Consider the following 111,625-nt stretch of genomic DNA (forward strand, 5'->3'; position numbering starts at 1 on the left):
CTGGAACATTTTTCCAAGAGAATGTCACTTTTCCAAGAGAACCCCTCACTTTTTTCAGGTCTCTGCATAAACGGAACCCATACAAATAGCAATCACAGACCCACTTTAATATCTCTCCCTTGTTCTACTTCACAGCACTTCTCATCACGTGCTATATTGCACGTGTATTGCTCTGTGTGTGCTAGAATTAAAGCGCCAGGGCAGAGACTGCCTGTTTTATTCATCGTCGTACATACAACCTGTAAGACAATGCCTGAGAGGTGCTAGCTACTCAGTAAATACTTGTGGAGTGACAAATGGATATAACCCATTTAATCAAAATTAAAGAAGGCAAGAGATTCAATAAGGAAGTGTTCACCAATATCTAATATGATAAAAAGCCAAGATAAAGACTGAAGAGTTCACTGCATTTATCATTTTGGAAATCATTGAGATAGAGGCCTTGAGTGCTGGGGGAGGGAGGCCAGTGGCTTTGGGTTGACAATGACCAGGAAGAAGGAAATGAAGACATCAAGAAGAGAACTCTCTTCTAGAAATGGATAGTGGGGATGATTGCACAATTCTGTAAATATACGAGTGGTAATTCTTTCTGCCTTCATGGGGTATGAAGCAAAACTTATATGATTTTTTAAACTTTCATGTTATTAGTTCATCTAATTAAATGATTTTTTTGTCTCATAAGTATTTAAAATTGAATGCTGTCAATTATAATTATTAAAATGCTTTTCTCGGGACGCCTGGGTGGCTCAGTTGGTTAAGCAGCTGCCTTCGGCTCAGGTCATGATCCCAGCGTCCTGGGATCGAGTCCCGCATCGGGCTCCTTACTCGTCAGGAGCCTGCTTCTCCCTCTGCCTCTGCCTGCCATTCTGTCTGCCTGTGCTCGCTCTCTCTCGCTCTCTCTCTCTCTGATAAATAAATAAAATCTTAAAAATATATATTAAAAAAATAAATTAAAAAAATAAAATAAAATAAAAAAATAAAATAAAATAAAATGCTTTTCTCCAGTGATACTCCAGAAATAATGTCTTGGGTCAGCTTCCCTGGAACACATGTGGAGGCAGACCTTCTTGCAAGGAATTTATTAGTAAGTGCTCTTCAGGACAACGCCTTTGAGGGAGTGAGGGAAGCACGACTAAACAGGGAGGGCAGCTGCACCACAATGAAACGAGAGCAAAGGCCTCAGCTGAAGAGCTCTGGAGCTGGGCCTTTCCATCCTGCATCGATAAAGCACTGGATTCAGCTGAATCCAGGGAGGGAGCATCACCTCAAGTGGGGCAGCTCTTTTCAGCTCAGGGCTATACTTAGGCAGGGATTTGGCTAGGAGAAGTGGCAGATCGCTAGGGAAATGGATAATCTGGAAATCCAAACAGCACCCTCTATCATCCACTACAATTTAAGGTAAACAATAAAGCTACTAGTCCCTAGCATATTTTTTAAGGATTTCACACCTGAGAATAATATCATAGATATTGAAAGAAGTTTTATATGTAAAGCCCCATAGATAAGGCCTATACATAGGGCCAAGGAACACCATTTTTGCTTATTAGTTGAGTTCTTCCTCACTGACAATTTGGTCCCAGATTGCCTGTTCATGAATCCTAAATGTGTAACTGCCCAGGTATGGTGCTAGAAAACTGAAGAATTCAGATTTGCTGATATATAATTGAGTCTTCATTCATTCATTCATATTCAGTCTAAAAGAAATTTCCCAAATGGAAGCAGAAGCTGATTACAGAAGCTCCAATTGGAGACTAAGTAACTTGTCTTTGTAGACTTCAGCTTTCTAAAGCTCCTTTTGTACATTAAAACTTCCTTTTTATGTCAAAAATCACTACAGACAACTGTTGACATGATGGTAGCCCAAACATTCCCTATTCAGAGTGCAAACGAGGTCTGGTGGACACAGCTTTACAGACTGCCTGTCAGTTCCCATGAGTCTGAGGTTTCAGATTACAAACTAGTGTTCTGAAGCATCTCCTTCGTCTCTTGCCCCAACCTGCTGACCATTCTCACTCAAACTGCCCTGCAGCAACTCTTACACTCAGCCTCTGCTAGTCTGATCTCTTTCTCCCTTGAGCTATAGTTGAAATTGATCTCACACATCTATGTCTAATATTCCTAAGTAGAATGGATTTCCCAAAGACAGGGACTAGGTATTTTACCTTTTTATATTCCTTATGAAAATTCCTTAATGGGTATTTAATAAAAGTGCATTAATTATGAAATACTAATGAATAACTACATGATGATAGAATAATGTTTTTAATGTTTCAACATTGAAGAACACATACAAAAAAATTAAACAACTCAAGTTTAGGCTGTATCAAAACTATGATACATTTTGCAACAAAACATATTATAATTTAAATAATTCTAGTTTTCAAAAGTTATATTTAATTACTATGCTAACTTTTTTAAAAAAGGGAGCAAGGGAAGGTCATGAAGTAATCTTTCCTTATATAGCAGTACTTTGATTGGTTATATTCTGAAAAAAGAAGGAGACATTTTCTCTTATTCTTTCAAGAAAAGGATCTGCAAGATTTAAATGATCTCCAGAAAAATGTTTCCATTGTTTCAGCTGTGACATGGAGAGAGGTTTCAGAGAGTTGGGCTTCTGATGTGGACCAAGCTGACAATTTCTAGAGATAGGGAATTTTTCCAGTGAATCACCTGTGGTAAGTAAAACAATGAGAAAATCCTTAGGTCAATCAATACTTTACTATAAACAATACTTTTTTATTTTATTACATAATGAGTTTATATGATTTATTACATTTTGGTCTCTGACTTCAAGGAACTTGTGATCTAGTGAGAGATTCATTAAACATCCAAATAATCATCCAAACAGATGTATTGCAGGTCCACAATCCCTTATCTAAAACCTTTGGGGCCGGATATGTTTCTCAATTCAGAATATAATTAGAATAATCTGGGACAGCATTCCATAATCAAACTCATTAATGTTCTGCAGCAAGTCACATGAATAGTCATGAAATGGGTTAATGACTACTGATAAATTCCCATCGATTTAGGTAAGGTTTTTGCCACCAAACAAATCTGTTGCAAATTTATGAAGAAAAGAACAACTTTTGGTTTTTCTAGATTTCAAAATTGAAGACAAGGGACTGTGGAATTGTGTTACAAATAGTGGTCAGGTTATGGAATTAAAATACAGGGAACTCAGCACATATCAGAAAAACTGACTTGTTTTATTAATATATGAAGGATTAGAAGGCAAGAACCAGATGGGGAAAGGAGGTAAAGCATTTCAGGAGAAGGACCTGCAAAGGTTACAGTCAAGGAACGGACAGGAGCCCAGTGTAACTAGAGCCCAGAGAGCAAAGATGAAGCTCAATATTAAAGGGTGAGGTGTGTGTTCAAGGGCTGGAGAATGCAAAACACTGTGAGCAAATCAAGAATGGCAGAAGCTAGTAGTTATTCCATAATCCATATCTTTTTCCTCCAGGGCACTTAGCCACATTTCCCAGTCTCCCCTACAGTTAGATGCAACCACTGAGTCTGGCCTATGGAATGTGGCTAGACATGCTCTGTGTCACTTCTAGGTCTGGCCTAGAAAAATCCCCCACACCATGTGGTTTTCTACCTTTTCTCTTCTCTTACCTGCTGGCTCCAAGAGACAGGGATCCCAGCAAGGAACTCTAAGGCCTAAGGGGATGGTAGAACCCAAAGAGGAGGAAGCCTGGATCACCAAATCACCTTAGAGAAAGTTGTGCCCGACGTTACTATTATGTGCCCTTCTACATGAGAAATATACTTCTACTGTGGTAGGCCACTGTGCTTTTTGAGTTTATAGCACTTAACCCCACCCTAACTAACCACTTTAAAGATTTTAGTCTCTAGTCTTAAGAGCAATGGAAGCTCTTGAAAGGTTTGTTTTGAAACATTTTACTCATGGGAAACGTCAAATATAAAAGTTAACAAGATAGAAATGTATGTACTCCACCTTCAGGAACTATCAACTAATAGCCAGTTTTGTTTTATTTAAACTCTGCTTTCTCTACTTCCATATTATTATTATGAAATAAATATGTAGTATATATCAGCTGTAAATATTTTACTTTGCATTTCTAAAAGATAAAGACTTCATTTTAAATTTTATCACGCTTTAAAAAACTGTCTTTCCTTAATATCTAAGTCCTGTCAATGTACAAAATCATTGAGGTCATAAGAGATGACAACGCTACTTTAAGAATCAAGAAGATAGTAGGATAATACCTTCAAAGTACAAACAAAACAAAAGCAAAAACAAAAAATCCTATTGACTAGAATTGTACACCTAGCAAAGACAGCATTTGAGAGAGAGGAAAAAGCAAATACACTTTGAAAAATCAAAGATTGAGAGTGAACCACTAGTAGGCCTTTGCTGGAAAAAAACAGAACATGAAAAGACAGAAGTGAATCAAAGTATGCCATTAATTATAATAAATGTAAACAGACTAAATGCTCTAGTTGAAACATGAGACTGGAAAAAAGAAAGTCCATCTTTATGCTATTAACAAGAGAAATAACTAAAACATAAGGACACAGACATACTTAAGACAAAAGAAGGGGAAAGATACACCAGACAAATACCATAAAGAAAGCCAGTATAATATACAAACTTAAGATAAATGAAAGCAAAAGGTATTAAGGATAAAGAAATCACTACCTATTAATAAAATAAACCATAATAAAAAAAATTCACAAAGAAGATACAAAGTATGCAGAACAAATATTGATAGATTAGCAAGAAACTTTGATAGATCCACTGTCATACTGTAAGATTTTAACATATTTCTTTCAATTACAGATATATCTAATAACAAATTAGGTTATTAATAGAAAACTGGGCAAATGATATTAACAGATGGTTCATATAAAGGAAGGTTCTTAAATATAAGAAAAAATGCTCAACTTCACTCATAATAAGAGGAAAGCAAATTAAAACTAGACCAATGCATTATTTTTTTACTATCAGATAGAAAAATTCAAACATTTGATAACGTACTCAACTGACAAAACTGTGGAGAAATAGCCATTTTAGTCTATTGTTGGTGGGGTATAAAGGATACAACCCCCAAGGGAGGGCACCCATGATGAGCCCTGGGTATTGTATGTAAGTAGTGAATCACTAAATTCTACTCCTGAAATCAGTATTACCCTATATGTTAACTAACTAGAATGTAAATTAAAAATTGATACCAAAAAATAATAATAATAATAAAGGATACAACCCCCTGTGGAGAGCATTTTGGCACTATCTGTTAAAATTACAAATATACACATTCTGTGACCCAACAACACTGTTAATTTACCTTACAGATATACTTAAACATATGGAAAAAGATGTATGAATAAAGATATATGCTGACTGGAAATAACTTAATTAGTATACCTAATTATACCTATAATTATACCTAATTATACTTGTGGGGGACAGGTAAATAAATTATGGTATATAAATACAATGAAGGATTATAAAGGAAAAAAAAAGAATGAGAAATTTTCTATAATGATATGGAAAGATCTCAAGTATACTATTAAGTGAAAAAGCTACAAAACTATACCTATTCCCTATGCTACCCTTTATTGGTGGGAAAAGTAGGTAAGAATACATATTCAGAGTTCCTTGCATGAGCATAAAAACACATCTAGAAGGATACACAAAACACTAATAATGGTTATTAGATAAAAGGGCTAGAAATTAGGCAGATGAGAGTAATGTAGAAGTTTTTTTTTACCATACACATTTTATAAACAGTTGAACCACTAAATATATTAGCAATTTATAAGCTAAAATTGTAAATTTTTAAATCTGTAAAATAAGAAAAAATTTATTTGGCATCAGAAAATGTGACTAATATGGCATAACTCCAAACTAAGTAATTGAGAGAATACACATGGTTTTCATGCACAAAAGAAACATTTATGGGGTGCCTGGGTGGCTCAGTCAGTTGGTTAAACATTTCACTCTCGATTTCAGGTTAGGTCACGATCTCAGAGTCGTGAGAGGGCTCCTCACTCAGTGTGGAGTCTGCTTGAGATTCTCTCTCTCTTTCTACCCCTGCTCCTTCTCGCCCCCTCACACATCCTCTCTCTCTCTCCCTCTCTAAAATAAATAAAATCTTTAAAAAAAAAAAAAAAAGAAAGAAAGAAACATTTACAAACTGACCACATACCATGTCTCTATAGTTACCATATTTCTGACTACTCTGTAGTAGCTAGAACACAATAACAAAAACTAAAACACATTTAAAACATACTTTTAAGTAATGCATGAGTCAAAGAAGAGATCATGATGAAAAATAGAAAACACTTAGAACTGCATATCAAAGTAATGAGATTCAACTTAGAGGAAAAGGTACAGCCTTAAATACCTATTGTAGAAAAGAAGACTGAAAATCATCAAGCTAAGCACTCAAGTTGAACAATAAGAAAAAGAACATTAAAAAAAAAAAAAAGAAAGAAAAAGAACATTAGAGTAAATACAAGGAAAATGAAAAGAAAATAAGAGCAGAAATTATTAAAATAGAAAAAGCATATGAATCAAATGTTGACTTGTATAAAATATGAATTCTTCCACCTCAGTCTACCTTCTTAAACCATTTTTCTTTTAAGACTTTATTTATTTATCTGAGAGAGACAGAGAGAGGAAGCATGAGCAGAGAAGGAGACGCAGACCCCCTGCTGAGTAGGAAGCCCACCACAGAGCTCGATCCCAGGACCATAGGATCATAATCTGAGCCGAAGGCAGATGCTTAACCCACTGAGCCACCCAGGTGCCCCCTTCTTTAACCTTTTCGATGCAATTTACCAAGTGACTTTCAGGTACTAGTGACTACTTGCTCAAGTCCTATTCCCAATCCAGTTCCTATCTGAACAGTGTCAACTCTGGAGGGTTGGTGAACTCAGCCTCACTTGAGCAGCACTAGGAGTTTCTCAAGTAATGAGAAGTTCCATGTTAACTGCCTCAGAAAGGATGACCCCATTACAAATGAGTTCTACACAAAATTAACACACAATAGGATTTTGTCAGGTGAAAGAGAAATAAGGATTAAGAACATTTTTGTTAATTCCAAAGTCATTATACCAGGTTTTGAAAGATTCTCCTAAACAAGTTAAATTGTTTACAACTAACTGAGAAGCAGCTAAATTGAGATATATAATAAGGTTCTACTTAATATTTTCTCAAATACCCATCTGGCAGTAGGGTGCCTGGGTGTTTCAGTTGGTTAAGCAACAGCCTTCAGTTCAGGTTATGATCTTGGAGTCAGAGGATTGAGTCCCACATCAGGCTCCCAGCTCAGCAGGGAGTCTGCTCCTCCCTCGGACTCTCTCCCCACCGCCCATGCTCTCTGTCTCTCTCAAATAAATAAATAATTTTTTTTTCAAATAAATAAAATCTTAAAAAAAAAAATACCCATCTGACAAGTACCCTATGACATGAGGAAAAAAAGAAAACTAACAAATGCCAATGGTAAATATTTTAGTTGCTCTGTATTTAAATGTTTTCAAATGCCAGAGAAAGAAATTAACTTCACCATCATAACACAATTAAAATACAACTAACCTGTACCTTCTTTGTCTCCTGTACATTCACAGTCAAGCAGGTCATGAGTAACACAATGTGAACTTTCATGTAAGGTGAACAAATTTTTTAGCTCCTCTACTGAAAACTGGATATGTTCAGATGTCTTGGTTAGGTCTACGACTGCCCCAGAAAGATCCTGCTTACTGATCTGTCTTTGATAAATCTTTTCTTCTATTGTACCTAAAGAGAAAGCATTGATTCTCCTTCAGATCTTTAAGTCTGTTAGTTTTGTAGGGTAAAACATGTTAGCATACTAGTTAATAAATAATATTCCTGATCTCAAAGCACAGATTAACCCTCCCCAAAATTTTTGTCTGATTATTCAAGGAGACTACATTTTTTTTTTCCCACACTGAAGGGTTATTACCTGTGGTTAGGAGTCTGTAAATATGTACAGGATGTTTCTGACCATCTCTCCATACTCTAGACATCGCCTATAGAAAATAAAAGAGAATTCAGAGAGTACAGTAGGAACCAATAACCCTGTCCACATAAACAATATGTATTAAGACACCTAAGATTAGGAATTCTAGATCTTACTTAAAGCTTCAGAAAGCAAAGCCCAGCATACCCAAGCATTCCCCACCTCACATTTTTCTCCTGAGATAAAGAAAGGGATGGGTAAACACACACTGCCATACTGTAAAATAGTTGCAGGGTGTCTCACACAACAGTGAGAGCATCTCTCTGCATCAAAGACTAGGACAGCAAGTGTGGACAGCAAGAATGCAAAGAACCAAGTATAGCGTGGATGTGGAGGGTTTCTTCCCAGTCCAAGTAGTTACTGACTTAATCCTAAGGAATCCCTAGGATACCTAATCAATTCAGGCTATCGGTAGATTCCTGTGGTTTCACGATTTATTAGTGATAGTGTAGAGAGCTAGTGTTCAAACCCCACACACTCTAAAGACAAGTCTCACCTTCCACCAGCTCCTGGGGATACACTCTAAGCCCCTGTGATAAGAGCACCTTAGTTTGGCTGAGGCCTTGGGCCACAGAAGATAGTTTTTGCTAACAATGTGACTGAGGTGGGGACCTTGGGACAACTTGACCTGTGGAGGTGGAGACTGAGCAACTTAGTCAGTCACACTGGTACTCCAACCTCCAACAAAATCTCTGGACACCAAGACTTGAGTGAACTTCTCCAGACGGCAGTACTTCGACAGGTATCGTCACTCACGGATGCTGGCAGAATTAAGTATCATCCATACAACGTCAGTGGATGACGACAGCTGGAAGCTTGCGCGTCTTGTGTCCTGAAATCCCCATGGGCCTTTTACCTTTACTGATTTTAGACTGTATCCTTTCACTGTAATAAACAATAACTATGAGGATAGCTGTTTTTCTTTGTTCTATGAGTCTTTCTAGTAATCACTGAACCTGAAGGTTGTCTTCGGGTTCCCCAACACAGACACCAAATGAGGTGCAAATCCATAGGTGGAAATCTGAAGGTACATGCCGATGGACTGTATTCTAAAGAAAACCAAAAGCTCCTTCTAAAATATTTTCCTACATAAGCTAGCTTAGTATCTTTACTATACCCTGCACAAACACTGATAATTGCATCTACAACACATTATTGCCTTTCCCTAGTAGTCATGGGCATCCCAAAGGCCCAACTGTGCAGTGAAGTACAGACAAGAGATACACAGGTTTGGGTCTGAATCCTGGCCCTGCCTCTCATAAGCTATGTGGCTCAGAACAAGCTTCCATCTCTTTATCTGTAAACTAGGTCTAATAATATCCACACATGCAGGACTATGGTGAAGATTAAAAGAAAGTAAGGCCCTAACACACAGCAGTTATCACCATCCGCATCATACCTCCTAATCCCCAGCAGGAACAGGATCCCCAGTTTGCATTCTATACTGTTTCTCTAATGCACAAATAGTCATACCTGGATATCAGTGGCTGGATTCCAATCAATGTCATAGAGAATTAAGTGAGATCCTCCAATGAGGTTAAGTCCCACACCACCAGCTTTGGAACTTAACAAAAAAATAAAATCAGAAGAGTATTTACTATTGAAGCCATCAACAATTTTCTGTCTTTCAAAGACTGGTGTTTGTCCATCAAGCCTCGTATAAGTATATCCATGACGCTTGCATACTTCCTGTAGAATATTCAAGGTTTGTGTATAGTTGGATACCAACACCACCCTGGAAATCAAAAAGAAAGAGTCTTTATATACAATTTAAAAGCAATATTGGATTTTTTAACTGAAGGAAAATACTACAGTGATACTATCAGTGATATTTATAAAACATGCAGCAATGACCTTATATAATTAAAACACAGGTTCTCCTTCAAATTCAATTTTTATATCAACATCTAAGAGACTTCCAGCTTTAAAATATGGAATAAAGACCTTTCTGCTTTCTTTACCTCTCTGAAGCCACCCTAAAAACAACAAAATGAGAAAGAGAAATAACATAGCCTTTGATAAAACAAGGAGATATTTATATGTGAAAACAGAGAGAAATGGAATGGCGACCTGCTTAGGGAGTATAGAGAATGTAAAATCCAAAGAGGGAGATTCTAATTAAAAAAAAAAAAGTGCAAGTTTATTCACATCGGAGAATCTTAAGACACCTCAGGAGGAAGGAGTTTAGACTACAGCTAATATTAGAGCACTGGAACCCATCCACTACTCCCATGTAACCAACAAACTATTCTTTCTCATCTAGTGTGTTTATTCTCTGAAGAAAAAAAAACAAAAACAAAAACAAAAAAAGCTGAGACCAGGGGACTCTAGAAGGAAAGGATAGAGTAACAGATCAAAATGAACATCTACATACGGAATGGTAAGATTGCAGTTCCCTTTTATTGCCAACTACCAGAATACCTATAGCCTTGGCATCCCTCTCACATCCCACCCCCAAAAATATGGTACTGGAAGATTCATCTCTGGGATGATTTAAATGACCACAGAGAAAAGGTCCAGCCAGCTCACTGCCTAATGACCCAGGGAGGGCCACCAGTCAACCACCCTGCCCTGATACACAGACTGTTCAATTAATGTTTTACTGCATCACACTTAAATATGAATGAACACCAAGAATCAACAACTATTTGAGGTGCGGCTCCAAGATGAAAAATAGAAACCAAAGAAATAAACAGAAAAGAAGAACCCTGTATAAAACTGAGCAATGGAGGAAAGAGGAGACAACTTTAAGAAAATAATTAATATCCTCAAGTAAGAAACGGCATTCACAAGAAGAGGAGGGAATAAAAAAGAACCATCAAGAATCAGAAAGTATCTTAGAAATTTTTTAAATGACAACCAAAATAAAAATTTAACAGGAGAGTTGGAACACAGTAAAAAGAGATGATGCCAGGCAACAGATGAAAAAATGAAAAAGTGATGGAGCACATGGGTGGCTCAGTCAGTAACATGTCTGTCTTTGGCTCAGGTTGTGATCTCGGAGTCCTGACACTGAGCCCCCACTGCGCTCCCTGCTCAGCAAGGAGTCTGCTTCTCCCTCTTCCTCTGGGCCTCTGCCCTGCTCGTGCTCTCTCTTTAACAAATAAGTAAAATCTTAAAAAAAAAAAAAAAGTGATATCCATTAGGAGAGAAAAGATAAAAGAATTAGAGAATCAGTTAATGAGGTTCAATATCTGACAAAAATTCCAAAGAAAACAAAAGAAATTGTTTTGAGAGAAAGAAAATATTTCCCAGACATGAAGTCTTCAGATTGAAAGGACCTACTAAAGCACCCAGCTCAATAAGTGAAAAAATGATCCATATTAAGGCACATCAAGATTGTAACTCAAAGCACGAGAAATGAAAAACAAGCTGCTAGAGCTCTCATGAAGAAAATACAGGTTGTGGTGGTTCCATGGTGTAGTGATTAGCACTCTGGGCTTTGAAAACACAAGTCACATGCAAAGAATGAAAATCAGAAAGGCATCATACTTCTCAACCTGGAAAGCTAGAAGATATGTAAAGTACCCCCTTCAAAATTCTAAGAGAACACGATTTCACTTGAGAATTTTACAACTACACGAAGTCGTCAGTCAAGTACTAAGTTTCAGACACACAGGAAGTAAAAACGATTTACTGCCCATCTCTTCTTTCTTAGGAAGCTACTACAGTGAAATCCAGGAAACAGCACTGAGCTGTCAACACACTGGGCGAGCCGGCCGTTGTACTGAGAAACTGGAGGCAGAGGGAGAAAGGAACTGGGGACTTCTGCTTTATTAGGAGCCTTTTAATGTCTCAAAAAATAAAATTTTAAACCATAAACCATAAAATAATATAAAAAGTAAAACTAGTATTTATTACAATAACTGAAGTCCAATAATTAAGCAAAAATAAATAAAGTCAAGAATATTTCTTCTACATATATACATTATTAGCAGTAGAAATCTAAAAAAATAAAGCAAATTTTAAAGTTAAAATTTTTAAAATGATCTATGCTAAGAAGGAATAGATAATCCAACATTTTCAATTTGTATTTCTGTACCAGTTACTTTTTGCTACATAACAAACCATCCCAAAATTCAGTGTCTTCAAATAAAAACCATTTCTTTTATATTTAGCTCGCAAACTGTAGTATTAAAAAGAACACCCAGACCCTTAACAGCATCACTTAGGTCAAGACCCCAAGTCAGAAACCAAGACTTAGTAACTAACCTAATTGCAGTTTTAAGTCCCTCAGGAATGTAACCTTCAACCAGTCTACAGGGAATTTCCTGGTCTATACTAGGAAATTTACTGATAGATCCCTTCCCCTCCCCTTGGGATGGCAACCCTGCTTAAATAATGATTCCTTGCTAATAAATTCCTTCCCACCCCCCTTTCTGCCTTCAAAACCTTTCCTTAGTTAAGCTCAGCAGAGCTCTCCTCTACTTTCTTGCTAGATGGGATGCTGCCTGACTCATGAATAAAAACCAATTAGATCTTCAAACTTACTTGTTTGAATTTTGTTTTTTTGGGTGGCTCAGTCAGTTGAGTGTCTGACTCTTGATCTCGGCTCAGGTCTTAATCTCAGGGTCATGAGTTCAAGCCCCATACTAGGTTCCACCCTGCACATGGAGCCTATTTTTTAAAAATAAATAAATAAATAAATAATAACAGGAGGTTGGCGGGGCGCCTGGGTGGCTCAGTGGGTTAAGCCGCTGCCTTCGGCTCAGGTCATGATCTCAGGGTCCTGGGATCGAGTCCCACATCGGGCTCTCTGCTCAGCAGGGAGCCTGCTTCCTCCTCTCTCTCTGCCTGCCTCTCTGTCTGTCAAATAAATAAATAAAATCTTTAAAAAAAAATAAAAAAAAATAAAAAAAATAACAGGAGGTTGGCAATTTAGGCTGGACACAACTAACAGGTTCCTCTGCTAGTTGTGGCTAGGCTGACTCAAGTATCTGCAGTGAGCTGCCTGGTCAACTGGGGACCAGCTGACCTTCTCACCAGGCTAGCCAAAGCTTAGTCACATGGTGACAGAAACGCTCCAGGAACCCAAGGGAGGACGAGCCCCAGTGCACAAAATCTCTGCGAGTTCCTTTTTTTGTTTGTTTTTTTTTAAAGATTTTATTTATTTATTTGACAGACAGAGATCACAAATAGGCAGAGAGGCAGGCAGAGAGAGAGAGAGAGAGAGGGAAGCAGGCTTCCTGCCCCGATGCGGGGCTCGATCCCAGGACCCTGAGATCATGACCCGAGCCGAAGGCAGCAGCCCAAACCACTGAGCCACCCAGGCGCCCCTGCGAGTTCCTTTTTATGCTACATTTGCCAACACTGCATGGTCCAATGCAAGTCATACGGCTGAGCTCAGAGTCACAGTGGGAAATCACTCAAAACTATCTAGCAAAGGAACATGGATACATGGAGGAGAACTTAGACCATTTTTGCAATCTACCACAATTCCTATACTATTATTTCAATCATTTTTTCTTCTTTTTCTTCTTCCTCTTCTATTACTGTTACAGAAAGCAGTTAGGCTTTAACAGGCTTTTTAGGTGCCTGGAGGCCAGCAAAGGTTGGAGGGAATAAGGAGGGTGGGTGGTGGTCAAGACTTGTTACCAGGAAAGCTAGTAACCTAGCAACATTCCACAAACAAAGCCACAAGAAGCCAGATCAAACCAGACAGGCCAAAACAAAGAAGGTCTGAGAACCTGACCAGGTAAGGGAGAAAAGGTATGAAATCCTGCTCCCAAAGAAACCCCCTCTCCAAATAATAAATGCTCCACCCCTCAGATAACAATTGTCAATAAAAGATAGAAATCCAAATTTCTCCCTTGAGCTCACCCACTTTCACATCTCCAGAGTGAACTCTCACTTTAAAAACTCTTTACTTACATTTTTTAATTTTATTTACATTCAACCACTTTTCATTATTTGCACTTTTTTTTATTTACATTCAACTTTATTTACATTCAACCACTGTGTCTAGACCGTCCCAAATTCTTTTACTGTGACAAGACTGAGAGCCTCCGGTAACGTCCCAGGGTGGGCAAAATGGAAGCTTTAGGGCCTGAAGGTTTCCCCAGTTCACCTGACAATAGCACAGGGATGAATAACACTATCTAAACATAGTTTTTTCTATATAACTTCACTAAACAGAAAAAAAATTGTGGCTTAATATTTTCCCCCAACAAGTTCTTACAAGGCTAGATGTAGATGGACAGGAGAGGTGACTATCTTGGTAAAGAATTTCAGACGGACACACACATACACACACACACAAGTACATACCACTTTGAAACAAGGCTATTATTTTTATGTTCATGAGACAGTCCCCTAATGCAGCTGAAATCTGTAGCCAAGGCAGTCAGGTAGAGTGCAAGGGGCCCCCAGCACAAGTCTCCCTCCAAGTGATGCTTGGAGGCTACAATGCAGCATTAACTCTGGCTAGCCAAGCCTTGAAGCCAGGTGCATTGAAGGCAACAACCAGAAGGGAAAATAAGTGTTTTTATAGTTGAAATTTCCTCTTCAAAAATTCTATAGGGGCACCTGGGTGGCTCAGTGGGTTAAGCCTCTGCTTTCTGCTCAGGTCATGGTCTCAGGGTCCTGGGATCGAGCCCCACATCGGGCTCTCTGCTCAGCAAGGAACCTGCTTCTCCCTCTCCCTCTGCCTGCCTCTCTATCTACTTGTGATCTCTCTCTCTGTCAAATAAATAAATAAAATCTTTAAAAAATTAAAATTCCATAAAACTTGGTCAAGAGTTCTCAGATATGCCTCCACCCAGTTCTAATACATCTTAACCTGCACAAAAACACTGTATGTGCTAGAAGAGTTCTTCCTGAAGACCTAAAATGTAACTGTCTGGTTCAAGTTAATGGTAACACAGTAATTACAGCAAAGACTTAATACTACCCCTGAAACCAAACACCGTTACTTTTAGCTACATATCTTTAAAGGCTTAGAATGTTTGTGCATAGGCAGCCCAGCCCTGGAAAGCCTGGTCTCTCTACACCCAGTTAGCCATAACTCACCACCTGAAAAGCAACTCAATTAGAAAATGGCAAAGGACTTGACTAAACATTTCTCCAGTGGAAATATACAAACGGCCAGCAAATAGTTGAAAAGTTGCCCAACATCACTCATCATCAGAAAAATGGAAATTCAAACCACAGTGAGATACCATCTCACATCCATTAGGATGGCTGTTATCAAAAAAACAGAAGATCATCATGTTTGTGAAAATGTGGAGAAATTAGAGACCTTATGCACCGTTGGAGGGAATGTAAAATGGTGTAGCTGCAATGAAAAGCAGTATGGTGGTTCCTGAAGAAATTTAATTTTTTTTTTATTTTATTTATTTATTTGAGAGAAAGAGAGTGAGCATGAGAAGGGAGAGGATGAGAGGGAGAAGCAGACTCGCTGCAGAGCACCGAGCCAGATGCGGGACTCGATCCCAGGACTCCAGGACCATGACCTGAGCCGAAGGCAAGTCACTTAACCAACTGAGCTATTCAGGCGCCTCCTCAAGAAATTTTTAAAAGAACTGCCAAATAACCCAACAATTCCACTTTGGGTATATATTCAAAAGAACTGAAAGCAGGGTCCTTTCTTTTTTTTTCTTAAGTAAGCTCTACACCCAGCATTGACCCCAGCACAGGGCTCAAACTCATGACCCTGAGATCAAGACCTGAGCTGAGATCAAGAGATGGATGCTTAACCAAGTGAGCCATCCACGTGCCCCCAAAAGCCAGGTCTTGAGAGATATTTGTACACCCATGTTCACAACAGCATTATTCACAATAGCTGAAAGGTGGAAGCAACCCAAGCGCCCATTAACAGATGAATGGATAAACGAAATGCGGAAAAGACACACAATGGGCTATTATACAGCCTTTAAAAGGAAAGAATATCTGCTGCATGCTACAACCTGGATGAAGCTCGATGATGTTAAGCTAAGTGAAATAATCCAGTTACGAAAGACAATATACTGTAGGACTCCACTTTTATGAGGTACCTGGAATAGTCAATTTCACAGAGACAGAAAGTAGAAGGGTTACTGCAGGAGCTGAGGGGGAGGCAAGACTGGGGGGTTGTTAGATACTAGATATTTGTTTTGCAAGATGAAAGAGTTCTGGGGATTGGTTGCACAGCAACGTGAATGAACCTACCACTACTGAACAATACACTTAGCGACAGTTAATATGGTAAATTTATGTTGTGTGTATCTTACCACAATTGTAAAAAGGGCATTGGGGAGAGGGGCTGTGGATCTCTTCAGATAATATAAAGCAACAGAACACCCAACCTCTGCCACTGATGGAAGTGCCTCAGCTTCTCCCATGGGACAAAGCAGGATATGGTTTCCATAGGGACCCACAAGCAATCAAAATGACCCTGGCCCTTGGGAAACCTGGGTGGCTCAGTGGGTTAAAGCTTCTGCCTTTGGCTCAGGTCATGATCCCAGGGTCCTGGGATTGAGCCCCACATCAGGCTCTCTGCTCAGCAAAGAGCCTGCTTCCTTCTCTCTCAATCTCTCTTTGCCTGCCTCTCTGCCTACTTGTGATCTCTGTCTGTCAAATAAATTTTTTTTTTAATTTTATTTATTTATTTGACAGACAGAAATCACAAGTAGGCAGAGAGGCAGGCAGAGTGGAGGGGGGGCAGGCTTCCTGATGAGCAGAGAGCCCGATGCGGGGCTCGATCCCAGGACCCCGAGATCATGACCTGAGCCGAAGGCAGAGGCTTTAACCCACTGAGCCACCCAGGTGCCCTGTCAAATAAATTTTTAAAAAATCTTTAAAAAAAAAAAGACCCTATCCCAACTCTACCTCTAAATTATGCTTTTCCTCATCATTCCTTTCTTCCCCCCCACCAAGAAGGAAACCTTCCAACATTTCAAGGATAAATTTTCACACATATTGTCTTATCTCTTCTTGTTCCCTCTAAAACTATTCACTCATTATTCCTTGTCCAATGACCATCACCTGTCCCCTCCTCCTCAGAAGAGGAAAAAAAGATCCAATTTTTAAAAATGCAAATAGTTAGGTCAGAGTAAAAGTTTACACTCATAAATTCAAACTAGATCAAAATCTGCACATATTTCTTTAAGATTTATTTATTTGAGAAAGAGAGAGAGAGAGTAAGTAGGGAGAGGGACTGAGGGAGAGAAAGAAAGAGCCTCAAACAGACTCCATGCTGAGTGTGGAGCCCGACTCAGGACTCAATCCTAGGACCCTGAGATCATAACCCAAGCCAAAATCAAGAGCTTGTTGCTTAATCAAATGAGCAACCCACATGTCCCCACAATCTGCACATATTCACATGTGAAATATTATCTAATCATTTTAATTAAGTGTATTAAACACTTCACAGAAAGTTTCCTTAATTCCTTCATTGTTATGAAAAATAAACCATCCATATCCACAAGTCAAACGGTATTATAAATGCTCTGAAGAGGTTAAGCAAGATCCATTAACAATTAAATGTAATTACTATTTTGCAATCTTTTCTATGTATTTTTGCCTTAATTCACAAACATAGTTTGGATACAAAGACAGATAAGACACAGTCCCTGTACTATAAGTACTGATAGATAAGAAAACTAATGATCATAATACGATGTGAGAAGAGCTCTGTAAGAGGTGGTTACAGGATACAAAGGGGGTACAGAAGAGGGACATCTGGGACACCTGGATGGCTCAGTGGGTTAAGCCGCTGCCTTCAGCTCAGGTCATGATCCCAGGGTCCTGGGATCAAGACCCACATCAGGCTCCTTACTTGGCAGGGAGCCTGCTTCTCTCTCCACTCCTGCCTGCTTGTGTGCTCTCTCTCTCTCTGACAAATAAATAAAAATCTTGAAAAAAAAGAAGAGGGACAGCTAACTCAGTCTGAGGCCAGGGTCTTCCAAAAGGAGAATGTATCTGAGCTAAGTCTTAATGAAGAGAAAAAGCTGACCAGATGAATGAGAAGTGAAGGTCATGGAGGCACAGGCATCTGCAACAAGTGAAAGCAGACAGTGAAAACCAGAGCCAGTGATGGTCAGTGTGGTATGACTGGACCACATGGTAAGTGTGAAGGAGTGGTAGGAAATGAGACCAGAAAATAAGGCATTCACCAGATCGTGAAAAGTCTTGCCAAATGTGCTGAAGATTTTAGAAATTCCTGGAAGACAATTCGGAGTCTTTGAAGGATTTTGAGGAGAGTGATACGTTCACATTTGTATATTAGAAATGTAATTTAGGGCAATGTTGATATGTAATAAGGTTGAAAGAGGAAAGTAATTTAGAAAATACCATCATAACCCAAATCATTATTTACAAGAGTCAGAACAAAAGCCTTGGTACCAGAAAGGAGGTGGAGTCCACAATTAAGAAATGACAACCGGGGCACCTGGGTGGCTCAGTGGGCTAAGCCTCTGCCTTCGGCTCAGGTCATGATCCCGGGGTCCTGGGATCCAGCCACACATAGGGCTCTCTGCTCACTGGGGAGCCTACTTCCTCCTCTCTCTCTGTCTGCCTCTCTGCCTCCTTGTGATCTCTATCAAATCAATAAATAAAATCTTTAAGAAAAAAAAAGAAAGAACAATCAATAGAATCTAGTGACTGACAATGTTGGGTAAGTGAAGAAGAAAAGTGAGTCTAGAAAAACTAGATTTCTGCATGGATTTTGCTGCCATTCATCAAGCCAAGGAATGATGGGAAAGGATCGGGTTTCCAATGGCAAATAATGATGTTGGAGATAACTGTAGCTTAAAGTCTGATATGACATCAAGAGAGATTTAGATGTCCACTGAACAGTAAGAAATGAGGACTTGGGAACAAGAAGGCAGGGCTGGACACGAGATACAGACTTGGGGTCAAATACTGTATGTCTGAGAGGTGAAATGATGGGGAACAGAAGTAACCAAGAAAGGGTGTTTGCAGCGAGAACAAGGCTACAGAGAAACCCCAAAGAAGGGTGAACATTTGAAGGCCAGAAAAAAAGAAAGGATTCTGAAAGAGACTAAGGAAAAAATTAGGTGTTTAAATATCAAAAGATATCTCTGGGTTTTTGTGAATATTATGTATTTGCTTTAGATTTAGTTTTTCTTAAATAAAGACCATGACTCCAAAGAAGGAGGGAAGAGAGGAAGGAAGGTCATAGCCTGAGCCAAAATTCCATGAGCATTTACAAGCAAGTTTATTAAATTGGCCTCTTACTTTTCAGTAGGACGAAGTTCATGTATAACCGCTAAGAGCTTCAACAGCACCTGTAGTTTTCCAGACTCTTCCTCGGTAAACATGAGGGGGTTGTAATCAGCAGGGAACACATCTACCAAGCCTTCATAGAGAGTCCTTTCTTCGTTTCCATCCCAAGTTGAGCTATATTCTTTCTCCTATTCAAAAGGATAACTGTTAACACTGGTTCATGTTTGTTAATTAGGAGGGGGGAAAGTGCTAAAATTATGGGGTTGAAAGTAAAGATGAATAGTTACCTGAGAAGACCAACCTAGCTATTATGTACATCTTTAGAGCTTACTGATTTGGTCATTTTTGAAAAAGGTAACTTGCCTCCCACTGAGTTAATTACAGAGCAACCCTGATGCAGTCCGCTAGTGCGGATGATCTTCACCCTACAAGGGCAGCGTTACTGCCCATGTGTTCCTTGGGAAGAGGAGAAGGGACAGCAGAGAAATAAAAGAGAGAGGAAAATGGGCTCCAAACAGTGATATAACATTGGTTTTCTCCAAAACCCTGAGATTTCTCATCACCGGTGCTTCTTTTTTCTCTCTCCTCTCCTTCCCTCTGTTATTTTTCTTTCCGACATTTGTGAGCTTCTCACAGCACCTCCTGGGTTATATTCAGAAACCAGCATAAGAGTTTACTCAATCTTAACAATTTCTTCTGCACGAAGTAATAATTCTGCCTAAGGTAACAGAGATACGTAATCATGTAATCTTACCTAAACTATTTTTATTTATATTACCAGCAGTTTTTAGAATAATTTTATTCCAAAGTGCTTATGGTTATCAGTATCTCTGAAGTTCCTCCTCCAAAAGTACCTAGCTAACATGTGAATACTCAGCCAGAAATACACTTATTAATAACTACATCACTTTTATTTTTTTTAAGATTTTATTTATTTATTTATTGGACAGAGAGAGACCTAGCAAGAGAGGGAACACAAGCAGGGGGACTAGGAGAGGAAAACCAGTCTTCCTGCTGAGCAGGGAGCCCAGGACACCTGGATCATGACCTGAGCCAAAGGCCACCCAGGTGCCCCTACAGCACTTTTTAGATTAAATTTCTGAGACTGGCTGGTCTCCTCAATTTCTTCCACACTTACTGGATTTATCACTGTTTTTAAAACTTTGTTCAACCTACTCCACCTGTCAGGAATGCTTCCTCATTTTCCTGTCCAATTATCTCAATCCTGTAAATACTTAAGCATCCATTCCAAGTTCTACCTTATGATTTACAGCCCTTTTTTGGGGGAAGTGGCAGACACTTACTCTTAAACTTTATGGTTACAAAGTACACTTCGGCTTTGACCTTATTTGGGAAGTTAACTATATACTTTGTTATACTTCCCTATGTTTTCATGTGTACTGTATTCCCTCTTTAATAATTCCAGGAACGGGGTGCCTGGGAGGCTCAGTCAATTAAGCATCGGACTCCAGATTTTGGCTCAGGTCATGATCTCAGGGTCCTTGGGACTGAGCCCCACCTCAGGCTCCACATTCAGCAGGGAATCTTCTTAGATTCTCTCTCTCCCTTTACCCCTTCCCCCAGAGCCCCACCAACCACCCACCATCCACCACCACCCGGCTCACATGCAGGCTCTTTCTTTCAAATAAGTATATCAATCTTTAAAAAAAATAATAATAGGGGCACCTGGGTGGCTCAGTGGGTTAAGCCGCTGCCTTCGGCTCAGGTCATGATCTCAGGGTCCTGGGATCAAGTCCCGCATCGGGCGCTCTGCTCAGCAGGGAGCTTGCTTCCTCCTCTCTCTCTCTCTGCCTGCCTCTATGCCTACTTGTGATCTCTCTCTGTCAAATAAATAAATAAAATCTTTAAATAATAATAATAATAATAATAATAATTCCAGGAACACCTTAAGGGCAGTGAATCCTCTAGTGTAAGATGCTGGGCACAAAGTACTAATTTTAATTTGGCTTATTCCCAAAATATAGTAATAGTTGGGTAAAGTCACTTGATTAAAAATACCTGAAGCCCTAAAATATTAATATTACTGGGATATAGAAGGGGAAAGAGACAGTTGCTGGCTGCTTCGGATTAGGTCTGCTAAAATGTCAATATCTTGGAGAGATCATCAAAGGACCACAGACAGACCCAGGATCTAGTGCACAAATTTTCATGTTCAGAAACTCAACATGCTTAAGCTCTAGGCAAATGAGCCATACTCATCAAATTAAGAGACTAAGAATATAAATTTATTGACCTTCAAAGGAGACCTGCCTATTTAAACCAATTGGTCTATGCATTCTGTCATATGAAACCACAAGGCAACCCAAATCATTAACAGAAAGTTGTCTTGTGAATATTAAATTAAAAGACAAGGAAGATGGTGATCTTATGGCACAAGTTGTTAACCAGAAACACATAACCAGAATCTCTTGGGGAATCACTTTTTCCATATCTTCATACTTGGGTCCTACTCTCAGATTCTGAATCAGTCTATATATATTGAGGCCTGGACAAAAGTAGTTTTAAAAGCTTTCCAGATTATAACGCATAAGACCCCTAATTAAGAATCAACTAATAGATAATATCTTTATACTGGGACAGTCTGATGTATGAACTCCATCACAGGGATTTACCAGTCAGTTCTCTCACATCAGCTAGTCACAGCACTTGCTCTTCTGACTCTCTATAGTCAATACCCTTCCATTATCAGTTAGACTTTTTTTGGTTATAGTCCACTCACATTTCCTGAAAAGAAACCCATCACCTTGACTGAACTTGGGTGGGGGAAGAAACTAGTTTCAACTGGAATACATTTATAAAAGCACTGCTTAAAGGGTACTTATACATGTGGAAGGCTCATTTCAGCCATTTTCCATCAATTCTCATTTGCTTTGATGTTAGAGGAAAGGCTTTATTTGCCAGGTTGTAAATTATGTACCTCTTTAAAGCTTGTAGTATCCTATGTCTGTTACTAGTTAACTGATGCATTCTGGACCACGATAAAGTCTACCTTTTAAGGAAGAATTTGGGGCTTCTATTTCGGCTGGGCGCCGTGCCCAAAGGGTTTAATTTTTATCACTGTATATAAAATGTTTCTTAAAAATATGATTAATAATCCTACCTACTTAAGAGTTATAGACTTCTCCTATGATAAACTATGTAAATATAACTCATTAAGGATAAACTTGAAGAATTCTGGTAGAACACTCCATTTTCGAAATATAAAACTAATGACCTCAAGCATAATGCAGCACCCAGAGGTTTTCTTTTGTTTTGTTTGCAAATTACGATTTTACTATTTAAAGAAAAAAATAAAAGAATAAGAGTTGTTTTTTGTTTTTATAAAAGTTGTTTTATTTTTTATTTTTTTTAAAAGATTTTTATTTATTTATTTGACAGAGAGAGATGACAAGCAGGCAGAGAGGCAGGCAGAGAGGCAGGTAGAGAGAGAGGCAGGCAGAGGCAGGCAGAGAGAGGGAGAAGCAGACTCCCCGCTGAGCAGAGAGCCCGATGCGGGACTCGATCCCAGGACCCTGAGATCATGACCTGAGCCGAAGGCAGCGGCTTAACCCACTGAGCCACCCAGGCGCCCCTAAAAGTTGTTTTAATAAAGTGTTAAGAATGAGCTGGGGATAAGAGAATATTAATAGTTACTGTGTAACTTCGATGGCCAGGCATTCTGCTAGGTTCTTTCCATACTATTTCATCAAGTTGCCACAATAACGTCAGGAAGTTATTATTGTCTCTGCTTTAGAAATAAGAAAAATAAAGGCTCACAGATATAATTTGACCATGATTAAATTTGCCCTTAAAGGGCGCCTGGGTGGCTCAGTGGGTTAAAGCCTCTGCCTTCGGCTCAGGTCATGATCCCAGGGTCCTGGGATCGAGGCCCGCATCGGGCTCTCTGCTCAGCTGGGAGCCTGCTTCCTCCTCTCTCTCTGCCTGCTTCTCTGCCTACTTGTGATCTCTGTCTGTTAAATAAATAAATAAAAATCTTTAAAAAAAAAAAAAAATTTGCCCTTAAAGAACTGGTAAACAGCAGAGCGGAGACTGATACCCAGTTCCAACTCCAAAACCGAAAACTCTCACTATACTGAAACTGCCTTATGTTTGTTAACTATTCAAATACTAAGTTCAATCATACAACCATTAAAAATCATACTTGGAGTTAAGCCTCTGCCTCTGCTCGGGTCATGATCCCGGGGTCCTGGGATTGAGCCCTACGTCGGGCTCTCTGCTTGTCAGGGAGCCTGCTTCCTCCTCTCTCTCTCTCTGCCTCCTCCTCTCTCTCTCTGCCTGCCTCTCTGCCTGCTTGTGATCTCTGTCTGTCACATAAATAAATAAAATCTTAAAAAATAAAAATTAAAAAAATTAAATTTCTCTAGAGCCAGATTATATATATGCATATTTTTTAGTCCCTGTTCTCACCATAAAACGGGGAGTAATAACAATACTTATTCCGCAAAGTTTTATAAAAAATATGCAAAATAATATGAGAAAAGCATTTAATTTGTTACAAGACAAGTGCTTATTAAGTACTGGCTAAGATTATTAATATCAAAATATGGGTTTTTTTCTGGCTAGAGAGCTTTATTTCTTTATAATAAATTCTTAAACATACTGCCAAGACCACAAAATATATACAATGTTAAGCCTTTGATATATATTGCCAACTATTTGGGGCGCCTGGGTGGCTCAGTGGGTTAAGCCTCTGCCTTTGGCTCAGGTTGTGATCTCAGCATCCTGGGATTGAGCCCCGCATCAGGCTCTCTGCTCAGTGGGAGCCTGCTTCCCTCTCTCTCTGCCTGCCTCTCTGCCTACTTGGATCTCTCTGCCAAATAAATAAATAAAATCTTTATATTGCCAACTATCTCTCAGCTGTACCAATTTACGTTCTAACCAGCAGATGACTTTAATTTTCTTCTGATTTTCTGAATTTTGTAAATTTCATACAAATTGTATGTATCATGTGTTACTTTTATAAGGGTAAAAAATTAAGTTATTTTCAATGGTAAATTTTGTATGTGTCTGCACCAAACAAAACTGATTGGCTATATAAAATAGGGAGAGAGGGGCACATGGATGGCTCAGTGGGTTAAAGCCTCTGCCTTCAGCTCAGGTCATGATCCCAGAGTCCTGGGATCAAGTCCCGCATCGGGCTCTCTACTCAGCAGGGACCCTGCTTCCCCTTCACTCTCTGCCTGCCTCTCTGCCTTCTTGTGATCTGTCAAATAAGTAAATAAAATCTTAAAAAAAAAAAAAACAGGGAGAGAAATCACAGCAAATTATTAGACAAGATACCAAAGGGCATGGGGCAAACTCTAAAAGGCAGTGCCTCACATCCATTTCACTCCTAGTTCTGTCCAGTATGGACAGTCTCTCAACAAATAGAAGACTGGATAAGCTGTACAGATGAAAAATACAGGAGAGGCCGTAAAGTTTTTGAAAAACCCAAAAATGCAATCCCCTGGGATTGGCCCAATATACCAATCAGATTCATGTGATACAAAACCCTGAGCTTATATTCTTGACACAGTCTCACACGCTACTTACCTTTATAGAGCTGAACAACAGGCAGGGGTGATTGCACAGTTTTTTAAGAGCTCCTATACATATTAGATGAGGACTATTTCCCAACAATCCTCGAAGGCAGAATTTAACAGCTTGAGAATTCAACAGCTTTCGATAAAGTTCAATTTGTAGCGCTCCTGGTCGACAAAAGACTACATTCTCTATTTTAGGTGGAAGATATTTATTAATGACTTCTTGGGTTCTTCTAAGGATAAAGAGTCCAGTAAGGCAAGTAAGTTCAGCTGCTCTTTTCTCTCCTAAGTCTTTTTCTTCCTACGGAAAAATTCGCAGACTTAAAAGTGTTATAAACAAACAGTACTTGCAGTTAAAAGGGATATTAAACATCTTATAGTAATAAAACATTTACTAATTATGTCCCTTCAGATTTTTTTTTTAAATATGAGATAGAAAAACCAACCATCATCTCTTTAAATGTTCAGCATAATCATTTAATTAAATGAAACCAGTCTCCTAAATCCTTGTTTGGCTATTGGCACCATTGAGAACCATCAGAAATCAACAATCCACACACAAAAATTATTCTAAAAGTAAGCTTTTATATGAAGATTGTCATGGTACATAATCTTAAAATCATCAACAAAGAACTAGTTCAGCAAATAGCAAATTCTTGGAAGCAAGTATTTTGACACGTCATTGATCCTAAAATTAAAACTATGAGAAATCACTGACAAAAGGCACAGCTAATTCTTTTAAAATCATTACACATTGTTCATTAGAAATGTTAGTTTCTGAGGAAAGACCTCATTGTGAGACAGGAATCCATCAAAATCCTCGAGGAGAACATAGGCAGTAACCTCTTCAATATCGGCTATAGTAACTTCTTTTAAGACACATCTCCAAAGGCAAGGGAAACCAAAGCAAAAATGAACTTCTGGGACTTCATCAAGATCAAAACCTTCTGCATAGCAAAGGAAACAGTCAACAAAACAAAGAGGCAACCCATGGAATGGGAGAAGATATTCGCAAATGACACTACAGACAAAGGGTTGATACCCAAGATCTATAAAGAACTTCTCAAACTCAACACAAAAAAAAGATAATCAAGTCAAAAAATGAGCATGAAGACATGAACAGACACTTCTTCAATGAAGATATACAAATGGCTAACAGACACATGAAAAAAAGTTCATCATTAGCCATCAGGGAAATTCAAATCAAAACCACATTGAGATACCACCTTACACAGCTAGAATGGCAAAAGTTAACAAGGCAAGAAACAGCAAATTTTGGAGAGGATATGGAGAAAGGGAAACCCTCTTACTCTCTTGGTGGGAATGCAAGTTGGTGCAGCCACTTTGGAAAACAGTGTGGAGGTTCCTCAAAAAATTAAAAATAGAGCTATCCTATGACCTGGCAATTGTACTACTAGGTATTTGCCCCAAGATCAGATGTAGTGAAAAGAAGGGCCATATGCACCCCAATGTTCATAGCAGCAATGTCCACAATAGCCGAACTGTGGAAAAAGCCGAGATACCTTCAACAGACGAATGGATAAAGAAGATGTGGCCCATACATACAATGGAATATTACTCAGTCATCAGAAATGATGAATACCCAACTTTTGCATCAACATGGATGGGACTGGAAAAGATTATGCTGAGTGAAATAACTGAAGCACATAAAGTCAATTATCATACGATTTCACTTACTTGTGAACATAAGGAATAGTATGAAGGACATTAGGAGAAGGAAAGGAAAAATGAAGGAGGGTAATTGGAGGGGAAGATTAACCATGAGAGACTGTGGACTCTGAGAAACAAACTGAGGGTTTTAGAGGGTAGGGGAGTGGGAAACGTGTTCACCCGATAATGGGTATAGCACATACTGCATGGAGCAGTGGGGGTTATATATAAACAATGAATTTTGGAACACTACATCAAAAGCTAACGATGTGACTAACATAATCTAATAATTAAAAAAAAAAAAAAAAGAGGGATGCCTGGGTGGCTCAGTCAGTGAAGCCACTGCCATCAGCTCAGGTCATAATCCCAGGGTCCTGGAATTGAGTCCCACGTTGGGCTCCTTCCTCAGTGGGGAATCTGCTTCTCTCTCTGCCTCTGCCTGCCACTCTGCCTACTTGTGTTCTCTCTCACTCTCGACAAATAAATAAATAAATAAATAATATCTTTTAAAAAAATGTTAGTTTCCAATTTGTCTGTTTCCTTTAGTTTCTAAGTTCTTAGCACAGTACCTCAAGTCAAAATACAATATAAGTGAAATATACGTTTAAATTCTCTTTTGAGCATACATAACTTCACAGTGAAGCTTAAAATAAATCCATGTGTAAAAAGTCATAAAAAATTCCCCTCATGTTAAAACTATTTTCAACTTTTATTACAAAATAGGATCAGTGGAGAAAAGTCAGAAAATATAGTTATGTAAATTAAGAAAATTAAAACCAACTTTAATCAAATAGAAACAACCACTGCTGTCATGACTTTTATATCTATCTCACAAGTCTTTTTTCTTTGTCAATATATAAATGTATTTAACACTTCATTTTTATTTTTATTTTCCTGTTTGTAACAAAACAGGCTCTCTATAGTTTAAGCTTCATGGGACCAAGGCACCAGTCAGTTTGGCTCTTCACTGTATCCCCTAGCATCTAACACTTAGCATTTGGCCCTCTACAGGTGTTTAACGTATAAGTGTTAAGTAAATAAATGAATGTGATTTTACTTTCAAATAATGTATGATGGATATTTTCCATGCTATTAAATATATTCATAAGTTATTATTTTGTACAGTTCATGGGAAATGCTCAATAAATATTTGCTGACTGATTATCATATTTTATTAATTCTGAGATATTTTTTTTTACACTTTAACTTCTCTGATATAGATTGCTTTTTATAAGCAATGACTTCTTATAACTATGACTGATAGCATGTTTTCCTTAGTGGTTCATAAAATAAAAATGCATCTCAGAATTGGTATTATTTTGATTCAATGAAGTATTGTGTATACAACATGAAGACTCTGTTTTAACCATTTTCCTACCTTTAAAAATGTCTGTTTCCAATTTGTTTCTTTATACTTCTTTTTTTCTTTTTAAGATTTTATTTATTTATTTGACAGACAGAGATCACAAGTAGGCAGAGAGGCAGGTGGAAAGAGAGAGGGGAAGCAGGCTCCCCACTGAGCAGAGAGCCTGATGCGGGTCTCGATCCCAGGACCCTGAGATCATGACCTGAGCCGAAGGCAGAGGCTTTAACCCACTGAGCTCCTCCTTATACTTTTTTACCCTTACACAACACAGCTAAAATCTTTAAGCACATCTACAATTACTTTTCTATAATAAATTCCTAAAAGTGGTATTGCCACACCACAAAATATATACAATTGTAAGGCTTTTGATACATGCTGCTCAACTATTCTCCAGTTGTACCAATTGACATTCCCAACAGTAGAGGACAGTATTTTCATCTTTACTTGCTATTCCTATGTAAACTGAGCCAACTAAAACACCAGTAGAAGAATATAAAAGTTATTTTATGATTATTTTGGTGTATTTTTTTCAATACTGGTAAAAATGAATATTTTTGTATATGTTTACTACCATTTATAATTCTTTGTGAAGTACCTACTTATGATTTTTTTTAATGTGGTATTTTCTAAAGTAAAGAATGCAGGAAGACTCAGCTGAAGGATTGTGGGAAAAGTAAAGAATTCACTAATTTAATTTTTTCTGAATTAAATAATGCCCAAGTTTGTGGATGACTTTCCTGGGCATACTGCTTTTTTTTAACCTTTTTATAACAGTAAATTATACCTCAGAAGCAGAAGGCTGTCTCGATATAATAATGGGTTCTTCGTATATTTTTCTGTAAGACGACAAAGAACCTAATATTCCTGGATTTACAAAATCAATTAATGCAAAAAATTCTTGAAGATCATTCTGAACTGGAGTACCTAAAGAAAGAAAAAAGTGATGAAAGGTCAAATTTGTGTTTTACAGTCACAGATATTTATTGAAAGTTGTACTCTCCTCCCTAAAAGAACTAAAATAAAGGCTTTAGAACTGAGAAAGAGCAGCCAAATCCAGTGGAACAAAAAATATTAAGAACCAAATAAATTTGTAACTCTGGTTTTAACTGTGTACTAAATTCAGCATAGCGGCTGCATACAGGCTCTGGAGTCTGACTAGCCTGGGATCAGATCCCACCTGTATCATTTACTCTCTGAGTGACCCTGAGCGAGTCACATACCTCAGTTTATTTCTATAAAATGCAGCTCCTAGGGTTGTGAGGATCAAATTAGTTGATCTACATACTAAGAATAATACCTAAAGCACAATAAATGTTCTATAACTTTTAGTGATTCTTAATATTATTACAACTGTGTGATTCTGGACAAGCTTCTTAAGTGCTTCTTTTTTTTTTTTTTTTAAAGATTTTATTTATTTATTTGACAGATAGAGATCACAAGTAGGCAGAGAGGAAGGCAGAGAGAGGAGGAAGGGAAGCAGGCTCCCTGCTGAGCAGAGAGCCCGATGCGGGACTCGATCCCAGGACCCTGAGATCATGACCTGAGCCGAAGGCAGCGGCTTAACCCACTGAGCCACCCAGGCGCCCTCTTAAGTGCTTCTTTAAGTTAAATTCAGAACTTTTTCACTTATAAAAGTGGGAAGATATCAATTTCCCAGTAGTATTACAGTGAAAGGCAAAGACAGCGTATGCACACTATAGCACAATATTTAACATTTAGTAAGCCCTCAGTGAATGGCACCTATTACCTTTCAAAGGTTTCAGATCAGATTGAGATCTTCACTAATCCTAAAGATTGACACAAATGGATTAACATACACTGCATATACTGCATACTCAATAACTTTTGCTAACTAATTTTTAAAGAAACATTAGCATGTTTCAATAATTACATCCAAAGAACATGTAAATTAGCATAATCCAACATTGTAATTTCAGATGGCCATTCAAATAATGGACTAGAAAAGTTGCCCATGGGACGCCTGGGTGGCTCAGTTGGTTAAGCAGCTGCCTTTGGCTCAGGTCATGATCCCAGGGTCCTGGGATAGAGTCCCACATCGGCCTCCTTGCTCAGCAGGGAGCCTGCTTCTCCCTCTGCCTCTGCCTGCCTGTGCTTGCTTTCTCGATCTCCCTCTCTCTGACAAATAAATAAATAAAATCTTTAAAAAGAGAAAAGAAAAGAAAAGAAAAAGTTGCCCAAAAATATAAATAAGAGATAATACAAGAAATGAATAAAAATGCACTTCTTCATTAACATAGACAACATAAATTTCACAATGCCAGAGAATTTAATGATTGCTTGCTTCAAAATTAAGTGAGTCAACCCCAGGACAAATGCTTATTAATTTTTTTAATACATCTAGTTAGTTCTAAATTTTTGGACCCAAAGTAGAAAGAATTAGAGGAAATATACTTATGTTGGTATATATTTTGCTAGTAAGCCTTTAAATGAATATCCATGATGATGACTAATAAAGATAGGCAGAATGAGGGGCACCTGGGTGGCTCAGTGAATTAAGCCTCTGCCTTCGGCTCTGGTCATGATTCCAGGGTCCTGGAATCAAGCCCCACATCGGGCTCTCTGCTCAGCAGGGAGCCTGTTTCTCCCTCTCTCTCTGCCTGCCTCTCTGCCTACTTGTGATCTCTCTCTGTCAAATAAATAAATAAAATCTTCTTTAAAAAATGAAAAAAAAAAAAAGATAGGCAGAATGAGAAAGGCAAGAAAGAAAGAGGGGAAACAAAGGTATAAGGATCCTATGGCTGGCTTCCAGATATTCATCCAACCCCAGCTAACTCATGCAAGCCACTCATGATAGTCTGATCCCATCTGCCAATAATTGATGCAGGAAAGGATTTGTGTCTTAGATTGGGTTCTCCAGGAGCACAGTCTGAGACAGGGATTTGGCTACACATTTATGGAGGGAGAGCTCTCAGGAGAAAAAGAATAATGGAATCAGAGAATAGCAGGAAAAGAAACTAAGGGAGGATGGCCTCCTTGAGCCTGAGATAAATTATAGCAAGGCTCAGAATATAAATTGTACCATAAAGTTGGTCCTGAAATTACCCTAAAGCAAGGGCTCTGGCATTTTCCACTTACCTCCATATGAGTCAACCATTGACCAAGTTGCAGGGGAGAGTGGAAGCTCTCCTTCAAACAAGGATAATTCTCCAGAAATTGGAAGGGCCACACAAGACCAAAGTGAGGTATGGGAGGAAAGCTAATCAGGCCTGATTCTAATATAGGCTAAAAAGAAGTGAGTAGAAAAAGATTCTTGTATTTACATATGGGCCATCCCACCTTTCCAGACAGCTTGGGCCAGCAAGTTTGATCAGCAATAAATTACGTGCATGCAGCATACACATATAAAAACAAGAGATACTTATATTAAGCATTTACCATGGGTCAGGTAATCTTCCAAGAACTTTATGTGAATTAACTCCTTTGACCTTCACAGTAACTGTTAATAACCCAATAATAAAGTATTATAATCCTTATTTCACAGATAAGGAAACTGAGGCACAGAGAAGTTAAATAACTTGCCCAAAGTTGTACAGCTATAAATATCACCCTTAGGAACCAAGCAGAGGTAGTACGGACCCATCTCCTACATTCTTTACCATGATACCATTGTATTTATTTTTCAAAACCTCTGAAATCTAGGATGCAGAAAATTACATAGGGATTTGAAAATTCAGAATCCTACCAAGACTCAATGACCATAGGTTTATTAATACGCACCCCATCCAGCACCACCAATTCTTTGTATGCCAAGCATATTACAAATCTTGTATAAGTAGGCAAAAATTCTATCATATCATCCCCAGAGTAAATACTGACCAGTTAGAATTATTCTTTTCTCACAGGAGAGGCTCATGAGGGCCGTAGTTGTCTTAATGGCACTGTTCTTCAAACGATGGCCCTCATCACAGATTAGAAGATCAAATTTTACACTCTTAATTTGATCCAAAGAACGAAGTAACATTTCATAACTGATGATAAGAACAGAATAAAATGGAGATTTAGTGAATTCTTCTACTTTGTGGTCCTAAAAAAAAAAAAAAAGACAATATTTAACAAATTATGGGCTAAAACTATAAAATCAAATTTAAGCAGCATATTCCTGACAGACATTAATTAGAATATGTTAACTCAAAGCCAAATTGTAAGCCAAGATGTTTTTCTGCAAAGGTTGGGGAGTTACATGCATTTGAAAAACTACTCTACAGACAGTGAAAACTGCAGTGTTGATTTCAAAAGCATGGAGAGGGGCGTGTGGGTGGCTCAGTAGGTTAAGCGATGGCCTTCGGCTCAGGTCATGATCCCAGAGTCCAGGATCGAGTCTCACATCGGGCTCCCAGCTCCATGGGAAGTCTGTTTCTCCCTCTGACCTTCTCCTCTCCCATGCTCTCTCTCACTCTCAAATAAATAAATAAAATCTTAAAAAAAAAGAAAAGAAAAGCAGAGAGATTTAGAAAATGACCAAGGCTGAACTGTGATAAGTCTCTTACCTGATCAACAGGAAATATTTTGATTCTTTCACTTCCTAGCCATTTTTGAAATTCCTTCTTCCAATTATTCACCAAGCTTCCAGGTGTGACAATAAGCGTCTTCTTTATTACTGGCTTGCCTCCATAGGGTCCCTGACACTGCAGAGTCCAGATGAGCGAAATACATTGCAATGTTTTCCCTAAACCCATTTCATCAGCAAGAATAGCTCCACATCTGCCATTCACTCTGTTAGAAATAATTATACTTCTTTTAGTCACAATAGGAAAATATTTTATGCCCCTAATATCATTGGTTATTAGTCAAGAACCAAAAGCTGGTATTTTGTAATTAGGACAAACTCTACCCCGTGCCAAACCCTTTTTCCAGTTTGATGCAGCTGATTTACAACACATCTCTCTTTTGAATCTTTGATAATTATATTCATTATATATATTTACTGTCAACTAAATTACTAAAATAAATCTGAAATTCGACAGTTGAATCCAAATCATGTTACTTTCATATGCATATATTTAGAGACTAGAAATATATCCCAATTTTATACCTACATTAGAATAATTTAACTATAACTGTGCTTCTCATCACTAATAGTTGAGCAATTTTTATCAGGTTCAGCACTAGACATCAAAACACTAAACTACATTGCAATCTTAACTAGAAAGATCTGTTGAGCTGTATTTATGATTATCTGGCAGTAAATCAATTCCTCAATCTTAGAGCTCCTTGCACTGTAAGGAAAAAAGAAAAAACTATATATTGGTCTAATACATGTAACTTGGTTACAAATCTTATGTTACAAATCTACTCAGTTAATGCAATTTAAAATTAAATATTATAAGGAATGTTATTTATAAGTGGCATGTTTATATCACTTCATAGCTTTTGAAGTTTTGATATATATTTATATATTTTTTATTTTTTTAAGATTTTATTTATTTATTTATTTGAAAGAGAGAAAGAGAGCATGCATGGGCAGAAGGAGAGGGAAAAGCAGACTCCCCACTGAGCAGAGAACCCGACACAGGCCTCAATCCCCCAACCCTGGGACCATGACCCAAGCCAGAGGCAGACACTTAACCAACCGAGCCACCCAGTCATCTATTTATATATACTTTAAATTATACAGTCCAAAGGAACTAAGCATAGTACCAAAAATAAGTATGTGTTCTTTCTCTGACTTATTTCACTTAGCATAATATTCTAAATCCTTCCATGTCATAGCAAATGACAAGATTTCATTCTTTTTTATGGCAGAGTAATGTATTCCATTGTGTATATACATTACATCTTCTTTATCCATTCATCATTCAATAGACACTTGGGCTGTTTCCATAATTTGGCTATTGTAGATAATGCTGCTATAAACATTGAGGTGTGTGTATCCCTTTGAATTAGTATTTTTGTATTCTTTCACAAATATTTGCTTCATCATAAGGTAGTTCTATTTTTAACTTTTTGAGGAACCTCCATACCATTTCCCAGAGTGGCTGCACCACTTTGCATTCCCCAACAATGTAAGAGTGTTCCTATTTCTCCATATCCTCTCCAACACCTGTTGTTTCTTGTGTTGCTGATTTTAGCCATCCTGATAGGTGTGAGGTGGTTACCTCATTATAGTTTTGATTTGTATTTCCCTAGTGATGAGTTATATTGATTCATATGTGGAATTTAAGAAACAAAACAAACAAGCATGGGGGAAGAAAAGAGAGGCAAACCAAAAAACAGACTCAACTATAGAGAACAAACTGATGGTGACCAGGCCTGAGGAGGGTGGGGGAATGGGTGAAATAGGTGATGGGCATTAAGGAGGTACTTGTGATGAGCACCAGGCATTATACAGATGTGTTGAATGACAGGGGCACCTGGGTGGCTCAGTGGGTTAAGCCTCTGCCTCCGACTCAGGTCATGATCTCAAGGGTCTGGGGATTGAGCCCTGCTTCCGGCTCTCTGCTCAGCAGGGAGCCTGCTTCCCTCTCTCTCTCTGCCTACTTGTGATCTCTCTCTCTCTCTGTCAAATAAATAAATAAAATATTTTAAAAAATAAAAAATAAATTTAAAAAAAAAGTAGTGTTGAGTGACTAAGGGTGCTTGGGTGGCTGTCGTTAGGCATCTGTCTTCAGCTCAGGTCAGGATCCCAGGGTCCTGGGATTGACCCCCTCATTGGGCTCCCTGCTCAGCAGGAAGCCTGCTTCTCCCTCTCCCACTCCCCCTGCTTATATTCCTTCTCTCACTGTCTCTCTCTGTCAAAAAAAATAAAATCTTTAAAAAAACAAAAAATAATGTTGAATGACTCAATTGTACACCTGAAACTTAATACTACACTATATATTAACTGGAATTTAAATTAAAATAAGTACAGTTTTATTATAGTTTAACCCATTTTCTTATTAGTAAAAATAATATCCAAAAATCAACTATGCTTTCCATTTCAAAGTACAGAAAAAAAAATCACAAACATGAACTATAGCCATTATTATCATTTTTTAAAATGATTTTATATATTTGCCAGTGAGAGAGAGAGCTCAAATAGGGGGAGCGACAGGCAAAGGGAGAAGCAGGCTCCCCACTGAGCAAGGAGCCTGACACAGGGCTCAATCCCAGGACGCTAGGATCAGACCTGAGCCTAAGACAGACACTTAACTGAGTGAGCCAGTCAGATGCCTCTATTATCATTTTTTTAAGATTTTATTTTTTTTAAGTAATCGCTACACCCAACATTGGGGCTCAAACTCACAACTGCGAGATCAAGAGATGCATGCTCTACCAACTAAACCAGCCAGTCAGGCACCCCATTATTATCATTTTATATCAACAATGTGACAGTGCAAGACCAAATGCCAACTGAGATGTAGTGAATGGCAGAGAAAAAATAGTAATCCATCCTTCGACAGCGGAAGGAAGAAAGCAGGAAGGCTTCGTTAAAAAGATGGCCCTTTTCAAAGGTGAATAGTTCATTACATGAATCAAGTAGTTCAACATAGTTGGAGCTTGAACTGAATTCCAAGCAAGGAAACACAAAGGCTATGCACCTGGCAAGATAGGAAGAGACTAAAGACGGCAGGCATACTTATTCTTGAAAGTTCCGACTGCATCTTGCAGGTGTCTCCCAAACACCACTAATTTTGTGATATGATATCATATGTGTTATCATCTATTTTTAAGTCAACTTCTTTTTATTTAGATTTATTTTAAAATTCCAAGCATAATAAATCCAGGAAACCAAGGACTTAATATGCTACTTTTTTCTAATAATTCACTAATTAAATACGTTAGTATCAGAATTTAAAAACAAGATGTGGGGCTCCTGACTGGTTTGGTGGGTGGAGTATGCAACTCTTTATCTCGGGGTTGTGAGTTCGAGTTCCACATTAGGTATAGAGCTGACAGACAGAGCCACTTGGGTGACTCAGTCAGGTTAAGCATCCGACTCTTGGTTTCAGTTCAAGTCATGATCTCCGGGTCATGAGATGGAGCCCCACATCTGGCTCCACGCTCAGCAGAGCCATCTCTCTCTGCCCCTCTCCCCACACACACTTGCACTCTCTCTCTCTCTTTTTCTCTCGACTAATAAATAAATCTTTTTTAAAAATTGCTTAAAAATAAAATCCTTCAATTTTTTTAAAATAAAACAATATAAAATAAAAAACAAGGCTTGTCCATGTTCACCTAAAATGATCCCACATCCCACCAGTGAAGTGCATATAATACATCAGGAAACACTGCTCTAAGTTCTGAGAGTCTGAAACATTTCAAACAAAGGGATGCCATGTTCAGAACTGCTTTTTAGAAAAATCAAGCTAGTAGCAATAAGTAGAATGAATTTGAGGAGCATCAGAACCAGACACATAAGTACTACTGCAAAAATCCAGACAAAATAAAATTGTATGACATCAGGTACCAGCACTGCTGCAGTGGGGTACCAGAAAAGATCTGGAATCAAAGATCTTTAAGAGTTCAAAATAATTAAAAGTTCAGGTTTGATTACATTGAAAAGTAAAAGAGAAGAAATTAAAGATCCCCTCCCAGCCAAATGAGACAAAATCTCCAAAAAGAAAAGCATATTTTGAGAAAGAACATGAGTCTACGAAGTTTCTGGGATTTAGTATTCCCTTAACCTGTCATCAAAGGGTTCTTCATCAAAGAGTTAGGGGAGGGGGCGCCTGGATGGCTCAGTCGTTAAGCATCTGCCTTTGGCTCAGGTCAGGATCCCAGGGTCCTGGGATCGAGCTCCACATCAGGCTCCCTGCCCAGCAGGAGCCTGCTTCTCCCTCTCCCATTCCCTCTGCTTGTGTTCCCTCTCTCGTTGTATCTCTCTCTGTCAAATAAATAAAATCTTTAAAAATAAGAGTTTGGGGGAATTTATTATCTCAATTCCCTATTAAATGGTCAATTTAAAAATCAAGGTCTATGCATTAAAACAAAAGAAAAAGAACTAGAAGGAAATATAACAAGATGTTAGCAGATTCCTTTGATTCTTTTTTACTTCCTTTGTCTGGCTTTTTCGTGTCTATGTATATCCTCTAAAGTATCTTTAAGAGAGGACACCACAATTCTTTATCAGAAAACTCTATTTAAAAGGGAGTTGGGGAGGGTGCGTTACATATAGTGGCTCAGGGTGGCTCAGTTGTTAGGCGTCTGGCTTCTGCTCAAGTCAAGATCCCAGGGTCCTGGGACTGAGACCCACATCGGGCTCCCTGCCCAGCAGAAAGCTTGCTTCTCCCTCTCCCACTCCCCCTGCTTGTGTTCCCTTTCTCGCTGTATCTCTCTGTCAAATAAATAAATAAAATCTTTTTTAAAAAATAAATGAATGAATGAATGAATAATTAAATAAATGGAAGTGGGGAAGGGGCACCTGGGTGGCTCAGTTAGTTAAGTGTCTGCCTTTGGCTCAGGTCATGATCCCAGAGTCCTGGAATTGAGCCCCACGTCAGGCTCTCCGAGACTGCTTCTCTCTCACTTATGTGCTTGCTCTCTCTGTGTCAAATAAATAAATAAAATCTGAAAAAAAAAAAATTCAAAAAAGGGAGTTGGGGAGCTCTTTTTTTTTTTAAGTAGAAGTGAGACTAGAAGAAAATGTTTTTTCCATAAGCAGAATTAAAGGCTACTTCCATTTTGCCCCTATAACCCTTTCTCATACTAGTAAGCTCTTATCGTACCATATTCAGGTTGATTATATTTACCTATTTCCTCAAATATTTTAAAAACTACTTAAGGGTAGGGACCATGGCCCTGACTCCTATATGCTCAGCTCCTAGCAGGATGTCTGGCACAAGGCCTCCTCAAGAATCACTTTTAAAATAAATGCACACTGGCTGGGTTATGGACATTGGGAGGGTATGTGCTATGGTGAGTGCTGTGATATGTGTAAGCCTGATGATTCACAGATATGTACCCCTGGGGCAAATAATACACTATATGTTAATTTTTCTAAAAAAGAATAAATGTATACATTAAGTATTATTCATGATGTACTAAGACTCACTATATCAGGTTTTTTCTAGAAAACCATTTTTTTTAAGTTTTTTATTTATTTACTTGACAGAGAGAATGGGGGGGGACATGGGGGTGGTCAAAGGGAGAAGCACACTTCCTGCTGAGCAAGGAGCCCAATGCAGGACTGGATCCAGGGATCATGACCTGAGCCAAAGGCAGATGCTTGACAGACTGAGCCATCCAGGTATCCGTAGAAAACCATTATGTTACAGGCTAAATCAAAACTCAGATCAGGGGCACCTGGATGGCTCAGTGGGTTAAAGCCTCTGCCTTCAGCTCAGGTCATGATCCCAGGGTCAGGATCGAGCCCCGCATGGGCTCTGCTCAGCAGGGAGCCTGCTTCCCTTCCTCTCTCTCTGCCTGCTTCTCTGCCTATCTGTGATCTCTGTCTGTAAATAAATAAATAAAATCTTAAAAAAAAAAAAAAAAAAACTCAGATTAGACTAAGGGTGCCTGCCTGGTTGGTTCAATCAGTAGAGCATGTGACCCTTGATCTCAGGGTTATGAGTTCAAGCCCCATGTTGGGTGGAGGGATTACTTAAAAAAAATAATAATAAAATCTTTAAACAAACAAAAAAAAGCAAAAAACTCAGATTAGACTAAACAAATCATTTATTTTCCTACCTCATTCCCATTACACATTCATAAAGGAATATGATTCCTTCTCTCTGATGTGGTCGAAGATGATATACAAGGTGAGGATCTATCACCACATCCACAATAGGAAAACAATTCTTATTGAATGTCCACTGGCAATTATTGTTGGGTCGTGACATTACAAGAGAATCTTAAGAAAAAGATGAAAGTTTAACTATTAACGTATGGCAATTTCACTTTGTCAGTAACTATATTAACTTGCTTTAATTACTCATAGCCTATAATTATTTGCTATCATTTGTGGGGAAAAAAAAAGCTGGACATTTAGTAATACTGATAGTAGGCAAGAAAAAATTTAAAAATAATCTCATGTCTTATTGATGTAAGATTTCAGGCAGAGAATTTCAAAGAGCTTTCTAAACTTCATATGCCTCAAAGTACTTCAAAACCAATGAAATTTACTATTGTTTAGTAAAGAATTCAGTAAGCCATAACATTTAATAGTTCAGTATTCAGAGCAAAGAGAACTATCTCCAACTGAAACTACAGGTTGGAATTTTGCCAAGTTGCAGCTGCTAATGCTCACAGCTTCTTATTTTAGAAAGGTACCCCAAATTTAACATAAGGCTTCCATTATCTTCATTTCTGTTCACACAAACAATGACTATTACTTCTATTAATCAGAAGAATTAAGAAAGGATGACAAATTTTCCATTGACTTTGCCATAATTATTTGCTTTAATTACTATGTTCATGAATGTCAAACTCGTGAATCTTTACAAAGCAGCAAAAGAAAGTAACTGTAGAATAATAAGGTAATTCAGTAGAAATATACTAATACAATTTAAAGGATTTATTAAAATATCACCAAAAAATACAAATTCAAATTCAAATAACTGGAAAGCAGTTCTCAATAAATCTAAAGTTAGATAATAAACTCATCAAAATTATTTGGGGGATATACTTATATGTCTACATCATAGTTAAAAAATGTAATAGACTTTCAAAATAAAACAAAAAGAAAAAAGAAAAGGACAGAAATGAGAAGGGAAGATAAAGAAAATAGGTTCCAGGAAATTAAATAAATATCCACCAATGCAGAAACACACAGTCACAGGAATGAGAATTTGGTCACATTTAACCATTACCAATCACCTAGAGGAAAGTTTTCTGTGGATCTAGGGTTTCTGAGCAACTAAAAGGAACTCCTATTTTTGAGGTCACTTCCTGGCAGTAGAGGATTAGGGAGAGTGAAAATGGAAAATTCGGCCCCTGGCATTCCCTGTATTCTAGTAGCAAAGCAAGAGTATATTCCTTGTTGGTTCCTAACCAAGAAATGGGCCCATTTTTTTTTTTCTCTTTTGAAAAACACAAAGGGAAAAAAGGGAAGACAGAGGTGAGGATAATTCACTACTAAAATAAGAAAGACTATAGAATCTAAGCCAACTAACAAAACATCCATCTTTAAGAAAGATAAAACTTAAACCACTACAGTAATGGGACACCAGTCCAAATTTTAAGATGCCTCTCTCTCTACCTTCGCAATAAGGAAGCATCACTTGGTGATTACAAAATCTTTCATGTTTTCATTTTAAGCCTAAAACCTAATTCTACCCTTGGCAAGATAAATAAATGAGAATCATCAACTACTTATTAGCATTTACACAAAGTATTCTTAATTATATTACACAAACATACACATCCATGTATATATAATCACTATAAAACTTCAATCAGTCAACAAGTATTTATTATACATAGCATATAGCAGCACTCTGTGCCTCTACGGTAATAATTAGAACCCACATTTTAGACTGGAGAAGACAAAGCCAAGAGAGAGGTGACTACCCCAAGAATTAAAGAACCAGTTAGGTCAGTGGCAAAATCAGGACTCCAAGTCAGATCTTTGAATAAGCACATCATTCTTTTGGTTCCCCACATCCCTGTATTGTGTAATAGGAAGGCAAAGAGAAAGGAGAATAAAGGAGAAGGAAGCCTGTTAAAAGAGATGGCAGGACAGAAAAAAAATGTGGATAAAAAGAAAAATCAGAAGCAAAAGCTTTCTGTTCTCTGCTTTCTATCTTTCTATCTTTCTCTTTCAATTAAGTCTCTGATAAGCTCACATAGAGCTAGGAACTTTTAATTTGGGGTTTTTAATCCCAAATTTATCACTAATTATTTGAATTTCAACAATATCAGTTCATCTTTCTGACCTCACTTTTCTTCAAACACAAAGAGACTGAACTAAATGATCTCAAAGACTCCTTTATTTCAAAAATTCTATCTCCATAATACTTACAAAAAATACTTAATTATGTTGCTTTATGTACTTTTAATTTTACTACTAATATGAAAGCAGCCTACTCTGTACCCCGACTGCAATAACCACACTACCCTATAATTCAAATTTACTTGTCTGTCTCCTAACTAAATGGGAAGATCTTTGATAACAATTTACCTCTGGGCTCAATGCAAAAAAAGGCACTGAAGAAATTCCTGTTGAGTAAGCAATTAAAAAACAAACAAAAGAGAGGAGATGTTTTATTTTTAAATGTGATTTTTAAATTAGATTCATTAATGTGAAAATTAATTTATTAAATTGAATTCGCATGATAAAATTTAAATTCTTGACCCGAGATCCCACCATTCAACACTTTAATACACTAATGCACGCGATCAAGGCATACAGTCATCAAAAGAAAGTATAAGCTTAATCCTGACTCATGAATTGACTAATATTTCTTTTTGCTGAAGATGTCAGATATTACTCAAAATCATATATATATGTATATATGTATGTATGTATACCTCTCCAATTTGTATATTTTTCCATATGTATGTATGTATACATCTCCAATTTGTATATTTTTCCTTCAACACAAATATGACATTTTCATTACTATATTCTTAGAATTATACATTTATTTTTAAATGATTCCCAAACTATATTATACAACTTCAACATTATTCCTTATTTGAGTTATATACCTGAAGAATAATACATACTTTCATCTGAAAACTTTAAACAAAACTTAAACTTTAAATTCACATGCCAAATACTTTTTGACAGTAAAAACAGAATATTTAAATTATTTTTTACATCTTACTTGGAGCATATGGGTCATGGCGTGGTCTGCAATCTTGGAAGCCATTCAGTCTATTTTCCTTTGAACTTGATTTACAAACACTTTTAAAGGGGTTAGAGAAACACTTCTTGGCAGCTTGAGAAGAACTTGAAATAGCAGAGCTTCCTCCTCCACGCTGAAAACATCTGCCACTATTGAAATCATCTGGAGAGATTATACCCATGACTTCTACTTCTTTTCCACCAATCATCAGTCTGTGGCCCTCTTCAATCTTTTCAAGCTCTTTGAATTTATACGCAACGCCTTTAAATTGAGAAGGGAGAATGTGAATTTCATTTACTGATACCATAGTCACCTTCCCATAACTCTACAGAATGAAAATTGCGTGTTGAATGCAAATAGCCTTGTATAACCCATTAGCCAGAATGAAAACATAATTTATCATTTTGTCTTTAAAAAAAAAACACTAAAAATCAGAAGGAATAAATAATAAAGCTATAAAAATCAGCCAAGCTTTAGAGAAAGCAAGACCTTCTTTAATTATTGAGAACATAGCTTGGGGTGCTTGTTGGCTCAGTCTGTAGAGAAATGACTTTTTTTTTTTTTTCCCTTTTTGAGAGAGAGTTGGGGCGGGGGAGAAGGAGAGAATCTTAAGCAAGCTTGCCCAGCAAAGAGCCCAATGCTGCACTCGTTCCCATGACCCTGAAATCCTGGTATCAGCCAAATCCAAAGATCAGAGACTTAACTGAATGAGCCACCTAGGCACCCCTCAATATTTTTATAATGAAAAAATTCTGCTGCAGATAATTCAGTTCAGCCTCAACTTGACACTAATGTCACTCACTGACCTTCACATAATATAAAAATTCCTGAAACACTGAACCAGTAGTTTTAATTCTCCCCTGCTTTTGTGCCTTTGTATATATTATTCCCTCTTTTATATGCCCCTTTCTCATATCCTACAAAATTATTTATCCTTCAAATACTTCCCTAAATAATTCTTATGAAGCTTTCCCCAGCCTCCTAGGCAGACCTAAATGGTCCTTCTACCTCCTACTGCATGGAGTACAAATTCTCATTGAAACAATTATTATACTGCCTCCTAATTATCATTATAATTACATTGCCCTATCCCCACTAAACTATAAATTATATCCATTTATATGCTAGGAGTTACTCCTAGCATAGTGCCTGGCACTTAACAGTTATATACTATAAAGTATGATAATATTAAATGAATGAATGAATGAATGAACATATAGGATGAATTTTACAGTAATGGGCCATATTCCAAACTGAACAATAAGATAATGATAAAAAACATGGTCGGTGTTAAGTGTTCTGAATTTGTGAGCTAACATGTATCAGTAAAATCATCCTGACAACATTTTATAATAGAAATAATGACAACCTCCAATTTAGATGTATTAATTTAGATCATGTCTTGCCATTTTTTTTCCCTTGTTATTTTTTTCAAAATTTTTTTGGGTATCATTGAAATTACATAATATTCCACTCCTGATATCAACATCTTTCTAACTTTAATCATTTAGCCTTTGGGGGGTGAGGAGTACACTAAGACAAACAGCTTAATCTCTGAAAAATACCAAAATAACCATATATAATTATTTCATTTTAGAGAAAATGAATCCATGGGATGAGATTTGCTTCAGAGTTAGTGTTCATAAGACTCTTAGACTAACTATTATGGAGATAATTTTGACATGCAAGTCAATTAAAGAGCATCTTAATCTAACTAACCCTTTATAAAATCCAATCATTTTAATTATGTAACCTCAGATATATACTAGTTGTAGGCCAAATCATAAACATCAGGTAATATCACAATACCTCTTCCAATGTCTTTGCCTTCCAAATCCTTTAATGTAAATGACTTTCCTTTTACAATGAGAACAGCATCACCTTCCCACTTTTTGTGTTTTTTCTTTGAAGCCTTACACCAAAGAACACTGAAATATTTAACTAGGCTATGAGGTTCTTCCTCTTCTTGTCTCTTAAACACTGTTATTTCTTTAGGGGCTGAGTGAACTAGAATTAAAAAATAAAATAAAATAAAAACCACATTGTTAGAAATGGTCAACTTTAAGTAGTAAGGTCATTGGAACAAAAATAAAAGCACAAGAAAATTAGATGGTATTAAAATTATGAAAGAATATTTGATCATACTCTTGTTAGTATTTTATAAATTAAGAAATTCAAATGTCAGGACTAGCATTACCAGGAGAACAATGAATATAAACTTATCATCTCAAAGTCATATAAATCAGTTCAAGAAGAATAACATAATTACCATAAACATTTTAAAACTCTAGAAACCAGAGATATTCAACATCCATGGAAAAAATATCTATTTCAAATTCTGAATTTTGGTCTTTTCCCAGGCTAGCAGGCTAATCCTTTCTTGTGAAGCTGGAAAGCAGCAGCTAGCCACAACTCCCTGTCTACCATGAAATCATGAGGCTGAACAACTGAAACACTCACAACTATTCTGTTTCTCACTGTCACTATTCAATAAACTACATGAGATGGTTAATACTCTATTGCAAAATAGGGTTGTTAAATGATTTTGCTCAATTGTAGGCTAATGTAAATGTTCAGAGGATACTGAACACTGGTTGAGCTAAGCTATAATGTTCAGTAAGCTAGATGTATAAATGCATTTTTTTAAAGATTTTATTTATTTATTTGTCATAGAGACAGCACAAGCAGGCAGAGTGGCAGGCAGAGGCAGAGAGAGAAGCAGATTCCCTGCTGGACAAGGAGCCTGATACAGGACTCGATCCCATGACCCTGGGATCATGACCTGAGCCAAAAGCAGCAGCTTAACAGACCGAGCCACCCAGGCGTCCCTATAAATGCAATTTTGACCTACGATATTTTCAACTTATGGTGGGTTTATTGGGACATAACCCCATAAGTCAAGGAAGATCTGTACTCCAATCTGGCTTACAGTCCAGTCCCCCCCAAAACCACCCTCATTAAAGGTCATTAAGGAGTTCCTTGCCAATATTTATGGTGTATTTTTGTCTTGTCAGAGATCTCAAAAGTGTTGGACAATGTTGACCACTTCCTCCTTGAAATACTGGACCCATTTTTATAGCTTTCCTAACACATTTCAATTTTTCCTTTTACTTCTTTGGTTGCTTCTTCTAAAACATCTTTGCCAGCTCATCAGACCTGAGTTTTAGACCCTCTTCTCACAGTGCCCTTCTCCTTACGTTAGTTCATCTACTCGCATGGATTTAATACCATCCTTGCATAAAGCCGTATTTTTTTTTTCTCTAGCCCAGATCATGACTCCAGATCTGTGTATCTGTACATAATTGCCTCTCAGACCTGTCTACATGAATGTCTCATAAACATCTCAATTCATCATGCCCACTTATCTTCTCTCCAAAAATTGCTCCTCCTTCAGTTTTCTCATTTCTCAGAGTACCATCACCCTCATTCATGCCAAAAAATTGGAAATTATGCTTGACATCCTTTACTCTCAGTTCCACAGGCAATCAGTCACAGATTCAGGTGATTCTAGCCCCACATAGCTCTCAGAGCTCTGTACTGTTTGCCTTCTCCCTCCCCTCTTCCTCAAATCACCATCTCTGATCTGAGCTACCGTACTACTGTAGGATCTTCCCAAGAGACCTATTGAAATCTTCTCTTGCCACCTCTACTCCCTAAAACCATTTTCCACATTCACTATATTTTTCCATTTTTAATGTAAATCTGATAGTGTATCCTTCTTAAAATCCATGTCTTAATGGTCTTCAAGAAAACATACTACTTCTAGCCAAAAGGCCAACTACCTCTTCCTCCAAAATACTATTCTAAATTACCTTCTGTTCACACTGCCATACAATTTAAATTTCCCTTACTGCCCAGCTAGATCCTGCTTTATTATTTCAGCATTACCTCAGCAGTTAATTATGTGACAAATTATTTAATATTAGCCATCCCAACTAAACTAGTCAAGGTTTGATCTTGCTCATCGCCATATGCCCAGAACAATATGGTACTTTTCAAAACTGCCATTTTGATTCAAAGAACATTTGACTTTATGCTTAAAATATTAAAACAGAATCGTCTTAAAATTAATTTTCATGAGAAACTAGCTTTAGAAATTGACTTTGAACTCATCTCCATTGCTGTCCATTTTTAGTTTCATTTTTATGAACTGTTACTTTCAGGATTATCTTCCATGTAAACTTTTTAACAAAGATTTGATTCCTCAGTCACTTTTTTATGAATATTTTACTGACTATAGCTTTTGCGAACATGAGTTTTTAAAACCATAATTTCTACCAAATGTAGTTTTGCTAAGTCAAATTTTGAATACATAAATATTAACAAAAGTGTATTACTCCATCAGTTTCTAGTCAAGAAAACATCCGTTTTTAGATAACTGGTAGTTGTCATTTGTTGATCACTTTTCTTTACCAGCTTTGAGTTTCCCAGATAAAGTCTTACAGGTTCTTAGGATGAACAAAATAGATGGGATGCTCGATCAGTTTTTGAACTCTAAAAAATTTTGTAGTGTGCAATTTTAGCCAACTTTAGTTTTGTCTTTGCAGTATTTCTACCAGTAGTAGTCAATGTGCATTGAATGACTGATAATACCATTTTGCATTTTTAAAAATTTATTCCTTTCTTTTATTACATTATCCAAGAAAACAATGTGATTGCTGAGGATTGCTGTAAAACAAGAGTAAAAAGTATGTCTTCATCAAAATGGCTGGAAAAACATCCAGTCAAATACCCTGTTATATTCACAGAGCCGAAAGAGTTGACTTGTTATGTCCAGGACCCTCCTTGCGCCAAGAAAAAATAAACAGAACAAAAGACAATAAACTGAGAATTCAGAAATTACTTATAATCAACTTTGAAATACCACAGATTCTCAGATATACTCTTTCTTCTGAAGAACAGTAGGAGGAGGAGAAGAGCATGAACTAATCTGCCTGCGTTTGAATCTTGAGTTTTCCCACTTATAAGCTAAGTGACCATGGACAAGTTACTTACCACTCTATGCCAGTTTATGAATCTGTAAATGAATGTAATACTAATACCTACCTCACAGGTTTGTTGTAGGCATTAGATTAGCTATTATACGTAAAACCATTAGGACAGTACTTGACATAAATATTCCCTAAATGTTAACTGCCATCATCATCATCTGGTCTTGGTTCCTTTCCCATTTAGTCCCATTTTAAATGTATGCCATTAAGGCAGGGAAGAGAGAAAATTTAAAAAGTAGAATAAAGATATTGGAAACTGAACACATAAGGAACAAAACCCTCCCTCATCTAGACTACTTGTAATACATAAAATATTAATTTGCTACATTCTAATTACCCCTAACAATTCCACTCCAGCTGTAATTTTTAGTTCTAAACTTGGTTCTGATCTATTTTACCCTTGGCCCTGTAAGGTACTTTACAAATCAATACCAAAAAGACAGTCTGTATAAATAAGAGACTTAAATGTCTATTAGCAAGATTCATAAGTAAGAATGTTCAAAATCATGCTTTGATAAAAGAGGAAGAGGGAGATACTGCCATTTTAATACTGATAGCAGATATGATCATCTTAAAAATTCCTAAGCATAGTTACTCTACAGCTGGATGGCTTAATTATACATTCCATATATCCAAGCCTTTAGTATTTTCTTTTCTTGGGGTGCCTGGGTGGCTCAGTGGGTTAATCATCTGCCTTCGGCTCAGGTCCTGGTCCCAGAGTCCAAGGATCAAACCCAAATCAGGCTTCCTCCTCAGCAGGGAGTCTGCTTCACCCTCTCCATCTGCCTGCTGCTCTGCCTACTTGTACACTCTCTCTGACTCAATAAAAATCTTTAAATGTTTTTCTTTCAAAAATTCCAAATACATTGTTTTCAATAGAACAAACAGAATTGAAAATGTCTCATCTAGGGGCACCTGGGTGGCTCAGTGGGTTAAGGTCTCTGCCTTCAGCTCAGGTCATGATCCCAGGGTCCTGGACTCGAGCCCCGCATCGGGCTCTCTGCTCAGACGGAAGCCTTCTTCCCTCTCTCTCTCTCTGCCTGCCTCTCTGCCTACTTGTGATTTCTGTCTGTCAAATAAATAAATAAAATCTTTAAAAAAAAGTCTCATCTAATCAAATTCAACAAATAATGTAAATACTCTCCCAAACTGTATTTGAAAATTACTAAAACATACCAGAATTTTAATATACATTATCATATAGATGTAATATAAAGTTTGAAACATAGCTTTTATTACACTAAAAAATTTGCAATCATTAATACACAAATTCTTTTGAACCAGTTTTATCTTTTTTTTTTTTTTAAGATTTTATTTATTTGAGAGAGAAAGCGCAGGCTCACATGCACACACGAGCAGGTAAAGGGGAGAGGAAGAGGGACAGAGAATTTCAAGCAGACTCTACACTGAGCACAGACCGCAACCTGGCTTGATCTCAGCACCCCGAGACCATGACCTGAGCCGAAACCAAGACCAACACTTTACCAACTAAGCCATCCGGGCACCCCCATAGTTTTCTTATCTAATAATTAGAGAGATTTAATGTCATCTAAGTATCATTATGAATAAAATAAACCTAAAAGATCTTTCTTGGCATTAAATATTTTCAGAATGATACTTTATGAACATGGCAGGGACTATACATTTCATCACATTTCATCACATTTCTCAGTACCTCTTGTCAAAGCATATATGCAGTGAAGTCTAAAATAGGGGAAAAAAATCAATAAAACCACAACATTTCCAGATATCAAAACTATCTGCTTAGCATTTTTTTATTTTATTTTCTACTTAGCATTTTAAACTCATCTAAAAAATTAGAAAAGTTATTAATTTCAATTCTGACATTCCAATCGTTGAGCATGCACAGGTTTATTTAAAAAAAAAAAATACAGTTGATGCAAGCGTAAAATGGTACAATCACTTTGGATAAACGCCTGGCAGTTTCTTAAAAACTTAAACATGTAGATTTTCCCTAATCCAGCATTATGACCACAACAAATTTATACAAGAATACTCAGAATCTTTATACATAATAGCCATAATCTGGAAATAGCTCAGAAGTCCATCAAAAAATAATGGATACATAAACTGAGGTATATTTATACAAGGGAATACCATTCAACAACAGAAAGCAATAAACTACTATAAAAGGATGAACAAACACAGGTATTAAAAACATTAAGATAGGTAAAAGAAAAGAGAAAGGGTATACACTGTATGATTCCAATAATATAAAGTTCTAGAACAAGAAAAACTTATCTATCATTTTTTAAAAATTAGAACAATGGTTGTCTGAGGTGCTAAAGGATTGATCAGGAAGGGGCAAGAGAGAACTTTCTAGGGTAATGATAACGTTCTAAATCTTGACAAGGATCTAAGGTACACAGGTAGAGTCACCTGTCAAAATTCATTGACTTGTACATTTCATGTCTGCAAATCTTATCTCACACACACTCACACACACACATATTGAATTCCAGTTGATGATACTTCTGCTGAAGTGTTTAGTGAAGTCTTCAACTTGTTTTAAGTAACCATTTTATTTTTTAAAATGAATTGATGGATAGATGGATGGATGGATATATGATAAAGCAAGTATAGCAAAACAGTAACTGCAGAATTTAGGTGGTAGGCATATGAATGTTTTTTCTATTTGAAGAGTTTCTTAATCTTTGTAAGGTAAATTTACATATAATTTTAAAGCATGAAAGATGTACTAACAAAGTGTAAGTCTAATGATATATCTATTTTAGTTGAAATTTGGGGGGGTAACTTGGGTGGTATTTTTTATTGAATTTATTTGGCTTTCCACTACTTACAAAGCAACTGAAAACTAAAAATAATATAAATTCAAAGTATAGTTACTAGTTTAATCAATTTAAGGTATATAAAAATACACTAAATAAATTTCTTAAAATCATATGCAAAGATTTAGCAGGACCATTAACATTTAATTAGGCTGTATATCTTAAGAATTTACTTTTTTGTATTTGTTAAGTATGACACCCATATTTCCACTCATTATTTTTAACTATTTACTATCAAATTCATCATCAAATACTTAATTGATTTTGAGAATTTGTGATTTTTAACATTTGAAAAAATGTATTATGATAGTTAGACATGGTACATTTAGTATCTTTTATAAACAATTATTTAAACAAAATATACTTCAATTGTGCCTCCTCAAAAAATTTTACCTCAGTGGTACCAAATTCTTAGTCTTGTGGCACATAAAGAATACACACAGCAGTACAATGTATTACCCTGTATTTAAAAGAGTATGTATTAACAAAGCATTTAACCACCATCATCTACAGTACATATTAAATACAATTTATCACACTATAAATTATTTAAACATGTCTATTTAAAATTTAACATTACTCTAAAAGAAGGCACATGGAAAATAATTCATTGTCTAAACATTTTCACATAAGTAAAGATACAATAGGGTAGAGTAAAATCTTTCAAAAATGAAGTAAAACCAAGTTTATGTCTCATACCAAAAAAAAAGTACTTAATCTGAATATTTAAGAAATCTAATGGAATTTTTATTTTTTCAATTTTTTTTAAAAGATTTTACTTATTTATTTGACAGAGAGAGACAGAGCACAAATAAAGAGAAGCAGGCAGAAGCAGAGAGAGAAAGACACTTCCTGCTCAGCAGAGAGCCCAACATGGGGTTCGATCCCAGCACCTGGGGATCATGACCTGAGCCAAAAGCAGACGCTTAACTGACAGAGCCACTCACGTGCCCCTCTAACAGCATTTTTAGCAATGAAATATCTTCATTAATTTTTTGGGGATGCCATTATAAATCATACCTAGTTTAAAAGAAAATCAAGTTGTAGAAATAACAATGTGTTGTAGAAGTTCACATGGATAAGAAAAGATAAGAAGGTGGCAAAAATAACCTATCTTAGATGAAATATTTTGCCTTAGCTTATTTTTCAAAGTTAATATTCTTTTACAGAATCAAGTCTACATTTTAAAGATAAAATCACCTATGCGTTCTGACATTACATTTCATAGGTAAAGTTCATGGCATTTAAATTTCTGCAAATTAAAATTAAATAAGATTGATTTGGAAAAAATGGGGGCAGTAAACTCCCTGAACTAAGTACAATTCTGGTAATAAAACATATGCAAAAATAAAGTTTTTTATTCTATTCAGTCCCTAAATGCTAAGAAATCTGTCACCTGATGCAACCAAAGAAAAAATAATCGTGAACAAAACTGGAGGGAAAAATGACGGTAGAAGACTATGTTTACTCTATCTTACGGAAAGCAAAAAAACTTTCAAGGGCAATCTTTTATGTACATTTTTACCTTCCACACTGATTTTAGAACCTATCCACACAATGTGTGTTGTACTTTTTTTGAACACAGAAATCTAGAAACATCCCATGGAATTCTTGTTCCACAGAACAGAGTTTGGAAAACTGATGTAGCCACACAAAGTCAACATTCAAATTGAACATTCACAACAATTCTGAGGAGTAGCATGCTGAGGTTATAATATGAATTTCATTACATATTAGTAATTTGCTCTCAGTAATTTCATAAAGTTAAAACTGACTACTTCAAAGATGTATTTACTAGAATTATATTGTAAAAACATTAAATTAGAACTATAAGATTCTAATCTCTTGAGTCCAGTGTTTAGGCTTAAAGAAAAGTTGTAACAAAAAGATGAAAAGTACCAAATACAGATATAATATTATATAGTCAAGGCATTTTTATAATAAAATATTTAACTCTAATAGCAGATATAAAATGCCAATAAAATTAAGCAATTAGAAAGTCCATTTTATTTTTATTCTATTTCAATATCCATAACCTAAATTCTGGATTTAATTTCCTCTCACTAAATGCCCATCCCATAAATGCTATTATAACACTATTTCAGAACTCTAATTTATATTCCTCTAATAATCAAAAGCCTCCAATGACTTCCCATTGTACATTCAACTGTAATTATTTAAAAACAACATTCAGTGTAATCCATAATGTGGCACCAACCAACTTCTAAACTGATGTCCCTCAATTCATCTTCACCCATGTCTCTTTCCAGTACATTTTTTCTGAGACTGAAGTATGAGTTAGGCACGTACCTACATTCCAAATACTCTGTTCTAATAGTTTTCAAATATTAGCTTGCATCAGAATCTCTAAAGGGTTTATTAAGACAGATTGCTGGACTACACCTCCAGAGTTTCTGATTCAAAAGGAATGGATTTACATTCGTCAAAAAGTTCTCAAGTGATCTTGATGTTACTGGTCAGCTCTACTCTTGGTCAACCATTCCTCTACCCCAAAGGCCACAAACTGGAAGCCCACTGGCTGAATGAGGCCCATTCACATGCATGTAGTGTTTTTAAAACATTTTGAATTATTTGCAAACATTTTTAAGTTGAAAATTTTCGCATAAAAATGCAAACTTCTGGCTTACTCCTGCATGTAAAAAATCTGCTGGAGCTAAATAGTAGCTACTAATTTAACCCTAGTATACAGGTAACAAAGGCTTAATTGCCCCTCTCCACACCCACTTAAAATCACCTGGCCTACCACTGTATTTGTGCTTGTACACCCTGATTCACTGTTCCCCATTCTCTATGCCTTTTTCCACATTGCTCCCTCTGACTTAAACATCCTTTTCCACTATACTAAAATTCTGAAATTCTATCTACTCCGTTCTAAAGCTTGGCTTAAAAAACTCCTTCCTCAACAAAGCACCAGCAAAAATGGATTATACATATTGAAGATTTAATTTAAATTTAATGTGTGCTTAAGAATTGAGATTTTATTTATTTCTGTAAATACTAAAATAGCAGTATTTATAATGGTATTAGATTAAATCCTAACTATTTTTTGCTATTTCTATGTAAAATTTTAATTTTATTCATTAAAACATTTTTACTGTGACTTTTACTGTAAAATAAATGTCTTTCAGAATAAGACATTAAAAATAAATTAGGACATTTAATCTTATAGCCAAAATATATAACTATTCTAACAGAACATTTATTTTGCTGGACAAGAAAGGAAAGAAGGTTGGGGGTAACTGATACAAGTTCCCTGGTTCTGTAACCTAAGAATCTTTAAAAGCAATTGTAATGAAATAAACACTTCCATAATTTTTTCATAAGGAAGACATTTTACTTCTATGGAATAGCAGGGGGGGAATCTACAAAGAAACAAAATCTGAGTACTGGTCCTTGCTCTGCCATAAACGGCTCTGTTATATCAAGTCACTAAGCTCTCCCTGGACCTCAGTTTCATTACCTCTGAATCGAAGAGGTAGAAAAAAAGTGATTTCCAAGTACCTTTCATCTCTAAAATCCTGTCACTTCTTCAAAAACAGAAAAGCATAAAAATCAATGTTTTATAGGCAAGGTTCTGTTAATCAGGCTAGTATTGCTCTAAATTAGACTGACTTAAAAACCTTGAACTATAGCTTTCAAAGCTCTAATTTAAAATGTCAAAGACTCAGAACTTTGAAAGAATACATATGTTTGTATATCTATTTATGTGTGCTCTAATTTAATGATCAAAATAAGAAATCTTTTGTAAGGCCAACAATCGAACTTCTTAGAAAAAAACCGAAGACAAAATATATAATCATGCCAACCAATCAATAAGTTTTAATATATCTCAAAAGAAAATTAAATAATTAGAAAATCATGTCAAAAAAGTTTTTTTCACAATTGAGATTAATGCACTTTTAAGAGTATGTATTCTGCTCCCAAATGAAAATAATTTGGTCAAAATTAAAATCATCAAATTGCAAGACTGAAAAAAAATATTAGAGACTATTATATTCAGGCAGATCATGCCGTAAGCGAACTGCTTTCAGCTTCTCCACTTCAATTTTTGCTCTTAGCAGCTCTTCCTCTAGCTGCTGCCTTCTTTTCAATCCATCCCTCTTCTCCTGAACATACAATCCAAAATTTTTTTGATTTTCTAAAATTATCTGATGCTCCTCTTTAAGCATTTGCAGAATCTGAGGATCATACCCTAATTGTGACCTAAAGTGTTCTCCACGCTCATGGCGAAAAAAATCATCTCTCCTTGGGATAGAAGATGGAGACGATGTCATTCTCATATCAACAGAGGAAAGTGACGGCGACAAAGATCTTTCCATAACATGTACTAATTCATGGTCTTCTCTTTGTTCTAAAATATCACTCTGTTGAGAACTTAAAACCAGTGGAGGAGGGGGCTTAATGTCTTCTTCTTGCTTCACCTCCACTGTAATAGCAACTGGATGGTGATCCAACATTACCTGTAGTGAACTCGTACCAGCCTGTGCTTCCTCATCCAAGTTTGCACTACAGCACACAAAAAAGCATTGTAAAATGTAAATCAAATGAAGACAAGAGTATATTTATAGCATAATTACATATTTTGTATACATCAAAGTGTCAAGCTTTAGAGCTATAAAGAAAATTGTGAAATAAAAAAATTTAATCCTTGGAATAACAAATTAAAGTAACTACATTTAAAACTTCAAAAATGTATACATACAGCTCTTAACCATCCTTAACTGTAAAAATGAGTTCTTAAAAGGACAAAAAATTACAAATATTACCCAAGGCCAATGAGGTAAATAAAAAGAAAATCCTTTGTTAATGCTTTCAAAGAAGACAGCACATATTCTTACTAGCCTGATATTCTTAAATGGTATAAAGGGCCATTTACTACACTTTGGGTCTGCTATCCTCACACCTTAGCCCTAGAACCCCTGTTTCCACTCTCCTAGACTGATTAAAAATCTAAAAATCACCAAGGTCTATGACTTCTAGGAGAGTGGATAGTTATCTATGGGAGGTACTGATTTCAACATCTGTCCAAAAAAAGAAAAATAAAAATCAAGTTTTGTATGGCTTTGGATACATATTCCCAACTATCAGGGTATCATCCTGATATCCATTCAGATACCATGGCAGTTGTCCTTTACCTATTCTAAACCACTTGATTCTACTGCCCTTTCAGTCTTTCAACCATAGTCAGGTAAAGTTCACAGGGAAAGGGTTCAAATCCACCAGTTTAGCTCCAGCACCTAGCATAATATACTGTACTTGGAACCTCATAGGTGCTCATCACATGTTGAATGACTGAAAAAAAAAATTTTTTTAATGAAGTATTTTTAACTGGCTTATAGACTATATATTGAAAGTCTGTTAAATTTACAAGTGATTTCCTTAAAATATACACTTCTATTAGAGAAAACTAGTTTCAGCATAATTTAAACTTTGACGTACCATTATGGGTTATGACATAAACACAATGTATCTTAAAATTCTACTTTTTAAAAAAAGAATTTCATAAATAACATGAAGCTACTAATTAAGAATATATAATCTTGTTTCTTGAGGGTTTTCTTTATAAATTTATGCTTCTGCCTAACTCAAAAGTAAGTTATAAAGGGAAAGAGATTATTGGAACATTAATGAAAAAATGCTATACTTAACATTAAAGAACATTTTACAAATGATAAATAAATAACAGTTAAAAATACATTCATTCTACATAAATGATTAAAATGCTGGAACAAGTTCAAGCAGAACATAAGGAAAAAAATCAAAACTCCCTATATATCACTTACTACTGGCATTAAATTGCCAAAAATATCAGATATTTATGAGGTAACAAAAAATAACGATAAATTATGAAAAATCTATTTGTAGATTACATAAATTCCTTAATTTCCATTCTTTTTGTCATCTTACGCTTTTCAAAAGAAAAATAATAGAGTATCAATGTAATTCAAAGTAGAAAGGTTTCCCTTTACTAACATCCCTAAAACCTGGAAAGGAAAAAGTTAAAACTACAAATGAAAATTAAAGTTTTAAAAATCTACATAATTAATCCAAATTAGTATGTACAATGAAGCGTAAGACTCACTATTAGACATAGACATTATACTCCCATGTAAATTTTAAAATGCCTTTTATCTGAAATATCCCAATCCATTTTCAATGAAACATTACAAGTAGGCATAACAAAGTAAAAAAAAAAAAGTTTTAGAGACGGTTTATCCCAAAAAGGGATAAACAGAAGGACTTCTAAAATTTATGAATTTTGAAGATCAAACAGACTCCAAAAACACATAATATAATCTGATACTAGAGAGAGGTAAAGATGAAGACATATATCAATGCACTATAGAGGCAGCCTTACAATATAGGTATATATCTTTAAATACGTTAAATACAGTAATACTTCCTTAGTAAGAATGAAGAGTTTGGTGAGATTAACAGGCGTATTTATACAGAAGCATAATTAAGATTATCAATTATAAACTTCTGAGAATTAAGATTCAAGATGATGTCAATCAAAGAAATAATAAGTACATTAAATATGAAAATGCTAATATAGAGAAAATGGCAATTTGGACCCTAACACAAATAAGCATTTAAGCAGCCTATTTCTAGTATTCTTTCCTTTAAAGTATGAAAAGTTGCTCTTGCTTAAAGAGCAGGTTTTGTGATGTATAAACTAAGTAGCTCATTTTATCAGGGCAATGTTGTTATCCCAAAAGGCTGATTGTAAATATGGTTACAAATAGTCAAAATGTAAACAGATACTTATATATTATTTCTCTTCTATACTCACTGTATTTTTAAAATATACAACTAATTAAAATTACAATTTCTCTGTATAATTTTCAAATTATAAAAGCCTATACTTAATGCCCTAAGGGAGTTTTATACCTGTAATGCAAAAGTTACTTTTCTCTATGATTTGAAGGGGACACATTTTTAATGAGTAGTACTGTATAAAAGTTGTACTGTGGAGTTTTCTGGAAACCCAGCAAATAAGGATTTAATTGTTTCTCATCACAGAGAACATTTTTGGCACTGATGAATTAATATACTATATCCAAGTTCCAGATTCCCACTGGAGATTTTTTTTTTTTTTTACTCTGTTATCTACTAGAAGTAAGCAGTATATTGTAAGAAACTGGTCACAAAAAAATTATCCTAGTAAATTATAAAAATAACAAATAAGTTTGGCTAAAAAGTTTTTTTCTCTTCTCTTTTGCTCCTAACTTCAAAAGGATTTCACAGGTAATCAATAATTTTTCTTATATATTGACTCTTCCATGAAGAAGAAAACATTGTAAACGTTTGTTTGAAATATCCCTTGACTAATAAGTTTACGACGTGTTTAAAATAACCCTAAATGGTTCAGAAAAAGAATGCAGCTGCCATTTTTATCTTTTGCCAGGGGGTTAAAACCTGAATTAGTAATAAGTTTGGAAGATTCCCAGGCAAGTAGTTAAGTAGGGCATAAATTTAAGAAAACAAACAAACAAACAAACAAAAAAACTTTCTAACCCTTTAAGAACTTAGTTGCTTATTCATATATTAAAATTCATAGTTTCATATCTTTGCAAAATAGTATGGGAGAGCTTATCCCTTTCCTGTATGACTAAGATCAAAGTGAAACTAGACCATTAATGAATAAAAACAACAAAAACTTTTTATTAAGTAATCTGAATCCCTAATGATGCATTAAATTCCTTTCCTTCTATTTATCTTTTTCACTTTGAATATGCTGGAAAATAATTTAAACTGTCTAAATATATACAATGATGCCATTAATAAATGTACTAAATTATTGATTTTAGGTTTTTAGCTCAGTTAATACTCACTAAGTGTAGGCAGTAACAATTCATTAAAAAAACAAGGGTGCCATTTCTCCTGAAACTGCTAACTTTACATAAAATTGAAAATTCCAGTGAAATATAATCTTAAATGAAATAAGAAAAAGATACCTCTCAGAAGCTAATTAGCAATTTAAATTTAAAGCTTAAAAAGTTTATTATGAGATTATGTTACAAATTTCATCCCATTTATTCCTCCCTAACCTTTACTTTTAAAACTACAGAGAGAGAGAAGGGGGAGGGGAAGACAATAAAAAGTGGCTTAAATCAAATGCAGCAGAAAAATTCCTTATAGCCTCACATTTCTTTTTTAAAAAAGCAAAACAAAGACACTATTCATTGCTCCCGTAGTGGGGATGCTTACTATGCATATCTCTATCACAACTAAGCCAGAGCCCAATAGATAGGAGGCGCCATAATTTTCCACAAGAAAATAAAATAAAGCTTACCTTTGTATGTGGTTCCTGTCTCTTACCAGGCAAAAACTGGAAATCTGGGGAATCATCTCCATAACTTTCTTGGTTGGCTCAGAAATATTGCCTTTAAAATCTGATTGGGTCTCTTTTTGCTGCAATAGCTCCTGTTTGGCATATTCTTTGAGCCTTTTGTAAAGAGTGCGTAGGCCCTGGGCTGTTCGAGGAGGGCGATCTACTCCAATTGCATTATAGTTTACAGCTATGATATCCCAACATCTATTCTTTTCCACTATTACTGAATGTTTATTAGTGTGTTCTTCGAGAATTTTAACATATGGCTTCACAAGCTTTAGCAAATCAAGCTTTTCAGATAAGGTAAAATTGGAAGATCTAGCCTTTCCTACCATTGTTCTTTTCAAATTAAGTAGGCAGTTTCTGAAACCACCATGCAGCAGCCTTCAGCTCTGCTCAGCTCTTTTCACAAACAGAAAAAGATCAGGCTTAACTAGGCTAGCCTCATTTAGGCCCACGCCTACAGGGGAGGGTTTATTAAAATTCCTCCAGCTTAAGCTGACGCAGGTTCAGGAAATCTGCTTAAGCCAAGCCTGACCTACATAAAGCTTCTCACTGAAGAAGACAGGAAGGCACAAGCAAAACACACTTGTGTATAAAGAGAACAGCTCGAGACAGGATTTAATACACAAAGGTCTAGAGATAAACATGGAACACAGCTAAAATTTAGCTAATTTAGTGAGAATATCCAATTTTCACACATGTATGACTAGCTGATAGACTGAACTGCATTGCAGTTATCACTTTAATAAAAACAAAAGAGGAACTGTTTTGTGCTATTTGTTTACAAATCCAGTAGACAGGAAAATGAAAAACTAAAGATATGAGTGATGAATGTAATGATTCCTAACAGAGCCCCTAATCACTGTTTTCTGAGCTGCTGTTCTCTCTTACCAAATCTGCATAATGCTGGTCCTGCTGTCAATCAGGAATTGCATATCCTCTAGCTAGTTAGGTTACACCCAGACTCAGACTTCACAGTAAAGCTAAGCTTCTCCTTCATTTTACAGTCTATGGTAGCCACATTTTTTTCAGTTGCTTAGGAAAAAAATTTTGTTCTGAAAAGCAGATAAAAATTATGTTTTTAGCAAGGGATTATTCTAGCTATAATGTATGTGAATATGCTAGTCTCGTTTATCATGTGTAAAAAACACCATTCACAGTGAGAACAGAATAATCATGCCTTAAGACTGTACACACACACACACACAAAAATGGCATTTGCTATTAAAGAGCAGGATTTTTATTTAGCTATATTCATAAAATTTGGACTATTTAAAAATGAGACACCAGGTTCAAAATGGAGTTACTCATGCTAAGTCCCACCTCACCTGAGACTTAATTAGTTTTGGCTCTCCCAAAAATGGAATCTTAAACCAGTTAATCAAGAACGAGGTGATCAGCCCTAGTGAGGTAATCTGCCCAACAAACTCCCTCCATCTCCTAAAGGAAAGTGAACACAACCAACCCACTTTTTGCCAGGATAATTTCCTTGTGCCCACTCACTTCTGCCTATGGAAGTCATTCATTTTGTAGAGCTCCTTTCTACCTGTTAAATGGGATGCTGCCCAATTCACAAATCACTGAATAAATCCAGTAAGATCACAATTTACTCCATTAAATATTGTTTTTTAACAAAAGTAAACAGCTAGTCTAGCCATTGACAAGGCCACCAGTTTGCAAACTTAGAATGTATTTTCTAATTCCTGTCTGAAAAAATAAATGTATGCATAACAATATGTAACAATGTAACATAAACAAGGTTTTAAAAAAAAAAGCCTATTTTCTTCTCATACACAAGTGTAAGGCAGGCCCACAAAAATGGGCCACTTTGGCAAGAAGATTACTTTGGGTTCAAAGCAATCAAAATCCAGCAGATTCAGGAAAAGCTTTTAACCTTCCCCCACAACTGCCTAAATTTTACATTAGAAAGGAGCCTGTACCAGGAAGAATGCTAATATAGCGACTGCTCCTTACTTAAGAAACATATCTACTGTATCTCTGTAACAGGGCAACCTTTGTTTTCCATACATAATCCCTCACCTTCCTGCTAAAGGTCTTGCTCCGCCTTGTAGCCTAATACTCCTAAACCCCCTCCTTAGCTCAGGATGTCATATAAGCCTCAAGTTCCCAGTCTTTGGAATCTCATGTTTGTGTGGATTCCCTGTATGTACAAAACTAAATTTGATTCTCTCCTGTTAATCTGTCTCATGCCAATTTAATTCTTAGTCCAGTTAAAAAGACCTTGAAGGGCAGAGGATATTTCTTCCTCTCTAACATAGTCTTTAAACAGTTTTAGTGCTCAGTAAATTACAGAAAATAAAAATGCAAATGATGTTTGTCCATAGAAATGCAAACTGAAAACTGACCCACCCCAACAACCTGACCAAAGTTACTCAAAGGAAAGCAAGAACACAGGATATATACTGTCTTTAGATAATACTTTGTTATTTTTGGAATAAATAACAGGTATTATATTAAAAATGAAATACTAGTAAAAATATGAAAAACCATTAAATCTCACTAATTATCAAAAATGTATACTAAAAGTGATTTTCATCCACAAAGATTGGCAAAATTCTTAAGGACTGAATATGTCAAGTGGATATGGTGCAGGGAAGAGTTCTCTTTGGTACTATTCATGGGAGTGTAAAATGGCATTTTGGATTGCAGTCTAAGAGTATTAATATTTTGCATGTGTAAAACCTTCTAAAATAGCAGTAATTTTACTTCTCAGAATCTAACTTAGAAAAATATTTAAATAGAAGGAAGAACAAAGCATTCTATGAAGCTGCATAGTATTGACAGCAATCTAAGAACACATCAGGTGGGGACAATTAAAATCACTAGCATACACCCATACTATGGTCTACTCTAGGCAGCACTAAAATAATAGAGGCAGATTTCGTTGTATTGATAGAACAAGCTCCAAAACACATGGCAGATGAAATGAGCAAGTAAAAGAAAAATACACACAAATATAATGCCATTATGCTTACCAAAAACAAGAAAAAACATAAAAAGTTACAAAATGTAGGTAGGGACATATATATGTATGAAAACGCACTCCCAAAACATCTGGAACTCCATTATCCTAATACGGTAGTGCTAAGAAAAGAAAACCACAGGCCCTAAACAGTGTCACAAAGACCAAGTTCCCAAATTGGGGCTTAATACCCAAAGTAACTGCAGTTTCAAACTCCCCCAAACATTTCAGTCAGGAAATTTTTCTTTCCACCAGTGCCAGTGAGTCTGTCATCTGGGTCCTCTCTCCCCTAAAGAAATATGAGGTACTCTCCATAAGACCCGCTCCCATAGAAAACAGCCTTCTCAATCCTTTTCTTTTGCTAGTCACTTTCTTGCCCCACTCTCCTAAAAAAAACCTTCCATTTTATATAATGACTTGGAGTGCTTCTCTCAACTTGCTAGGAGGTAGTGCCCAATCCATGAATTCTTTAATAAAACCAATTAAATCTTCAAACTTCCTTGGTCAAATTTTGTTCTTTAGCAGTAACCATGAGCCATGTATGGCTACTTAGCATTATATATGTGGTTAATGGAACTTGAGAGGTAAATTTTAACTTTTATTGAATTTTAATTAAGGTAAACTTGAAATTTTTAAACTGAAGCAGCAAACTTTACTGTTTTGGTAGGATTACTGATCACATACGATACAACTCTTCCTAATATTATCAAGATCATCCCCTTTGACAAAACTTTAGTCAGGCTGTTCAGCCCTCTTCTCAACTAGGTTCTGGCCTTGGCCTAGGCAACATGCCAGGCTCAGATGTGGCAAGAAACTCCTCTGGATACCTAACCAAATCCCTCACTACCTCCACACTGATCCACTCACTCTCTTATCCTGCCCACTGGCTATAAAACCCTGTTGTATTGGGAGTTAAATTCAATCTCTACCCTCTATTGCAATATTTTGAATAAAGTCTTCTTGCCTATTTTACTTGTCTAATGCAATTTTTCTTTGACATTGCAAATAATCACATCACGAGTGTAGCCCATCTTTTTCTTTTTCTTTCTTTTTTCAAGTAATGTCTACATCCAATGTGGGGCTTGAACTCACAACCCCAAAGATCAAGAATCTACCAACTGAGCCAGCCAGTCACCCCTCTATACCAGTGTAGTCAATCTTAAACCGATTCCATCTGAATGATTTTTTTCCTATGCACTGACATAACATTTAATGGACTTGTTTGAATACTTTATGCAGACAGTACAAATTACAATGATATGCTGTGTAAACTGTAACATTATTAATCTGAAATACTACGACTTTAATTGCATTACAGTTAAATTATTTTTCTAGCCAAAAAAATGAGAATGGACAAATTCTTTAATATAAGAAAATATACTACTGATGCAGAATCAAGTGGAGATGCATAAACTAGTACTCTTAATGGAACAATGAAGAAAAAAAGACTGAACTAAGTCATTATCACAAACTTTACATAAGCATTACAAAACAATTTGATACAGGAGAATAATAAACTGTTCACTGTGTAAAAGAATTTTAAAGGTTATACACTAGACAATAATAGGAGACATTGTCAACAAATACATAGTGAATGTAATAAGAAGTTTCCTCTCAACAAGAATGGATGAGGTTTAGTCACCTCAAATCAGAATTAAATATCCAGGGCGCCCGGGTGGCTCAGTGGGTTAAGCCGCTGCCTTCGGCTCAGGTCATGGTTTCAGGGTCCTGGGATCGAGTCCCGCATGGGGCTCTCTGCTCAGCAGGGAGCCTGCTTCTCTCTCTCTCTCTCTCTCTCTCTCTCTCAATGCCTGCCTCTCCATCTACTTGTGATCTCTGTCAAAAAAATAAAAAATCTAAAAAAAAAAAAAAAAAGAATTAAATATCCAGAAATATTTTTAAATAATATGTAATAAGGTCTGAGCCTACAACTATGGCCTGCCATTAAATGGCTTGGCTTCTTGCACAAAAAAAGAAAACAATTTTTAGATGAAGAGCTGGTGAAAAAAAATTTTATTTTAGTCATGGAAATGTCATTAGAAAAAATTTTTTTTGTTAGGAAAAAAATAAAAATAATTTAAATTAAATTAAATTAAAAATAAAAATATTTTGGGGGCATCTGGCTCAGTCAAAAGAGTATGTAACTCTTGATCTTGGGCTTGTGAGTTCAACCCCATGTTGCCTGCAGATTTACTAAAAAAAAAATAATAACGGCCTACAGAATATAAGGCATAACACACCAAATATTAACTGATTCAATGATTCAATATTTTTAAAATTACAAGTACTTTTCTTTAGATGTAAATGAATTGTACAATAAAAGAGAGAAACTTTCTCATGAATATTTGAATTGGGTCATATTTTATCTCAAAGGATTTCCAAATTTACAAAGAAATGGTATCAATTTATGGCCCAATATCCATGGCATAGATATTTTTGTATCTTCTATGTCTGTTGAAGAATTTAGTGAGATGTGGAAAAAAAATTCTACAATAGATGGTGCTCGTGAGGTTAAAAAGCCTGAAATTTGGGGCGCCTGGGTGGCTCAGTTGGTTGGACGGCTGCCTTCGGCTCAGGTCACGATCCTGGAGTCCCGGGATCGAGTCCCGCATCAGGCTCCCAGCTCCACAGGGAGTCTGCTTCTCCCTCTGACCTTCTCCTCGCTCATGTTCTCTCTCACTGTCTCTCTCTCAAATAAATAAATAAAATCTTTAAAAAAAAAAAAAAGCCTGAAATTTATTGAAATTTTAAAACAAAAAACTAAAGTTTTGGGGCACCTGCCTGCTCAGTCAGTAGAGCATGCGACTCTTGATCTTACCCATGTTGGGTAGTACTTACTTTAAAAGATAAATAGGGTTGCCTGGGTAGCTCAGTTGGTTAAACAATGGACTCTTGATCTCAGCTCAGGTACTGATCTCAGGCTCATGAGTTCATTCACGCTCCATGTTGGGCTCCACACAAGGTGTGGAGCCTATTTTTTAAAAGAATTAATTAATTAACTAAAATGTGGATTTATAGAATTTAATTTCTTTTAAAGATTTTATTTATTTATTGGACAGAAAAAGAGATCACAAGTAGGCAGAGAGGCAGGAAGAGAGAGAGGGGGAAACAGGCTCCCTGCTGAGCAGAGAGCCTGATGAGGGGCTCAATCCCAGGACCCCGGGATCATGACCTGAGCCGAAGGCAGAGGCTCAATCTACTGAGCCACCCAGGTGCCCCAGAATTTAATTTTTAAAAGAAAGAAACTAGGGGCACCTGGGTGGCTCAGTAGGTTAAGCATCTGACTTTGGCTCAGGTCATGATTCTGGAGTCCTGGGATCGAGGCCCACACCCCTGCCAAGCAGGGAGCCAACTTTTCCTTCTCCTCTCCACTCATGCTCTTTCTCGCTATCTCTGTCTCTTTCTAATAAATAAATACTTAAAAAACTAATGCTTCACTTATTACTTTGTTCCACAAACATTACAAAAATATTGTACTCAATTTTTGGAAGTAAACTCTATGAAAACTATCTTGAATATTATTGTTAAAGTCATTTGGAATATGTATGTAAATGCTATGATCACTGCCAATTTACTGAACTGGTAAAAGAAATAGAACACAATTCATTTAATGATTGTTTTTGTTCTTCACCAGTGCTCACTGGTTGAGTCATGGAAGGTTTTATAAAGAATTACTGTATTATTAACTCCAATTCAATATTTTTTTTTAAAGGATTTTTTTTTTAAAGATTTTATTTATTTGACAGACAGAGATTACAAGTAAGCAGAGAGGCAGGCAGAGAGAGAGAAGGAAGCAGGCTCCCTGCTGAGCAGAGAGCCCAATGTGGGGCTCGATCCCAGGACGCTGGGATCATGACCTGAGCCGAAGGCAGAGGCTTTAACCCACTGAGCCACCCAGGCGCCCCTCCAATTCAATATTTTTTTGAAAGAAAAGGAATGCTTGCCAAACATTCAATAATCAAAGACAAAAAAATGGTAATACAATTTGCATTTTCTAATCAATATCACACTGTTATCTGAATGAGCTAAATTTGTAGTTCTGAGGAAAAGAAAAGTATATTTGTGAGCTGGTTAGATAAATAAGAAAACATATGTTTAAAGTGAAGATTTTCATGATGCAAATCTGTGAGCATATAGATTTTTCTAATATGAATCAAAAGAAAATTTCAAGAGTGATATTCAGGGCGCCTAGGTGGCTCAGTGGGTTAAGCCGCTGCCTTCGGCTCGGGTCATGATCTCAGGGTCCTGGGATCGAGTCCCGCATCGGGCTCTCTGCTCAGCAGGGAGCCTGCTTCCCTTCCTCTCTCTCTGCCTGCCTCTCCATCTACTTGTGATTTCTCTCTGTCAAATAAATAAGTAAAATCTTAAAAAAAAAAAAAGAGTGGTATTCAAAATGCATGCAAAAGCTACAAGAAATTTTTGAAAAATACTTTGTTGATATTCATAAATTAACTTATGATATGATGTTGATATTTATAAATTAACTTATACAATGATCATTTGAATTCAATGTTAATAATACAGATTTGACATAGTACATTTACTTAACTTGGAAAGACATACTTTTGAAACACATGATTTGCTTCCAAGTCAAATTGATTCTTCTAAAATAGATGAAGTAGTTTTATAGATGTAGATTTGAATATAAACAGCAATTTTAAAACTCAAGATAATGAAAAACTTTTAGCTATGTTTAGAACTTGGGTATACAAATCTATTTTTCCAATTGTATTATCTGCCTGCCTCTCTGCCTGCTTGTGATCTCTGTCAAATAAATAAATAATATCTTTAAAAAAAAAAAATTTCACAATTAAAACTCAACATCCAAACCGAGATGTATATATAAATATATACCAGCCTTCTAAGACTTAGTACTAATAGTAACTTTTGTATTAATTATACATTGAGATGATATATATATTGAGTTAAATAAAATGCATTTTTAAAAATTAATTCCATCAGCTTCATTTTACTTTTTCTTAATGTGGCTACTAGAAAATTTTACAATCTATCTACATGATATAGATTATATATAGACAACAGTGGTCTAGAAGGATATGTACCAAATTATTGACAGTAACTAGTACTGGAAGGAAACTGACTTGAAGGAAAACAGTAAAAAACTATTAATTTAGTTGTATTAGTATAAAAGTTTTTTTTAATATTTTATTTCTTTATTTGACAGAGAGAGAGAGCACAAGCAGAGGGAGAAGCAGGCAGAGGGAGAGGCAGAAGCAGGGTCGGGGATAAAGCCCTGCAAGGGAGCCCAATGCAGGGCTTTATCCCAGGACCCTGGGACCATGACCTGAACTGAAGGCAGATGCTTAACTGAGCCACCAGGCACCCCTATTACTAGAAAAGGCTTAAAAATATACTCATGTATTACTTACGTAACCAAAATCAAGTTGTAAATAATACTCACAAATTAAGAAAAACAATGCTATAGAAGGATATAGAAAAAAAAAAATTTTATGAATAAAAGAACATCCAGTATATAAAGAGCTCAACCTCACAAGTAATTAGGAAGACAGAAATTAAAAGATCACAATAGTTTTTACTGATTCAAATTGCAAAAGTTTAAAAAGTTTAAGAAAAAAGTTAAAAAGTTTTAATAGCATGTGTTAAAGAATGTGGGGAAATACATTCCCTCATACACTAATGATTTTGGAAGGCAGTTTGGCAGACCATATTAAAAAGTAATGCAAACACATTATGATCTGACAACTATTTGCCTATGTTCATAAGACTATATGTACAATGATACACACTACAAGATTGTTTTCAATAAAAATCCTAAATAAACTATGATATAGTCATACCATTGTATACTCTGCACCAATTAGAAGAATGAGTACAAAAAAAAAAAGACTGCGTACATCTACACATTCTAAAATTAAAACAAAAATCTCCAAAGCATACTAGTGAAAACTGCAAAGACTCCTCAGCACAGAACAAAACAAAAAGGCAACCTACTCAATGGGAGTAGAGATTTGCAAATGATACAGCTAATAAGGGATTAATATCCAAAATACATAAAAGAACTTCCATAACTTAACACACAAAAAAACAAATAATACAATTTAAAAAAGGGCAGAGGACCTGAATAGACATTTCTCCAAAGTAGACATAGAGATGGCAAACAGACACATGAAAAGATGCTCAACATCCCTAATCATCAGGGAAATGCAAATCAAAACCATAATGAGGTATCATTTCACACCAGTCAGAATGGCTAGTATCAAAAAGACAAGAAATAACAAGTGTTGGCAAGGATGTAGAGGAAAAAACCCTCATGCACTGTTGGTAGGAATGTAAATTGTACAACCACTGTAGAGAACAGTATAGAGGTTCCTCAAAAAATTAAAAATAGAAATACCGTATGATACAGTAATTCCACAAGAAATTTACCCAGTGAAAACAAAAACACTAATTCAAAAAAAACACAAGCAACCCTATGTTTATTGCAGGATTATTTACAATAGCCAGGATACGGAAGCAACCTTAGTGTCCATCAATAGACAAATGGATAAAGATGTGGTGTACCCGCACACATACATGTGTGTGCATGCACAACAGACTATTACCCACCCATGAAAAAGAATGAGATCCTGTAATTTGCAATAACATAAATGGACACAGAGGGTACTATCTTAAGTGAAACAAGTCAGAGAAAGACAAATACCATATGATTTCACTCCTATGTGGAATCTAAAAAACAAGAGAACAGAAACAGACTCATAAATACAGAGAACTGGTGGTTGCCAGAGGGGAGAGGAGTGAGGAAATGGGCAAAATAGATGAAGGGGATTAAGAAGCACAAACATCCAGTTATAAAACAAATCAGTCACAAGAGATAAAACGGACAGCATGTGGAATATAGTCAATAATATTGTAATAATGTTTTATGGTGAATATATTTTATCATGGTGAGCACTAAGTAATGTATAAACTGTCAAACCCACTATGCAGTACCCCTGAAACTAATCTAACATGTCGACTACACTCTAATAATAAAAATTTCTTTATTTCATTTCTAAAAAGTAAGATAGAGTGGGGTGCCTGGCTGGCTCAGTCAGTAGATCATGTGTCTCCTGATCTAGGGGTTGTGAGTTCAAGCCCCAGGTTGGGCACAAAGCCTATTAAGAAATAAATATATATATATATATATATATATATATATATATATATAAAAAATAATATTTAAAAGAAATCAGATAAACTGATAAATGAATAGATGGATAAACAACAAAGCAAATATAGTAAAATTCTAATTGTAGAATCTTGGTGATGGGCATATGGGTGCTCAAAGTACAATTCTTTCACGTTTCTTCATGTTTAAAAATCGTTTAATGTCCAAAATTATCCTTAAAAATAAAAATAGCGGTTAATATATTTTAACTCTTTAGCCACTAAAAATGTAGTAAGAATAAATTTCTAAAATAGAATTAAGATAATTACATCTATTAAATTTAACCATAAGAAGTAACATGAAGTAGGGGGGATTTTTTTCCATGAATTTTTGCAAGCAAGAAGAGTACTGCTGTGACTACTGAAATTTCTAGATCTTAGGACAGTCCAAAAAAAAAAAAAACGTAAGAATTTATGCCTTATTAATCTGTCTTAGCCCAAATTCTCTGGCAAACAGAATCTGAAACAATGATTAGAATGCTGATGGATTTATTTTGGAGTTGCTTACACAGGATATCAAGGGTTTTTTTTTAAAGGGAAACTTAAGCAAGGAACTATGTAAAGCAAAGTGCTGGCTACCACTTTATAACAAGCTATGAAAAGATATAGTAGGTCACTTGGCAAATGTATCTACTTGGAACTCTCCTTGGAATATCACCTAATGGCCTATAAAAACGAAACAAAACAGAAATAAAAAAAAACTTTACAATAGTCCACATAGGAAAAAAAGAGGAATAGATCCGGAAGATTCTCTCTTGTCTCCTATTTCCCACTAGTCAATGTTCATCCCACTAACAATAAACTTCACTTCACTTCCAGACTGTCATCCAGCCTCCACAAACATGCAGGGTGCTACCCCTAAGTCCCGTGATGTGATGTTTCATCCAACACCATTTCATACAGGAGGAACAGACTCTCTCAGACTATGCCTCATTAGCCTGGCTGGACCATAGTCACCAAGAAGTAGGGCCCTGCTGCTCTTATTAAGCAATAGATCAGCCTACAGAGAGCAGAACAGTCTAGGAGGCAGGGGGTATCAAGAGAATCTGAGGAGGCACATAAGATTATGTTTAATATTTCACAGTGCAACATGTGAGTTAGAGGAATCAAACAAAAAAATATGCCAAACAAAATACGGTAAAAACCACGGTGAATCCAAACCTGAAGCATCATTCTGCTGTAGCATTTATACCTCATACTTCATTGCTGTGCTTTGGTAAGGATATTCTGTGATATTAAGCACTTGAGACAATCAAAAAAGGGATTTCAGGTGCCTGGGTGGCTCAGCTGGTTAAGCTACTGCCTTCAGCTCAGGTCATGATCCCGGAGTTCCGGGATCAAGTCCCGCATCAGGCTCCCAGCTCCACTGGGAGTCTGATTCTCACTCCGACCTTCTCCCCTCTCATGCTCTCTCTCATTTTTCTCTCTAATAAATAAATAAAATCTTTTAAAAAATAGATTTCAGAGATCATAGTCATCCTTACAGAATTGAAGGAGTCTGAGTTAAAAAAACAAACAAACAAACCTCAGTCCTCCTCTTGTGTTACTCCTTTCTCTTGCACAACTACCATACTCACAATACTTCTGACACAAGATGTGGGGAGGTTTTCCACACACCAAACAATTCTAGGTGTCCCACAATGTAACTCAATTCTAACACTATCTACCTGGAGATAGCATCAGATCCCACAGGTTAAGGGCTCAGTCCCATAAGACAGGGCCCCTCCCTTCAAATGCCAATCGTGAGTTGTTACCTGTGCTTCTGACCAAGAAGCTATAAATCTGAGGCTCCCACAGCCCCAGAAATTCAAATGATTCGCTAGAGCATCTCATGGAACTCAGGACAACAGTTTACTTACTATTTGCCAACTTATAAAAAGAAATGACAGATGATACAGATGAATATCCAAATGGAAGAGATATGTAGATCAGGTTACATGGGAAGGGACACACAGCTTCCATGCCCTCTCCAGGTAGCCAGTCTCCCAGCATCTCCACATGTTCACCAACCCAGAAGCTCTCCAAGCCTCATACTATTTATAGAACCCTCCTCATGTCATGTATGATCTATCATTTAATTCCATTTCCAACCTCCCTTCCCTCTCTGAAGGATGAGAGTAAGGCTGAAAATTCCAAGCTTGTAATCATGATTTGATCTTCCCGGCAACCATCCCCCATCTAAGAACCTACGAAGAATCACCTCCTTAGAATAAAAGAAACTACTATAGCCCAAGAAATTCAAAAGGATTTAGTAGGAACCTTATGTCAAGAAACGGAGTTAAAGACCAAATACTAGAACAAAAACATGCTCAGTTATCACTGAGGAGATTAGAAGGGTTGTAGGAGCTCTATGTCAGCAACTAGAGAGAGACCAATAAATATACTTATATTATCTCACAGAGTCAAATTATAAAACTTACTGCAATCATGCTACATGAATCAGACCTACTCTATACGGTCTAGATTTACATACATCTTCATACATCAACCAGCTCCCTATTTGGCCAAGTTTTGTTATGGGGGTAACATATTTTGAATGAGGGGCACCTGGATGGCTCAGTAGGTAGAGCAGGCAACTCTTGATCTCAGGGTTGTGAGTTTGAGCCCCATGATGAGTGTAGAGATTACTTAAAAACAGAATCTTTAGGGGTGCCTGGGTGGCTCAGTGGGTTAAAGCCTCTGCCTTCGGCTCAGGTCATGATCCCAGGGCCCTGGGATCGAGCCCCGCATCGGGCTCTCTGCTCAGTGGGAAGCCTGCTTCTTCTTCTCTCTCTCTCCCTGCCTCCCTCTCTGCCTACTTGTGATCTCTGTCAAATAAATTAAAAATTTTTTTTAAATTAAAAAAAAAAATAGAATCTTTAAAAAAAAACTTACTTTGAACTAAAGGAACCTCTGCCCCAGAAGCTGGTTGGCAGGAACCTAGCCTTTAAATTTTGTATACTAAAAATATGGCTACAGCACTCATGTTTATTTCAGCCATCTTTTCAATTAATCATTTTTCAGCACAGTTAACATTATGGATGTCAGTGGTGTCCTACTAACATCCATTCCACTCTATTGTGCAGCAGCCAGGAAATTAGGATGAAATAGCTCTCACTTCCAAGGACAGGGCTAAAGAATGTGTGTCTGATTGGTACACTGATGATTCTCAGAAACCCGTAATTCTTCTTTACAGTAGTAATATAGGTCTAATGTTAGGAAACCCTTTTCTAATGTTAGGAAAGTGGCATAATTTCATAATTTCAGAATGAAATTAAGAGATCTTATTTAATGATTATGAGTATGGAGCATCTGCCTTCCATCAGATAGATGAGGAAAAGGAAGTATACAGCCCCAATGGTTGTTGAAATCTATCACTTAACATGAGGGGAGCCAGTTTAACAATGAAGCCAATCCTATGGAGAGTGACAGATGAGAAAAAGAGAAAGACACTGGGCTCATGAGGATATCCTTTAGACTGCTATACCAGTCAACCCTGAAGCCTGAAATTTCAATAGCTATACATGCCAATAAAATTCAATTATATAAGCCAGTATTTTTATTAATACTTACACTGAAAGCATATTAACTGATATTTAAAATTGTGCTTTCTTTCCGTTGTGCTTATCCCATTTGCTTTTTTTGTCTTGCTTAAATCACCATTTCACATTTTGTGTTTAAGACTGACATACATACATTGATTGATTGATTGATTGTGGGAGGAAAGAGAGACAGCATGAGCAAGAGGAGGAGCAGAGGGAGAGGGAGAAAGAGAATCCCACACAGACTGCACAAGCACGGAGCATGGCGCAGGGCTCAATCCTGACCCTGAGATCATGATCTGAGCCAAAATCAAGAGGCAGACACTTAACCAATGGAGTCACCCAGTCACCCCATATTCTGTTTTTAAATTAGGACTCAGAGAAGAGGCAAAATACGAACACAATTCAGTCCCCCAAAAGTAGAAGCTGAACACCATTATTATTTCAATTATTCTACGTGAGCCCTCCCAAAAGCATAAAGCAGATTTCCAGATTAAAGTTCTGCTCCGGGGCGCCTGGGTGGCTCAGTGGGTTAAGCCTCTGACTTCGGCTCAGATCATGATCTCAGGGTCCTGTAATTGAGTCCCTCATCAGGCTCTCTGTTCAGCAGAGAGTCTGCTTCCCCCTCTCTCTCTGCCTGCCTCTGCCTACTTGTGATCTCTCTCTTTGTGTCAAATAAATAAATAATCTTAACAAAAAATTAAAAAATAAAGTTCTGCTTAAACAGGAATACTCCCAATTCAAGCAACCAAGGAAGTGTAGACCAAACTTAACATGCTTAATATGCTAATATGCTAGCATTAACATGCTTAATATGCTAGCATTAACATGCTTAATATGCTAGGCAATGAAGAGGCTTTCCAATAGACCTTAGTAAATACATCCCACAAAGTTTATACATCGATAGTTTATAGCCTTGGGAGGAAGGATGGCAAGAGTTATAAGACTATTTGAGAAATTCAGTAAAGCTCCTTAGGAAAATGCACATGTCTCCCTCTGTTTTAACTGTCTCCCTGTTTACCTAGCTGGTGAGAAAGGATTCCTGTTCTAGAGTTACAAGGATGGCCAAACACACAACACCTGATACTGGACAGGTACAGATCAATAGCAGTTACATACACTCACGGAGTGGGGGAGGAAGACCGCCACTCTCATGGAAGGCCACAGAGGGATTACCTTCCAAAACAAAGTGAACCAGTAGGGGTGTGGGAAGCAGGCTTTGCAGTACCAAGAGGGTGAGGTGTCCCTGGGCTCCTAGAAGATGTGACTGATTTGTTTAAATAATTCTGCAGCTGGCAGGGAAATGAAAGCTGTTATCCACAGATAAGCAGAAACTGTACCTGATCTAGTTAGTAAGAAGCGTTGTTTAGCTAGGGGATCTTATCCTAAGGAACAGAGTAGGGAAGAGAACTTGTAGTTAGGCATTTCAAGACCCTCCTGATTTCATCAGGCATCAAGGAGCATATAATACTGATTTAATTTTTGGCATTACAAAACACCCTCCTCTATAGACAGACAGACACACACACACATAAAAGCACACCCCTCTCGAATCCATATCCATATTAAGAACCACTGTTCAATATGTATATCTAATCGTTGCCTTTCCCCATGCACCCTGTGTCTTACAAAAGAGTAGGCAATGCTGGATACACAGAAGAGAATTTGGTAACTCAACTCCTACAGATATGGTCCTGGATAATACCTAGTAGTTTCAAATGTGCTTCAAGATGAATCTGCAGGGGCGCCTAGGTGGCTCAGTGGGTTAAGCCGCTGCCTTCGGCTCAGGTCATGATCTCAGGGTCTTAGGATCGAGTCCCGCATCGGGCTCTCTGCTCAGCAGGGAGCCTGTTCCCTCTCTCTCTCTCTCTCTCTGCCTGCCTCTCCATCTACTTGTGATTTCTCTCTGTCAAATAAATAAATAAAATCTTTAAAAAAAAAAAAAAGATGAATCTGCAAAAATTAATGGACAAATAAATGGGGAGAAGGAAAAGCTCTTGCTTACACCAGAATGCCAACTAAAAAATACAGATGGAATTAGAAAATCTCAACAGTCATGGTTTAAGAGAAAGATAAAACTACTAGGTGAACAAATAAAAAATATTGGCACCGTTTCAAAGGATCTCCCCACAGATACTTATTAAGTACAAAAGCAAAAATAATACCTTTATACTGAAGAAACTTGGCAGATACTAATTTATTTAAATAACTGAACTTAATATCACTAATAATGGAATAAATTGACATCATATGCCCCCTAATGTTATACCAAGAATTATTTTTTGATATTCCTGCAGAAAATGTATACCTGAATCTATTCATAAGAAAACATCATAAGGAATTAGCTATTCATAAATCAACATTCTATAAATGATTGGCCTCAGGGCACATGGGTGGCTCAGTCAGTTAAGTATCTGCCTTCAGCTCAAGTCATGATCCCAGGGTCCTGGAATCAAGCCCTCTATCCAGCTTCCCTACTCAGCGGGGAGCCCGCTTCTCCCTCTCCCCTGCCCGCCATTCCCTTGTTTGTGCTCTCTCTCTGTCAAATGAATAAATAAAATCTTTAAAAGTAAATAAATGAAAAAAATTGTTCTGGATTTAAAAAGACTAAAAGGACATGACAACTAAATACAACACATAAGCCTTGACTAGTAGGAAAAAATGTTTACTTATTCCTTTTTTAAATTCAATTTTTATATGAAGGACATCACTGGGACAAGAGGAAAGAGTTGAATAGGATCTGTGGATCAGAGGGTAATACTGTATCAAAGTAAAATTCCGGATTCTGATGGTTGCACTCTTGTACTTTATTATATAGAAGACTGCTCTTGTTTAGGAAATACAGACTGAAGAATTTATAGAGTGATGAGCATCATGTCGGCAACTTATTCCCAACTGGTTCAGAAAAATTACACACATGAATGCAGTAAAATTTGTGGAAGTTCTTTGTACTATTCTTAAACTTTTCTGTAAGTTTGAAACAGTCTCAAAATATAACATTAAAAAGTACAGCAAGCTCAGCTAGTTAAGTGTCCAACTCTTGATTTTGGCTTAGGTCATGATCTCAGGGTCTTGAGATCGAGACCCGAGCTCAGCAGGAGTCTGCTTGAGATTCTGTCTCCCTCTCCCACTGCCCCTTCCCCGTTCCTGCATGTGCAGACTAAATAAATAAAGGCACAACAAACTGACATTTTTTGACAATTAGATTATCAAATACCAAAAAGTAGAAGTATATATTCATATACAGATTGAGCATCACAATAAATAAAACATGCATTGCTCATACATTGCTGGTGAAAGGATAAACTTCTAACCTCTTTAGAAGGCACTTCATCACTATCCATCAAAATGATAAATACACATACTTTGAAACCAGTACCCTACTTCAAGGTATTTATCCTACGAATATATTCTCACATATGTATCTAATATACAGACATTAACTGTAGCTTTGCTTGTAAAAACAAAAGATACCAAATAATATAAATATTCTTTAATAAAACACTGGTTAAGTATATATGGCATATCCATAATGATGAAATATTAGTAGCTTTTCAAAACCATAAGGTAGTTCTATGGGGCACCTGAGTGGCTCAGTCGATTGAGCAAAGAACCCTTGATTTCAGGTTAGGTCATGATCTCAGGGTCCCGGGATGGAGCACCATGTATGGCTCTGTGCTCAGCAGAGGGTATGCTTGAGGACCCTGAGATCATGACCTGGGCTAAAGGCAGACACTTAACCAACTGAGCCACCCAGGCATCGCTACAAGCTTTTTCTTCAACAGGGCATACAATGGATCAATTGTTTGATCATCTTCTTTTTTTTTTTCTTTTAAGATTTTTTTTTTTACTTATTTGAGACAGAGAGAGGTAACAAGAGAGAGCATGAGCAGGGAGGAGTGGGAGAAACAGACTCCCCACTAAGCAGAGAGCACGATGCAGGGCTCAATCCCAGGACCCTGAGATCATGACCTGAGCTTAACCAACTGAGCCACCCAGGTGCCCCAACTGTTTAACTATCTTAAGTAAACCTGCATTTGATAGGAGTATAACACTAACACATTCTGTCCACCTCTGTTCTCATTTGAAGACACGAAAATTTATAATAATTATAAGGTGGCCATGCAAAAATACCAGCATATGCTTATATGCATTTATTCGTATCAGCTAAAAGAAAACAAAAAATCCTAAGCTTCTCCAAGAATTTATAAACCGGAGAAGGCATCCAAACATTCCCAAGGACTTCAATTCCAAATGAAAAATACTTATCTAATATCCACAAAGAGATTTTATCACTCCCTTTTTTTTATCCTTCATCTTCCCCTCTTCACTACATCATTCCTTACAGCCTATAACATACTACTTTTACAAAACAGTAACTGAAAAAAAATAAAAATAAAAATAAAAATAAAAAAATAAAAAACAGTAACTGGAGGGGCACCTGGGTGGCTCAGTCAGTTAAGCAGCTGCCTTAGGCTCAGGTCATGTTCCTAGGAACCTGGGATCGAGCCTCGCATCGGGCACCCTGCTTGCCAGAGAGTCTGCTTCTCCCTCTTCCTCTGCCTATTGCTCTGCCTATTTGTGCGCTCTCTGTCAAATAACTAAATTAAAAAAAAAAAAAAAGAAGAAGAACAGTAACAGGGGAGCCTGGCTGGCTCAGTCAGTATGGTGTTCAACTCTTGATCTCAGGGTTGTGGATTCAAGCCCCATGTTGGGTGCAGAGATTATGTAAAAAAATAAAATCCTGGGTGCCTGGGTGGCTCAGTGGGTTAAGCCGCTGCCTTCGGCTCAGGTCATGATCTCAGGGTCCTGGGATCGAGTCCCACATCGGGCTCTCTGCTCAGCAGGGAGCCTGCTTCTTCCTCTCTCTCTCTGCCTACTTGTGATCTCTCTCTCTGTCGAATAAATAAATAAAATCTTTAAAAAAAATAAAATAAATAAAATAAAATAAAATCTTAAACAACAAAAACCTCTCTGGTCCCATGCTCTCTCTCAGGATACTATTCTTTCCCTTCACAACCAAATTTATTTTTACATCATTTATTTATATTCAGTGACTCCATTTACCTGTTTCCATTCATTAATTATCTATTACAATATGACTTTTGTTCCATTTTTTGAAACTGTTTCCTCAAATATTACCAAACCCTGAAAACTATAATATTCCAGTAGCTTATTCTTGACTACTTGACTTCTCTGAAGCATTTCAGAGCCAAAGGACTTACCCAAGGGACTTAACCACAAATTTTCCAAGATCCTTTCATTCAATCATAATATGTTTTTTTTCTAATTCATACTATCTGATTTAAAACCTGAAAAAGGGAAAGTCCCTGCCTTCGTATTCACACTTTAGTCAGGTAAATAAATAAATTACAAAACAAGACAGTGTGGATGAACAGTTTGAGAGAGAATGAGAAGGAATTAGAAAGAATGAAACAATTTCTGTTTCTAAAGAAAGTAAGTATTGTTCTGAATATTAGGAGGACCAAAGCTTCCTGTATCAGTTTCTGAGGACTGCCATAACAAAGTACCAAATACTAGGTGGCTTAAAACCACAGAATTCATTCTCTCAAAATCTGAAGACCGGAAGTTCAAAATCAAAGTGTCGGCAAAGGCTTTCTCTCTCTGCAGATTTCAGAAAAGAATCTTTCCTTGCCTCTTTCTAGCTTCTGGTGGTTGCCAATGGTCCTTGGTGACCCTGGGCTTGCAGCTGTATTACTCCAATCTCTGACTTGATCATCATGTGGCCTTCTCACCTCATAAGGACACCATCCATTAGATTTAGGATCCACCCTAACACAATATGACCTTATCTTAAGTTGATTACAACTGCAAAGCCCTCACTGCTGAATAAGGTTGCATTCGCAAGTACCAGAGGTTAGGACTTAAAACCCATCATTTTAGGACACAATTAATTGAACCAATTGTATTTCTCCTTTAATTTTCTCAAGCCAAGGCAAAGAGTAGAGGCTGCAGACAAGACCCAAAAAATAAAAAAAAATTTTTTTAAGTTTTTTTAAAAGACAGAAGAGGGCCCTTCTAGCACAACCTCCAAAAAGGCATTTACCCTGAGCCATGGATGAAGTCATTAGTGGTAGGCCTGATGTGAAATGGTGGGATCCAGGAGCAGTCAAGAAACAATTCTTGAGATGTCTTTGGTGCAAAAAGGTGGTTTTATTAGAGCACAGAGACAAGATCGTGGACAGAAGGAGCTGCAATGGGGTTGTGAGGAGTGGCTGATTGTATACTTTCAAGATGGAAGGAGTTTAGAGAGAGTGTAATCTCTAAGGAATTTGGAAGCAAGCTTGCCAGGACCTTGAAGGGCTAGCTATTATTAAGAAAAAGTCATTTACTACTGTCTAGTATAACCTTAGTCATGAGACCCTTCAGATGTACCTCGGCGGGCCACATGCATGGAGGATGATTGCTAACATATATCTTGGCAGGTGGGGGTTAAGAAAAAGGAAGTTTCCAAACAGATTTTTATGTATTAAAGACTTACAAGATCCTGGAGGTAGGGCTTATGCCAAGCTAAGGTTGCCTTTTGCCCTTAGTAAAGTATTAACATTGAGGCATTTGAGTTCCTTGAGGAACGTCACTCCACCTGTCCCAAATACTTGTCAGTGGGCTGTAAGCTGTAAGGGAATTTAATCTTTTTTTTTCTCCTGCCTTTGTTCTCCACATCAGACCTACACCTTCATTCTCACACAAGGACTATTACCTGCAAAGAGACCTGAAATGCCCAGTGAAGTTCAGTGGAATGAAAATATACTCATTAGGGCACTTTCAGTTGAGAAAGAAACCAAACTTAAGCAAGCTTAGGCAAAAATGATATTACTGGGGCGCCTGGGTGGCTCGGTGGGTTAACGCCTCTGCCTTCGGCTCAGGTCAGGGTCCTGGGATGGAGTCCCACATCAGGCTCTCTCTGCTCCGCAAGAAGCCTGCTTCCTCCTCTCTCTCTGCCTGCCTCTCTGCCTACTTGTAATCTCTGTCAAATAAATAAATAAATAATCTTTTTATTTATTTGAAGTGGATATTAAGTATTATGTATTATTAAGAAATCTTAAGAAATACACGCTGAGGGATGCCTAGGTAACTCAGTCTTTAAGCATCTGCCTTCAGCTCAGGTCATGATCCCAGGGACCTGGGATCAAGCCTTGCATCAGGCTCCCTGCTTGGCAGGAAGCCTGTTTCTCCCTCTCCCATTCCTCCTTGTGTTTCCTCTCTCACTGTGTCTCTGTCAAATAAATAAAATCTTAAAAAAAAAAAAGAAAGAAAGAAAGACATACATGCTGAAGTATTAAGGGATAATATGGCATAACATCTGCAACTTATTTTCAAATGATCCAGGAAAAAAATGGACATATGGGGGGAAGGAGGAAAGCAAAATGTTAACAACTATAGTATTTAGGATGATAATTATTCTTTCAACTTCTCTACATGTAGGAAATTTTTCAAAATAAACAGATGATGAGGGAAAATGAGGACATATTTTAACTGGGACAAACAGGCTTGGACCCCACTTCGGGGAGGAGGGTGGATCTAGGATTAAAAAGATGTAAAAAGGTGAATTATACTACACAAATCTCTCATCTCCATATTTTTTCTACATAAAACATTCCTCTCCAGTAATCCACCATAGAAAGCAAGATGTTTCTCACAATGTTCTTTTCCCCAATTAACCTCTCTCTGAATGCGAGGCAGGAGGGTGTCAGGAGGTTGGCAAAGGTCCCCCAGTCCAGTAAATGTATTAAATCAGAGAAGGGATTAAGGGATTAAGGGTTGAGTAAATTAACTCCCTCTTCAATTTATCTTAACTCTTAACTCCCTTCTCATATTTAGCAGGTTAAAGAGTGAGAAACTATAGAACAAAAATACAGCAGCAAATCAGTAACAAGGAATGTATTACAGCCTAAATATCATTCCCTAGTGAAGAGATTAGCCACCATAATAGAAAAAGAAAGAGAAATAGATGGATCATTATCTGTCACAGGCTTGGCAGTAGAGAAGAAAACCTGGGAGAACAGGATATTCATTTAACAAAGATGGAAGAAAAATAAAAGGAAGGACAAGGAAAAAAGAAATAAGGAGAGAGCAAATCAATGAGACAGTGCAGCTGCTAAACTGCCATACCCAGAGCTATCTTTAGGGATCTCAGATCCCTATAAAAAGTGCTTCTCAACTTTGTCCTGACACCAGTCACAGCTTTTGAAAAATTATAAGGAACACATAAACGAAACCAGGAATCCTAGTCAGTTGGGAAAATAGAGAATTCTTTTCTCCCCCAACAAGAAATAAACCCATTCATAGGTAAAATTTATTAATCCTCAAAAATCTCAAGAACTTCCTTCAAAATGTTAAGAAATCTTACTGATTTGTACTGGTATATTAAGCATGACAATTACTCTTCTGTAGACCAGCAGATGGGGCTCTCTTCCTGAATCTGTTTATTCAACCAAAAAAATGAATGTTATTTGGAAAAATGTACTCTTATGTTGTCTTTCGAAGGCCAAATAAACATCAGTAAACAACCCTATTTATTGTTTTAATTACTTCTAAAATATTAATTTCTAAGAGATAAAAAAAGAAACAATCATTATTTTAACTCAATTCAACAAAGCAAGGAGGAAGCTCTGTTAAATCCTTGGTTCTCCTTCAATTATGTACCCTTATAATGCAAATCTAACTGATCTGAAGGTATTCCAAGAACTATTATTAATTAACAATTTTACTCATTTCAAGTTCACCTCTACAACTTAGTACTGTTAATACAGTTTTTAATTTTTTTTTTTTAAATAGGCTCCATGCCCAATGTAGGGCTTGAACCCATGACCCTGAGATTAAGAGTCATATGGTCTACCCCAACATGGTTTTTATAACTTTTTTAATCAAATCTTTAAATTTTTTTTTTAAGATTTTATTTATTTATTTGACAGAGAGAGATCACAAGTAGGCAGAGAGGCAGGCAGAGAGAGAGAGGAGGAAGCAGGCTCCCTGCTGAGCAGAGAGCCGGATGTGGGACTCAATCCCATGACCCTGAGATCATGACCTGAGCCGAAGGCAGCGGCTTAACCCACTGAGCCACCCAGGCGCCCCTTAATCAAATCTTTAAACAGATTTTATTTTGGTACTTGAGGAACATACCATACTTGACCAACAAGTTCACAAAGAACAGTCTTAAATATCTATTATAAAGTAGAAGATTTGAACTACATGGCTATTAACCCAATCACTAAAGAAATTATGACCAAAAAAATCTTAATTGCCAACAATCTAGAGGTTTTACAACACTTCAATATAACATTCATTCTTGAAACAGTCAATTTAAATAATACTACACTACAACTGGTCAAGTGTAAACCTAATCAATAAAAAGAAGTCTTACCTGTATGAGGTGGATCTAACGTTGCCATTACAGATGCTTCAGAATAGTGTTTTCCACTGTTATTATGCCCATGATTAATTTCTCTAGCGCTTCCATTGGTAGGCAGATTTGAACTGCATATTCTGGGATTATTTTGTAACTGGAGAAAGGTATTCTTACTTGCAACAGCCTAAAAGAAGAGAAGATATATTTTATGCAGAAATTAAATCTAATTTCCCATATTTTTACACAGCAGATTCCTAATTTAAAATATAAACTACCAGTTTCTCCATATCTTAATAGGGAATAGATATTTTAAAATAAATTTAGGGGCACCTGGGTGGCTCAGTGGGTTAAGCCTCTCCCTTTGGCTCAGGTCATGATCTCAGGGTCCTGGGATCGAGTCCCATATCGGGCTCTCTGCTCAGCAGGGAGCCTGCTTCCCCACCTTCTCTCTCTCTGCCTCTCTGCCTACTTGTGATTTCTCTCTCTGTCAAATGAATAAATATAATCTTTTAAAAAAATAAATAAATAAAATAAATTTAAAACCCAATTTTTAGGGGCACCTGAGTGGCTCAGTGGGTTAAAGCCTCTGCCTTCGGCTCAGGTCATGATCCTGGGTGGCTGGGATCGAGCCCCTCATCAGGCTCCCTGCTCGATGGGGAGCCTGCTTCTCCCTCCCCCCAATCCTCCCTTTGCTTGTGCTCTCTCACTCTCTCTCAAATAAATAAATAAAACCTTTAAAAAAATAAAATATTTTTTAAAAATATAAAAATTAAAAAATCCAGGGGCGCCTGCGTTGCTCAGTGGGTTAAGCCGCTGCCTTCGGCTCAGGTCATGATCTCAGGGTCCTGGGATCGAGTCCTGCATCGGGCTCTCTGCTCAGCAGGGAGCCTGCTTCCCTCTCTCTCTCTCTGCCTGCCTTTCCATCTACTTGTGATTTCTCTCTGTCAAATAAATAAACAAAATCTTTAAAAAAAAAAAAATTTAAAAATCCCATTTTTACTATTAAACTAGTTTTAAGGGACGCCTGGGTGGCTCAGTGGGTTAAGCCGCTGCCTTCGGCTCAGGTCATGATCTCAGGGTCCTGGGATCGAGTCCCACATCAAGCTCTCTGCTCAGCAGGGAGCCTGCTTCCCTCTCTCTCTCTCTGCCTGCCTCTCTGTCTACTTGTGAACTCTCTGTCAAATAAATAAATAAAATATTTTTTAAAAAATAAATAAATAGTTTTAATTATGTTATAAAAGCTGAAACACACAACAGAATGAAAATTATGCTTATAATTATAGTGTATGTTACACAACATATCAGGAGAGTTTTTAAACATGTCGTAACATGCCATTTCTCAGAGACAATTGCTCTCTTTTGCAAAGTTTCTCAATATTAAAATCAATACTTAAATATTCTCCATTTTTTATGTGGGATAGTGGTACTGTCACTGCATTTTTTACAGAGACAAATATTAAACTGTTTACAAATGAAAAGATATTCCTGGGATTGGCATCAAAATAATGAGTATGTTGCACCAAAAATAATGAGATACCTAAGGATAAACCTAACCAAAGAGGTGAAAGACCTGTACTCTAAAAACTATGAAAGAAATTGAAGGGGACACAAAGAAATAGAAAAACATTCCATACCCATGGATTGGAAGAACAAATACTGTTAAAATGTCTATATTACCCAAAGTAATCTACATGTTTAATGCAATCCCTATCAAATACTGACACCATTTTTCACAGAACTAGAACAAACAACACTAAAATTCGTATGGAACTACAAAAGATCCCAAATAGTCAAATTAATCTTGAAAAAGAAAAGCAAAGCTGGCATCACAATTCCAGACTTCAGGTTATATTACAAAGCTGTAGTAATCAAAACAGTAATGGTGCTGGCACCAAAAAAGACACATAGATCAATGGAACAGAATAGAAAATCCAGACATAAAACCCCTAACTATGGTCAATTAATGTTCAACAAAGCAGGAAGGAATATTCAATGGGAAAAAGAGTCTCTTCAACAAATGGAATTGGGAAAACTGGACAGCAACATGCAGAAAAATGATATTGGACCACTTTCTTACACCATACACAAAAAGAAATTCAACACGGAGGGGCACATGGATGGCTCAGTCAGTTAAGTGTCTGACTCTTTATTTCAGCTCACGGCATCATCATCTCAGGGTTGTGAGACTGAGTCCCCCACTGGGATCCATGCGGCGCATGGAGCCTGCTTAAGATTCTCTCTCCCTCTTCTTCTATCCCTCCCCACCTCAAAAATGGATTAAAGACCTAAATGTGAGACCTGAAACCATAAAAATCCTAGAAGATAGCACAGGCAATAATTTCTCTGATATTGGTCATAGAAACTCTTTCCTAGATAAGTCCCCTGAGGCAAGGGAAACAGAAGCAAAAATAAACTGGGACTAAATCAAAATAAAAAGCTTCTCCACAGCAAAGGAAACAGCCACAGAACTAAAAGGCAACCTATGGAATGGGAGAAGATATTTGCAAATGACATATGTATTAAAGGCTTAGTATCCAAAATATATAAAAAACTTATGCAATACCCCAAAAACAGGTACTCTGATTAAAGAATGGACAAAGGCATGAACTAACATTTCCCCAACAAAGACATACAGGTGGCCAACAGACACATGAAAAAGATACTTATCATCACTCACCATCAGGGAAATGCAAATCAAAATTACAATGAGTTATCACCTCACAATTGTCAGAACAGCTAAAATCAACAACATAGAAACAAAAGATGTTGGCAAGGATATGGAGAAAAAGGAACCCTCTTGCATTATTGGTGGGAATGCAAACTGGTGTAGCCACGGAAAAACAGTATGGAGGTTCCTCAAAAAGTTAAAAACAGGGGTGCCTAGGTGGCAAATTTGGATAAGCGGCTGGCCTTCAGCTCAGGTCATGATCTTGGGGTCCTGGGATCAAGCCCAATATTAGGGTCCACACTCAGTGGGGATTCTGCTTCTCCCTCTCCTTCTGCCCGCCCCCCATGCTCACACACGCACATATACTCTCACTCTCTCTCAAATAAATAAAATCTTAAAAAAGAAAAAAGTTAAAAATAGAACTACCCTGTGATCCAGCAATGGCACTACCAAGGTATTTACCCAAAGAATACAAAAACATTAATTTAAAGGGATACATGTACTCCCCCATGTTTGTAGCAGTCTTATTTATGATAGCCAGGATATGGAAGCAGCCCAAGTGTCTATCAACTAACGAATGGATAAAGATGATGTGGTATCTGTGTATATACATGGAATATTATTCAGCCATGAAAAAGAATAAAATCTTGCCATTTGCAATGACATGGATGGAGACAGAGAGTATAAAGCTAAGTGAAATAAGTTAGAGAAAGACAAATATCATATGATTTCACTCATATGTGGAATTTAAGAAAAAAATGAGCAAAGGGAAATAAAAAGAGCAAGAGAAAAACCAAGAAACAGACCCTGAACCATAGAGAACAAACTGTTACCAGAGGGGAGATATAGAGGGATGGGTTTAAAATAGGAGATGGAGATTAAGGAGTCTATGTCATGATGAGCACTGAGTGATTAAAATAAAAACACAGGGACGCCGGGGCGGCTCAGTCGCTTAAGCCACTGCCTTCGGCTCAGGTCATGATCTCAGGGTCCTGCATCAGGTTCCTTGCTTGGCAGGGAGTCTGCTTCTCTCTCCACCTCTGCCTGCCTGTGCATGCTCTCTCTCTCTCTCTCTCTCTCTCTCTCTCTCTCACAAATAAATAAATAAATAAAATCTTTAAAAAATAAAATAAAAACACAAGGGGCACCTGGCTGGCTCATTCAGCAAAGCACGCAACTCTCAATCTCAGGGTTGTAAATTCAAGCCCCATGTTGGATGTAGAGATTACTTAAAAACAAAATCTTTGGGGCATCTGGGTGGCTCAGTGGGTTAAAGCCTCTGCTTTCAGTTCAGGTCATGATCTCAGGGTCCTGGGATCAAGCCCCGCATCAGGCTCTCTGCTCAGTGGGGAGACTTCTTCCCCCCTCCCTCTGCTTCTCTCTCTGCTTACTTATGATCTCTGTCTGTCAAATAAATAAATAAAATCTTTTTTAAAATCTTTAAAAATAAAATAAAAACTTAAAAAAAATGAGTAGGGAGGAATTGGGCAGGAAGTTGAAGAAGTAAAAATGAAATAAGATTGGTCATGAATTGACATCTGTTGAAGGTACATAAGGGTTTTTTTATATAAACTATTTTCTCTATTTTTGTATATGTATTTGTTTTCTATTGCTGTTGTAAAAAGCTACCACAAATTTAGTGGCTTAAGGCAATGCAAAATTATCATTTTGTAATTCTGTATGTAAGAACTCTAACTTGGGTCTTACTGGGCTAAAATCAAGGTGATCAGTAGGGATGCACCCCTTTCTGGAAGCTCTGGAGAGAATACATTTCCTTGTCTTTGCAGACTTCTAAGTCATTTTTTGGCTTGTGGTCCCCTTCCCCTATCCTCAAAGCCAGCTACTCTGCATCTCTCTGACCCTGCTTCCCTAACCACATCTAACACTCTGTTCTGTCTCCCTCTTATTGAGCACTTCCAGATAATCCAGGATAACCTCCCAATCTTTAACATTAAAATGACTTAGTCTAACTTCCTTTTGCCATATAAGGTAACATATTCACAGGATTAACATATGGATGTTTTTGGAAGTCCATTTTTCTGCCTACCAGACTATGTTTAATTGTTTTCTTTTAAGATTTGAGAGAGAGCACGTGCATGCAAATGGGGGTAGAGGAAGAGAGAGCATCCCAAGAAGACACCCACTGAGCAGGGAGCCCAATGCAGGCTTGACCCTGAGATCATGACCTGAGCCAAAATCAATAGTCAGTCATTCAACCACTGAGCCACCCTGACACCCCTGAATCTTTTAAATATAACTCACAATAACAGACACAGTTGTCATATCCCTATAAATACTTATTAAAATAAATTTCAGAGGCATTCAAAAAACCTATCTTGTAAGATTTTACAGTAAGTCATAGTAATATACTAATGAACACCATAATTTTACTTTTACATAATTTCAAACTTAAAGAAACATTATAGAAATAAATACAAGGAAATCCTAGATGACATTTGCCAAGATTTACCATTTGTTTACATTTTGCTTCATTTGTTTTCCTTTCCTCCCTTTCTTTGTGTGTCTGTCTATATGTGTTTTGGGCCCAGCACACTTCCACTGCATGACTCTGCTTGTCTGTATATGTCAATATCTGAGATTAAACTGGAGACACCTGTGCTCCTTTACCTCTAAATATTTCAAGATGTGTTTACAAAGAGCAAAGTCACTCTTCCACAATCACAGTAAAATTATCAAGATCAGGATTTCTTATTGGTATATTATTTAACCCACAGTCCATATTCAAATTCAGTCATTTTTCCCAATATTATCATTTATAGTGTTTTCCCTAAGCCAGGATCCAATCCCAGATGACATATTACATCTAGTAAGCATATTTCTGTAGTCTCTAATCTAGAATAATTCCTTAAACTTTACTTGTCTTTTGGGACTTTGACACTTTTAAAGAGTATAGGCCAATTATTTCCTAGAATGTCCCAATATGGACTGTCTCGTGTTTCCTTATAATTAGCTTCAGGTTATGCCATTTGGACAGAAATACCATAGTTCGTCATATCAAGACGCACATAGTATGCATTTGTCCCATTACTGTAAGTATATACTAGATAAAAGTAGTATCTGCTTAGTCTCCCTGGAAAGTCAGTATTTTTCCCTTTGTAATTTTTTAAAAATCTATAGTGAGGAGATGGTTGAGTCTATTCAAATACCCTGGGGAGCTTGGGTAACTCAATTAAGTGCCCGAGTCTGGATCTCAGTTCAGGTCCTGACCTCTAGGTCATGAGTTCAAGCACCACATTGGGCTCCACACTGGGTGTGGGGCCTACTTTTAAAAAAGTAATTAACTAGGGGCGCCTGGGTGGCTCAGTGGGTTAAGCCGCTGCCTTCGGCTCAGGTCATGATCTCAGGGTCCTGGGATCGAGTCCCGTATTGGGCTCTCTTCTCGGCAGGGAGCCTGCTTCCCTTTCTCTCTCTGCCTGCCTCTCCGTCTACTTGTGATCTCTCTCTCTATCAAATAAATAAATAAATAAATAAAAATCTTTTTTAAAAAAGTAATTAACTAGATTAAGGTGTGTGTGTGTGTACACATATATATATGTATATATATATATACTATTTACTTAAACATTCACCCACTAGTTTTGGTATCTGATTTTTTTTTTTTTTTGACAACACAAATGACTGTCTAATGCCAACAACTGCTGCAGAAAGCAAGACAGGTGAGTAGGAAACATAAGTGGTTCTAGCCAATGTCCACGCATCTAGGAAGTAGTGACATTTATGGTTCTCAAACTTCCTTCTAGAGTTCATACTGACCAGTCCCTTAAATTGTTTTAAGAATTACAGATTCTGTTCCATGGATTGAGAACTAATATGTAAACTCTTTGTTATAGAGTGCACTAATATTAAATGTCTTCATTCCATTTTAAAATCCTAGTATATTTTAGGTGGGTAAGTGTTCCCATATAACAAATATGCAACTTAAAAGCCCTCTTTTAGGAGGGTATGTGATATGGTGAGTGCTGTGAAGTGTGTAAATCTGGCGATTCACAGACCTGTACCCCTGGGGCTAATAATACATTATATGTTTATAAAAATATATAAATAAATAAAAAATAAAAGCCCTCTTTTATCCCCAGAAATAATTCATAAGCAAATATTGTTGTGTGCTAACAAGCTCCTTTAATTGGAATATCAAAAGCAGTTTTCTCTTCAGCCCTGGCTTAAAGATATCCCTATATTTTTTTAATTGAGTTTAATTGACATAAAACATTAGTTTCAGATGTACCACAGAAATGATTCAGTATTTGTATACATTGCAACCTGATCACCATAATAAGTTTAGTTAAATCCATCACCATACACAGTTACAAAATTTTTCTTCTTGTGATGAGAACTTTTAAGATCTATTTCTTTGTAACTTAGGGCATCCACTGATATCTTCTAACACCATCACTTCCATTATTATGATTTAGCATTCCACTTTAAGATCTTAGCTTACTCTTCTCCCCATATATTTTACTTATACTAGTATAGATTGAGACTCCTGTATAATTCAATTAGCATATTTATTTTGACACTCATTTTTGTTCCAGATTTTGTATCAGACCAAACAAATAAAAACCCCTGAAGTTATCAAAACAATATTATTTTCATCTAAGATGAGAAATAATTTAAGAACAAAAATTTAGGAATGGGCTAGACTAAGGAGAAGTTTACTAGAGTGAACTGCTAAGGCTTCTCAAGTTGCCTTGCTTAAAACAGCTGTACAATTTCAAAAATGCCTATTTCAAATATGCCTAGTTTTTAAAAATAATGATTTAGTTTCCTGATAGAATTAAAAGAAGAAAAGAGTAAATCAATGGTTTTGCTCTCAAATTAGTCCTTAGAAACTACATCAAAAAATAAACCTTAAGACAATGGTGTCAAAATGATTAATGGTTAAAGAAGAATCTTTTTAACATCCTGGAACAACACAGTATCCACGTACAAAAGAATGAAGTTGGACCCCTACCTCACACCACATACAAAAATGAACTCAAAAATGGGACAGACTAAAATGTAAGAACTAAAACTACAAAATTCTTAGAATACATGAGACAAGGGGGAAAAATTCTGTATGTACAGTGACAGATGATAATTACACTTATTACAGTAATCATTTCATAAAATCTACAAATATCAAACCATTATGTTGTATACCTGAATATAATGCTGTATGTCAATCACACCTCAATAAAAAACAAATTAGTTTGTTTTGTTTTAAGATTTTTAAGTAATTCTCTACATCCAACATGGGGTTCAAACTCATGACTCATCAACAATCACATGCTTTACTGACTGAGCCAACTAGGCACACCAAAAAAACAAATTAATTTTAAAAATAAATAAAATACAGGGGTGCTTGGGTGGCTCAGCTTGTTAAGTATCCGACTCTTGGTTTCAGCTCACAAGATTGAGTCCCACGTCTGGGAGTGGAGCCTGCTTAAGATTCTCTTTCTCTCTCTCTCCCTCTCTAAAAAATAAATCAATTAATAGAATCAGATACAGGCGTTAACTCTTCATGACCTTCTTAAATAAAATACCAAAATCATAAGTACCAACACCAAAAAAATTAGATAAATTGGACTTAATCAAATTTAAAATGTCTGTGCTACAAATGATACTATCAAGAAAGTAAATAATCAACAGAATGGGAGAAAATATTTGCAAATAGTATATCTAAGGGACCTGTAGCTAAATATATATATGTATTATTTTTTTTAAGATTTTTATTTATTTATTTGACAGATAGAGACAGCAAGAGAGGGAACACAAGCAGGGAGAGTGGAAGAGGAGAAGCAGGCTTCCCACTGAGCAGGAAGCCAGATGTGGGGCTCGATCCCAGGACCCTGGGATCATGACTTGAGCCGAAGGCAGATGCCCAATGACTGAACCACCCAGGACCCCTAAAATATATTTTTTAAAATAGCACTCTTGGGGCGCCTGGGTGACTCAGTGGGTTAAGCCACTGCCTTCGGCTCAGGTCATGATCTCAGGGTCCTGGGATCGAGCCCCGCATCGGGCTCTCTGCTCAGCAGGGAGCCTGCTTCCTCCTCTCTCTCTGCCTGCCTCTCTGACTGCTTGTGATCACTCTGTCAAATAAATAAATAAAATTAAAAAAAAAAATAAAAAATAAAAAATAAATAAAATAAAATAGCACTCTTGGGGGTGCCTGGTTGGCTCAGTTAATGAAGCATGGGACTTATGATCTCAGGGTTGTGAATTCAAGCCCCATGTTAGATGTAGGGATTAATAAAAAAATTAAAATTAAATTTAAGTTAAACTTTTAAAATATCTTAAAAAAGAAAAACTCTTACAACTCTAACAAAAAGTAAATAATACAATTTTACAAAGGTCAAAGGATCTAGGGGCACCTGGGTGGCTCAGTTAAACATCCAACTCTTGCTTTTGACTCAGGTCATGATCTCAGGGTCCTGGGATCAAGCCCCACACTGGGATCTACGTTCAGAATGGAGTCTGCTGGAAAATCTCTCTCTCTCTCTCTCTCCCCTCCCACCCCGCCCTTCCCTGCTCTCTAAAATAAATGAATAAATCTTTTAAAAAACACTCAAAGTTCAAAGGATCTGAATAGTCCAAAGAAGATATCCAAATGGCCAATAAGCACATGTAAAGATGCTCAACAACATTAGCCACCAGTGATACACAAATCAATACCACAAATGAGATACTACTTCACCCACTAGTAGACTACAATCAAAAAGATAAGAGTAAGTGTTGACAAAGATGTGGAGAAATTGAAACCCTCATACATTGATGGCAGGAACAAAAATACGGCAGCCACCTTGGCAAAGAGTACAGCAGTTCATCAATGAAAGGTTAAACACAGAGTTACATGATCCAGCAATTCCATACCTAAGAATGTACCCAAGAAAAATGAAAACACATGTCTACACAAAAACTTGTACACAAATGTTCACAAGCATTATTAACTCATAATTTGAAAAGTGGAAACAATCCAAATGCCTGTTAACTGACTGATAAATAAAATGTAGTATACTAATACAACATTATACAGTAAGGTAGGCAGAACAATGCTTCCCAAAGATGTCTATACTAATCCCCAGAACCTGTGAATATGTTAAAAGAAAGGCAAAAGAATTTTGTAGATGTGATTAAGATGTGCTTAAAGTAATCTCTCCTGAAATGGAGACTGTCCTGGTTTACCCAGGTTGGCCCAGTCTAATCAAATGATTCCCAGTCTGAGGGAACCAGAGACATAATAATATGGGAACTGAAACTGTCATTACTGGCTTTGAAAATAAAAGGGAAAAAATAAAATGCAGGTGGACTACTGAACCTAAAAAAGGCAAAGGAAACAGCTTCTCCCCTAAATGAATGCATGCAGTTCTGCCACCACCTTTTGCAAGTATCTTCTCCCATTCCATAGGTTGTTTTTAGTTTCATTGATTGTATCCTTTGCTGTGCAGAAGCTTTTCATGTTGACAAAGTCCCAATAGTTCATTTTTGCTTTTATTTCCCTTGCCTCTAGAGAAATTGATATTGCAGAAGTCAAAGAGGTTGTTGCTTGGGTTCTTTTCTAGGATTTTGATGGATTCGTGTCTCACATTTAGGTCTTTCACCATCTTGAATTTATTTTTGTGTATGGTGTAAAAAAGTGGTCCTGTTTCACTCTTTTGCATATTGTTGGTGTTGTCCAGTTTTCTGAACACCAGGTTAAAGAAACTGTCTTTTTTCCAATGGATATTCTTTCCCGCTTTGTTGAAGATTAGTTGACCATAGAGTTGTGGTTCTCTCTCATTTCTAGGTTCTCTATTCTGTTGCAATGATCAAAGTGTTTGTTTTTGTGCCAGTACCAAACTGTCTTGATGATTACAGCTTTGTAATACAGCTTGAAGTCCGGAATTGTGATACCTCCAGCTTTGGTTTATCTTTTTAAACAAAGATACTCAGGGTCTTTTCTAGTTCCATACAAATTTTAGAACTATTTGTTCTAACTTTGTGAAAAATGCTGGTGTTATTTTGATAAGGATTGCCCTGAATGTGTAGACAGAATAGACATTTTAACAATATTTGTTCTTTCAATCCATAAGCACAGAATAATTCTCCATTTCTTTGTGTCTTCAATTTCTTTCAAAAGTCTTCTATAGATCTCAATGTAGAGATCTTTTATCTTTTTGCTTAGGTTTATTCCTAGGTATGCTATGGTTTTTGGTACAATTGTAAATGGGATGGATTCCTTGATTTCTCTTTCTGCTACTTCATTATTGGTGTATAGAAATGCATCAGATTTCTGTACATTGATTTTATATCCTGCAACTTTGCAAAATTTATGTATCAGTTCTAGCCATTTTTCGTGGAGTCTTTTGGGTTTTCTATACCAACACGTAAATCTTAGCCCGGTGAGACCTATTTTGGACTTCTGACCTACAGAATTGTAACAGATTTGTGTTCTTTTAAGCCACTAAATTTGTGGTGACTTGTTAATAGAAGCAACAGAAAATTAAAAAATTTGGCAATAAAAAGAAATAAAATTATTGATACATACTAAAACAAGGGTGAGCCTTGAATACATTATGCTTACTGGAAAAAGTCAGTCACAAAAAGCTACAAGTATAAATGTATGATTCTATTTATATGAACTTCCCCAAGAGACAAATCTACAGAGACCAAAAAAAAGATTAGTGGTTGCAAAGGGCTGAAAGACTTGGAGAAAAATGGAGAAGAACTGGTAATATATATGAGGTTTCTTTCTGGAATGATGAAAATGTTCTAAAATGGACCTTGGTGATCACTGTAAAACTGTGAATATAATAAAGACCAATGAATTTTATGGTATGTGAATTGTATCTAATTAAAGCTGTTTTTAAAAAAAGAAACCTTGAATAAAATCTTTAAAAAAAGAAACCTTGAGGGGCACCTGGGTGGCTCAGTGGGTTAAGCCTCTGCCTTCGGCTCAGGTCATGATCCCAGGGTCCTGGGATGGAACCCAGCATAGGGCTCTCTGCTCAGAAGGGAGCCTGCTTACCCCCCTCTCTCTGCCTGCCTATCCGCATACTTGTGATCTCTGTCAAATAAATAAATAAAATCATTTTTTTAAAAAACTAAACTAAAAATAAAAAACAAGAAAAGATACCTTGGGATGCCTGGGTGGCTCAGTTAAGTACCTGCTTTCGGCTCAGGTCAGGATCCCAGCATCCTGGGATCAGGTCCCACAGTGGGCTCCCTGCTCAGCAGGGACCCTGCTTCTCCCTCTGTCCTTCTTCCCCTCCCCCAGACTTGTTCTTGCTTTTTCTCTCTCTCTTAAATAAATAAAATCTTTTTAAAAATGAAAAAATAAAAAATAGGGGCACCTGGGTGGCTCAGTCATTGAGCATCTGCCTTCAGCTCAGGTCGTAATCCTGGGGTACTAGGATCGAGCCCCACATCAGGCTACTTGCTCAGCGGGGTTCTGCTTCTCCCTCTCCTTCACCCTCTCCTCCACCCTTCTGTTCCCCCACTTATGCACACTCTCTCTTTCTCAAAATAAATAAATAAAATCTTTTTAAAAATAATTTAAAAAAGGAAAAAGAAAATAATTAAAAATAAAACAAAAAATAAATCTTACTAAAAAACAGAAACTTGTACTTTCATCTTACATCGTGGCCAGAATTCTAAAGAAATGTAGGCTAAAACTGGGGTGGGGTGCCTGGGTGGCTCAGTCATTACCCATCTGCCTTAGGCTTGGGTCATGATTCCAGGGTCCTGAGATTGAGCCCTATATGAGGCTCCCTGCTGAGCAGGGAGCCTGCTTTTTCCTCTCCCACTCCCCCTGCTGTGTTCCCTCTCTCTCTGTGTCTTTGTCAAATAAATAAATAAAATCTTAAAAAAAAAAAAAGAAAGAAAGAAATGTAGGCTAAAACAAACACACACAGACCAAAAAAGCAGAGTTAAAAACCAGCAGATCCTTTTAACAACAAAAAGACAATCAATTAAAACAATCCATTAAAAACCAGGCAAAGGGTGGGGGGCACCTAGGTAGCTCAGTTAAGTGGAGCAGCTGCTTTTGGCTCAGGTCATGATCCCACGGTCCTGGGATAGAGCCCCACATCAGGCTCTGAGCTCAACAGAGAGCCTGCTTCTCTCTCTCCCTGCTGCTCTACCTACTTGTGCTCTCTATCTGTCAAATAAATAAATAAATAATCTTTAAAAAAAAAAAAAAAAACAGGCAAAGGGCACTTGGTTGGCTAAGCTGGTTAAGTAATTGCCTTTGGCTCAGGTTGTGATCCCAGAGACCAGGAATCAACTGGTCAGGAATCAACTCCCACATCAGGCTCCTAGCTCTGCAGGGAGTCTGCTTCTCCCTCTGACCTTCAACCTTCTCCCCTTTCATGCTCTGTCTCTCTCTCAAATAAATAAAATTGTTAAAAAAAAAAAAAAAAAAAAAACGGGCAAAGAACTTGAATAGATATTTCTCCAAAGAAGATATACAGATAGGCAATAAGCACATGAAAGGATTCTTAGCATCACTATTCATAAGAGTTGCAAATCAAAACCACAATGAAAAACCACTCATATCTTCTAGGATATTACAATAAAAACTAAACAAAATAGAAAGTAACAAGTGGGGCGCCTGGGTGGCTCAGTGGGTTACGCCGCTGCCTTCGGCTCGGGTCATGATCTCAGGGTCCTGGGATCGAGTCCCGCATCGGGCTCTCTGCTTGGCGGGGAGCCTGCTTCCCTTCCTCTCTCTCTGCCTGCCTCTCTGCTTACTTGTGATCTCTCTCTGTCAAATAAATACATAAAATCTTTAAAAAAAAAAAAAAAGAAAGAAAGAAAGTAACAAGTGTTGTTGAGAATATAGAAAAACTGGAACCCTCACGCATTGCTGGTGGGAATGTAAAAGAGTGCAGCAGCAGCTGTCAAAAAAGATTTTGGTAGTTTTTCAAAAAGTTAAATGTAGAATTACTATATGACCCAGCAATTCCAGTCCTAGAAAAATGAACATAGGGACTTAAACAGAAACTTGCATGCCCACACTCATAACAGCACTATTCACAACAGCCAAAAAGTGAAAATCCAAGGATCCATCAAAAAATGAATGGATTAAAAAAAAGAACAAAAACAAAGAATGGATAACTAAACTATGGTGTATTCATAGAAATGAATGTGATTCAACCATACAAAGTTATGAAGTTCTGACACATACTACAACACAGATGAACCTTGAAGATACTATGCTAAGTGAAATAAGCCAGAAACAGAAGGGCAAATATTGTATGATTCCACTTATATAAGGTAACTAGAAGTCAAATTTATGAAGAGAGAAAGTAATATATGTTTACAAGGGGGTGGGTGAAGGAGGAAATAGGGAATTACTGTTTAATGGTGGTTACAGGGTTTGTCTGGGGTAATGAAAAAGTTTCCAAATGAAAATAGTGGTGATCCCTATACAACAGTGTGAGTATAATTACTGCCACTTATTTTGCAAACTTAAAAATGGTAAAATAGCAAATTTTGTTATATTTTACCACAATAAAAAAAGGAAAAAAATCTGCTGACAGATGGTGACTACATATAAGCATGACATACCATATGTAACTGTCTGATCACTATGTTGTACATCAGAAATATAATATTGTATGTCAACTGCAACAACCAAAACGGAGAGGGAAAAAGAATTTGAAGACTTTAATCCCCATACCATGAATGGTTCAGAAAACTGTAGAGCAGAGGAAACGTGGATTGCCAATTTTATATACCTTCTAATACCTTTATATATCATCTATATAAATAAGACCTTTGGTCTTAGAAAACCAAAACAATCCTTTCTTTTCGTAGTAAAAAACAAGACTATTGGGGAGCCTGGGTGGCTCAGTGGGTTAAGCCTCTGCCTTAGGCTCGGGTCATGATCCCAGGGTCCTGGGATCAAGGCCTGCATTGGGCTCTCTGCTCAGCCAGAAGCCTGCTTCCTCCTCTCTCTCTCTGCCTGCCTCTCTGCCTACTTGTGATCTCTGCCTGTCAAATAAATAAATACATAAATCTTTAAAAAAAAAACAAAAAAAAACAAGACTGTTTTAGGAGTACCTGGCTAGCTCAGTCAGTGGAGAACACGACTCTTTATCTTGAGATCATTAATTCAAGCCTCACATTGGACATACAGCTTACTTTTTTTTAAAAAAAAAGGTGCGGGGGGCACCTGGTTGGTTCAGTCCTTGGGCATCTGCCTTCGGGTCAGGTTGTGGTCCCAGGGTACTGGGATGGAGCCCCGCAACAGGCTCCTGGCTCCCTGCTTGGCGGGGGGGCAGGGGAGGGGGACGCTGCTTCTCCCTCTCCCACTCCCCCTGCTTGTGTTCGCTTTCTCCCTGTGTCTCTCTCTGTTAAATAAATAAATAAAATCTTTAAAAAGAGAAAGAAAAAGAAAAAGGGTGCGGCGGGGGGGGGGGGGGCGCCTGGGTGGTTCAGTTATTGAGCATCTGCCTTTGGCGTAGGTCATGATCCCAGGGTCCTGGTATCCAGCCCCAAACTGTGCTCCCAGCTCAATGGGAGGCCTGTTTCTCCCTCTCCCATTTCCCCTGCTTGTGTTCCCTCTCTCTTTCAAACAAATAAATAAAATCTTAAAAAAAAATGAGGGTGGGCAACTACTTTAAGCATTTACTTTTTATAGATAAAAATTTAAGGAAACAGGGGCAAACTGGCTGGTTCAGTCAGTGGAGCATGCAACTCTTGATCTTAGATTTGTGAGTTCAAGCCCCACAGTGGGTGTAGAGATTACTTAAAAAATAAAATAAAATCTTTACTTAAAAAATAAAATAAAATCTCAAGGTCCTGGGATCAAGTCCCGTATCGGGCTCTCTGCTCAGCAGGGAGCCTGCTTCTCTCTCTCTCTCTCTCTGCCTGTCTCTCCATCTGCTTGTGATATCTCTCTGTCAAATAAATAAATAAAATCTTTAAAAAAAAAAAATCTTTAGGGGTACCTGGGTGGCTCAGTGGGTTAAAACCTCTGTTCAGGTCATGATCCCAGGGTCCTGGGATGGAGCCCCACATCAGGCTCTCTGCTCAGCAGGGAGTCTGCTTCCCCCTCTCTCTATGCCTGCTTCTCTACCTACTTGTGATCTCTGTCGAATAAATAAATAAAATCTTTCAGGGTGCCTGGGTGCCTCAGGGGGTTAAGACTCTGCCTTCGGCTCAGGTCATGATCTCAGGGTCCTGGGTTCGAGCCCCATGTCGGGCTCTCTGCTCAGCAGGGGGCCTCCTGCTTCCCCACCCCCACCCCCTGCCTGCCTCTCTGCCTACCTGTGATCTGTCTCTCTCTCTCTGTCAAATAAATAAATAAATAAAATCTTTAATAAATTAATAAATAAAATCTTTCAAAATAAATAAATTAATTTAATTAAATAATATCTTTTTAAAAAAGGAAATGTCCAGAATTGTGATACAAATTATTACTCAAATACATTTACTCCTTAAATCACCTTATCTAAAGTTTCTTTTAAGATTTTATTTTTAATGTTTTATTTAAATTTAATTTAGTTAACATATACTATTGGTTTCAAGGGTAGAATTTAGTGATTTATCAGATGCATATAACACCCAGTACTCATGACATCAAGCACCCTCCTTAATGCTCATCACACAATTACCACATCCGTCCACCCATCTCCCCTCCAGCAACCCTCAGTTTGTTCCCTGTAGTTAAAAGTCTCTTATGAGGGACGCCTGGGTGGCTTAGTTGGTTAAGCAGCTGCCTTCGGCTCAGGTCATGATCCCAGCACCCTGGGATCGAGTCCCACATTGGGCTCCTTGCTCAGCAGGGAGCCTGCTTCTCCCTCTGCCTGCCATTCTGTCTGCCTGTACTCACTCTCTCCCCCGCCCCCTGATAAATAAAATCTTAAAAAAAAAAAAAAGTCTCTTATGAGAGACTCCCTGTTTTTATCTTATTTTTCCTTCCCTTCCCCTATGTTCATCTGTTTTGTTTCTTAAATTCCACATATGAGTGAAATCGTGTGGTATTTGTCTTTCCCTGACTTATTTCGCTTAGCATAATGCCCTCTAGTCCAAGCCACAGATTTTATTTTTAAGTAATCTCTACACCCAATGTGGGGCTTTGAACTCATAACCCCAGATCAAGAGGCACAGGCTCTTCCAACTGAGCCAACCAGGTGCCCCTTATCTAAAGTTTTCACTTATGTGGTAACTTTAAAAAGAACACTGATTAAAACAATTTATTTTTACAAGAATATCCACCTTGTCCCTCACAGAGGTATTTTTTACTGTTAACAGACATTTATCCCATAGATCCAACAGCAAGTCATTCCCTTAAAATATATATATATATATATATATATATACATGTATGTGTGTGTGTATATATATATATACACACACACATACACACATACGTGTGTGTGTATGTGTGTGTAATGATTACTCTAAGGTTTTTGGAAAACTTTGTTAAAGATACTAAAAATTCCTTCAGGCAGTAAGCGCTATTAACCTCTTAAATGACATGTTTTTTTAAAAAATGCATGCTTCTCTATATTACGTCTTTTTTTTTTTTTTTTTTACCTCAAGTAATTTTACATCTGGATTCTTTGTATTCTCTTCATCTAGACTTGGATTACTTCTCCCTGGTGGTATAAATTTTAGTTTTTTGAAGGGATTCCCCTGCAACTGACTTGGTGCGGCAGATCGTCTCATATTCAGCAGGATTGACCTAAAAAATACCCAAAACAGAAATCACCCATGAATCTGATAGAATTAACTCCAAACTTGAAAACAACTCATCACTACAACCATATCTTTAAAAAATATAAGAGGGGCGCCTGGGTGGCTCAGTGGGTTAAGCCGCTGCCTTCAGCTCAGGTCATGATCTCAGGGTCCTGGGATCGAGTCCCGCGTCGGGCTCTCTGCTCAGCAGGGAGCCTGCTTCCTTCTCTCTCTCTCTCTCTCTGCCTGCCTCTCAGTGTACTTGTAATTTCTCTCTGTCAAATAAATAAATAAAATCTTTAAAAAAAAAATAAAAAATAAAAAAATAAAAAATATAAGAAAATAAACCTGTAAGAAACCTTAGAAAACAAGTTTCGCAGCCAGTGAGATTTTATTTTCATCACAATGGGTTACTGAAAAGAATCTAAGGCTTAAGTTGAACGGGTAAACTGGAACATATAGATTCTGATAATACAATAGATTAATGATAATGGAGTCTCTGAAGGGTGCAACCATTGAACTGGGAGGGAGCAAGAACATAAATAAAACAGCCAAGAACCAGCAACAGACCTGCTTTCTCCGCTTCCAACTACCGTAAGTAGCGGTCACACTCCGTGACTTCAGTCGCTCCTTCGACTTTGTGACCCCGCTAAATGTGCCTACAGACATTACCTATTAATTAACCGGCTAATACCGTGCAGGATAATGTAGATTAGTCCTGGTGCAAGCCCAAGCACCACAGAAGAAAAGCCGGCGGACCGCTGAGAGACCACTGCCCACAGTCTCCTCTCCCTGGGACCTTCCCACCACAAACGCACCCCTACCGCCAGCCTCCGCACCAGCCACCCCGGGGCGAACCGCGAAGACGTCCCTCACACTTCAAGTAGCCATCCCCCGCTGCCCGCGCCTTTCCACCGCTTCCCTTCCCTCCTCTCCCAGAGGCCTGCTCCGGCGCCTCTCCCTACATTGTCCCGCACGACCCCACAGGCTGCCCAGCCTCACAAGGCTTCCCCTCCAAGGACTTACCCGCAAAGATCCGACAAAGGCCGAGCGCCCTGAGAGAAAACTCGGGTAGACAGACAACCCCTCACCACCAGAGGAGGTTAAGGCTCCCGCCTTGGCGCAGCCTATAGCAGAAGAGCAAACCGCGCATGCGCACTACCTTTCTGTGGTTGCGCCTCGCTCGGGCTAGCCCGACTCTGATTGGACGACCTTAACTGCGCATGTCTCTGCGTTTCCCTTTAAGCCTCTGTAGTTACATTCAGATTTATGATTCAATTACTCTTAATCTCACAAAACAAACTGAGGGTTGGGGAGGAGGGGGGCATGGGGAGGATGGCTGGGTTTATGTACATTAGGGAGGGTATGTGCTATGGTGAGTGCTGTGAGGTGTGTAAGCGTGACCATTGACCCCTGTGGCAAATAATACATTGCATGTTAATTTAAAAAAATAATAATTTTTTTTAATTCAAAAAAAAAAGTATTTACTTGGAAAAATATTTGCTTTTGTTTGTTGGTTTGTTGCCTATTGTCACATTCTGTAGGTGCTGATACAGACCTCATTTTAGAACGTATGATGTATACTTAAATCTAAGAACATCTACGTGGATGTGTTTAAGCAAGTAGATGGTCTGCATAATAGTATGTGCTTGGAAAAATAGTATGCAAATGTACTTTACCAAAAAGCTCTTAAATTATGCAGCATTTTAGGAATGAAGTGACTTTAGAAACATTGCTAAAATAATATAGGCTTTTAAAGTACCTGGCACAAATAGGCAAACTAAGATTTTAGAAGTATTCTGACACCTTTTAATACAGTGACAAGGCAGAGAAATATATGGGTCATAGGCCTTTTAATGTAAAGTTCTCTCCAGGGGCACCTGGGTGGCTCAGTGGCTTAAGCCTCTGACTCTTGGTTTTAGCGAAATCTCAGGATCTCAGAGTCCTCTCTGAGATCTCAGAGTTCACGCTCTCTCTCAAATAAATAAATAAATAAATAAATAAAATCTATATTTTTTTAAAAAGTATCTCCAAACCAGATCACTGTCTGCATTATATATAAAAATATTCCAGTTTAAACAAAACACTTAGAAATGCATGAGTAGGGGCATAATGACTCAGTGGGTTGAGCTTTGGACTCTTGATCTCCGCTCAGGACTTGATCTCAGCATCCTGAGTTCAAGCCCCACCTCAGGGATGCTGGGTGTGGAGCCACTTGAAAAAAAAAAAAAAAAATGTGTGACTAGAATAATTTTCATAATTTAGCCTGATTTTTAAAAGCCATTAATTCTAGGTTTGCCTAGGTGTTTCAGTTGGTTAAGCATCCCACTAATGATTTCAGCTCAGGTCATGGTCTCAGGGTCCTGAAATCAAATCCCACAATAGAAGCTCAGCCTGGAGCCGGTTTAAGACTCTCTCCTCACTTTGCCCCTCCTTGCTTATGCTCTCTCTCAAAAAAAAAAAAAAATCCATTTATTCTAAAATATATGTGAAGATTTAAGGAATATTAAATTTTACCAAACTGTGGTAGACTGGGTATCATTTTTTAAATATTTATTTTAGTTTATTTTTTAAGTAAACTCTATGCCCAATGTGGAGCTTTAACTCAGACCTTGATACCCAGAATCACATGCTCTACAACTGAGCCAGCCAAGGGCCCCTTTATCATTTTTTTGTATACAAAAATGTGACAATTTTGGTATTTTAGCAAAACTAGTGTTTTAAATAAAGATGTTATGAATTGTATAACAGCAAATTTGGGGGTTAATTTTCTACAATGAAGAGAAGAACAGGGGCACCTGGGTGTCTCAGTTAGGCATCTGCCTTCGGCATAGGTCATGATCCTGGGGTCCTTGGATGGAGCTGTGCATCATGATCCCTGCTCCACAGGGAGCCTGTTTCTCCTTCTCCTTCTGTCTGCTGCTCCCCCTGCTTGTGCTCACTCTCTGTCAGATAAATAAATAAAATCTTTAAAAAAAAAAAAAAGATAAGGACAAACAGTAAAACTATAACTTATGGGTATAATATAAATGAAGTATAGTCTTATTTATAACACAGCAAATAAAATACTTTTCTTTGAAATGGCAAATTTCAAAAGGTTTATTTGTATTTTATAGGAATTATTTATGACAGGAGAAATCAATCACACTTTTTATTCTAACAAAAATAATCATCATGTTTATTTTACTTCACTAAATTATTTTATGGTAGTAGATAAAGAAGGAGGACTAGGAAAAAAGGATAGGCCAGAAAGATATCAGTCATTTTAGTCAGAAAGAATACAACTATTTCTCAATACTAACATATCTTATTACATAAATAAGTGATTTGTAATTTTTCACATTTCAATCGCAAAGTCTACCACTTGCATCCAATGATAAAGAAGATAAATGACGGGGCACCTGGGTGGCTCAGTGGGTTAAGCCGCTGCCTTCGGCTCAGGTCATGATCTCAGGGTCCTGGGATCGAGTCCCGCATCGGGCTCTCTGCTCAGCAGGGAGCCTGCTTCCTCCTCTCTCTCTCTGCCTGCCTCTCCATCTACTTGTGATCTCTCTCTGTCAAATAAATAAATAAAATCTTTTTTAAAAAAAAGATAAATGAGTAAACTATATAGTGTTAGATAATAAAAAGTGGTAAGCAGAAGAGGAAAGCACAGATGAAAGGTATTGAAATTCTAGGTAGGGCAGCCAGGGAAGGCTTACTTGAACAAAGGTCCTGTAGCAATAACGCACGGAAGACCAGTAGGAACGGTCAGAACGTGGTAGCAGTTGAAGCAAAGTGAGAGTAGTAGATGAGGTCAAAGAAATAACAAGGACAGGTGAAAAACCTGTGGGTGATTGTAAGAACTCCAGCTTTTATTCTGAGGCCACTGAAGGGATTTGAGCTAAGTTAGGAAGCTATTCCTCGGTTGGAAATTTAGAGGAATCCATATGTAGAGATGCTATTTAAAGTTATACACTGAATGAAGATTCTTCATCCAGGATACAGATATCTTTGGAAACAAATATTCTGATAAATTTTAGTTCATTTCCTTCCCTTCTTTAATCATTGAGTAAGTACTAAAACGTTTCTACCACTAAATACTTTTTGTAAGGACCTTATACTGTGCTTGCAGGTAAGTTAACATTGAATCTATTAGTGGTAAAAACTTCTGTAACCCTTGAGTACTGAGTAATGTATAGAATGTTGAATAATTATATCGTACCCCTGAAACTAATATAACTGTATGTTAATTATGCTCCAATAAAAATTGTTCTAAGCTTTTGTAACTCTTAATTTTTAATAAATTTTGAATTCACATTATTGGTTATTGGTAGTATTGATTAATTGATTAGCCAACACCAACATAAGAGCTGAACATTTCTCCTGGGGTAAGAGTGGAGAGGAGAAAGAGAATTTGGAAACCTCCTTTTAGTGTGGTTGCCCTCCTTTTTTTAGTTGTGTTTATTTCATCAGTCTTTATTTCATTTTTGTAGCCACTACATTTCATCAATTCTGGACTGCTACTTTTTACTTTAACTCTACAATAAATATCTGTGATAACATTTCTCTTCTGACTCATACTCTCCTCCACATTGCACACATTCTGACTTCTATTTTATATTTCAGAATATATGAGAGAACAGAGATCCACCAATTATTTAATTTGAATCACATAGCAAGTTAATAAATGGGAAAGCCAGGATCTTCCCCTAAGTGGCCTGAAGTGATCTCTGAAAATGGTTCACTATTCACTTGACCCAGGAAACCCTACAAAATCATGCAAATTAAGATATTCAAATCTTTGTGTTCACTTTTAGAACACATGTGAAACTGACCAGGCAACCAATGGTTTGCACGTCTGAAAAGCTATCAAAGTAATCTGAAAGATTCACTCTGCAGAAGCAATGTGTGCCATTCCCTAATTACAATGGTGGAGTTGGTAGGTGTGCCCAGGCCAAACACTGGGACTGCACACAGGATCAGTGGCCCAAAAAGAGAGTTGAATTTTTACTGCGGATGCTTAAAAATGCAGGCAGTAATGCTGAACTTAAAAGTTTACTTACTGCCTTCTGCTGGGGTCATGATCCCACCGTCCTGGAGAGGCTGAGAGAGTGCTCAGAAGAAAGTCTACTTCTCTTTCTCTCTCCATTCCTGCCCCCTGCTTTTGCGCTTTTTCTCTATCAAATAAATAAATAAAATCTTTTAAAAATAATTTTTTAAGGATTTAAAAAATAATTTTTTAAGAATTTTAAAAATTTATTTGACAGAGAGATAGAGAGATCACAAGTAGGCAGAGGCAGGCAGAGAGAGAGGGGGAAGCAGGCTCCCTGCTGCGCAGAGAGCCCAATGTAGGGCTTGATCCCAGGACCCTGAGATCATGACCTGAGCCAAAGGCAGAGGCTTAACCCACTGAGCCACCCAGGCTCCCCTAAAAAATAAATTAAAAAAAAAAAAAGATTTTATTTGTCAGCATAAGCAAGAGCAAGGAACCTGATGTGGGACTCAATCCCAGGACACTGGGAACATGACCTGAGCCAAAGGCAGCTACCAAATAAATTAAAAAAAAAAAAAGCCAACAAGCATCTGGGTGGTTCAGACTGTTAAGCTTCTGCCTTCAGTTCAGGTCATGATCTCAGGGTCCTGGGATTGAGCCCTGCATTGGGCTCTCTGTTCAGCAGGGAGCCTGCTTCTCCCTCTCTCTCTGCCTACTTGTGATCTCTGTCAAATAAATAAATAAAATCTTTTTTTTAAAAAATGAAAGCCAAGCAACTCAGCATTATTTTTTCCGAAATTAATACCTCAAAACTTTATTCCATTTAAAACCCATGAATATATGATAAATATACTAGCCAGAGGAGGCTCATTAAAAAATTACACCTCGGGATGCCTGGGTGGCTCAATCAGCTAAGCTGCTGCCTTCGGCTCAGGTCATGATCCCAGGGGCTCAGGTCATGATCCCAGGGTCCTAGGATCAAGTCCTGCATTGGGCTCCTTGCTTGGCAGGGAGCCTGCTTCTCTCTCTGCCTCTGCGGCCACTCTGCCTGCTTGTGCCTGCACTCACTCTTGCTCTCTCTCTCTCTCTGACAGATAAATAAATAAAATCTTTTTAGAAATTACACTTCAAGGATACTTGGGCAGCATGAAGCAATGCAGCATAGTTAAGAACATCTTTATGTTTTTAATTAATTAATTGGAGAGAGAGCGTGCACAAGTGAGCACAAATGGGGGTAGGGGCTGAGGGAGAGAAGCCCTCAGCAGGACTCCCACGAGCGCAGAACCAAACCTGGAGCTCAGGACTCAATTCCACAACCCCTGAGATCATAAGCTGAGCTGAAACCAAGGGTTGGATGCTTAAGCGACTGAACCATCAGGCACCCCAAGAACATACATCTTAAATACTAAAGAAGTAGACAGAAGAACTTAGAATATATTATTCAGAAATGCAATTTTCAAAGCAATCTGTAGTCAAGTATGGAAGCACAAAAAATGTAACTAGATTCTACACATCTCGTCTAGTACTACAAAAGTAAAGGCAAATTTTATTTATAATATATTGGGGAGGGGATGTCTCTGTTATACATAGCTTTTAAGCAATTTCTCTTCTGTTCCCCACCAAACTGAAAAAATACTCATTGCCTATTTCTCACTTCTCAATCATGCAAAGAACAGAATTACGGATTTTGTTTACCTTCCTCCAAATTCACACTCCCAAAAAAAACTGCCATCACAGAAGTTAGAGAATCTTTCCAATTGTCAAATCTTTTCATCTTCATCTTTTGAGATCCTTTTGAAACATTTGGCACTACTTACCACCACCAAACTTCAGGTGTCTTCGGGTGCTTCAATCTTTTCCGAAATGCTTTTTTCTCATTCTGCTCCCAAACAGCTGTCTCTCCCTTCTCCCACCAGAAAATTCTTTCAGAGCAGTAACTGCTTTGTACCAACTCATGCCATCTAATGGCTTAATAGAATTCTAGAGTTATTACAGTATCTGAGAAATATCTTTTGTATTTGATCCTTCCATTTCCATTACCAGTATCTTAGCTGAGGACATTACTTTTCATTTGGGTCACTGGATCCAAACCTGGTTATCAGAATCTCCTGAAAAGCTTTTTAAAAACAGATTGGGGGCACCTGGGTGGCTCAGTTGGTTAAGCCTCTGCTTTCAGCTCACATCATGATCTCAGGGTCCTGGGGTGGAGCCCTCGGTCCAGCTACATGCTCAGCAGGGAACCTGCCTCTCCCTCTCCATCTGCCCCTCCCCTCCTCCTTCTTGTAAATAAATAAAATCTTAAAAATCTTTTAAAAGTAATACAATCTTTTTTTTTAAAAGATTTTATTTATTTATTTATTTGACAGAGGAAATCAAAAGAACAGATTAGGGTGTCTGGGTGGCTCAGTGGGTTAAAGCCTCTGCCTTCGGCTCAGGTCATGATCTCAGGATCCTGGGATCGAGCCCCACATCAGGCTCTCTGCTTAGCAGGGAGCCTGCTTCCCTCTCTCTCTGATTGCCTCTCTGCTTACTTGTGATCTCTCTCTCTGTGTCAAATAAATAAAATCTTTTACATGAATAAATAAATAAATAAATAAATAAATAAATAAATAAAACAGATTAGTAGATCCCTGCGCTCCCTCAAATAAATAAATAAAATCTTATTTAACAAAATTAGTAGGTCCCTGGAATTTGCACTTTTAATGACCTTCCCAAATGACTTCTAAATTTAAAAACCACTGATACACATCAGTGGGTCTCAAACTGTAAGGTGCATCAAATTTTAGCAGAATCATATACAGGGCTTGCTAAAGCACACATTTCTGGGCCCCGGTTTCAATGTCTTAGGTCTGGGATGGTGCCTGAGAATACACATTTCTAACAAATTCCCAGGTGATGCTGAGCTGCTGGTCTGAGGACCACTCTGAAAACCACTGATTTAGATCTTTGCTGTAATTGCTTATTTGCTCTTTGCTCTTTCTGCTCAGGCTCTTCCCTCTCTAATCCATCCTTGCTGCACCAGAGGAGCTGTCCTTGATTATGATTAATTTATGGAAAACACCTCTCACAGTCACTGGTCACAGTCACTGGTCAATAGTAGATGCTTATAAAGGTGTGCCAAATTTGAAAATGCCATTCATATTAACAACAAAAATATTTTATTCTTATGGCTGAGCATAGCAAATAGTAAGTCCTTCTGTAATTTAGCCCCAATCTCCAAATATACCTTCCCTCCACTTCCTCTACCCCCCATCCCTGCATCCTACATTGGCCAAAGTAAACTACTCACACTATTCCCTCATATTCATATCATCTACCACCTCCTTATATGTAAAAATTATTACAACATCCCCATAAGTATCCCAGGAATTATTAGAAACTGAACTATCTTCACTTAATCTATGTTATAAGACCATTATAAAAGTGTCCCCAAACATAAAATCTATTTAAAATCTGTATCAAAATCCTTTAGTAGAACTGGGAATTTACCCTAAAGATAACAAATGTAGTGATCTGAAGGGGCATGTGCACCTGAATGTTATAGCAGCAATGTCCACAATAGCCAAACTATGGAAAGAACCTAGATGTCCATCAACAGATGAATGGATAAAGAAGATGTGGTATATGTATACAATGGAATACTATGCAGCCACCAAAAAAAAGAAATCTTGCCATTTGTGACAACGTGGATAGAATTAGAGGGTATTATACTTAGCGAAGTAAGTCAATTGGAGAAAGACAACTATCATATGATCTCCCCGATATGAGGAAGTGGAGATGCAACATGGGGTGTTTGGGGGGTAGAAAAAGAATAAATGAAGCAAGATGGGATCGGGAGGGAGACAAACCATAAGAGATTCTTAGTGTCACAAAACAAACTGAGGGGGGTCTGGGGGAAGAGGATAGGGAGAGGTGGTAGGGTTATGGATGTTGAGGTGGATATGTGCTATGGTGAGTGCTGTGAAGTGTGTAAACCTGGTGATTCAAGACCTGTACCCCTGAGGCTAATAATACATTATATGTTTATAAAAATTTTTTTTTAATTTAAAAAAATAGTAAAAATGCTTTAGTAGAGCTACAAATTGGTATAACTCTATTCCCATAACTTCCTCATTATTTCTCAAGCAGGCATTAATTTCTAGGACTTAAGAAATAACAAGTATGTCATATTTAGCATATTTTTTTCCAGGCAGTAGAGGTTCTTATTTAAAATGATATTGCTTACACATTGAAAAAGAAAAAAAAATCAAATACATAATTTATTTAATCTTCAAAACCTAGTGAGGTAGATAAAGGCAGATAGATTTAGGACTAGAGGTTAAAGTTTATTAAAGTTGCACAGCTATAGATAGTAAAGCTGGTTCTCAAATCCAGGCTTTCTGGTGCCTAAGAAATCTAGCATTTAGCATCATGTCCTATTATAGATTTACTTGGTAAATTTACCATCTCAAATCAAAGTAAGTTTTTATAGTAAACCAGTTCCAATTTCTAAAATAGCATTATCAAACTCTTCAGGATAGAACCCTCTGGCCATATTTTGCCCTGATCTTGCATTTGGCTCAGATAATGTTATTAATTGCCACATGTGAAAACTGTTTACACAATAATCCAGATTTCTAGCTTCTCTTTAAAATAATCAGAAGTACATCCATTAGCATAGCTACTATCAAAAATAATTTTTAAAAAACACAGAAAATAACAAGAGTTGATGGGGATTGTGGAGGAACTGGAATGCTTATTGATAGAAATGGAAAACTGTGCAGGTACCATGAAAAACAGTATCGCAGTTCCTAAGAAAATTTAAAAGGGAATTATCATATGATCCAGCAATCCTACTTCCATGGATATACCCAAACAAATTGAAAGTAGGGTCATAAGCAGATATTTGTATATCCATGCTCTTAGCAGCATTATTTATAAGTCAAAAAGTAGAAGCAACTCAAGTATCCATTGACAGATGAACAAAAAAAAGTATATACATACAACAGAATATCATTCAGCCTCTAAAAGGAAGAAAATTTTGACATACTACAAGATGGATAAAACTTGAGGGTATTATATTAAGTGAAATAAGCCAGTGACAAAAGACAAATACCACTGAGATTATCTAGTCAAATTCATAGAGACAGAAAGTAGAATGGTGGTTTCCAGGGGCTGGAGGAAGAGTGGACTGAGTTAAATGGTATATATAGTTTCAGATTTGCAAGCTGCAAAAGTCCTGGATATTGGTTATACAACATAAATATACTTAACACTACTGAACTGTATACTAAAAACCAGTTAAGATGGTAAATTGTGTTTGACCACAAATAATATTTTTAAATTATAACATAAAATTTAAAACATTTTTTAAAAAGAAGTCAGAAAATGCATCAACATTGGACCTACTTTAACACTGCAGGCAGCCTCCAGGGCCACCTGGTTCAACTCTCCCAATTTTCTCCATGGTACTGAGGCCAAAATGCCAACTGACAACTCCTCCAGTTTTCACTGTCAGTTCTTCAGCTGGTTCTCACATTTCTGTTACAGCCCAGCCACTGCTAGTAGTTGAGTTTGCATCCTTTTCTCTAGCTTATGAATCTACAGGACCCTTATAAAATCTTGTTAATTCCTAATCTATCCTATGAATTTAAAAATAAAAATCACATTTTTTCACCTTAACTAGTCTTTATACAAAAACAATTCCAAAGATGTTATTTATAGTCTAACATACAATTCTAATGTCAAGTCTTTCTTTTTTTATTTAGCTATTTTAAAAATAGTTACTTTAGGGGCGCCTGGGTGGCTCAGTGGGTTAAGCCGCTGCCTTCGGCTCAGGTCATGATCTCAGGTTCCTGGGATCAAGTCCCGCATCGGGCTCTCTGCTCAGCAGGGAGCCTGCTTCCCTCTCTCTCTCTGCCAGCCTCTCCATCTACTTGTGATTTGTCAAATAAATAAATAAAATCTTTAAATAAATAAATAAATAAAGTTACTTTAAAAACTCCAGGTTTAAATGCACTGACTGGATTATTCAAAAACTCTTGAGTTGTTCTATGTTTATAAACTCACCTATTAACTTTACTTTAAAAAAATTTTGTTTATATGTGTGCTTCCTCCATTAGATTGTGATCTTCTGGAAGGCAGAAAATAGATTTTATTCATCCTTATATTCCCTAGGCTGTCCTAGGGTGTATGGAACACAACAGATACTCAGGAGACACCCTCATTCCTACATTCTCAATCTGCAAGTTTTTGTTTTTGTTTTTAAGATTTTATTTATTTGTCAGAGAGAAAGAAAGAGCACAGGCAGGCAGAGGTAGAGGAAGAAGCAGGCTTCCAGCTGAGCAATTAAATGGGGGTGCCTGGCTGGCTCAGTTAGTAAAGCATGCACTCTTGATCTTCAAGTAGTAGGTTTGAACCCCAAACAACTGGAACCAAAAATACACCAGTCCCCTGATGTGGGACTCGATCCCAGGACTCTGGGATCATGACCTAAGCTGAAGGCAGATGCTTAACTGACTAAGCCACCCAGATATCCTGGGTTTTTGTTATTTTTATATAAAGCAGTAAGACTAAACTAATGGGACTTGCTACTTACCTTTCACATATGGATTACTACCACAAATACTATTTTTAAGAAGTACGGCCACATTAAAGAGCATTTCTTTTTTTTTTCTTTTTGTTAGTAATCTCTATATCCACATGGGGCTCAAACACATGACCCCAAGATCAATAATCATATGCTCTTCTAAGCCAGCCACATGCCTTCCCTTTTTTCTTATGTTTTAAATATATTTTAAGCAATCTCTACACGCAACATGGGACTCAAACTCACAAACCCATGATCAAAAACCATATGCTCTACTGACTGAACTGGCCAGGCACCCCTTTTTTCGTATTCTTTTTAAAAGATTTTTATTTATTTATTTGAGAGAGAGAGCAAGCGAGCGCACAAGTGGGGTGGAGGGGCAGAGGGAGAGGGAGAAGTAGAGTCTCTGCTGAACAGGAAGACCAAAGCAAGCCTTGATCCCAGGACCCTGAGATCATGACCTGAGCCAAAAGCAGACACTTACTTTTAAGAAATACGAATCATTCTATCAATGATTTAACTCATTAACTCAATAACTTCTTGTATTATATATTAAATAGAGTAAGTTTTTATTCCCAAAGGTATTCTCCATTCTCATTAATTTCTAAATACCACTCAAAACTTTTCCTGAGTATCTTATGTAAAACAAAGTAGTTTTGCAAATAACACATATATCCATTCTCTCAAAGTACATCTAAATTGATTTTCTAATATTTATTTTTGAAGGTAAGTGGTATTCATATAGATCTAAATATGTATGACAGCAACCATCCCCAAGTTACCCATCTGGCTCACTTCTGAAATGAAGAAAGAGTGTTAAGCCTTTGGAATTCCATTTCTATATGGTAAATTAATTTCGATCTTTAATTTCATTCAACTTAAAAAGTAGCTTCATTCCTCTCCAAGACATAAAAAAGAGGTCAAGAATTGGGAGCTAGTCATCCTGGTTTTAAATTCTGTTTCTATCACTTTTGAGTCAAGCTCTCAGCTTTCTCCATCTATAAAATTATAGTATACCTCCTTTGTTAGATTGTTATAAAGACTATGTTATATATGCATGAAAGGGATAGTCAACATGTTTATCTAAGACTCTTAATTATGGGGCACCTTGGTAGCTCAGTCGTTTGAGCATCTATTCTCAGCTTGGGTTATGATCTCAGGGTCCTGGTATGGAGCCGGCATAGCGCTCCCTGCTCAGCGGAAAATCTGCTTCTCTCTCTCCTTCTGTTTCCCCCCCTTCACCTCTGGCTCCCACTTACACTCTCTCTCTCAGATAAATAAAATCTTTGGGAAAAAAAAATACTTAATTACTCAGAACATTTTAAACTTCCTGTATTAATTTGCATTTGTTAATAAATTATTACTTTGGCTGGCCTGAATTACTGGGCATTAACTAAGGCAAAGAGTGGAAACAGGGCACTTGGGTGGCTCAGTCGTTAAGTGTCTAAAAAAAAGGTGTCTGCCTTCAATTCAGGTCATGATCCTGGGATCCTGGGATCAAGCCCGGCATAGCACTCCCTGCTCTGTGGGAAATCTGCTTCTCCCTCTGCCCCTCCCCCTGTTTGTGTGCTCTTTCTCAAATAAATAAATAAAATCTTAAAAAAACAAAAAACAGTAGAGGGTCACCTGGTTGGCTCAGTCATTAAACATTTGCCTTGGGCTCAGGTCATGATCCCAGGGTTCTGGGATCAAGTCCCGCATCAGGCTTCCTGCTGAGCAAGGAGCCTGCTTCTCCCTCTCCCTCTGCTGCTTCCCCCACCTTGTACTTTCTCTCGATCTCAAAAAAATAAATAAAATTTTAAAACAACAACAACAAAAAAACAGTAGAAACAACTCTAAGATTATATTCAACTTAAAGCTAAAAAAACCAAGTTAATTATGCATCTATATTTATATATCCATGTTACTATTTAATGCAGTTACTTTATTTAAAAAGTGCAATTACTTTTAAAAACAACTATTTTTCCATGTATTTATGTCAGACATTAGGAACGAACTTTGAATTTTATCTAATGTGGAAAATGCATCTTCAGAGAGAAT

At 37.1% G+C, this 111,625-nt stretch overlaps 2 protein-coding genes across 3 annotated transcripts; both read right to left on the reverse strand.

The window, feature by feature from the left end:
- Positions 1–2,249: 2,249 nt before the first annotated feature.
- RAD54B (RAD54 homolog B) lies at positions 2,250–99,338 on the reverse strand. Of its 2 annotated transcripts, XM_032316481.1 has the most exons (15): positions 99,069–99,338; positions 97,902–98,049; positions 80,723–80,891; positions 43,295–43,492; positions 41,465–41,746; positions 38,385–38,547; positions 32,267–32,492; positions 31,596–31,803; positions 28,543–28,682; positions 24,732–25,022; positions 19,191–19,366; positions 9,489–9,750; positions 7,959–8,025; positions 7,571–7,771; positions 2,250–2,670 (listed from the first exon to the last, which is right to left on the reverse strand). In XM_032316481.1, exons 2-15 carry the CDS (start codon positions 98,031–98,033, stop codon positions 2,456–2,458), a joined length of 2,730 nt encoding a protein of 909 aa, XP_032172372.1. In that variant the 5' UTR covers positions 98,034–98,049; positions 99,069–99,338; the 3' UTR covers positions 2,250–2,455. The 2 variants fall into 2 exon arrangements, with proteins under 2 accessions (XP_032172372.1, XP_032172373.1); XM_032316482.1 differs by lacking the exons at positions 80,723–80,891; positions 97,902–98,049; positions 99,069–99,338 and adding an exon at positions 57,604–57,690.
- On the reverse strand, positions 50,178–59,262 carry FSBP (fibrinogen silencer binding protein). Its single transcript, XM_032316484.1, has 2 exons — positions 57,604–59,262; positions 50,178–53,813 (listed from the first exon to the last, which is right to left on the reverse strand). Exons 1-2 carry the CDS (start codon positions 57,975–57,977, stop codon positions 53,288–53,290), a joined length of 900 nt encoding a protein of 299 aa, XP_032172375.1. The 5' UTR covers positions 57,978–59,262; the 3' UTR covers positions 50,178–53,287.
- Positions 99,339–111,625: the final 12,287 nt, after the last annotated feature.

The sequence above is a fragment of the Mustela erminea genome, chromosome 16 (assembly GCF_009829155.1).
Source record: "Mustela erminea isolate mMusErm1 chromosome 16, mMusErm1.Pri, whole genome shotgun sequence".
NCBI classification, from domain to species: Eukaryota; Metazoa; Chordata; class Mammalia; order Carnivora; family Mustelidae; genus Mustela; species Mustela erminea.

What these genes read in the sequence shown, in the direction of transcription:
- FSBP (XM_032316484.1), bottom strand. Translation starts at nt 57,977, where the DNA reads ATGGTAGGAAAGGCTAGATCTTCCAATTTTACCTTATCTGAAAAGCTT. An exon ending in GACAGGAACCACATACAAAG is followed by an intron (nt 53,814 to 57,603) that starts GTAAGCTTTATT and finishes TGTGTGCTGTAG; the next exon opens with TGCAAACTTGGATGAGGAAG.
- RAD54B (XM_032316481.1), bottom strand. Translation starts at nt 98,033, where the DNA reads ATGAGACGATCTGCCGCACCAAGTCAGTTGCAGGGGAATCCCTTCAAA. An exon ending in AGGCAAAGACATTGGAAGAG is followed by an intron (nt 41,747 to 43,294) that starts GTATTGTGATAT and finishes CTCAATTTAAAG; the next exon opens with GCGTTGCGTATAAATTCAAA. An exon ending in GAAAAGAATAATTCTAACTG is followed by an intron (nt 28,683 to 31,595) that starts GTCAGTATTTAC and finishes TTCTTTCTTTAG; the next exon opens with GTACTCCAGTTCAGAATGAT.